This window comes from Oculina patagonica, chromosome 7 (assembly GCF_052425735.1).
Source record: "Oculina patagonica isolate OP01 chromosome 7, crgOcupat, whole genome shotgun sequence".
In the NCBI taxonomy this organism is placed as follows: Eukaryota; Metazoa; Cnidaria; class Anthozoa; order Scleractinia; family Oculinidae; genus Oculina; species Oculina patagonica.
The window spans coordinates 25,293,178-25,415,073 of NC_135764.1; the positions used below are offsets into that span (position 1 = coordinate 25,293,178).

The window sequence follows — 121,896 nt, forward strand, 5'->3', positions numbered from 1 at the left end:
AAAGCCCATACCGAACCTATTTTCAAGAAGCTTAACTTGCTTAAATTTCAAGATATTCATTTAATGCTCTTGGGTCAGTTTATGTTCTCGTTTAAAAACGCTATTCTCCCTCAAAAATTTGAGAATATATTCACAATCAACAATCAAATCCATTGTTATAACACAAGGCATGCAAACTCCTTTCGTCTACCATTATGTAGAACAAATATCCGACAATTCTCCGTATTCTTTCAAGGTCCTAAATTTTTTAATTCGCTTCCACCTGAAATTTCGGGCTCTTCATCACTGGCATCTTTTAAAAGAAAACTTAAAGCATGTATTATTGATAACTATTAACTCCGTCTTCTATTAAGTCTTGTCATTACTTCAGTACCTGAACCAGTCATCTGTTTTTCTTGTGAGGGAACCTAAGCTTACAAGCCTCGTGGTTTTTTATTAGGTTCCCTCGCCATTTTGTTTCTAATCTTATATTATATTGTAGTCTTGTAAAATTAATTATTATATTATATTATATTATTATATTATATTATATTGTAGAGTACCCATCTTTCAATATATCTCTCATCAGGAATTTTGATGCCGTTTTTATACCGTCCTTTAAAAGGACAGTGTCACGACTGAGTTAACTTCATTTTATTAGGTTTTGCCAAATACTTACAAGAAACTAAATGCTTGCAAAGAAATTACTCCTATGGATCCAAATGACAAAAACATTGCTTCATTGCAACCAAAATGTGTCTTCCGGGAGTTACAATTTAAAGTTACAAGCAAACGAGACTAACTTTGAAAACTGTTCAGCCCAACAATATTTTAAAAAACCCATTTTGCAATCCCATTCAATCTTCGTCACTTTTGGCCATCCGTACCTTCTTTTGTGTTTGATGTTTCATTGAAATCTGACTTGTTTGTTTAAAGAGGTTATTTTTATATTTCACTTAATTTGATGGACATTTCCGTTGCCTAAATTTGGTTTAAATCCGTGACACGGTCCCTTTAATGACCCCCTCCCCATCCCAGATATAATCCCCCAATACAAGCCCAGTTGAAACCATTACGAAGTTGGCTTATGTAGACTCAGAGCTTATTACCCGCATTTAACGGTAATTTAAATAAGAGATCGGCTTCCTCATTTAGATGCACTTAGTATCTTTTTGTCAAAATACTATAAACTATGTGCCGTTAAAATGCCAGGATCGGAGCAAGAGAGAGAATATATGATGCATCTCGTCTTTATTTTTCTGACTTTGCTTTGTTTTTTGCGGCGAAAAAGGATTAAACTCTAGAACTACCGGTTTAAGAAACAGTAAATTGGCAAAGAACAGGGAAACATGGTTCGTTCAGAGAGCCTAGGGTGCTGGAATGTAAGTTGCGCGGGCTTGCGCGAGGACGACTTAATCTTGGCATGCGCGCGGAATGGCGTGACAGATTGCACACGACAGCGTGAACAAAGTGTTTCTCTTACAAGTTCTTTTTTCAAAGAGCGTCTGAATTCCTTTAGTAAAAACACGTCAAGTGCCGCTTAAGGTATTATTAGTGAATTTATGGTAAAGATGTGCACTTTTAACAGTGAAATTTCTTCTTGGTTTGTGAAAAAACCGAGATCTTAAATGATCCAACAGTTGCACGCGCGCACAAACGGTAGCAGATGGCGAGAGCATTCGTCAGCTCTAGTGCTTTCGAGAGCGTACTGTGGGCTCTGTCTTGACCGTCAGTTTTTCCAAAAAATTTATGCCCGCGCAGCAAAAACCGGTTTAATCCGGGCTGACCAGCCCAAACTTTGGGGCTGCGGCGACTTCAAAGAAATGACACGATTTATGCAGAGCCTCTTTCTACCTCCCAAATCTCAACAGAAAATAAAATAAAAGAGGCTCTGCTCGCAGGGTGCTTTTCAGCTGACAGTTAAAAGTTCGACCAATTTTCAGATATCGGTTAAACCCCATCCATACTCTCCCTTCTGCAGGCTGCCTGTAGGTTTTAACGTTTAAACGAAGATCCAAGTAAGTTTTGATGACATTCACAGTACGGACACCAGTGAAATCCGACGGCGTTCTGCTCTGAAGCTAAATGTTAGCAGGTTTGAAAAATACGAAAAGAAACCGGCGGTAAATGGCAAAGATCCGAATGGATTTGAAGGATATGTTGAGTTCTTGATTCTAGGCTTAAATACTATTTATTCTTTTATTTATTCATTTTTCATTTCGATCGATTTACGTAGCTAATTTAAGTGCCTTTACTCTATGGTCGACTAGCCGTTTTACCTAAACGTTATATTCAATTTTGAAATTTTCATTTTTTGTGCTCTTCCTTGTGTCGTGAGTTTTGCCTAATCTGGTTACCCAGTTCGGATATCTTCACTTTTAGCGAAATCTTATTTCTTTTGGCAGTCGCCGTTTACTTTAATTGTTTTATTGTTTGAAACGTTACGGCATTTTGAGATCAATTCCTTAAAGTATTTGTTTAAAAATTGTTTAAGGTTCACCAAACGTTTGTCTAATACAGGGAAAAGTAGTCTTAACTGAACATTTTTAAGAACTACAATTAAAATTACGAAAGTCAGGTTTAGTAAAATAAATCGAAGGGCTCTTACTTTTCTTTGCAGTAACGGCGGTAACGGTGTACGACGTCATTTACAACAACAACAACAACAACAACAAGCTTTATTTGCATGACTGTAAATTTGTTACAATATTGCAAAAGCCTAAACTTATTAAGTAATAGTAATAATAAAAAATAATAATATAATCATTTGTAACATAATACAAAAAAAAATGATTACATATAAAATTAATTACATTGATGGTATTTTGTTACGTAAATCAAAACAAGATGATATAAATTTAATCAATTGCATGGTCACAAAATAATCGGAAGAATTCATTAATTCTAAAATCAAGTCAGGCACTGGTAGCCGGTTGACATTTAAGATGATAGGTTGTATTTTCTTGTAAAAGTTATCTCTTATTGTTGTATATTTGGAACAATAAAAGAGAAAATGAATTTCATCTTCGGTTTTATTACAATCACAGACCGGGCAAAGCCTATTATCTCTGGGCGTATTGTTATATCTGCCTTGTTCGATCATTAACTTATGATTACTAATAAGTAATTTAGCTAATGTTCTCCTACCAGAAACTCTCCTAGTTAACTCTAGATAATTGGAGGTAGCATATTCGTTCTTAAAAGATCTGTAAAATTCTAGTTTTTGAGAATGCTGTAGAGTATGCTGCCAATACGAAATATATTTCTGTTTCATTGACTGCAGAAACATTGTCACTTTTGCGGTGTCTACTAAATCAGGATTAAAATTACCAAAATTAAAATATTCGGATATCTTCATAAGATTAGAGTAAAAACTATTTTTACCAGCGGTGTGATGTTCTAATGAAATTAAAAAAGACTGTCTAACAAAAGAATCCGGTTGCTTTTTCTCAAGTAGTTGAGGATTCTTTGATTAATGGTGATAAGGAGAGGAAATCGACCAAGCTCAGCTCTACATGCAACATTAGAAGCCTTATTACTTACTTCAAGATAGCGTTTACAAAACTGTAGATGTGTTCTTTCAATTTGTGAACCATCCCAGGCCTTAAAATCAGATTTTACATAACCACCCCAAATTTCACTATTATAGAGCAAAATTGGAGATATCATTGCATCAAAGATTTTACAGGCAAGAGAAGGTTTCAATTTACTAAAATTTGTGTGTCGTCTCAAACTAAAAAGGGCATGAAGTCCTTTCTCTTTTAGGTGATCAAGTGAGATTTTAAAATTTCCTGTGGAAGATATTTTGGTTCCTAAAGAAGTATAATCTTGTACAACATCAATTGTTTGATTTCCTATATAAAATACATGTTCAGTAAATTTTTTCGCACGTTTTTGAAAAACCATTATCTTGGTTTTTTGGGAATTTACGCTCAACATCCACGTGTTGCAGTATGTGTCTAATGTGTTAAGACAGTTTTGCAAACCTGTTTTGGAACGTGATAAAATAATTAAATCGTCGGCATATAGTAGAGCGTTTAATTTTGTACTGTTTGGTAGAACAAAAGGATCAGACAGAATATTTTCAAATGAGAACGGTAAATCGTTAATATAAAGGTTGAAAAGTAGTGGACTTAAAATGCAACCTTGTCGTACACCTCTCGTAACAACAAAACGTAAATGATCAAACTCATAACGAAATTATTTTCACTCGCAAATGACTGAGGAAAATCCTTAAAGTAATGTATTGAAATTTCGAGCTTCGCTTTTCAGCTTTTTCTTTTTTTTTTTTTTTTTTTTTGCTCTTGAAAAATTTCGCTCCATCCATCTCAGTGAACTCACTAGCTGATGGCAGTTAGGTTTTTAATTCATAATTAATTAATTGCCCATAAGTTCATGTGTGACCTTTAGGAAAATACACTTTTCACAATAGCTAGCTCGCGCCATTATTCCATCTTTTACAAATTTTTTCTTCAAAATTTTAGATCAAACGCCAATAGATCCTTTTTCCTCAAAAATAGACCGATGGTAATCTAGGTAGCTTGCATAATAATAAATATATAGATTTAACCAAGCCATATAGCGGAGCTCCACACAAATTTTGCTGGATCTTAATAATATTAACTCTTATTGAAAATACTGTCATTGAAGGTATTAAACGTAACTACTAAAAAAAATCCATAGCCGAAATAAAACGTCAACTCCAATCCGAGAAATTCCGCCAACACAATCCTGTCATAATAAAGAGTTGAGCCCTAGATCCAATGGAAAACAATCACCTGGTCAACTTTCAAAAAACACATGACCTCGATGAGTTGTATACCTGAGCCCGCAATATGGTCATGTGATACTAGGCAGCGGATGCCTTGTTGTGACAGCTGCCAATTGACCATAACATGGAAGTCCAATATCAAAAATACAAGCTGAGGTTAACCAGAACGTACGTAGGGATATGTAGAGATGACATTCTCTTCTCCCCGGTCAGGTTGGCTTGGGACCCCCCTCACCCTCTCACAGAGTCCGTACAGTCGGTCGTACCCTCACGCGACAACAAAAATTTTTTCGGCCTGATGGTTTTACCACAATTTCTTACCCATGGTGCTACGCGCGCTGGAGCTCCGCTAATATAAATTAGGGGGCTAATGCATTTTAAAAGATCTTAAGTACCTTCAGGTCCCCACTCTCTTTTTTAAAAGTCCCCCTCTGGAAGTTTCATTCTTTTTAATAATGCCCCCTCCTTTATTAGTTTTTGTGCTGTTCCTTTTGTTGTTGTTTAGTATTAGGGCCATGATAGACTAGAGAGTTTATTGTCGGACTTCCAATCAGAACTTTCCAGGGTCGCTCGTTTCCCAATCGCTGTTCAAGGGGAGCGAAGACCCTGGGTATGAGGTAAATACGATCTGACATGCGCAGCAAACACTAGTTACCAGGCTTTCACACAAAGATAATAACTTCAGCCACTGGTGTGTGGAAAAGCATTTCAGTTTAGCAAACATTAAATTTTTTTTCTAATGGTATTGCTACAGTCTTCAATTCTTGTTATAATCTCGACATTGTTCATCACCGTCTCCGCAAACAGTAATCCATTTGGCGTTCCTTACAGGTTCAGAGTGAAGTCGTTTGGTTTTCTGGTCGAATGCGAGTTTGGTGGGGAGATACTCAGCTTTCACGACACCATTTCTGAAAGATTGGAAGAATAAAGAAAGTTCTTAAATATAATCTTACTACGACTTTGTGATCAATTGTAAAAACTGTAGAAAATTGTAAAGCTGATTCTCCATCCTACACCACTTTATCAGTTTATTTAGTTGCCTTTTGAGGACATTTTGTTGCGCATGTGATGAAGATTATAGTTTTTAGTGTCAGCGTTTTTCTGACACGCTGTGTATATAATCCTGTCTTAGAAAGCAAGCATAGGCTACACAATGACTTAACGTATACCGAATTAAAACAAATTCGAAACTAATATTGGGTCAGAGCGGTTTTCAATTGAATGTCGGAAAACCAAAAGCAAAGTAATCACTTTGGCCAATCACAAAATGCGCAGACAATCCAGTGAAACAATCACAACTCGAAGCAAACACATATAGCCAGAAAGAAGCGCGGGAAAACCTGCGCGAGCGAGTCATGATTGGTTTTGCGTTTTACTTTTGATTGGTTGAGAAAGTGGCGGGAGCTTTTTTTAACCAATCACTAAGCGCAGTAATGTACAGCCAAGGCAAACGCGAATTATTTTCGACACTAGCGGTTTAAGTAATATGCACCTTGTAACAATAACTTTCAACATTCGGTTTGATTTCAACTTTTTAAAGTTTTCAAAGGTGAAATATTCGTAAGCTTGAATCAGAGGAAGATTTGGTTTCTTGCCCATTCTGCCATACACATTCTGAAAGAAACAAACAAAAACAGGAACATGGAGCATTACTATTACAGGCATGCAATGCATGCAGAGAACAGCAACAATTTTATTATGCTGTGGAGTAAGAATAAAATTGATTCAAAGAAAACGTCAATGAACACAACAATCTATTTTTTTATATTTATACTTTGTTTTTTTAATTTAATACTGCTTCTTAGTTTAGTGATCATTTAGTTTTATTAAGTCTGGTTTTCACTAGCGACGCAAACACAAGCGCAAGGATAACAGCTCTTATTTCTCCGTGAAAAAGGCTTCGACTCAAGCAAAAGCACAAGCGCATTGCATTTGGATGCTTGTGCTTGTGCTTGCGGCAAGCACAAGCACAAGGTCAAAATTTGTCCTTTTGCGTGATCGCGCTTATGTTTGCGCTTGTGCTTGCGTCGCTAGTGAAAACCAGGCTTTAGTGATAATGGCGCAAAGCTGCAATTTTAAAACTCAGCACACATATTTATCGAAATGTTAGGAATAATGATTTATTATTTGTAAACACAACCTTACAAGCTGTAAAAAAAAAATAATGGTCGTCTTTTTCTAAACGTCTTTTTTTATGTTATTTAAAATTCGCAAGGGTTTATTACCGGATCGTTTCCACCCAATGGGCGCATCGGAGGGAACAAGAAATTCCCCAAACTGTATGCTACAAGTTTGTTATCTTTGGTCATCCAATGAGACTGTAGCACGTGCGGATGTGATCCAATGATAACTTGCACTCCAAGGGACATCAGGTGTTCTGTTATATGAAGTTGGTAAGGAAGTTGTCCTAGGAGCAGTTCTCTACCCCAGTGCATAAATACTACTATGATGTCCACTTTAGCCTTTACGAGATATAATTTCCATGTTAGCTGCTGGGAAGAGGTTTGAATTGGCGTCTGCAGAGCTTAGTGATTGGTTCAAGACACTTTGGTATCATAATTCTATGCTAGAATTACTCTTTTATATTTTACGTTGGCAGAAATCCGTGCTTTGGATTAAATTAGTTTACAGAGCTGTTCTTGACTAAACATGAGATCAAGATAAAATGTGTGGCTAAGCATCGTAGGGGTAAAAGAACATTAAAAAAGAAACTCGTCACTCGATGGGGGAAAAGGTTAAGGAAGATTAAGTCTGCATTTTAGCCAGGTAACCCATCAGGCCGGCATTTATCTCCAGTTTCCTTAAACGTTTGTGACTTGAAGTCAGAAAGCGTCAGAGTTTCCCAGCTGAATTATTGTAGCAATATAGCTGACAGTAACGTGACTCGCAACTATTAAACAAATTGAAAATGGCACGCATGTCGAAGTAGTCTGCTGCAAAATGGTAGAAACTTTGTGAGAAGCGAGGATTTACTTTCGAATCGTTCTTTCAACCGTTCTAACAAGAGGTGGCCATTTTCTTTTTCTTTTACAAAATAAATCCAACTTAATGCAATGATACATCACAACCGTGTTACATAGCCAAGGTAAATCGGAGCGCCGGTTACATGATTTTAATGTTAAAGTTGTGTTAAACCTGTTTTAGCTTGTTGACGTCTCTTGTGGCAATGTCATCTCGATAAATGGCAGGACCAGAATTATACAACTTTCGCATTGCAGTGCAATTTGGGTAATCAGGTACGTGGTCACAGTAACCAAGAAATCCGATCTTTATTCCGTTTCTTTCCATAACAAGTGGCTCCTAAATAAAAACAAAAGAAGTTTAAGGATGTGAGCTTAATTTTGGCGATGGCTATAAGGTGAGCGAATAAGCATGTTCTACGAGTTATTTGGCATGTTTAAATTTTTTGGCAGACGTGGGTTTTTATGGTTCGATGCTTAAAATTAACTGGTGAAGGGATTTCAGCTTATATATTGCTGATCTGTTTCCTTTACCGCGTGGCCACTAGCTAGCTTCAAGTTAGTACAATAAGGTAATAGAAGTAGCACACTGATAATATATGAACAATGATCGTTTCTCCAATCCTGACAAACAGCAACTGCATTTTCAAACGCAAATTTTTTGTTTAGGTGTAAAAAAAATAAGAACTGTTCTTCTTTGAAACAAGATAAAAAGACAAAAAAGAAATCGTTTTAGAAGTTTACTATACCTGAGAAGAGTTGTACTTTCCATAACTGATACCAAAATATTTTATCCCTTCCTTCTTGAGAATCTCAACAGTAAAGTTAGCACCCTTGGAACCAAAGTCGTTGAAATGATTGTTGGCTACCGTTACAGCATCGAATCCTGCAAAACTGAGGTAAAACGATCGAAGAATTGCAACTTAAGTAATGGCGGTTGTGAAAGCTATCATAAAAGTGACGGGTATGCTCGCTAAAAAGTTACTCAAATAATTCTGGAGTGTGGCTCCAATTCATTTTTACTTCTAAGAGGTACTAATGTAATATCTTTTTTGATGGGTGATAAGAAACATTGGCTATTGCCACCCCCACCTCCCCCCCCCCCCCCCATGAGGTTTTTTCGAAATTTTTAAAAGAGCATTCGCCCTACAATAGCCGTGGTTACACTAGCCCTTTTACCCATGGGTAAATAGCGTTTGACCACGGGTAAAGACGTTTTTGTGTGTAACCGCTTTCCCCAGACCGAAACTGCCCTAGGGTTATTTCCATGGATACATCAAAAAGAACAAAAGAACTTCACATGACAGTTCCTGAACTGAAAAGTAAGGTTTATCTGCTCCCCGAGGTGGCTTGGCCAATCACAAAGCAGAACGTAGCAACAACAGGAAATCGCCTACAGGGCTCTGACGTGACCTCTGATGCACTTGGCTCGAGCGCCGGTCCAACGAGCTGGCATATATATTCAAAGGTATCGCGAGAAACTCGAAAGTTTTCTTTCCACCAGTGATCCATTGCATTGTTATTTAGAAGTTGCTGAAACCAATTTTGTGGTCGTGGAAATACCCAAGCTCTTCTTGGCCGGCGAGCACGTTCGCGACGAGCTCGTATAAAATGTAAATAAAATGCCGATAAACGTTGAATGTAGCGTAGTTGAAAGCGCCTTCTTCGGTGTCTTCTCGAAAAGAAAAAACTGCTGTACTGTTATATTTATGGAGGACTGTCGAATAATAAGCAGGAGAATCACTGAAATTAAGCTTCCTAGATCTCGATTTGTGTCATCCATGTTGATCTGCACTTCTCCCGCATATCTAATTATATTTTACCCCGAGGGGTGTCTTTTACTGTGTAACCGCATCCCCAAGGGTAACATGAAACCTGAGCTGAACCAGACCCAAGCCGTTTACCCTCGGGAAGACCCCAAACCCAAGGTGTGTGTAACCACAACTAATGCTAAAACGTTCGGTACCTGTTCATTCATCTCTTGTAGAAATTTTGATATGTCAACCATGTGCAACATATCACTGACATATCACGCTGCATAGCAACATAATAATTACAAGTAGGTCTGGCTAAAACCCGTCATTTTTAACATTTTCCTTTTTTTCAGTTTATTTTTACATTACATAAGCATTTTGGCGTGGCTTTGCATCAATTTTCACTATTTTCCGACTTTCTAAGAAAATGTGGAATCCAAGATACCGGATCCAAGATGGCGGCTCTTATGTCATCAATTGTCAGCCAACAAAAAATATGTCATCTTGTAAAGTCAGCTTAGGGCTTTCCACTGCGCAGTGCAAAATAATTTCAGTTTGCCTTAATAGAACGAAAACCCTGGGTAGGGTTCCATCCATCCCCCCCCCCCCCCCCTGGGAGGACTGTAGGAGTTGACTTTGACTGTATTTCCGAAAGTTAAGCTAAAACACCCTAAGAATAGGATGAGCATCCCTATTAATGTCATATAAAGATCCCCCTCATAGAACTTTTCAGAAAGCTATAACCACAGCAGAATTGAATGAAAATTCGACGTAGGCTACAACATGCAAATTTAGATTTTTTACTTGCGTGTAAAGTCAGCGTTGAGCAAGTGGCCCATACCGCCGGAGCTTATCCCGGTTTCTGTAGCATTTAGCAACATGGAGAGTTTCTACTTCCTCTGGATGGGATGCTAGGCCATCGAAGGTTACCCCTAGCGACCCGGGTCCCTGGCATTAGTTCGCCAGTACCCTTCATCTTTACAAAGTGCAATTCGGTCGGATGCTCCGACCACTGCAGCGAGACTCATGACGAGCTAGGTCATTAACAAGGTTCATACACAAATTATTATTTTAATGTTAACGTATCATAGATGTTTATAAGAGTATTAAAAGAGGAGGTCATTGGCTACAAGGATTTAAAAATTTACTGTTATATATTTAATGCTCTTTAGACCTGTTCATTACCTCAATGCCGACGCAGCCTTCGGGCTAGAGTCAAGTATTATTAACCTCTTCTCTCCTTTGAACTTGTAGGGATACACATCTTTGCTGACAAACGGACACTCCAAATTACCCACTGAAATATCGGCTTCTCTGATGTATGGTGCAACCTCATTGAACGAATCATTATATGTGTGATACTTGTGTTCCACGTAATATTTGACCGGGCCAGAAAAAGAAATATCACCCACAAACAGCAAAGTGACATGATCTACAAGGTAAATATGAAAAAATATCGTTTCAGTTTCGTTTCCAATAATGTTGCATGGGTTATGAAAAAATTAGAAATAGATTTAGCCAAGCCTAAAAGCGGAGCTCCCCGGTTATTTACTTTTTGTAAATCCGAATTTGCTGACCGTTAACAGAAAAAATCTAGCTTTTGAGACCGCGATCCAATGTAAACCATTACTTGGTCAGCGGTAAACTTCAAAAAACATCCGACCTCAATGAGTTCTATATGTGAGCCCGCGATATGGTCATGTGATACGGTCAGCGGATACCTTGTTTTGACAGCCGTCAATTGACCATGACTTGGATGTCCAATATCAAAGATGTAAGCTGACATTAACCATAACCTTAAACCTATTTCTGGAGTATGGCCGCCATGTTGGCGCGACGTCGTCACTAGGCGCACGCGCCCGCGAACCATGCCGCTAGCACGATGACCATGAAAAACCAAAAGCATGGGTCTGTTAATTTTCTCTGGGTATGGGGCTCTGCTCTGCGGCCCTTCCGGCGGGGCCGCTAGGAGCTCCGCTAAAAAGTCGCCATAATCACCAAAATGAAAGTATGTGATACAACAACCGTCGTAAAACAACACACAAAAGTGACTCTAAAGCTACTGGTCGCGATTGGTTAGAATATTGCAAAGGTAATACGAAGGACCTTTTTCTTTAAAATCAGGAGGTAGCGTTCAGAGAGCAGTTTGGAACTATTGCGGTAGATTCTTTTCCCAAGAGCTCCTTGCTTTCGCTTCAACTTTTTTCGCCGACTTTTTTTCTGCAGTTTCGAATTTTCATTGATCCCTTTTACTGCCCATGGGTCTTCGAGGATGAGGTGAACCAAAGACCTCGATTCCAGGCTCTCGCTCCTTTTCCTACCTTGTGTGGAAATGAAGAGAGAGAGAGTCTGGGATCGAATTGTCCCTTGGATATTATTAAGTAATCACATGATTTTTCTCTCGCAATTAGGAATAAATAAGCAGGAATAAATTTTAATTTCAGAAGACTACAAATTGCACTCGCCCTATGAGCTCGTGCAATTTATTTAGCCTTTTTACTTGTTTGTTTGTTTATTCCAATTGCACTCGAAATCATGTCATTTGTGATACAAATACCTAAGGCTATAATAAAGAATCTGAATGCGTACATTTTTCCCCAAACAGTCCAGGATGTACAAGCGAAAGCAAACTTTTAGAAACTCCAAAGAAGTTCACTCAAATGAACTGATGAACCTGATTGTATCTAATAGGACATCACCAAAAAAATAACGAATTAACTTGATATTTTTAAGGGAACAAAACTTCAAGTTCTTTGTTTTGTTTTTCAGCGAAGAGATCATAACCAGGTCTTTACAAAACAAATCAACAACGACTCTTACCTTTATTCCCAGTAACTAGGTATGGCGTGATTGACATCAAGAAATAAATGATCAAATTCATAATGAACTCGATAGCGAAAAATTCCGAGGGAAAGGAGCTTTTAGTAATGGGAAAGTGCTATTTAAGGAGCATGGCAGTATTAGTCAAGCAAGTGTCATGTTGCGAAAGAAAACGCTCTCTATAAATTACAAAACCACTCGAATATCCAATGACTGTTCTCGAAGTAAGTTAGGAAAGGGTAGCTTTATATCAGAGAATAATAAAGACAATAAAACCACATACATTGAGACAATGAACCCCTGCGGGGGCGTGGTGTTCACATGGACTGGTCATTGACACCGTTAACACTGGAGTCGAATAGTTTATGCGACTTGTGTAAAGACTGGGCGAACAATCCGACGCGCTAAGACCTTGGGTGCTTTCCATTAAGCCAAATATTTCAGAAATTTTGGTCGGAAGTCAAATGGAAAGGTCCGTTTTGGTTCGGAGTGACCGGATTATTCGGGACTTCCTCTGGAAAGTGGTCCACTTTGACCGGCCGGACCGAAATTTAGCGTTCCATTTTGACAAACTGATCAGCTATCTTAGGCCCGGTTCAGACGCCGTACTTTTCATGAGCCGAACTCAATTCGAATTTGGACCGACCCAAATTGACAAAAGTACGCCTCTTGATTCAGACGCCGTACTTTTTGGCCGTTCCGAGGCCGTTCCTAATACAGTTCTAATAAAACCAGTCAAAGTTGTCAAAATACATTAAAATAATTTATGAATTAGGATCGGCACATGAAAAGTACGGCGTCTGAATCAAAGCCGTTCCAAAGGCGTTCCACAGGCGAAATTCTCGGCCAAGCCAGGCGGGAAGAACGGGTGAGCCGTTCAAAATTGAAATAGCCGTTCTAATTTGATTCAGACGCCGATCTTTTCATGTAATTAATTAAAGGAATTAGGTTCGGCTCATGAAAAGATCGGCGTCTGAACCGGGCCTTAGTTTAGTTTAGTCGCTTCTCGCAGATGTGGGGAACTGGGGAAAGGAATGCAAAATGGAAAGGGCCATTCCACTCGGTTGGCCTGGATAAATCGGAAAATGTCGTTCCATTTTACAACGTACGGTCAGTTCCTGTTGGTCGACCGGTCGCACTTTTAAAATGGAAAGCACCCCTCATTTCGACGTTCTAGACTGACGTTCAAGAACGAACAGTTCGTCTTTACTCATTACCCGCCTTGCGTTTGCGCTCGTCTTTATTATAAAAAGGATCACCATGCAATGATGTAAAGGGAATATTTTATAACTTCATCGATGAATCAACAGCTTAGTGAACTATAAAACGCACAAATTAGCTGAATGAAACTCTGTTTTTGTACAACAACGCTACGATAAGCTGAAAAATCTTCGCCATTAATGTAATTATGTTTTTCAGGCAAAGTTAAGCGTTTTTAATGTTGTCAAAACATTTATAACTTATTCTTAGTTGGCTTTAATATCATCTGTTGTAATCATCAATGACGAATCAGGATGAGGATCGGATACCACTGTTTATTTTGATCATTTGTAACAAAAGTTTTTTCAAACGCAAGTCATGAAAAATGTCCATTTCGGTAGTGGTTGTATTCCTGCAAACCTCAATGGTACCAGTTTAAAGCTAATTCCAGTAAAAACCAGTTTCTTAGGCTACGTTTACATGGGACCGGACCGGACCGGTTCAGCTTTTATATATTTACATGGAACCGCGATCCAGGTGTTTACACGAGAACGTTTTGCATGGAACCGGTCCGGAACGGATCCGTAACTGGACCTGAAAAATAGCAGGTCCAGTTTTGGATCCGTTTCGGACCGGTTCCAGAATGGTCCCGTGTAAACAGAAGGTTTATCCGGTCCGAAAATCGGATCGGATTCATTTTGATCCGTTTGGAAGCGGTCCCGTGTAAACATAGCCTTATTTAAATCACGTAAACACATTTATCTTATGGATAGCGCATTAGGCTCCGGTTCGAACGGTCTGGTTTCGAGACCGGGCCGGGGTGGTTGTGTTGTGTGTTACGAGCAAATTGGCAAAATCCTGCCAAATATGTCAAGAGACTCGTAAATTAGTTTTTAATCGTCGTTCCCCTCGCATTTTAGTTTTTGTAACTACTAAGTTCGTTTAGCTAATTACTATTTTCAGTAGCTTTTCAGTTGCCTATTTAAGTTAATTTATTTGATGCTGTACATATTTCTATTTCTTTTTCTGGCAAAATAAAATGTTTGTTGTTGTTGTTGTTGTTTACTTCTCCTAATATTAAAATTGGCATGGTTTAGATTTTAGTTAATTAAGGTGGTTGATCCCTGGGTCCCCAAAATTGGCAAGACATAAGGTCGCGCAGGACCCTTGAAATCATTATGTATGTATTTATTTAAAGAGTATGCACGAACTGCGACGACTGAAGCCGACAACAAACGAAATATTCATGAGAATTTTTTTTCTCAGAGTTCTTTGTACAAGTAATTACACGGTATTGTTCTCAGCCTCGCATCCCGTGCGCTGGAACATAGCGAATTATCATAATTAGATTCACAGCTTTAAATAAAGCATACGTTGTTGTAAACATCGACTCGGAAGGTCTTCGGAAGCCTCAAAACCTGCAATTTTGTGTCCAAGTTTTCCCCGCCGATATAGAATTTCAAGAGTTGATTCGCGAGGAACATAAACTTGGTGTACTCTATTGTGTTCTGGCTAGAGCGAATTTTTAAATTTCTTTCTCAAAATGAAGATAGCATGTTTCAAAGTTTAGTTTTCACATTTTTACTCTCTTAGAAGCCATTAACTTGTAGCAGTTTTTGAAATCGAAAATTTCGTTCTAGTGGGAACACAAAAGAAGTTACGACTTATCACTAGGCTATATAATCATTTAATTTGGTGCGCTGTGCTAGCTGAAAACTTGGACACAAAATCGCATTATCTTCAGTTAAACTTTTAAGGGCTTGTAACATCACAGACAACGGTCATCTCTCAGTAAAAGGACAATCATGATGTAATTCCATCATCCCTGGGTATACTTATTAAATTTTAGAGGAATCGATATTCAAAATGTAGTGAATTAAAACTTTACAAGACAGCACTCCAACAAGAAATTTGGCTAATGAATATATTAATGAGCAAGGGTCCTGCGCGACCATAAGTTCAAAGAATAAGTATATCGTTGCCATGGCAATAGGACTGGATATAAACATGCCTTAAAAATCGGGTTTTGTATATTGGCAGAAAACGAATTCGTCAGATTTTCGCCATCATTTTTAATATTGTAACAGAGAGATTGTTAGCTATCCTTTGCTGTATAACTGGATTATTTACAATTACCTTTGTTAACCTTTAGATGTTTTCGATGATCCACTTACTTGTTTCCAGAAGTACCTTTTTGCCAAATTTTATGAAATCTTAAGATTGGTTCCTGCGAAATATGCGCATTTCCGAGAAAGCCACTAAAGCATTCAATCTCGATATTTTGACCAACTACACATGCGCTGCAGTTTACTGGGTTTTCATAAGGTCCTCACGGAAACGACAAAAACCTGCAAAGTTCGTTGCATCTCGGCTTTTTCTGACATAACATTCCAACAAAAGACTAAAACATTCAACACATTGAGTCATTTTAAGAAGAAAAATACAACATATAGAACAGGCATAGGACAAATAAATCAACGCTCTATCGGCGCCATATTTGATTTTCGTAATACTTGTGTGCGCGCTGCACCGCATCAGGAATGAAGACTGCAGAGAGCGCGCAAAAACTTGCTCAGCCACCTACCTATATATAGAAAACCACAATTTGGATCGCAGAAATTCAATTCTTATTAAACAAATAAAATGATTCTCACCTTTATTCGCAGAAATTACGAACGACATGGACATCACGAAATGTAGGATCAAATTCATAACGGAATGATCGCTGTCAAGTGGCTAAAAAAATACTCTTTATAAAATCATACGCGTTTCTTTCAACTGACAGCCTTCACCCCTCGGATTTTAGTTTCACATTTTTTCGTGTCAGTTAAGTCTGTTGTCAGCCAAAGAAAAAGACGTTAGGTAATTCCATTGCATTGACAGTAGGCGATAAGAGATTAATTCATAATTGATCAGCTTTAATTTATTCTAGTTCCTTTAAAGGCTGATATTTATTTTATCGAAAATACACGCAAAACATAGAGCGATCTTATATCGTTGGTGTGTTAAACACTAAAGACGAATATAAAGTTAAAAAGTTAAAATTAAAGTGCCAGTGCAGTGAAAAGATAAATGTATTTTTACTAGCTCAAATTTCATGACCAGAAAAATTGCAGGTTACGGTTCGATCATATATTGGAACGGTTTGAATGTGGAACTGGTTTCCAGGGTCTCTCTGTCTTCAACATGAACTTTGTCTTCTCAATTCTTCAGGAATGGTGTTGTGAAAGCTGAGTATCTTCCCACCGACTTCACTCTGAGCCTGTAAGGAACGCCAAATGAATTACTGTTTGCGGAGGCGAAGATAACAGTGTCAGACTGCAACAAGAATTGAAGGCGAACAAGTTTGCTTTAACTGAAAGAGAAAGACGGCAGGCGAGTTGTACACTGTCGCCCGTAATAAAAAATAAGCTTAATTCCTCTCGAGCTTTTGGGCCGACAAAAGGGAATACTTCGTGCGCTCGGTCCGGTCCATTTTGTCGGTTGGGACGACAAAATGGAATACTTCATGCGCTCGGTCCGGCCTAGCTTCGCTAGGAACTAAGATTTTCTATTTCGGAATATTTATACTCGCTGCGGTAGTTGTAACTCGCCATAAGACCACGAAGATTTAGCGCTATAAAAATGATGCTTTAGATCATGCTATAATTTTCGGCAATTCAGTTAAGTAGCCTAATACGCCGTTAGAGTAAGTCAGGTAACAAAATGATCAACGCTTTTACTTCCTGTCCTCTGTCCTCTCGAGCCAATAGACGACTTCGAAAAAGGTTTTTTGTACTTTATCTTTGATCGGTCCAGATATCACATTGATGCCAGTGATGTTAGGAGTTTCATTTTTAAGCGTAGTGGAACAAAATAAATATTACCAGAATATTTTAGCACTAGAGTAAATTAAAAGTGTTCAATTATGAATTAAACTCTGAACTCCCACTGCCGGTAAGATAGACTTCTTAACTTTGGTTGAAAACTCGCTAACAAAAGAAAATTCCGCGAAGGTTTATAGTATTTGCCAGTGGTCATTCCGTTATCATGAATTTTATCATTTATTTCTTGATGTCCATGCCATATGCAGTAACTGCGAATAAAGGTAAGATAATATAAAAAAAATTGGAGTGTTGACAGGAAAGCCACAACTGCTTAAACCAGTTACTGGAGTTACTGGAGGCCCATAACTAAGAAATTTTAAGACACGAAGTCATCCAAACGAGAGCAACGTTCACATAAACGAAGACGAAATTAAAATTTTGTGAATATCGTTTATTACTGCCTCAATTGATTAATTAGAACCCTTGGAATGTTATTGAACCCGAAGCTGTAACGATATTTTCCATATTTACCTTGTAGATAATGTCACTTTGCTGTTTGTGGGTGATATTTCATTTTCTGGCCCAGTGAAATATTACGTGGAACGCAACAATTACAAATATAATGATTCGTTCAATGAGGTTGCACCATACATCAGAGAAGCTGATATTTCAGTGGGTAATTTAGAGGCTCCTTTTGTTAGCAAGGATGTTTATCCCTACAAGTTCAAAGGAGAGAAGAGGTTAATATTTCTTGATTCCAGTCCCAAGGCTGCGTCGGCATTGAGGTAATTAATGCGTCCAACGAGCATCATATAACAGTAATATTTACGTGACCATATAATTAACTAATCGCTTCTGCGAAGACTATTATAAAAACTATAATAAATTAAATTAAAATTATGATATTTGCATGAGCCTAGTAAATAACCTTCATATACAGTCAACTCTCTCTAAGACGGACACCTTCGGGACCGGCCGCAGCTGTCCGTCTTAGAGAGGTGTCCGCTCTGTAGAGAGTCGAGGTAACATGACACCAGTAATTCTGAGATAATAAAGCTAAACCTTTGCACAATACAACAAGCCTTTGCTAACTGCAACAAGACTAAAATAATAAAAGGACCGTATTTGCTTTTTAAAGGAAAAATTAAGAGCTTCTACAAACTGTAACGCTGTAAGTAGAGAACGACCTCTTTAGTGTTCATATAAGTAAGCAAAGAATTAATCCGTTAAAGCGTCATTGTTTGTGGGTAGTAAGCTTGGTATACACGTATCCTTAGGGCACTGACTAAGTTTGCAAAGTTTGGAAGTATTTTCACTAATAAAACATGATAAAAAACACTTCTCAAGTGTCCGTTAATTATTTCAAAGTGTCCGTTGTCCGTCTTAGAGAGGTGTCCGTCTTATAGGGAGCTTGGTTACAGTAAAATGACTGAAAAACGACAGGGACCATCACCAGGTGTCCGTCTTATGGAGGTGTCCGTCTTATAGAGGTTTCCGTTAAGAGAGAGTTGACTGTTCATACATAGATCGTTACGAGTCTCCTTATAGCGGAATCTTTGTTTACAATATTTGCCTCGTTAGCATAGCGCTTCACTTTATCGAGCTACAAAAATATAAATTATGAATATTGAAAGTACATAACCCGATGTATTAAATACTTTTTTCTGTGACGCAGGTTTGAAAACTTCACCTTTTACAAACTTGAAGAATGTATATAACGTATGGGCTCATTAGCGCTTTTGCCAAATTTTAAATCGCCTATATCTCCTTGCATATTGTACACAAGGGGCTGGAAATTTCTCCAATTATTAAGTTTCACAAGCTCTTTAAGAGCGGTCGGTATAAAACGCAGACCATGCAGACTGCAGACTGCAGACTGCAGACCGTGCAGACCGTGCAGACGGTGCAGACCGTGCAGACTGAGTAATTTTTTTTTCTTCTTTTTTTACCTTGTGTTTCACAAAACTTTTCACGAACAGTTTCCGAAGTTCGTTTGAAATTCGCGAAGTTCGCTATGAACTTTAGGGGGAATTTCATTATGTAGTTGTCAATCAAATTACGAACTTCGAAACGAAATTGTGAATTTCACGTTCAGCGAAGTTGAAAGGTTGAGGAGTTCGCAAGTTGAGAAGAAGTTCGTCCAGTTTGTTTAATTTGGTGAAATGAATCCGTTCCCAGTACAGCAAAAAGCAATCCCAAGTCCAGTAAGGCAGGACATCAACGGACTAAAAAGCAAGGCTGCCCTGAAAATGGTTTGTGAATGTTACAACTGAGTTTTCCCAATGTCACCCGACACCCGACTAAAAATAGATTACAAGTTCTGCCGTGTGCAGTTTCGAAGGAAAAAATTTCAACAGATGAACCGGTTTACATATAAAAATACTGTTTGTGTGTGCCGTAAAAATCTTCTAAAGAGGAAAAAACGTTTTCCTTCTTGAATACACATCAGTTTGGAAAATCTGCGGAAAACCAGAACTTTTCAATTCCATGTTGTTATACTTCTGTGTTTACACAACAAGCAAGTCACGCCATCTGTCTGTTCGTGATAAACTCTTTTCCTCTGAAATAATTTATATTTGCAAAAAAATAAGCTTTGGTTAAAAATTTTTTTTACTAATAAACAACACTTGCTTTGGAACAATTGAAATGTGTATTTATTTACAAATTACTTATATTTTAAATATTATTAAGGACAGTGTAAAAATTTTTGGGGGATTTCTCAAGAAAACCCTGTATTCCCAAAGCATAACTACCAACCGAAGCATTTGTTTACGTTATAAAATTGAACTAGAAACCTGAACTTAACAAATAAACTGCTATATCCGACCAGTTCGTTTTACCTATAACTTAAAATTTTCCAATGTTTACAGTGTAACGCGCTCTCTGACAGTAGAAGAAAACTCAACAAGCTGGAAGCTAAATAAAATAATCCTTGACTTTGAAGCCAACTTTAGATGATTTCCTGCCTTCCTGGACTTGAAATTGCCTTTTCTTGTACCGTGAACGGATTCATTTCACCAAATTAAACAAACTGGACGAACTTCTTCTCAACTTGCGAACTCCTCAACCTTTCAACTTCGCTGCACGTGAAATTCACAATTTCGTTTCGAAGTTCGTAATTTGATTGACAACTACATAATGAAATTCCCCCTAAAGTTCGTAGCGAACTTCGCGAATTTCAAACGAACTTCGGAAACTGTTCGTGAAAAGTTTTGTGAAACACAATGTAAAAAATGAAGAAGAAAAAATTACTCAGTCTGCACGGTCTGCACCGTCTGCACGGTCTGCACGGTCTGCAGTCTGCAGTCTGCAGTCTGCATGGTCTGCGTTTTATACCGACCGCTTTAAGAGCGAAGGCACAGATTTTTGGCACAAAATGTCAAAATTGCGGTCACGGCCAAAAGGAAATCTTGCCTTTATTTTTCAATTTCTAGAAAGTTTTTAACGAGTTTTCAAAGGTTTTGGGGTTTAATTTTCAAAATACGGCCAACTATCGGAAATATTTGAGAAAATTGATTTCGCACTATCGAGGGCTAAAAATAGCCGAATAAATTAGCAAAACTTAGCATTCGCAAAAGCGTTCTCGCGTTATTAGTAGAAGTTATATCCTCGGAAATAAAAAACATATATTTAAAGTAGAAGTATTTAGCAATGTTTACATGCCTGTGTTTCGGTTCTAGATTATACTTTTCACAGCGAAAGTAACGCTCTTTGATAACAATTTTATAACTGATTAAGTAAATACAGTTTCACTTCATAATAACAACCTGAATTTTTGATATGTGGCCACTCTCCAATCGGCTTCATTTTATGGCTATAAAAAGCCCAAAGACTCTTCTTTAACTACATATAAAAATTAATTTGGGTTTTGCAGCAAGCGCATTTTAAAACGCCAGCGAAATATGGGTAATTTAACTAAAATTTGAACTAATTTGCATATTACCGTTTTGATGCCATGTTAACCGCATTCACGCAAGAACCGAAAACTCTGGTTTTGGTTAAAATTTTTGCGTTTAACATGTCTTTACACTTGAAAACGATGACATACCTGTAAGCATAGAGTCCAGTTCTTGTCCATCTGATAAATTTGTTAGCGGAGCGTAACGTAGCAGCTACACTGAATTAGTTAAAAAAAACATACGGGCAAAGGTCACGACAGTTTGCGTTATGCGTGATGCTTTTTATGTTATGGAAGATTGTAACGCATGCCGATGAAGTAATATCTTCAAAAGCACAAAATACTTCACGGAATTACGTTCTTCCTTTTTAGAATTTCTGCTAGGCAGCCGGGAAAGGGAATAACGTGAGACGTGAGCAGCCTATATCTCTTTATTTTTGAGGGAGGGGGGGGGGGGGTGGGAGGTGGGGTGGGATCGGGAGGGAGGCAAATTGGCCTCGATCATTATTCACTGCTCGTGTGAGGACATTAGGGGCCAACCATTTTACTTTTGAGGGGGGGGGGGGGATGGGTGATATTGAAAAAATATATATTCCGCAAGCGCATGCGTGCAAGAAAAAAATTCCTGCACAGGACAGTGGTCCAAAAAAAAATTCATGCTTGTACAGTGGGCTGGAAAATATTCCTGGCAGGATGTTCCCTGGGTTGGCATATTCAACTTTTAATATCAGCAAACTGTTAAAAGATTTTAGCATCTGCACTTAGGTAAGAGGGATTCATAGCACAATAATGTGTTCCCCTCAGATGGCTTTTTTGCCTGTGGTTACCGATCTTGGTACATTTTTTTTCTCAAATTCAAGATCACGCCTGGTGTTGTGACACGAGTAAGACCAGGGATCCACTTTTTCAGAGTTCGGAAAGTGACCTTGTCTGCCATTATCGATAGTATTTGTCGTCGGGTATCCCAGGTGCTTGCATTACTGTAGCACTCTGTCAGAGCATTCATGAGTACGTTATCCAAATCTTCATCCTCGCTTTCGCTGTCACTTGAGAATTGCTTGTTCAACGATGGAACAAGCTAGTGCCACAACTCGCCTGGTTGATTTGGTGCTACCTCATCTAAAACAGCACCAACTGCCTGTTGTGCCTTGCGAAGATGGCGACGACGCGTTCTTTCACTAGCTTCCGCATTCCATGGAATAGTAACAGTATGCCTGACTGGACTGACATCCCTGCTTTCTAAGAATTCGTTCAGTTTGTTCAGCGGTGTAAACTCTTCGCGCGTAGGCCCCCTGCTGTGAGAATCAGGTGTGACGTCAACGCTAGTGTCTGAAGGGCAATACAAGCTCCCCCCTGGCGTCTGGACGTTGGAAGGATAACACAGAGACGCTGGCGTACTTCGAGCCACTGGTGCAGCGCCAATAGAGGTGTTCTGTAACGAATAATTAAATTCAAACCTACTCAATACCACCTATTATTAAAAACTAGCAATGGTATATTGCAGCTCCTGAGTTTTGATTAGTTAACAGGCAATGGTATATGAGCTCAAATACCATGGACCACAAAATATGCTACCCGATACGCGTCAACGGAAACAGCTGGAGAGCTCTAATATTGCAGTTCTTTGGGCAATTTTAAAAAAACAATTATTCCACTCGCGCTTGTTGGATATGAGATCGTTAAAGCCAACTCAGCGCTACGCGCCTCGTTGGCTATCTACCATCTCATATCCAACGCCTGAGGCTAATCTTGATAGCTTTTAGTGACTCAAGCAATAAGTAGAAGCAATTTTTTTATAACCCGGCTATTGAAGTGGTACATTACAAGAGATGGTTTACACTTACCAACGACATGTTTTCCATTTGCAGAACTGCAGCCTTGTTTTCAGCATCCACAAGAAGCTTACGACAATTAGAACAAACGCCTGTGAAAATGTTTTGACTTAGAACATAACAGTCAAATCTGTTTAAACATGTGCCGTTCAACCGATTTCTAGTAACGGTATTGACATGACAAATAAGTATTGAAGTGTTATTTGCGCAAAAGATTGGTAAGAGGTAACAAATGCTGCAGCAAGAACAAATTCCGCATAGAGAATACTTTTGTTCTCCTGCAATACCAAGACACTTAAACTATGGCCACAAATTTGTCTAAAGGGGTGATGTAAATCGAGGGTACGCAAAGGATTCGTTTCTCTTGACAAGCAGTCGGGAAATATCGGACTTCTGCTTGCACTGAGCATGCCTAGCTTTTGAAAGCAACGTTCGACGAACTTCTGGGTTTTTTTTTTACTTCCGGCCAGTTTTTATTGTTTTCACAACCATTAAAATTGATCTTGCAACGAATATTTCGACTCACTTGTCACATTAAGCTTGCGCAGCAAGGAACTGAGACTCGATGTACGCAGTCTCGTACCCAGAGGCCGCGATTCAAGCCTCTCTCTGCTTTTGGCTTTTTACTGGTAGTGGTGTTGTGCCTCGACAAGCTCACTGGTATGGCACACTTAGTAGAACTGCGCTTCCAGCTGACGCCAAGGCATGCACGATGTTGTGGACACATAGTCCAGTTTTCTATGTTTCGAGTCGGCGCAAAAATTGTTGCTCTCGCCAACAATAATTCTACTTCATCTTCAATCCCGATAATAGAAAAGGCTGACTTGTGTCCTGATATATCTCGATGACAGGTCAGCAAAGGAACTATTTCTACTGACTTTGTCCTATCTTTTGAATCATAACCGCAGCGACCGCCAACAATAGCGAGAAACGAACAAGCGCTGCCCTCCATTGTTTCCCACTAAAAAAAGTGAAAGGCGTATAAAAATACCTTGATGTTCATTTCACTCGTACTGCCCCCCCCCCCACACACACACACACACACACACAATTCCTTTTACCTTGGCATAAGCGTCACGCATTATAATGACATGTCGTGAGTCTTACTTGCAACTGACCAGTAGCACGAACTGAAAAGGAAAATCTCTGCCCATGAGAAAGAAGGAGGGTATTTTTTAAAATTCAAACAGTGATTCAAAAGTATTTTCAAACATTGTCTACTTTCAGAGTTTGCTTACAGGCCGAGCACGGATCCAGTATAATCCACCCACCACCCACTGCTCACCGCCCCATTCTTCAACTTTTTTTGTATTCATTTTCAAATGCCAGCAAAAAGGTTTTTATAAAAATATTGAAGATCCGATACCAGGATTCATTGTAAGAAGATAAAAAGCGTTCTCTGGTAAAATATTTAAAAATTATAAGCTTTCGACAGCCAGACTGCTGTCTTTGTCTTCTACTTCCTTTTTATCCGTCGAAGACAGCAGTCTGGCTGTCGAAAGCTTATAATTTTTAAATATTTTACCAGAGAACGCTTTTTTATCTTCTTACAAAGGCTTTTGTTGTGTGGATGCAAAGGTGTTTTCTATAAATTCTGTATGCTTAAAATTTGACACTTAACCAAACATACTTCAATTCCGAAATTAAAATTTCGTGATATTTTCTGTAAGTTTATAATTAGATTTCATAATTTAATTTGGATGTTTACACAGGTGTTGTAGTGCGCAAATTTTGTGCGACAGAGGTGTTCGTAGGCAACGGATTTTTTGGCTTTTTGATATGTGAAATTTTCAATGTTTATCGGGGAGATTTAGTTTATTTTACTAATTTACTATCAATATAGTGAGCTATCCGCACACGCGTCTGCACTGAATACGGCTTGTAGCTTGATCGAATCTAATTAAATAAAATTCTTAAATAAGATGAAAACTTATAAGAAATATAAATAATAGCAATTTAAAAATATAAATAGCTCTAACTATTTAAAGATATTTTCACTCCCAAAAAAAAGAAATAAAAATAGTAAACTACCCGTCAACAACAAAACATTCTTGAAATTCCATTTACCGGTCATGCGTTACAACTTTATCTGAATCGTCACGTAATACTCAAACAAATCGTAACACTGGCCTTTTAGTCCCTTGCAGCTAATTTCGGGTAAGTACGCGAAGATATTAATTAACAATTATTGGATGAGGTTGAGCATGATAGCGATAATTATCAAGGCCTCAGTTTCTGTTATCCGCCTCAGCCGAAGGCTGAGGCGGATAACAGAAACTGAGGCCTTGATAATTATCGCTATCATGCGAAAACCGAATCCAATAATTGTTTTATTATGCACATTCCTGAGCTGCACTTGTAAAGACAGGAGCGCGCACAAAAAAATGATGAATGCATAAAACTTCTGAATGCATAAAACTATTGTCTGTAGGTATGACGTCACTTCTACATATGTAAAATCTAATGTCTGTAGGTATGACGTAAGAGAAACAGCAAGCAAGAATTAGCTGCGTGCTTATAGCCAATCAAAATCAAGCTGGTGACACCAATGTATAATAAAAGAAATTCATGGCTGCGTAAAATATGATCTTGTTCAGATTCAAGAAAATGTAATTATAGATCGTAAATTTTTGTAGAGAATGAAATGTGGCATCTGTGAGTCTCTACTGTTTATAAGTCAAACGCTCCTTTCACCGCTTTTACTGTATCTACCGCAGCAATATAAAAGGTAAGTGATCCTTTCAGTAGGGATAGAAAAGGATTTCAAGTTAAATTTAGTGTTAAGCACAAATTTAAGGAAAACCAGAGTTTGCAGCTTTTACGCGAATGCGGCCGTTACATGTAACATGTCATCAAAACGGTGATATGCAAATTAGTTCAAATTTTAGTTAAATTACTCATATTTTGATGGCGTTTTAAAACGCGCTCGCTTAAAAACTCCAACCAATTTTTATATGTAGATAAAGAAGAGTCTTTGGGCATTTTATAGCCATAAAATGAAGCCGATTAAAGAATGGCCACATATCGAAAAGTAATCTTGTTATTATGAGATGAAACTGTATTTACTAAGGCAGTTACAAAATTGTCATCAAAGAGCGTTACTTTCGCTGTGAAAAGTATAATCTAAAACCGAAACACAGGCATAAAAACATTGATTTATTCTTCAACTTTAAGTATATGTTTCTAATTCTCGATGATATAACTTCTATCAACAACGCGAGAACGTTTTTGCGAATGCTTAATTTTGCTATTTAATTCGGCTATTTTTAGCCTTCAATAGTGCAAAATCGATTTTCTCAAATATTTCCGAAAGTCGGCGGTATTTTGAAAAATAAACCCCGAAACCTTTAAAACCTCACTTAAACCTGTTTAAAAATTAAAAATAAAGGAGGGTTTTATTTTTGACCGTGGACAAGGTTTGCTTCAAAAATCTGTGCCTTCGCTCTTAAATATCTAGAGTCACTTTGTCTATAGCATGATGCCTTCTCTACGAAACTTGTATGCTAATGAGGCAAAATGTTAACCGTTAGTTTTGCAGGATTCGATGCTGTCACGGTCGCCAACAATCATTTCAACGACTTTGGTTCCAAGGGTGCTAACTTTACTGTTGAGGTTCTTAAGAAGGAAGGAATAAAGTATTTTGGTATAAGTTATGGAAAGTACGACTCTTCTCAGGTATGGTAATCTTCAAAAACGATTGTCTTAAAAAAGACGCTTCTATTTTGTTTCAGAACAGTACGCAATTTATTTCTTGAAGTTACAGTAACATTTGCGTTTGTCTAACATGTTTACTTTTTGGGGTTAAGGATTGAAATGGTTAATGCTCTTATGTTGCTGATGTGCAATGTTGTTTTTCTCATTGTACCAGTTAGCAGCAGGCTAGAAATATGGCGGTATAAAATCAACATAACATTGATTGAAATCCATTCGTAATTTTTCTTTTTCCTAAAAAGAATGCACGGTGGGGTGGGTGGGGTACTCCCAATAGCGGACTATATATGGAGAGGTTCCACCTGAAAGGGCTACCTTTTTCAGGCTGGAGGCATATAAAAGGGTAGGGACTTCACGAGTTGTAGTATACTAAAGGGATGGTAAAACTGTCACTTTTGTATCTATAAGGGCTTTTCAACATATCTCTAGCAGACCCACCAAACGATTTGTTCATTTTAGCATTTTAAGGGCTTCTTCAAGTGAAAATTAATAAAACAGATGTAGTAACGCTCCTGTAGGTATGTGAAAGGGGTACCATTTTCTAACGAAGGTATATGAAAGGGGTACCCTCGGATGTATAAAGCCTGGTTTTCACTAGCGACGCAAGCACAAGCGCAAGGATAACAGCTCTTATTTCACCGTGAAAACGGCTTCGACGCAAGCAAAAACACAACCGCATTGAATTTTGATGCTTGTACTTGTGCTTGCGGAAAGCGCAAGTACAAGGGTCAATTTTTTTTCCTTTTCTCGTGCTTACGCTTATGCTTGCGCTTGTACTTGCGTCGCTAGTGAAAACCAGGCTTAAGCATTTAGTCACAACTCGACGACTACAAAAGGTAGCGGGGGAAATAGCGAGTGCGTTGCCCGGGACACTCGCTCGACCTTTACGCTGCCCCTCTTTAAAGCCACTGGAAATTTTAGTCAATTCTACAGGCTTTTGATTGACTGAAACAGTTTTATGCAGAACAGGCGTTTTAAAATACGGAGTTGCAAAGTAATTATCATGATTTTAGTAGATAGACTGGAGTTTGCTCCTCGAGATTAGATGGCATGAACCCCCGACTTTGCTGCACGATCTGCGATTTTATGACTGCGGAAAAGTACGGTGATAAATAACTTAATGAATTGGACAATTCTTTCATTTTCAAACTTCATTTTTTTTATGCTTACTTAGTGATGCCAAAAACAAGAAACGTTTGACCAGGAAGTTCGAATCATGATTAAACGCCACAAAAAGATCTGCAAGACAAATTCTAACCCCTTAAGATACCAAAACATTTTTTAACTCTCTCTCGTCACAATGTACGCCCCAGAAGTTAATGCCAAACATAAACCTACACAACCATTTTGCACCGAAGCTTCGGGATTCAAAACTATAGTAGAACCCGGTAACTCGAACTCCTCGCTAACTCGAACTAAGTCCCATTTTCCTTGGATTTAGCCCCACTTTTTAAACATTTTTTCTCGGTTAACTCGAACTAAGATAACTCGAATTCCCCACTAACTCGAACTAAATTCCGTTTCCCTCGAACAAAATTTGGGTCAAATTTACCCCGATATCTCGAATTCTGGTTCTTGAAACTCGCTATGGCTGCCCACTGAAATATCCCAAAAGCTCTTCTTGTCTTGTAATCGGGTTTAAACGCAAAAACTAACAATACAGCAATCTGATTTTAATGAGTGAAACGAACAGACCCATATTTCACGGTCATTTCCCCATCTTATCATAATAATGCATGATCGTGTTACAGTTTCTGACGAGATAACTGTACTGTACACTGTAGTGTTGAAAATCAGTAAACTGTCAATTATTAACATGGCAAATTAAATATTCAATCGACCCCGATAACTCGAACCCCCGCTAACTCGAACTGTTTTTTGTTTCTCTTCAGAGTTCAAGTTACCGGGGTACTACTGTAATTGATTTCCCTCTAAAGCCACAACCATCCGGACATTCATCGCCAAGAGGGCCTTGGGAACATTTCTAACATTTCTTTGCTTGCTTTGTTGCTATAGGAACCTCTTATTCTGGAAAGAAACGGAATAAAGATCGGATTTCTAGGTTACTGTGATCACGTACCTGATTACCCAAACTGCACTGCAATGAGAAAGTTGTATAGATCTGGTCCGGCCATTTATCGAGATGACATTGCCACAAGAGACGTCAACAAGCTAAAACAGGTTTACCGTAACACAACTATAACATTAAAATCATATAACGCACCCTCAAATTTGGTAGCGCGTCTTTGCAATAATCGCTGATCGAAGAAACGTAATCTATTGTAATTGCAGGACCAACTGCCGCGAGCTTTTTTGAAAAGGCTAACACTTGAGTGTCGAAAGTTAATTGCGTTTGCTTTGGTTTTGCATTGCTACGCTTAGTGATTGGCTTAAAAATCTCGCGCCACTTTCTCAGCCAATCAGAACTAAAACCAAAACCAATCGTGACTCGCTCGCGCACGTTTTCACGCGCTTCGTGCCGGCTACATGTATTTGCTTTGAGTTTTCATTGGTAAACTGGATTATCTGTGTCCTTTGTGATTGGCCAGAGTAATTGCTTTGGTTTTGGTTATACGACACTCAATTGAAACCTGCTCTATGATACCAAACCGCCTTGAGCGAATCACTCCGGCAAGAAAGAACGAACGGAAAACTTTTCATTCTACATTTACATTCGAAATTACATTTTTTCCATAGGTAGCTAGGTAGGTAATCTTTATTTTTACGCGCGACGAGAAATGCATCGAGCCTTGGGATTTTCTGTTTTAATTTTAACTATCTACAGAACTCGTAAATATTTTGTTCGCATCAGAACTCATCATGTGCTGTTTATTACAACTGCCATCATATGGACAGCTAATTACCTGTTATTCATTACTACCGCCTACTAGTTATTCGTGTCACCTACGCCACAATTTCATTTCATACCCTGCACTGTCAAAATATTTTTTATTCCGTGATGATTCCGTGGATCGCGAACACCCGGAATAAAATAAGGCAAAATACAGTAGCTGAAGCCCAGGAGCCCATTACTAATGGGCTCCTGCTAAAGTTTTTACTCGACTCATTTAATTATCATCTGAAAACTCTTTTTCCTAGCAACTAACATAGATATTTTAACTCTCAAAGGCTAAAGTGGACATCATAGTAGTATTCATGCACTGGGGTGAAGAAATGCTGTTGAGACCACTTCCATACCAGCTTCATATAACAAAACATCTGATGTCCCTTGGAGTGCAAGTCATCATTGGATCACATCCACACGTGCTTCAGCCTCACTGGATGACCAAAGATAACAAACTTGTAGCATACAGTTTGGGAAATTTTCTGTTTCCTCCATTGCGTCCAGTCGGTGGAAATATGCCGGTAACGAACCCAAACGCCAGTAAATTAATTCAGCTAGATACACAACCGCTATTTAATGCAGCCACCAACGCAAAACCAATTCCTCTGAGCGTTAATTTAGACCGTTCACTGACGCCTATTTTTCCGTTAAGTCGTAGAGACCGATCGTTGAGATCGATGGGACCCATCTTGGTTTCTGAACGCGAGAGAAAACTGAGGAGAGTGCAAAATACCCATGGGCATACGCTATAAAAACCCCGCACTCCTACACACGGGCTTTTTGCGCTCCCGCAGTTTTCGATCTCAACGATCGATCTCTCTGACTTTACGGAAAAAAAGGGGACTGTTAACAGTTTAGCGTAATATGAGCTACAGATCAACAATCACGTTTTGCCGTAAATTCTAGTGCAGAAATACCGAGCTTGTTAACTTAAATGGGTGCTCTTCAAACAAGACAAGATTAATAATATTGAAGCTTGCCAGGAGTCGTGTGTTAAATTTAAAATCAGTATCCCTTAGATCTAGAAAATTAATTAATTAACATCTTAAATTAATTCGATAAATACACTTATTTGCAATTAATTTAAGTATCTTATTTCAAACTAGATTGCCGTTTCTTTGACATCTTTTTATTTCCCCAGTGCTTCAACACCATATCTATTCTTTGCATGCATTGCGTGCCTATAATGACGGAATAATTTTCTTTGTCCCACACGTGACATAATGAACATTTCATCTTTATTTTCCTTGTTTTCTTTACCTTCAGAATGTGTATGGCAGAATGGGTACGAAACCAAATGTTCCTCTGATTCAAGCTTACGAATACTTCACCTATGGAAACCTGGAAAAGCTGAAGTTGAACCAGATGATGAAAGTGATTGTCTCGAGGTGCGTATCATTTTAGAAACAATTACTTTAGAATGTATTTCTTTTAACGGTTCGAAATAACTTTACGGCACGGATGACGTAAAATTAGGTCAAACTTTGTTTTCATGTACTTCAATCTTTTCTACACGTGAGATTTTGCCCATTTCTCCAGTCCCTTGTCACTTCGTTAAATCGAGGTTTTACTGTATTGCTATGTTCTGTGCAAAAAGTCGCTGCCTCTTGTCAACACTTCAATGGACGTTGTTGTAGAGACTTGCTCGTCTTGGGAGCAGACCCCTTCGTGCGTGCCGACGATAATGAATTTCCACTCAATTTTTATCTTGCAGAGCACGTCACCTTGTTGTTTGCGGGAGACATTTCCTTCTCTGGTCCGCTCAAGTATTACGTGGAACACAAGTACCACACATATAATGATTCGTTCAATGAAGTGGCACCGTACATCAGAGAGGCTGATATTTCAGTGGGTAATTTGGAGTCTCCTTTTGTCAACAAAGATGTGTATCGCCATATGTACAAAGGAAAAAAGTCAGTTATACTAGATGCCAGTCCCAGCTCCGCTCCAGCATTGAGGTAAAATTATCTCCTAATACATTTTAAGGTGACTTATGTACATTAGGGAGCAACCTTTTGAAAGCTGTTTTCAATTTAGCGTCGTTTAAGCAAAAGCAAAGTAATTACTCCGACCAATCACAAAGGACACAGAAAATCCAGTAAACCAATCAAAACTCGAAGCAAATACATGTCGCAGGCACGAAGCGCGGGAAAACGTGCGTGTGCGAGTCGCGATTGGTTTTAATTTTAGTTCTGATTGGCTTATAAAGTGGCGCGAGATTTTAAACCAATCACTAAGCGTAGTAATGTAAAACGCAAATTACTTTCGATAATCAAGTGAAAACCCTCTATCGATCGTAGAGCTAATTCAAACCTGGGCCACGACTGTAAAATTTTAATTTGCTTTATAAGGCTATCAAAAGCCAAAGGGTGAAAAAACAAGACTCGTTGGAGACTATTGGCTTTAAACTATGGTGTCCTGGGTAAGCAGACATTTATCTTCGCACACTCAATTCTTGGGTCGGGTAACTGCTTCCAAAAGGCCTTATATGAATGGCTCGTTACCCTTCGAGATGAATAAAACAAACAACAGGACAACGCCACTAGCCCCCCCCCCCCCCCAAAAAAAAAAAAAAATACAGAGGGCCAATAGAAGCACAAGGGTACGAGAGTTGCTAAACAACTGCAATTCTTTCTACACTCTACAGACTACTGACATTTAAGCAGGAAAGTTCCATACTAATAACGTAGCATTACCGAGAGCTGTGTAGTGGGTGTCTCGGATTGGTTGTTGCTCGCTGTTTATCTGTGAAAGAGCTACATTAGCAGTAAAAAACGATTCTAAAAACGTTTAGTTTATTAGTAACTTGCAGTTCAAGACAGAAACTGTGTCCTCCAACAACCTTGTAGTGTTAATATTATTATGTGGCGTGACATAGTTTTCTGTACCTCTTCAGTTTTGCAGGATTTGATGTCGTCACGGTGGCTAACAATCACTTCAACGACTTTGGATCTGAAGGTGCCAACCTTTCTGTCGAGGTTCTCAAAACGACAGGGATACGATATTTTGGTATTAGTTTTGGCGAATACGACTCTTCTCAGGTACAACGATCATCTCAATTGGCATGTGTCAGAAGCTGCAAGTTTAATTGATCTATCATCATGGCAGACAATATATAACATAGGAATAATTTAACTCATAAATGATTTGGAGGGCATTTCAAGTTACATTATAAAATGATGCCAAAAGTGAAATTTTTGCCAAAAATGCTTTATTGGTAGCATGTTTTAAAAAGATTTGTTCTGAATGCCATTTTGTTTCCTGCGCTGAAAGCCTCTTCTTAATCATCTTTGATAGATCATTAACCAAGTGAACCGATTTGTGTTTGCTAGAAAATATACAGTTGACCCCAGTAACTCGAACTCTGAAGGGAAACGAAAAACAGTTCCAGTTAGCGGGGTTTTCGAGTTAACCGAGTAAAAATGACTGAAAAGTGGGTCCAAGGGAAATAGAAGTTAGTTCGAGTTAGCGGGGTTGTTCGAGTTATCCGAGTTCGAGTTACCGGGATTCTACTGTATTCAAATTCAATCGGGAATCCGAGAGCAACAGGTATGTCAGTCGTGAGACCTTTTTGTACAACCCTTGATAAATAAATTTGATCTGTTTATCTTGACTTATTTTATTCAAATGATACGTGGAAATCATTTAGTAAGAGCCGGATCTTAGTATTTCGTCGATTCTGACACATCCTTGCCAACAAAAACGCTACAGATCTTCTTATGATGCAAAGCAAAGATCACCGAGATCCTGAAAGGAAGGACCTCATTTGGAAGAGTCAATTGTCCCACAAGGAAATGAACATTTTGAATTCAAATATCGGACCTGCCTGATCCTCCACTTGTAGACACGCTGGAATAAATCTTACATTCGGTTTTTCGTTTTGTTATAGGAACCACTAATTCTGGAAAGAAATGGAATCAAGATTGGATTTCTTGGTTACTGTGACATGATATCCATAAACAAAAACTGCACCGAAATGAGAATGCTGTTCAACTCTGGTCCTGCCATTTATCGAGATGACATTGCCACAAGAGACGTCAACAAGCTAAAGAAGGTTTTGCTCATTTATTTGTGTTCACACATTGCAACATTGACGAGCCTCGGCGTAAAAACATGTTGTTGTTTTTTGCAAAAATAGTACGACCCGTCTAATTTGCCTCTTCACGCATGTGCTTGACCTATTAAGTTCTGCTTCAGTATCGTCCCCACGTCCCGGTTTTCTATTGATCAGTAAAAACGTAGTCCCTAGCAAAGTCCGATGCGCAAAGTACTTAGGAAATTAGACATGGCCTTTTCGGCACGTCCCAACCGGGAAAACGGGATTACCTTAAGCTTTCCAAAAACATATATTCCTTTTTTCAATGGAATATACCTTTTTCATTACACTTACATGCAAATTTCATGTTGATGGTAAGCACCCTCGCTGACATTACCAACTACACAAATTGCTAACAATGATATCTTAACTCCCAAAGGCTAACGTCGACATCATAGTGGTCTACATCCACTATGGTGAAGAACTCTACTTAAGGCCACTCCCCTATCAGCTTCATATAAACAAACACCTGATGTCCCTTGGTGTACAAATCATCATTGGAGCACATCCGCACGTGCTACAACCACATTATATAAAGGAAAACAAGCTTGTAGCATACAGTTTGGGGAATTTCATATTTCATCCTAAGGAGACATTTGGTGGTAGCAATCCGGTAAGTTTTTACGGGAACTCAATTAAGATTTTTATAAATTGAGATAAAAGTGATCTGAGTTTAGCCAGAAACTCATAAGGGTTCACAGCATGATAAACTTTGCATTTACTGAAAAACTCGGAAAAAAATTCCGAGTTCCAGATGGGATTTGAACCCACGACCCTCCGTGATCTATTTGGATGCTCTACCACTGAGCTACTGGAGACTCTATGGTGAGCGAGGGTACGGTGAAATGTGGGTCTTGACTAGAACCGCCGGCGTCACACAGCCACATAGCCTAATCAGGAAAAGCAAATCCCACGAGGTTTTCAGTTAATGTAAAATTTATCATGCACTTGGCAACTCATAAATAAGGGATTTTTGTTTAAGCTTAATACAGTTCATTCAATCTCGTCCAACATCTTAGAGGTCGAAATATCGTAATGATTTAATTTAGCGCCTTCCTTCCAATAAGTGCCCCCTGTCTAAGAAGCAACCCCGTTTTTGTTACCAAGCGCCTCTATCCTAACAAGCGACCCTACACCAAGAAACACTGCTATTACGTAAGCACCACTGTTACAAACCATATTCTGTTTGAATCACAATGCCATCAGAGTACATTAAGAATAGAATAGAATAGAATAATATCTTTATTAAAACACGGTAAAAAAACATCAGGCCTTATTTATATTAATTACTTATAGTAATCTATTATACATTATACAATTCATTACCGTTAAGTATAAAAAACAATAACTATTACAATAAAGAAAAAATGCCTGCTTTCCCAAATGCCATGTATTTAACTAGAAATGAAACCGCTGCAGCCAGATTTAAAGCAAGAGAGAGTTTGTGCTTGCCGCAGTTTTACAGGTAAACTGTTCCACAACACCGCACCCCTATAGCTAAAGCTGTTTTTTTAAAAAGTTAGTGCGGGGGCAGGGAAACAGCTAGTTTGCCCTCGGAGCTCCTTAGTGAATAAGTAGATATTTCACTACGGTCGGTCAGTGAACACAGATCGCATATATTCAGGGGCATAACCATTTAATGACTTATAGACCATAGTAGCTGTTTTTAATTTTGTTGTTTTTTTTTTTCAGAAAGTTTACGGAAGACTGGATAAGAAACCCAATCAATACATGATAGAATCTTTCGAACACTACGTTCTTGGAAACTGCGAGAATTTGAGATCGACCGAGATGCTCAAAGTTACCGTTTCAAGGTCAGGAAACTTGCCTAAGGAGTTTTAATATTTTTGTTAGAATATTAAAATTCGGGCATGGCAAAAGTAAAAACAAGCCTTAATACAACTATTTAACAAATCAGCTACATTTTTCCATGGTCTATACTCTTTTATTAAAAACTAGCCATGGTATATTGCAATTCGTCAGTTTTGATTGGTTCAGCCGTTGGTTTACAGGCCATGGAATATGAGCTCTTATAACCCACCCATTGGACAAAACGCATCACGTGGTACAAAATCGGACGGCGGGTATCAGGCAATACCCCTCGGCCGATTTGATACCCGTCGCCTGATGTTTTAGACAAGTACAAAACAAACGAACAAAGTCATCTTTTCAAGTCTAACTTTTTAATCAAATCACAGTGTTAAAAAATTACGAAACTAGTCAACCGCAATTACGCTGTGATTATCACTGTTATGTAGTTGTTTTTTGTTTGTTTTTTTTCAATTTACGTACCGGCGTTAAGCACGTTGTATTGTAGAAATTAATCGGAGGGTTATAAACTAAATAAACCCTTTTCTGGCTTGCTGGTATATTGGAGGATAATGCCCTTGGCTGAAAGATTGTCCTCAGAATTTCACAGTTGCCCTCGAAGCTTTGCTTCTCGGCCAACTGTCGTTCATTTTTCAGCCTCGGGCATTATCCTCCAATATACATGGCCAGCCGCCCTGAAGGAGTTTATACTAAATAGACCATGGGGGGAAAACTGTTAAAAATGACGTAATAAAATGTTTAAAACTTATGTCGAACGGCTCGCGGTTTTACTGCAAGGTGTTCCGGGGTGGTCCGGGTGTGTTCCTGCTTAATTACAGACACCCCGGTTAGTTCCACTCCAGTTTGCTTGCAGTTTGTTGCACTCTGATTTGCTTGCGATTAGTTCCACCCAGTTTGCTTGCGGTTAGTTGCACTCTGGTTTGCTTGCGGTTAGCTTTTATTTGTTAGTAAGGGCGGAACTTTTTTCAAATTAATAACTCTAATTTAAGATTTGACTCATTGACTCATTGACTCGTGATTCATTGACTAAAAAATTTTACTTTTCAAAAAGAGAGACCATCTATCTGCTTTTAATCAGCATTTTTAAATAGTCTTTATAATTTTTTAATTATTATGTTTGTTTGTTTGTTTGTTTGTTCCTTTCTTTTAGAAATGGTGTCGTGGAAGCAAAATATCTGCCCCTAAAGATTGCATTTGACCATAAAAACAAGCGAATTCATCCCGAGCCTAAAAAGAAAGCAAAATGGATTACTGTTTGTGGAGATCAGGATGAACGATGCAAAGAATTTCATTAGAGTTTAAAACATTTTATTAGAGTATGTTAAATCCAGGCCTTGCACATGTAATAAATTCTGTGGGACGTTAAAGAACCCACACACTCTTCATAAAGAGTAGGGAACATAGTCCCAGGTGTAATGGTCTATCTAAATTTCACACTTACATAGGGGGCATCATTACTCATTCCTTCATTACTTGAAAACTGCACTATAAGCAGTCTGGCAAAGTCCCCCAACCAGTGTTGTAAATTATCCCTGAAAAGCCCTGAGGGGAGTAAATAATAAGATATATACGGTAAACAACTCATCACAACTTCTTAGTACCGAACGATCTACTCCTATGGAACTTCTATGGACCTCAAGGAGGAGACAGAACTTGGGTGAAACCGAAGTTTATTCAGAACTTCGTTTACAATCGTAAATGTAATCGGCAATGAAATCAGCCAATGAAAAAGCTTTACAAGTGAGCTTGGTTAAATACGATTTTACAAGCGTATATTGTTTTAATTTTAGTTATATAGAGATAGAGTGGAAGATTGTGTCTCTCGAAATATCCTTGTTTAACTTTTAGAACATACTATTAAGCTGATTAAAGAAAACAATTATAAAATGTTAGCGTCAACAGCAATCAAGGAAAACCAAAAAGCTTTCTTCTGTAAACTATCACATCCTCAAATTGGATGACATAAATTTCTTTGTTTATTAAAACTACTGTTGACTTTTTACAAGATTATTTAAATGCTTTGTCGGTTAAATATAGAAATGGCGGAAATAATAATAATAATAATAATAATAATAATAATAATAATAATAATAATAATAATAATAATAACTTTATTAAAGTGTCAAAGAGAATACCAGTGGTAAATTCTCTCGTATCAAACAAATAGGGCCACGGTGACAGCTAACTAACCTCTATATATGCTCGTTGATGAACAACAACAATTGTTGTCAACCTGAATAGGAATAAAACTGTAATAAAATTTCCCCTTATTACTTTTTCACTTCATGTACGTTTTTATACACAAACGAACATTTACAACTAAACTAACTAGCATGGCCAGAATAGCTCAGAACAACTTAATCGCTAAAACTAGCCTGGTAGCTTAAAATAATATTCACACAAAAAAAAAATAACCAAAACCAAATCAGCATCACACATACCCAAAAATAAACGTTACAAAAAACAAATCGAAAATTTAAACGAAAGACTGAGAAAATTCTCTCGTCGCGGAAACCTGTTCAGGAATTTTTGGGGAAATAATAGATACCAGTTACTTATTTTGGGTTCTTTGTCGATATTTTTAAAAGCAAACGGAATTTAAAAAACTTACTGTGAGGTTTCAACTACTTTATCTTAGGGCGCGATTTTTTCACAATTCTGGAATGAGAATGGCCAGAATGTAAAATGCACGCGTTTTTTCTATTCCGCATTCCTATTCCGGAATGGACAGAACGCCAATCCGTCTATTTCGCTCCCAGGGGCAGAATGAACAGCAGCATCTATACTTTCTTCCTCCTACTTTGAAGAAGAAAAATTGCTGCGATATTTGTTAAACAATCTTTACTTGTGCCAAGACCGCGAATATCATTGCGTTTTTTAACGCAGGCAATCCGAATTATTCCTTGCATTCTGTACCAACCGTTCTTATTCCAGAATTGTGGGTTAAAAACGCGCCCTTAGTGTCCAGTGTAAAGAAAAAGACTAGAACGAAGTAAAAATAATACGACTAAGGTGCGTCTAAAAGGGAGGTAGCTTGATTATAAATTAAAAATTATAAATAAATAAATAAAAATGCGAAAGATTAGTAAAAGTGCAAAAAAATAATAGGGTTTCGAAGGTCCACAGTCTTTCAAAAGGAGGTAAATGATATTCCTCTTCACCAAACAGCAAGTACGAAAAAATACCATTCACTGATTTATTTGGTATACAACACAAGCTCGTTCTTTTAAAGGCTTCCAAGCCAGTACTGAGTTGTGGAACTCATTGAGGAGGTGCAGCGGAAATCGGGACTGATGATGTGGTAAAAACCAAAGCTGTCTTCACTCTTTATTCCTCCTGTTAAATCACATCCTGCATTCGAGCTATACCAATGATCGACATGAAAGCCATAATTGGAATTGTAGGCAGCCCAAACTGTGCAGTCGGTACACTGGTTTCCACGGATATTGATATACTCGGAAAGCATACAGGACCCTCCTCCGTTTAGTTCCACTAGCAAATCCAAACTTTCCAGCGACACACGAATATAATCTCGGTAATCCACGCCATCAGTCGGGAAATTACAAGTGGCTCGCCAGTGAGAGGAAACATCCCGGATGGACTGCATACGGGACATTGATAGGCGGTAGTTGTCCCATTCATGCGCATCTTGGTTGATTGGCATGTCGTGCAGGTAGAACGCCTTGTCCTTGAACGCGTCATTGTTTTGCAAAGAGTGGGACTGGATGAGAGTCCACGCGAAGCCAGGCTCGGAACCAAAGTCGCAGTAGACTGGGAATGAATTGCTGTGTTCGTCCACAATGTGGTAGATCCCATTTGTTGTAACTTTGTTCAGCGTCATGATTTCGTTGCATGATCGCCGAGGCGGAAATTGACATCTGTGTCCCATGAAGCCTGGAAGACACGTGCAGTTGTATCTTCTTTTGCTGACATCACACACGTCACGACAGGTGCCGCCATATTGGCAGGGGGCGGAGTCACAGCAATGGCTTTTACAGTCTGGATCAGAACAGGTCTGTTGGTGAACTCCCTATAAAGAAGAAGAAAAAATGAGAAATAATTTTGTAGCATTGCGGTCCGGTCTCAGTGCGCAATCCGCCTGATGTCTATCGTTGTATACCTTTTATTTTCTACAATTAGATGGTTCTTCAAGCTAGGCTTACTATTTTCACATGTGATTGAATTTTGACTTGTTGAAAGTTTTTTTTGTTTCATTTGGCGGCATTGCACTGCGTGTAACACCAACAACATCTTTTTATCAAGGCCGTCACCAGACTTTTGAACAAGACAAGGCAAAAGTTGTGAGTGTCTAAGGCACGGGCCGCTTGTGGGAGCTGATCAGAACAGGTCTGTTGGGGAACTCCCTAAAACAACTAATTTTTCCGTTTTTAGACTTAGGCCCCGTCCACACTGAAACGGCGTTTTCGGTCACCGAAATCGGAGCTTTTCAAAAACGCTCACCAATGAGCGTTTGGACTTGGAGCGTAAAATAGTGTATTTTTGTATTTTATTGTAAATAATTTTAGAGGGCCACTGGTTTGTTAGTATTTTTTATGTTATTTTAGTGCTACCCACGTTAAATAAAGACTTTACTTTTACTTTTACTTACTAATGAAGCGTAAAGTTTTCAAATTTACCCGGGTTAATGTGGACGGAAAACATTTTACGCGGCGTTTTCAAATTTCTCCGTTTTCAAATTTACCCGGGTCAGTGTGGACGGGGCCTTAGAACTGTTATCTTAGTGCAAAATTGTAGCCACGATCGTTAAACATGGCGAATCAGTGCCTGCGTTAGGGGCGAATTAGACAGTACGGTTTGGCCTACGATTATCGTATACGACACGCCTACGCCATGACTACAATACGAATCGCGTCAACCTTCCACATCCTTACGACAGAGGCGCGCGAATGTGTTAATGGTCCCAAGCCATGCCGTAGGCCTGTCGTAATCTTGTTGCATGCTGGTAGGTACCAAGCTGAGAATTTTTTTCTTGTTCCTCCTGGGAGACTCGCCTCCTTCAATTCTAAACATTTCAGTGAGTGTATAAATAAAAACTACAAATGAATGAAAGATAAGGCAGGTGCATTTCAAGACGCACATAATCAGTGAGCTTTGTAAGGCGCCAGTTTTGTTTCGTTTTGTTAAAAAGGTTGTCCACGCTGATCTGGATAAATTTGAAAACGGATAAAATGTTTTCCTTCCATACTAGTCCGGATAAATTTGAAAACGATACGCTACATTGCACGCAACGTTACAATGCACGAGCAAAGTTGTGGTAAAGCTAATTAATCCTTTTGTTTTTGACAGAGATAACATGACTATGTCGATTTTACTGAACGCAGCCCATTGTTTTTTTAGTTTTTGGCTTACTAAAACATCATTTCGATGCCCTTGTAAATTCTATACAGCTAAAGACACTTTCAATTTCAGAGTTTCAGCGAGGGGTTTTTTCGTACATAGCACCCGCGAGCTTCAGCCCTAAAGTGGGTAAAAAGTCTAACCTTAAAATGTTCGTACTTATTGGCCAAAAATTTAAATTAAACCCTTAAAAACAATCTCTATAGTGACTTAAATGATGATAAACACGCTTTCATTGAATGTTTTCGACCTATTCTTGGTTTTCACGTGACGTCATCAAAATTCTAAAATCCAGAATCGCAAGTCTCCTGAGTTTTTATTCTTCACTGGCTATTAGACTTCCTTAATATATATATCTTGTTGAAGGTTTTTAGCTCGATAGCATTCGCCGTCTTTAAGATAGAGCATTTTGAATTTCGGAGTTTCACGCCATACGAGATCAAAGATGGCCGCCAGAAGGCTGTCACGTTCTCTTTAAAATGCCTCCTCTTGCGATTTTTAACAATTTGAACAGTTGAAGTTTTGCGAGAAGTGTTCATGTGAATGTTTACTTGTTTATGAGGGTGATCTGACCGCTTTTTGTAGCAGAACTTAATGCCAGATGTTTTCATAGATTTCCGAACGCCATGTTGGAGTCAGCTGGACTCCAGCATGGCGTTTCCGTACTGTGCTCTCTAAATTTGCGCAAAACATTTTGTCGGATAACTCGATTATGGAATAACACACAGACCTGAGACTTGAACAAAAATTTTATATAATAATTTTCTACAACCTGTAATATTCTTGAATTTTTTGACTCAATAGCTTTATTCGTTTAGTTTTAGAATTAACAGGCGCTAAGTGAAGTGGATTCTTATATCATCTTCAGGGAAGATTTATTGAGACATTATATCCAAAATTATGCTATAAATTCTTCTGCAGAAAGTAGCATAGAAACGTTTTACAAGACGGAGATGTTTATGGTTAATTATTTATTGCACATTCTTAAAGTATCGGGGGGTTAAAAATGAATATGGAATACTGGCTTGAAATTGTCAATATAAAAACTTTTCTTAAAATCTTAAAGGGGATTGATCGTTTAAAATTTTAAGCCGAGGAAAAATGGATATTCGTCACAGAAAAAATAAATATTGAATATGGACCAGATAGTAAGAAAAGCTAAGAGTAATGAATAACAAGTTACGAATAACGGATAGTCATGAATATAGACTCCGAGGAAAGAAACAACAACAAATGTACTGCTAAAATTACGATTTTCTACGAAACATTGGCCTTGACTACATTTTATTGAAACGAAAGACAAGGACAAACTGAGGTGCAAAACATACTGGCACGGTGCTCAGAAGTAAAGAACACTTTTGAAAATCCGGCGCTTTTGACAAGAATTGACGGGCGGCAAAGTTATCATAGCTTTGACAGTGCTATGAAGACTATGAAGCGCAATCTTATTTTTATCCTATCTGTACTGTAATATCATGTTACTGGTCGTTGCCATTTCAAATGTTACTACACTGAAGAGGACCGTTAAGGTTGAAAGGCCTATGTAGTTTATTAAAATCGTAGCCTGTATGGCGATACACAATTTGTTCTTCTTAGTATATTTGAATCTTATTTTTAGAGCTGTGTAATTTCAGCTTATGATCAATTGTTTTTTATTTTGTAGCTATGGTGAGAATCTCCTGATTTAAGGGCCCGACAGCACGCACAGAGATTTAAAGTCGTTTATCTTAATTTATAAAGAGCCTTTGGCTCTGATCGAAAGCCTTCTTTAGTGGATATATTTGGGTTAGTGATCGAGTGATCGGGGGTTTACCTCACACAAGAAGTTTCTAAGTTTAGGTTGTGTTGGTTAATAAGTCAAGTGTTTGTATTTGAAGGATTTGTTCCCATGGTAAATGAACTTGGTTTGGACCTCCATAAAGGTTGCTGTTATAGTTTCGTGTCCTATTAATTTTAATTCTTCCGAATTTGTCATTGGTCGTTTACTTTTTATTTTGGTTTTTCATGTAGGTTTGTTTGTATTTCCTTCCTAAGTTTATAGTCTCGGGAATGTCTCACGTTTTCCAAGGTCACAGAGATTCGAACCCAAACATGTCTACAATTTTACTTTATAGTTATTGAACCTTCGAGGTTGAAATTAGTAGAGTTTTCAAGAAGTGAGTAGCCAGACGCAGCTGAAGAAAAAAAAAGAAGTTACTCAGAAGATCTGCTTATAGTCTTGGTTACCTCTGGCAAAGCTTTTCTCCTAAAGACACTCTAACAACAGAAACCAAAGATAGCCTTTAAACAGGTGCATGCAAGTCACATTTGGCACAAATTTACCAGTAAAAAACAACCGTTGTCACCTTCGATATACGGTCAAAGGTATCGCAAAGACGGCCTTTGACACCTGGGGTTTTCGTGCAGGGTAAACTTAAACACAGAAAAGCATTAAAAAATCTTACGTTTTTGTCGTAATAATTCCTCACTGGTTCGTAATAGACGACTCCTTCTTTTTCTCTCAGTGCTTCTGGTGCCAGTTTAGTGTTAGCATCGTTTAGCTCACAGTTTTCAGTTGTGTTGACCTCGATGAAGTTGAACGAGAGACACTGACAATTCTTCAAGCATATGTTAAAACATTGTTGCCAGCTCCAAAGTGAGCTAAACTTCTCAATAACATACCCAACAAGAGCAAAATTCTGTTTGGTGTCGGTAGCGAGGGAGAAAGACACTTTCTCGCAAATTCCATTTGTACAATGACTTTTGGACTTGTAAACGGCAAACAGCAGCACAAGGTAGCACAACATGAACTTATGATCACCTTTCATGTTAAACATGGTGATTTATATTAGCTGTCGACGTTAACTGCCGGCAGAAAGAGGTAGTTTGAATTAATAGAAATGAACTAGGTGGTGCCGAGATAAATGCAGAATGTCACATATAATGCCGGAAACAGGTGTTTGCATTGTTAGCTGGTATTTCAAATGAAGCCGAGGAATAACAAAACTAAGGAATAACAAAACCGGTAATCTGGAAGGTCATGGGTTCGACTCCCGTTGGGGAACTCGGAAAAAAATTTTCCGAGTATTCGACTTGAAAACGCTTCTTCATTTATTTTCACTTTATCCAAGTCACCATTAACCCTATTTAGACCGGGCTTTTTTTGGTCTTTTCAGACCGGGGGGGGGGCGGATTCCGCCCCCCCTCCGTAACTTCCAGAATATTTAAGCAATCACAATGAAACTTACAGGATATATAGTATGTCCCAAAATCTATCTTTTGGTATATGTCACGTGGGATGATGACGTCACATCACGTGACAATTACATCATAATGTCAAAACAGCCGCCATCTTGGATCCGCCATCTTGGATTTCGAAATTTTTTCAAAACGTCAGAAAACCGCCCAAAATTACTGGAAATACTCAAAACCATTAAAATGTGCTTAAAACCCGTAAACAGGCGAAAATAATTGCTTTAAAGTTATTTTTCATTAACAGAAACACGAAAATTACAAATTTGGGAAAACATGCCTGTCAAAATGCCGTTGCCATGGTGACGTCAAGTTCCTGACACAACAAAATACCCTACCAAATTATTCCCAGATAAATTTTAGGTAAAGTCGCAAAGTTTGGCAGCGTTTGGTTGAATATTAAAAAAGTTATAAGCGTTCAAAGTCGGCGCGGGCACTTTCCGCCCCCCCCCCCCCCCGGTCTGGATAGGGTTAAAACTGACAGGGTTTTGCGAAAGCTCCAACCTTGCATGGTGAAACTCGGGCAAGTGTTTAAGGTGTAGAGCGACGACAGTAAATAACACATTTAACCGATTTTCCGAAAAAAAAAATCAAATCAATTATCGTAATAACTTTTCCGGCTATTCAATTATTTTATACCACTAACGCCGGACATATTCACACGTTCATTTAAAACCGATTTATAGTAAACCATTTCAGGAGGAATTTTACTCCTTGCAATTTTATGCGCTTCATAGAGTATTTAACGAAACATTCAAAATGGCGCTTTTCTTTTTCAAATATCTATTTTAGTTCCAGAGATATTTAAGCTTAGAAAACTTTTAAAACATGCAAATCAGGGGACTAATGACGTCATCTACTCAACCCAATTTTATGAAACCAAATTGATTGCAAGGCTGGTACAACGGCAGGAGAGCAAGATTTATTGGCCAATATTTCAACTAGCAGAGCTAGTCTTCTTCAGGGCCAGTACTATAATATAAGGAAAATAACGGCTCTAATATTTGAATTTGGATAATACAGTGTGGGTTAATGTTTAACTAATACAAGCTATATAAAGATATACGGTCAACCGAAATATTGGGCCAAAATAAATTTATAACATCAGTCCCTAGCTGTTTGATCAGCCCTGCATTTAAAGTTTGTTTATTAAGTCTACTGCTGATCCTGATCTACACCAAGATCCGGCTACAATTTGCTCCTGTTTGTCAGAGTGGTCCTTGCATAGTTACAGAAGTCAAAGATATACGGTGACAAGATATATAAACATGTAGAACGCGGAAAACACTAATAATAGTAATAATAATAATAAAATTGAAAAAATCAAAAATAATGAAATTGTCAATGTTCATTTCTACGGTTAATACCATTAGGCGCAAGAATAGTACTGGCCCTAAAGAAGACTAGCTCTGCTAGTTGAAATATTGGCCAATAAATCTTGCCCTCCTGCTGTTGTACCAGCCTTGCAATCAATTTCGTTTTATAAGCACTTAGAGTGACGTCTGGTACGATCATTTCTTAAACAAGAGATCCGGAAGCAGACAAGCCAAGCAGTTTTTCTTCGTTGCGTGGTCCCCTGCATCCAAACTGTTTTTTTTTTTTCCAAGTTTATGTCAAGTACAAAAATTGAGTTATCTCGGTTATTTTTCTGCAGAGACCAATGTTATTTGGCAGATCTAGACTAATAGTTCTACAGGTGACACACTTACAGTTATAATAAAATTATGTTACCATGGCAATTCACTCTTTTCCTGTTCCCACCAATTTGTTTTTTATATTTTAAAATTTTCAGTTCGGAAAAATGACACCCGGCCAAGACGTCCGCCTAATCCATTCAGATGCTTGCCAGATCACGCTATGTAAAAGCATCATTGGCAAATATCACAAAAGAATGCCACAAATGCCCAGAAAAGCCTTTAGCATCGAGGAGATCTGGAACCTAGTATGTCGCCATGGAAACCAACTTGTTAAATTCATATTGTGAAACACAACTAGCAGAATGTTACTGTAAAGAATCAGAGACTTCCGATACAAATTGGCTGAGATGTCACTTTCTTCGTATTTGATCAGAATTTGGTTGAATCTATGACGTCGTTACTTTGCTTATTTGCACTTTTTAAAAACTTGAATCTCTCCGAAAAAAAAGAGATATTGGAAAACAGTAAACGGCATTTCCCCTCTCATATAGAGTACTTGTTAATATTTTAAAACGGCCACGAAAGGAAAGATGCGAATTTCATCATAGTAGCACTTAAAATTTGTGAAAATACCTATACAAAAAGGCCAAACTGACAGGGAAAAGTTTTCCGGAAAACGCTTAAACTTGATGCGTTTTTAGCACTTTAGCGTCATTTTAAAGGAAAATAAGAAATAACTTCTTTCACTGCATAGCCCAACATCCCTTCCCAAAAAAAGCGGGTATACTTGTAACAAAAAGGCCGTAAAGCAAAACTATAAATAATGATAATAGGATTGAGCAATCTTTCGTTCGGTTTGTTATCGTATAAATGACAAACTACACGTTTTTCATTGGTTTTCTTTTCTTTTTTTTTTTTTTTTTTTCCAAGCGCTGTCTCGTAATCGTTGACACAGACCGATCACACAGGCCCGTGATCATGTCTGTGTACTGAATTAAATAGAACTTATCAAATATTTAATTTGTCTCTTTCGTTTGTACTTTGTCTCAACCCTTTCAAACTTTCCAAGAGTATTTTGCTTCGTGTTTTTCGCGACGATTTTTTTGTTTTGGGCATATTTGCCCCCAGGCCCCGAGCAAAAGTCGTCTCGACCCAGTCCTTTCATTGTTGACGCCATGTTGCCTGATGTTGCCTTAGAAACGAAGGCAAACTCCAGAGCCACTGCAAGAAGAACTTTCAACCAAAATGGCGTCGAGAATCATGCATGGGCGGCGAGAAGGCCAAACAAGAGGTAATTCCTTCTCGTTAGCGCTTACTTTTTGATTGATTTATCGAATTTAACTATTTTTCTACCTTTTTGTTCATTAAGAAATGGGTGGAACAAATATAAGTGTCGTTCCTGAAGGAGTTGACCCGAGAGAGGTGAGCGTTCAAGCAAGTCGAAACTAGCTCCTAGAAATCTGTTGTTCAGTTTTTGATTTCGTCTGGTAAAAAAAATCTCTCATGACCAGCGTACAATGATTGTTTGTAGGTTACAGTTCTCCAGCCAGAAGCGTGGAGGCGGATACAGAATAGTCTTTCGCGTTACAACGAAGAACAAATGCGATTGCAAGCGAAGAAGCAAGAAAGAGAAGAACTCCATGCTCTCTCGAAGGAGTCAGTAAGACATTGGGAAAATACCATAGAGGTTTGATCCTTTCCTATCTATTATCTTCTGGCATAGGTATAATTTAGAAAGCTGTTGTCAAGAAAAGTGAAGTAACGAATAAAGTTATGGGAAAATTCTCGAAAGCTAAATTAAGCTTAAGTTGCTTCTGTGTAGTGCAAAGTCTCTGTTTCCCAAATAGAAAGTGAATTTTTTACTTAAATTTAGATCTCATTCTTATCACAACATGTTATTACAGGGGCAAAGACTGAAGAAGCTACAAGCTCGGAAACTGAGAGAAGAGAAGGAGGAGGTTAGATAGATCAAATTGTGATTGTTTAGTTTATTGCTACATGTACATGTCTGCTGAAGACAAATACATGTAAGACTAGTATACGTGACTCGCACGGCCTCGCGAAGTTCCGGTTTTAACCGGTGATTTGTTATTGTTGCTTAGTAACGGGCATGGCCGCGTCACCCTCGTTCCCAGGGTCTACTCCGCTTGAAGATGGCGACTCTTTCTGGTTCGTAAAGAGGTATAAAGCGTTGGGAAGCGCAGGCTATTTTCAAAATCATCGCAATATTGGATAGTCGCATTTTGGACATTTATTTGAGGGCATTAAAATAAAAAGAAGAACGAAAGGCAGGAGGATTCGAACCCTCCGCCCGCGCGCCCCTGATGGCGATGAAAGGTTTAAGCATAAGGGAGTATATGTGGAAATCAGTGTTATTTTAATCCGAAAAGTAAAACGATAAAAATGAAAGGCTCAGGATTCGAGCCCACAAAAAAAAAAAAAAAACCCTAGCCGGATTCGAACCCCCGGCCTCAGTCCCGAAGATCTGATTTCAAGTTCGACGCCTCACACCATTAGGCCACCAGCGCGCGGCCGTGTGACGTCATTTCCGCCAGACACCAAGCTCACAAATATATATATATATATGACCGTAAACTCCACACGAGATTTTATCCCGCCTGAGCCCTTTGAGGGACAAAATTATACACCCCGCTACGCTCGGCCTTCGGCCTCGCTTCGCGAGGAATAAATAGTCCACAAAAGTTGATTTAAATTGCTGGATAATTCCAATGTATGTATATTTCAGTAGTCCACAGATACTACTATAACAAGCTCTAGCCATGTAATAATTAACAATTATTGGACGAGGTTTAGCAAAATGTTGTGATTTGCCAGTGGAGAGCCAATCAATTATTTGCCGAAGCCCAAGATTGAGGAAAATAATTGAACTGCAAGACACTGACAAATCACAATATTTTGTGATAACGTGCCAGTTCAATGACTGTTTTATCATTTGATCTCAGGGATTGGTTTTGGTGTAAATCTGTTTCTTACCCCTTATAGACTGCTCTGAGTAATGAACTGCCATTTTTCAGAGAAGTAGACTCAACAATGCATGTGCAGAATAAATTATTAATTGCAGCAAAATCACTGTCCGTGATGTGCAAGCTGGGCAGACCATTATTCGTCTAGCAGTTATTTGCAGATCACAAAGCTCACTCCAGAATTACATCATCCCTTAGTCCTTTCTGTACAGGCATCACAGTGTGTTCAAACTTTAGACAGATGCCTACGATGTATTCTCCCAGTAATGGCCCCATTGGTTTATAAGATATTTATGATAAGTACATTGACTGTGAAAAAAAATCATTTAACAGGAGGAGAAAGTAAAGATTGACATAGAAGAAGCTAAGCACCAGGCTCAGAAAAGAAAGGAGGCCATCGAAAGAGCAAAGACCCTTCAATACTACCAGACTGATAGAGTGAAGACTTTCCATGTAAGAACTATATAATTAATATCTTTCTTACACTTTTTACTAATGAGAGTCCTGAGGAAATTTCAAATACAAATACGACTGACCATTTGCATAATTGGAACAACAACTCTAATACTACATATGGGAAATAATACACTCAGTCTGTCCCTTTTAAACCTTTGTTTAACTGAAGATTTTTAGCACTTCGTGACTCGGCTGTCATCAAACAATGTTAAAAGCCCCTTCTCTGCATACATGTACAGTGTAATTTCCTGACTGTGCATTTCTTTGATCCTCTTCTTTTCAGGGTGCCTTGCTTCTAACAGAGGTTCTTAAAGAGAGAGATGCTCAGATTGAAATGAAAAATGGCAAGCTCGATGCTGACAAGATTAGAGAGGCACATCTGCTGAGACTACAACAAAGGGTAAGTGACATGCTGGTTGAATATATCCACCCTAAATGTGCATTTGTACCTTCATACAGAGGCGTGTTACAGCTGTACCATTACCAGACTCTACAGTACCGCTCAGAAATGAGTGAGCTACAATATTGTAAATAAACTACAATATTGTAAAAAATTTACAGTCATGCAAATAAAGCGTCTTGTTGTTGTTGTTGTCATTCACATATACTCGTATAAATATATTCCTTGCCAAATGAAATAAAGTACATGTAGCAGAGTGAGAAAAATTTAAAAGAGCGGAAAGATTGCGTGACAAGCCAAAAGAACGTCTGCATAGAAGGCTACTCTTGATCAAGTAGGGCGAAATTTGCATATAGTCACTGTACCGTAAAAACAACAAATCTATTGTTCAGTATTGCAAATCTAGCTCTAGCTCGCATTGCAGTTTTACCGATAAGGATGTGGTGAGTAATTTATTATTACTGTGAGTAATAATTACTGTATGTGGTGAAAATCAACGAGAAAGAAATTGTTATTGACGTTTTGTTTGCACTTTTTAAGGTTAAGATTTAAGATTTCTATGGCGCAAATTAACATGTAAATATGACCAAATGCGCCTGATTTTCCTCTAGCAACGTGAAGAGGCTATCATGGAAGACCAAAAGAGGGCATTGAGAAGGTACAATGAGAGGAAAGCTGTGGCAGATTTCCAAAACCTTCAGTAAGTACAGTTTTCTTTTCTTTTCCTTTTTTCTGGTGTGGCACATTACAGGACTTGGAGACGCGGTGGCCTAATGGTTAGCGTGCTCGACTCTGAGTCGAACGGCCCAGGTTCGAGGCCTGGCCGGGGCGCTGCGTTGTGTTCTTGGGCAAGACACTTTACTCTCGCAGTGCCTCTCTCCACCCAGGTGTATAAATGGGTACCGGCGAACTTACTGCTGGGGGGTAACCCTGCGATGGACTAGCATCCCATCCAGGGGGGAGTAGCAATACTCCTAGTCCCTTAATGCTACGGAAACCGGGATAAGCTCCGGCTCTATGGGCCACTTAGGCTCGGACAGGCTTTACTTTTTTACATTACAGGACAGATGATGAACTGACAAGTACTGCAAGTGTCTTTCTTGTTTCTATAAACTATGTGTACATGTACAAACAAGCTTACAGTAACATTATCATATCTTTAGACATAAAGGTAATTTCTTTTATTTTTATTTATCATTCTTCACTTGACATTTTTTTTTTTAGAATTGTTGATCACATTGAAGAGGGCAAAAAAGCAAAGCAAGTTGATGTGGAAGAAGGAGAAAACATTAAAACGCAAGTGGACATGTACATGGCAGCTAAACAAGCCATTGAGGAGCAACGGCGAAAGGTTAGTTCAAAGACAGGCGTCCCAAACTCATGATTCAATAAATCGATCGAATAACTGATTAATGTAAGCGAATGAATGATTTATGTAAGCGTATCGAGTGGGACGTGACTACTTGAAGAGTGCGGTGTTGTGTTACAATTTAGGCCAACTTTGTATGGAGATTTGAGGCGGGACTCTATAAGACTTTGTATGGAGTTTAAAATAACTTGTGTTTAAAGCACTCAACGAAATTTTACCTTCCTTTTCAATGAAATAAAGGAAATGGACTCACCTTTCTTGGTTTCTGTTTTCCTTTTGGGCTATTTCATCATTTTTTTTTTTTTGGGGGGGGGGGGGGGTTGAGGTATTCATGAGTAATCCACGTTATGTAAAACTAAGTTTTTTGTTATTACATAAATGTTAGATTTTTTGATGTTGTTCAATGTTCTGTGAGGATTTCATCGTATGTGTGGAAAATGATGAGGGCTTTATAATCAGGATTTTATTTTTTTTAGTTTTATGGCTTAGTTATAATGCATGGTTGACATTATAACTGTGTTGGAGAACAAGGCAATACAATGCAGTTTTATAATTGGCTGTTTTGTTTGTTTCAAGGATAAAAAAGAGATCATGGGGGAACATCAGAGACAGCTAGCTGATAGAGAAGTAAGTTTAAAAAATAGCGCATCTCTTTTTTGTTTCTTTAAATTTGTTGGTCGTTATGACAAATAGAAGCAAATAGTTAAAAATATTGTAGATCCATTACTAGGATTCAAAATTAAACAGTAATAACATGTTTTCTGGTAAAAATTATTTAAAATTATAAGCTTTCAGCAGCCAGACTGACTTAAGACAGTAGACTGGCTGCCAAAAGCTTATAGTGTTAAGTTATTTTGTACCAGTGAACGCATTATTACTGTTTTAGAAGCAAATAGAAAACACCAGACCTTGCAAAATGGCAAAACTAATATCTACTCAGCAAGTCTGACACCTCCTTGGCTTTGCCAAAAATAAAGGAGACTCCAGGACAGCATTTGTGAAAATGGATGGTAAAACTAATGGAATTTAACTACAACTCTGTTCCATCTACAAATCTGTTGTGTTTTTTTTATAGAGATTTCCATTGTACATGTACATGAAGGTTTTCTGAGCGTTTTCTGTTGTTGTTTAGGCCAGGCGTAAAGTAGAACAGAAGAAAATTGAAGAGGAAGAGGAAGAAATCCGACAGTTTGGTCAAGCTAAAAAGGTAAATGCAATCATTGCTGACTTTTGGTTGCTAGTACATGTATATGGTAGTGCACTGTCTTGTTAATTTGTTAACACCTTAAAAATTATAACCATACCAAGCTCATTACCGGCATCCTTCATCACTTCACCTGACCAGCTAGTGACTGAAAAGAGATAATGTTACTGTAAATCAAAACATTTACGTAGAAAAGAGATCCTGGCGTCAACTTAATAAAAAAAATTGTGCACTGTACTGGCATTTGTACTTGAAGTGAATTGCTCACAAGGATTATTCATGAAGTAACAAAGATATTAAAACTCAAAGTCTTAGTAAGAGGGGCCACAAGCAAAAGAATAGGAATGGGTATGGAATTTCAACAAAAATAAAAATAGGGGGGAAATGGGATTTATGCCCCTCCCTATTAGCCCTCCCCCCCCCTGTACTTACATGTAGATGTATAATCGTTCATGAACATGAACACTAGCAAAGAGATCAAAACCTGGAGTATCTTATATTATTATATATATAATTCCAACAAATTTCTTGGTTTTTAATGACTGAGGTTTTTTCTTTTTTTTTTTATTTTTTTTTCTGTAGAAAATGGCAAAGATGCGTAAAGAGAAAGAAACTGAACTGTTCAGGTAAGAATTTCATTCAAGATTTGTTAACTTAGAACGGTTTTTTAATGACCTTCGTGAAAGCACAATCAAAGTACAGTAATCTCATGGCCAAACACAACGAACAACGCTGATAATAAAATGAAACAATCAGGGGACAAGCAAAAACATGCAACCGGCGCATGTAACACAGGAAAACGCACAAAGCCAAGTCACGTGTAGTTTTGGTCGTGCTTCTCATTGGTTGAAAGAACAGCATGTAAGCTGTGATTGGTTAGTTATAGAGTTCAACAAACGCATCATTACAACATGTACTTCATTGAAAAGTCACTCTAGTTTTACTATCAATAATCGTTGTTATTTTTCGGCTGTTGTTATAAGTTCTGTCGATCTTTGTTCACAGAGCCTTCCAAGATCACACTGAACGAATGAGAAAGAAGCTAGCTAACCAGAAACAGCAAGAAGTCGATGATGAAGATGACAGAATAGCTAAAGCTGTTGCGGAAAGGGAAAGCAAACGCGAGGTAAGTTTGCACTGCCTTCGTTTTCCTCCATAAACGTAAATGTTTTTGAAATATAGGCACCTACCAACTATTTTGCGAGCTCCTGGAACAACCAGTAACCGCCAACACTTCATTTTCCCTCCTTTCTCCCAATGGTGCTAACGATCTTTCATGTGTGTCGTGTCCAATAAGTACCACGTCTTTGACCGTTGCAACATCGCTTTTATCAATCAAAGCAGAGCTGTCTTTTTCCAATCAATCAGCTGTCAACCAAATGGAAGTTTCCTGCGTTTTTTTTGTGGGTTTTATAAAGGCTTGGTTGTAGCTTTTTACAACAGATAATTATTGAAAAGCTCTAAAGGGAAAGAAATTGGTAATTCAAGAAAACTTTAGAAGCAGTTTGAGAAGACGAAAAACTTGAAGAGTGTACATAAAGATAAGTGAACTAGTGACGAATAGGAAAACAGACAAAGGAATTCATGAACTACTTGTAAAATGGCTTCTTTATATTTATGGTTTGTAATTTATCTTTTCCAGGCGGAAGAAAGACAAAAATATGAGTCGGATATGAAGACCAAAAAGGAAATTCATGATCAGAGGATCTTCATGGTAAACAATAATTTTGCATTGTATAATGTTTTATTCCTATCCCTTTTCAATCGACTGGGGCATGTTGTGTAAACTCGTAGAAATTAATTTTGAGCAGGGACATATAATAGTTTACCCAGAGGGAAGGCGAAGTCGTGGCAGACGGAGGGAGACTTGGCCAAGAACTGCAGAAAGAGAAAGAGCCGCTTTGGGTTTTGGCTCGTGGAACGAGGCAGCGGTGGCTGCCTGCGACCGTGCAGCATGGCGGAGAAGAATGTCCGGCCCTATGCCCACTTAGGGCTTTGGCCATAAAGAAGATATAATAGTTTGGCGTTTTGAAAAATTTCCCTAGAGTTGAGGAAGAAAACGGTGGTTTGCTCAAAAGATGTAGAACTATGTGAATAAAATCTTGATTCAAAGCTCTTTGGAAGCTCCGGCCCAGTTTATACGGGCGATGAATAACCCGCCTCAAGCTAAGTAACCTAGCCTGCGTGGCAGGTGTCTAAAGGGGAGAGGGGTGGGCGAGGAAAAGGAGAGGGGACTGCATTTTCCCCCCTCCCTCCCCCTCCCACTTTTTGTGTCTAGTGCGAAGCGCAGACACTAAGCTATAACGCTAAAATTTTTCAGTAAGTACTTCATATACGGCAAATTATGACGTCATACTAACCAAATTCCACTGAGATTTCTGATACGTGACAGCGTACACGAAGTATTTTACAGAAATGCTTCTCTGCATAATAGTAATCGATAATCACTCGTTTTGCCTTCGTTACCCCTTCGTTATTCCTTCGTGAACAACTGATGAAAACGTAGAACAAACGGAACAAGTCTAATTTAAGATAATTAAGACATTAATTACGTCAACAAACGTCAGCACAATGTATTGCGCTAAAAATAATAAATTCTCGGACGTTTGAAGACTTTTGTCTCTTCATTAACGTTAAAACTACCGTTAACAGACAGCACGCGCAAGACCCTGCATTCAAATGGGATGAACGTTGACTTTGCTTTCTTGTGACAGTGCAAGCGCGCGCTTGCGGCGAACATGCATTTTAAATTAATTTAAATGTACACGCGCGTGCTGTCTGTTAACCGAATTAGATTTCTCTACAACTATAGTCTATGCCGACAAAAACCTAATAAATGCACTACCGTGACCGAGCAATACAGTAATGCACAAAGCTCAATAAAGCTCAGCACTAGACACATGTACGCAGTGCGGACCTATTTTTACGTCTTCCACGCAGGCTAAATTAACCGCCTGGTGGGGGATTCTTTTCTAGTTTTAATTAAAAAATCTTTTTGTAACTCCCTTCTGAGTAGCGTTTCTCTTTTTGCGTTACAGATGAAAGAGAATGAAAGGCTAGCCGCGGAGGAGGCGAAGAAAGATCGTGAAATACTGCGTAACAGAGTGGAATCGGATAAGCTGGTAAGTAGAATTGTAGACCGTATGCCTGGTATGCAGCAGTGTTTTTTTTGGGTTGTTTTTTAGGGGAGCTATGTCACGGGGATTTTGATCTTAACTATTCTGAAATTAGTGCTAGGCAACTAAACCTATAAAAAACACTATCTTTGAACATCTTAAGGAAGATACAACCTTCATTTGCGTATAGAAATCAACCTACGGCTACAAAAATCGATTTTTTTTTTTATGACGCGCTGAAACAACTTGAAAACGTTAGCCTAACTTTTTCAAGTTGCAATCCGTTTCCATCCGAGCCATCCGCATCCAAAGATGCTCGTTTACAGGTTCAGTGCTCTAATATAGCAATTTTTAATAAAAATGGACTGTTATTTTTAGGCTTCCTGTGACACAAATATTAATTTTGGCTGTTCAAAAATCTGGTAAAATTCGTGAGTATGGAAGTGTTCTCATGCAGGTAACGCTACATTTGAGCTAAGCTGAGCGATCATTTATCACTGTTTTGTTATTGTTTTTCCTTAGTACCACTTGAAACAAGAAGAGAAACGCGTTGCACAACTCGCCGAAAGCAAGAAACTGAAGGAATTCCAAACGGAGCAAATTGTAAGTACCTTACGAATGAAAAATGGACTGATTTTGGTGTTTTGCATGCTTAGCCGAAATTTGCTATGTCGGGTCTTGTTAAAAAAAAGGCGTGTGGATGTAAATTGACTTAAGAAATGGGCGGACCCCCCGCCCCAACTCCTAATCTCCTACCCTTCTTCAAACATACTTAAGCAGTGAACGCATCTAATCAAACCTCTCTGTTTTGTCACCAGAGCGAACTGAAGGACCGAACACAGCAAGCCAGAGCAGCAGACCTAGACCTGGACAACCGAAACGGGGCACTACTTCAGGCAGAAGAGGCTCAATTTCAAGAGTACGCCAGCAAGGTCATTGGAGAGGCCAAGGCGCATGGCCGTAATCCGTATCCACTTATCAAAGCCGCCCAAGAAGGACCCGGAGGTGGTCGAGGGCCCAAATATGACGGAAAACAGGGACTTCGACCAAGTTACCTTGTATGTGATGGAACGGGCGTTCAGCTACCTAACTATTCCAACGGAACGGTGCAAGGCTCGCACACGAAAATTTACGGTAACCCAGGCCAAAGTCGAAAAAGACTGGGATTCACCTGGTGAATTAATTACAGCTCTGATGAATTTTACTTGTAAATAGACTTTCATTTATTGAAATCGTTTCTCTCGCGTAGATTTTGTAACGAATGCCATACACCCCCTTATCGACGTTGTACAATCTTGGCTTGGTTTTACATGCAAACATAAAAGGCTGAATTATACGAAGTTTAATGTACTGATTGTAAATAAAGAGTGAAAACATGATTTCTAGTTTGTGCCATTATATACACTGAAGTGGGCAGTCGTCGATTATCTGGGTTCGATGAGGTGTAAAATGTTGTAATATCCTGCAACATTGTTTTGTCGAATGAACTGTTAGTTGATCAAGTAACGTAATTCATTTACACCCGGCATATCCAATCGAACGTTCGGTAATCGAACCCAATCGTTCGATTGGGTTCGGTAATGGAACATAATCGAACTCACAATAAAATTTGGCCAATCGAACAAAATCGAACGTTCGATTAACGAACAGTCGACAATCAACCAAAATCGAACGTTCGATTACCGAACATTCGATAATCGAACTCAATCGAAGGTTCGATTACCGAACTCCTGTTTGTTTATAATGCGGACATTTTGTACGGTGCACTGTACCCCTAGTTAGTCCTGCGTGATTTACTTATCAAGAGACGGATTCCAAACAAAATCGAACCGGATTGAGTTCGATCGTGTTCGATTGGTTCGAAAATCGAACTCACAGAAAATAGATGTTCGATTACCGAACCCAATCGAACGATTGGGATTCGATTGGGTTCGATTAATTTTTGGTTCGATCTTGTTCGAGTGGATACGCGGGGTTTACAAGGTCATTATTTTTCGAGTGTGTTCTAAGTAGTAAGATACTCTGGTCAACACACGCGGCAGATCTCGGATGTTAAAACGAATGCTGATTTAGCGGGAGATCTTGAAAACCTCTCACAAAATAGCTTTATTCACGGCAGCTGATATTGATAATTGCAGGGTTACTGAAAAGACAAGAACAAACAATTTCCGTAAATTTTAGCGCTTAAGTGATCTTCTTGAACAACTTATTGGTGTAACTAAAGAATCTTTTGAAACTATAGGATTTTTAAACGCGGGTTTGAGGCTTCACCAAATTGAATGGCGAACATTTTGATGGGCAAAATTTCAGAAGCAGCCACACAGCATGAAAAAAAAGCTTTACTGTGGTGTAAAGCTCAACCGTAAAGCTGAAGTAAATTTGGAATTTACATTTTTTAAATCTGACCTTTATACCAACTTAACACTCGAAGAGATAGAGAGACTCTTCTACCCCAACGTTTGGCATCACATTTACACACGGTGGTGTAAAGGTCGGCTTAATCACCTTCAACAACGTTAAATTTATGGTTTAAGGTTGGATAACCACCTTTAATTTCACATAGAGTTCAATCCCGATAACTCGAACCCTCAGTAACTCGAACCTCCCGCTAACTCGAACCTTTTCTGATTCCCCTCCAGGTAGTTTTCCTACTAATTTTACCCGCGATAACTCGAACCTTTTTCGATTTCCCTTGAAGGTTCGAGTTATCGGGATTCAACTGGAAATCTCAATTTTCATGCTATGCCGGCCAGTAAAGTAGATGATTTTCCATCAATATTAAATACCTGATATTGTTAGTTTCCAAAGCTGGCCACATCTCCACGTTCACATCAAATTTTTGTATCGTATTGGGTTTGTGACATTTAAAATAGTTTAGACAAATCTCTAAATGTAGAAGATTGATTTTTCGGGTATGCATTAGCAACGTAGCAAGACACAAATCAAATTAATTAACATGGTGCAATCAAATCGCTTTCAATATTAAAATAATTTCAGTTATTCACTTGACAAGTGGAATGAACTTCCTAGCATGCAATATCAGTTCATATACCGGAAATAACACTAATGCAGAAGTCATGAGTCGAGATTGAAAATAGGGCCAGAACGTTTACCGTAAAAAGGAAAAGTGTTGAAAACATACGAAGTATTCTGAAGTATCTTGAAGGGTTGGACGGTTTGCAATTGCGTTGCTTTTATAAAAGTTTGGAACAGAAACAACAAACACAACTTGAACCACTCCAATGCATTTTTAGGTGCACTAATATCACCGCGATAGCAACCGAGGGCCTATATTGCTCATGAAAATATAAAATCTCCTTACTTATGTCCGTACTTTCCTTTGAAGGATAATTTTGAGAATTGCGCGCTACATCAAATTGAAGACTTTTTATATCCTCGTCACCAGTCTTCCGTTAAAATGTATCGATATTGTTAGGAGAATTTCATATTGATCACTGTTGTGACTGAAGCGTTTCACGATGGCTTGTTTACTCGCAAGCTGCACTGGAAGGCGTTTTTTCCCAGGTAAATTCGATCTTTATTTAGTTTATGCCTGTTCCTTAATTCATACGAGTATAATGTTGTTTGGGATCACGTTAGTTTATGTAAGAGTCAAGCTCCCGTCGAGAGTGTGTCCCTAGATTGTAAATGAAACTGTTCTCTACTATTCGCTCCCTACTTGCCCACTATTGCCCTCGGGCGGTGCATGTTTTGAACGATATTTTGCTTTGTTTTACGCTGTTTGCGTCGATCGCATACCGTGCTGGAAAAATTTAAGTACAATCAACGGATCTGAAGGTTCTATTTCGCACATGTAGAAACTGAAATCTGTCTACATTGCGTTGGGTAAAGTTATTTAACACGGTTCAAGCTTTTTACCTCGCTTAATCGTAAATGCGTAAAAACCATATTTCTAGTTGTTTATTATGATGAATACAAATGATGTATATTTATTTATCACTAAGCTGACAATTGATTGTATAACTAATGTGACTGTCTAATCAAGAACAAAAGATATTACCACACAAAAATATTTGAAAATGAAAAAGTCGATATGATATGTGCGGCCTGTTGTATATCATATGTTCGGTTTCGATCGACCGAATACTTGAAACAAGGAGATATATATGCGTCCAGACAAGTTTGCACCTTAATTGCATGTTTATTAATGAGCATCTCGAATGTCTGCAAAAACCAAAAAAATTGGCCACATTTCACCGCCATCATCGGGTGTATGCCCAGAGTAGAATTGAGCCGTGGCATAAGGCTGGGCCACCAAACGCCGTGTTCCACCTGTAGACAAGCAAAACGTACCTCGAGTATCACTCCGCGCGAATGGTTTGATGACTCGGTCGCCTTGGTGGGGTGATTCATTCAAGAGAACTGGAAAAACAGGTCTTCCTCCTCCGCCAGTTTGAGGTGATGCAAATCCTTGTTGGGGACCATCTGCAGCCCAGGCTCCTTCTGCGCTGCGAAACATGTCGGCTATTTGGGCCTGCTGCGCCGGTGGCAGTTGATTATAGACATTTTGTTGAATTCCAAGGGTGCAGGAACACAGAGAACCTACTGTTCCGCCTTGCTCAACCCTTTGTAAGTAGACCAAATAGCGATGTTTAAACCAGGGCTCCATCAGTGCGTTGTTATCCGCAGGTGGGGGATTTCGCCTTGGAAAAAGCTTGCCTCGAGAGCCTCGATCTGCCATAGTTTAGTTTGCTAAACACAACTGAAACTGCTTTTTGTTAGTTTCGTTTCACTGAGCCAATATATCAAAGGAATTTTTTCCGCAATCATGAAAGAAGGAGAAGGGCCCCCCTGCAAAGCCTCTTTGTTTTGTTATTCGCCCAAGAATCAAGTGTTGCTTTGTTTTATCCGCGACAGTATGTGTTACCGCACGTGTTGTTGCTGTGAATTTTGGGATCGGCAATAGACCGCATTTATGCGACTTACGCCAGTCACCTACTAACATTGTTTCCATTGTGGATAGAAAAATTGATCGGATATACTGTTAGTGAGAAGGAACAAAACTCAGTTTTTTCTCCGAGCTTTTTTCCCTTGTCCCTTTATGGAAGAAGGTGTGGGAGACTGGACTGAGAAAGGAGCTGAGAAGGTCAATGAATGCCAGCCAGGTTACTTAGTCGATCTCATTCCCAGGCAACATTAACGTAGATTCTATTTTCTCGAGAAGAACATGAAACAGTTTTTAAATATCCTGCTAAATCTCGATTAGGCTATTAATATATTCTTATTCCAAGGGAATTCCGTAAAATGCATATTAGTTTATATTGAAAGTCCCACTTCTCTATGAGGTTTTCTGTTGAAGAGTCCGTTTATTCTGTTTTTATGTGCCCGAAAATTGACTTTGTCGCAAGGTTGCAGTTCGCCTCTTTTCTCCAAATTGACTCCTTAGGAACGTTTACAGACCTGATCCTGCAAAAAAGGCGGAAACAGAGGACACGCAAATATCGATGGGAAGGGTCTCTTTCCGTCGTTCACATCGTGATTTCTTTCTCTCTCCTCAGTCTTCTCACGTTCTATCAAGGAGGAGAGAGAGATGGAACGAACTATTGATGACATACTGAAATGGTCTTGAATACGGTTTTACCAGAATTTATTTGGAATACATAGTCTTTTAATGCATTTGGTCTGAAATATAGGCTCATAAAATTCAGTTAAAACACACTTAAACTGAAATATGTTGAGATTGCATTACATGTACTTAACTTGATTCGCTTCGCCGGTCATGACCTATTGACTATACATGCATTATTTCGATATGTTTATGGTGCTAAATTTTAATTATAATTATCCACGTTTATCTGACTAAACTCACAATAGACTACATAACGCATCCAAAAGGATATTACAACATTAAAAAAAATAGAAGAAAATGAAAACGTTGAGACGATATGTGCGGCCTGGGGCCTGTTGTCATATGTGCGGTTTCGATATACCGAATACTACTTCAACACTGGATTAATATGCGTCCAGACAAGTTCGCACCTTGAATGTTAGTTAATGAGCTTTTTTAATTTTGTCAAAAACCAAAAGACTTGGCCACATTTCTTTGTCGTCCGCTGTATGGTTAGGGTAGAATTGAGCTGATTCATTAGGCACAGCCACCAAACGCTGCGTTCCGTCTGTAGACAGGCAAAACGTACCTCGAGTATCACCCCTCGCGAATGGCTTGATGAGTCGATCGCCTGAGTGCGGTGTTTCTTTCAGGAGAATTGGAAAAACAGGTCTTCCTCCCCCGCCAGTTTGAGGTGCGTCAAATCCTTGTTGGGGACCATCTTCAGCCCATTCTCCTTCTGCACTTCGAAACATGTCGGCTATTTGGGCCTTCTGTCCCGGTTCTAGTTGTGTAAAGGCATCCTCGTCAATTCCAAGGGTGCAGGCACAAAGAGGACCTACTGTTCCGCCTTGCCCCATCCTTCGTAAGTAGACCAAGTAGAGACGCTCGAACCACGGCGCCATCACTTCAAATTTATCCGTAGGTGGGGGACTGCGCCTGGTAAAATGGTCGCCTTGAGCTGCCATCGTTCAGTTTGTTCAGCGCAACTGAAAACTGCCATAGTTCTCTTTATCAAAGGAATTATTTCCGCAATCATGAGAGAAGGAGAAGGACCCCCTGGAAAGCCTTTTCGTTTTGTTAATCACGTGCACCCGAGAATCTAGTGGCTTTTTTATCCGTCGACAGGGGGTGTTACAATGGATTTTTGAAGTGGTAAATGACCGCAATCATACAAGTTACGCTAGTCATTTTTCCGGGTCAGCTATACGCTAGAAATTAATTGATTGAATGCATTGTTAGTGAGAAGGGAACTAAATCCAGCCCCTCGAATACCTCTTTGTGTTTTTTCAGCCAAAAGTCTGTGCGAGAGACTGGACTGAGAGGTCAATGAAAACCAGGACACTAAAAGGGGAACTTCCTTTTTAGCGCCCTGATGAAAACTTTTAAATCAGCTTAGAAAGGGCCAACGGACAATACAAAGGAACCGGATCTTGGTGGATCTGATCGGAAAAATGAAGAGAAACGACAAACGTACGGTCAGCCTTTCTGTCTTTTATTAGTTGTTTGTAGGTGAACGAACGCAAGCCAGGTCTTTGTAAGGCAACGAACCTTTTATTTTCCCGAGCAAAAAGTCAAAAAAATGAAACTGTTTTGGAATATGCTGCTATAAAATATTAGGCCATTTTACACTGTAATATATTAAAATATATTCTTACTCCAAGGCAATTGTTATTCCGTGAATTATCAATTGCATATTGAAAGCCCCGCTTTCCTAAGAAGATTTCTGTTGAAGAGTCCATTTTGTCTGCCATGATTTTTTGTGAAAAGAGACGAAAAGAGACGAACGCGAAAATTGGCTTGGTCGCATGGTTACAGTTTACCTCTCCTCCAAATTGACTCCTTAGGAAAGTTTACAAAAGGGACGTAATCTGTCTGATCTAGCTTATTTTCTCTTGATGGAAAGGGTCTCTTTCCGTCGTCCACTGCGTGATTTCTTTCTCTGTACTCAGTCTCCTCACGCTTTATCAAGGAGGAGGGAGAAATGGAACGAACAATTGATGGCTTACTAAAATGGTCTTGAAAAATGTTTCACCAGGATTTAATTTGGAATACATTATCTTTTACTGCATTTGGTCTGAAATAAATGCTCATAAAATAACAGTTTAAAAGGCCTCCCGTATTGCTCTGGCGTCTAGCTCTCTCGCGATTCTTTCAAATTCGTTCAAAGGTCGAAGAAAAATACGAAAAAAGTAGAGGGCTGTGAACAGGGGATGAGGTGCTCCATGCATGCTTTCAGTACCTTACGGGTTCACGCGTGAGACGGGGAAAACAGCTATCCTACACCGGCCTTTCAAAAAGAGATGTTGTGATTTCGAAAGAAAAGAGTCGGGGAGTGGACTTCAGGCGGAGAATGCGTAATCAGAAGCTGTCAAAGGGCCTGAATTGCGAGTTTGAAAGTCCTCTTTGTACGGTCCATTAACATTTGTATCTTCTTGACCTGTCATATGGGATCTGTAGCCACGCCCGAAGGAGATTTTAATCCCTTTGCACCCTTATCCCCCCCCCCCCCCAAAAAAAGAAGTACATGCCAGCATCTTACCCCTCAGTAACAGGTATCTACTCTTTCTCCTTCTCCGGTCTCTTTCTCTCCCCAGTCTTTCTCTCGTTCTCCAGTCTCCTCCACATCGCTCACGTCTCGTGCCCCCTGCAGCTTGCCGCTCGCTCTGCCCTTTGCAGCAGTAAACAATTTGTTTTTTGGGCTATGTCATCACTGAAAGTGTTTTCAATTGGTCCCATCACAGGTCCTTATTAGGGTTTATTTCTTCTAATTATCGGTGGCCTGCGCAGCAGGCGTCTGAGTAGATTTTGTAGCGCGCGTTTGGGAGAAACGCGAAAGGCGCGAGAGGGCCACGCGAGGAAAAAATCAAAAAATCCTCGCGCGGCCTTTTCGCGATCGCGCACTCTTTTAAACGCACTGAAAACTACACAGACGCCTGCTACGCAGGCTAAATTATCGGCGGAGGTCTACGTTTAGAGGGGTTTAGAGGAGGTCTAGAAGACTACGTTTTAAAAATGCAGAACTGGCGAAAATGGTTTTACACTTGATCAGTTCAAGAAAGTAACAAGGCCTATGATCAGTCTAGCAGGATGCCTGTTTAACATAAGTATCCGAAACATCTGGGCGGATGTGCGCTTGGATTTTTTAAACCTAACGAAAACAATTTGTCATTCATGGAATGCGTTCACGCACACCGCATTCCCCGGCGTTACTCGACCTCACTAAGAAAATTGTACATAAAGCACGATGAGTTATAAACAAACGAAATTTGCATAACACGACTCTAGTTACCACGGCAGGGCTAAATCTTCTCAGAAATTTAAATATTCCAACTAATGTACAAAATAATTGAATAAACAACATACTTGCAAGGTAAAGTTCATTCGTGTTTTTACACCTCGTGGAATAGGTTCACCGTTTAGCCTCGTTCGCAAGTGTGCGTGACACTGGTGACTATTAATAACAAAACAGCTGAGTTCTGAGCGATCACCTTGATTGAAGAAATGGTCGTTTTTTCTCGCTCGCTAATTTACTTAAGCTTGTGACAAAAATGCCGGTTTCCGATTCTCTAGAGGCCATTGCTATGAAGCAAGAGGCCGAGAGATTCGAATCGGTTTCCCCGAATATTCAGTCGCTCTATGATCTTCTGGAAGGAATCGACAACGTGCCTTTGAAACGAAAGATACGAGAACTTGTGAATCGAATCGAGGGTAGGTGAATATAAATCGGTAGTAGTTTTATGGTGTCAATAGAAGTATAACTTTAATAGAGTCGGGGGGTTGAATCAGGAAGTCGAACGTAAGGATGTGGTTTTCTCTACAGAAGCGAGTGCTGTAGATTTTTTACTGTTGAGTGCTTAAAGAATGGTAAAGCGCGTACGTCGGTTTACCGAGCTGCGTTCGCGAAGATAAACACGAACCAACGTACTTGACTTCACCATTCTTTTGCAAGATAGCAGTTTGTAAACAAAAGATTCCCACAAAATTCTCAGGAATTCTCCTTATGCATTGAATCGACGTTCAAACGATTTCGTTTCTAACCGCTGTTGCTGTAATTGTTGTCGAGTCGCTCATTGCTTAGAAGCTTTTATCATAAATTCGGTTACGGGTGTATTGTTGGAGAAATTTGAAAAAAACTTAATTCCCGCTGTTCAAAATCATAAGCTACCTCGTGTAGTCAAGCTGCAAGTTTTCGACATACAGTTTATGTTTACTTGCTCCGAGAATGATGGAAAGTTGAAATAGATTTTTAAAAAAATATCTCAAGCCGCTAGAGATTTCAATGATGTATTTGATTTTGTACACGTTGTGACAGACATCGTTTTGTTCGCGTCCTGGGCATGTCGCGCAAAGATCTTTTCTTATCTTCTCATGTAAAACATTGCAAGGTGTATTTATCTGAGGTCTGGATCAATCATGATTTTATACTGGCTTGAATCAAAGACGTTTGAATCAAAGAAAATCTATTCTGTCAAGGTTTGTACAAGCCGGAGAACTGCGAACAGTGTATAAATCTAGTGTTGACTTTTGCAGCTGAACGCATTTAAAAATGTAGTCTATAGAATATTTTCGAATGATTGTTTATGGATATATTTATTTATTCGATCGAAGACGATGTTGCGAGAAGTCAAAAGCGTTTTAATATCCAACACATTTGTTTTATATTGATTGGTTGTTCGTTGCAAGTTCTTTGATGTCAATTTCACGGTTTCGAGAACCCATGCAAATTCGAGATGCAGTGAATTTTGTTGATCTAAATTCGTCACTTATTTGCATGTTCTTGTGCATGCGGTGATAATCAAAATTAAATAGACTTCCTGCGCTTGGAAAAAAATTAAATGGATATAAATAGTGAACGTTTTTTAAAGAGGAGTGCTTGTAGTGCTTTGTTGTGGAGTATTTGCAAAAATAAGAGTACAAAATATATCCTGAAACTATTTTTTTTGTCTATTTATGCAGAATTCTTGAAAAATACGGTTGTGGTTTAGGGTATTTAAATTTAATTTAAGATGCTTTTCCTCGGATTTAAGAGATTTTGTTATATGCTTGATAATTTATGCTTCCATACTCAATTCAATCAATGTGCACAAATATTAAATTATATTTTGAAGGTATTGCTTTTTTGGCTCAAGCTTTTATTCAAGTGCCTTTGGTTGAGTATTTTAAGAAGCTATCAAAATTCATCTGTAATCAATACCTTTCTTATTTACACCTCTCCTTTGAATCAATATTGCTGTCACTGAAAAGTCACCAAAGGCAAAAATATTCATGATTGTTTCTAAATAAATATAGCTACATAGATCTGTACTTCTGTTACAAAGGGCACAAATTTTGAAACAAAAGAATTCCAAAGATTCAAATTATGGTAGACTGTTTCGTGGCTGTTAATGTATGTGAGGAATTTTGAATATCTGAAGAACTTGAACTAATCCTTTGCAAGCTGTCTTGAATCTTTATCTTTATCTTGAAATTATTCATTAATTATAAACTCCATCCCAACCCTCCAAGTTTACTATATTTTTTCCTTGGTGGCCACCGACTGCTCAAGTTTGGTTGCGAGTGAAAAATTTTTGTCGCTAAATTAAGCTCACGCATTCAATCCTTCTTCAGGCTGGGGACTTCGGCTCCAATTTAGTCGCCAGCCCCAAAATTAAGTTTCCATGGTGACTGAAATGGTCTTAACTTACAGGGTTGCATCCCCTCTCAGGTCTCTCCAAAAGACTCTTAAGATAATGACACATTACCGGTATTATTTAAGCATCTTGAAGGCAATTCAATAATAAATAGACTTGAAATGTCATGTGTTTGGCATATTTCTGAAGTTGAATGATTGCTACTGCTGTACCTGGTCCCTTTGCTTGGCTGGATGGGGTGCTTCTAATCCATTGCAGATCCTCTCTCTTGAAAATCGCCAAAATCGCAAAATTAAGTCCCACGAAAATAAGTAACAATAAGGTAGATTGGGATTACCATGAACCAATCCAATTTGTCAGATGATATTTAACCCAAGGTGAGAGGGGCAGGGGGGGGGGGGGGTTGGGAGAGATCGATAGAGGGGAACTACTTATAATATATGTTGTGGTTTAAATTAATATTTTGGTTTTAATTTTTTTTAAACCTGTTTGATTTTTATTTCTCTTTATAACAGATTGTGATAATGAATACCTGAGATGAGGAAAGAAAAATTAATAAACTTGGTTAATTAATTTTTAAACCAAAGATAAATTTAAACCCACAAATGCTGGGACGGTACTTTGAAGGGGTGAAAATGTATTAAATTCATGCATGCCCACAAAGAAAGATCTTTTTAATGGGAGCCCAGCATTCTTCCTACTACCACAATATATCTCCTGTCTGTGTATCAGACGTGAACGTTACCAAGGTATCGCTGTAATGTTTCATCGATTATTTCTTTTTTCTTATAGAATCCTTCCTGAACAGCCCAGAATTCACTACACTGAAAGTAGATAGCAGTAGCGAACTAAGACTGGTGAGTCCATTAGTTATTAATAACTATCAGTGGCATAATGTTTTCAATTTTTAAAGATGCTATCCAGTCATGTCTTTTCTTTGGCTAAATTATCCCTTACCTAGAGGCTGTATATTTAACAATAATAATTATTATAAACTGGAGGTTTTCTATCACCGGATCAGATAGTCAGGCCAACTATCAAAGGCGATACAAACTGAAACAGAGAGCGAGCAGTCTAAGAAATGTTTTAGCATTGCCTAGTGGGTGTACTGTTCTATTAAACATGCATGAAGAATATTGATAATTTTTGTGTTTAAGACTTCTCGCCATTGATGCTGGCCGCAATGCCGTGCATGCTCCAAGGGCCTATAGTACTATCAATCAACAGTAGGTTCCTGTGTAGCCAATCAGATTGTGAGCTTTCCAACAGTCAGTCACTGGGTTATGTTAATAAGTGATATACTTTGTTGCATGGGTTAAGTGAAAAATGACTTGTCTGCAAGCTATGGCTAAGCGTAATCCTTTGCTGTATTTTCTAGAATCTGTTAATACATGTAGCTGCACTGAAAGGGTTTTTGGTTTTTCAACTCAACTGGACTTACATCACCACCTGACTGGTGTTACTGATGTGCATCAGTTAAAGTAACCCTGACCCCCCCCCCCTCCCCCTCCCCACCTCCAACCACATAAAAGGTAACTGAAGTCTGTGTTAAAGGCTATAAGCCCATCAGGCTGGAGGTTATCTTGGTTTATAATATAAACATCAGTGAAATACCAGGAAATCTTTCGCACGAAAAAATCATATCTTCACACGTGAAAATAACATGTTATTTTCACATGTGAAGATATCGATTTCGAAACATTTTCTGACAAGTTTGCCCTGTTTCAATGCTGAATGAGCCGAAGTAAATCGATATTAAGTCGAAACATCTTCGGATCTTCCTCGGCAATCCGTTCGGATATCTTCGGAAATTTTCGGAAAAGTTCGGAAAATGTTCGGAAACATTCGTACGACCTTCGGACAACATATTTCAAATCTTCGGAAATCTTCGGAAAACGGTTGGAAATCTTTGGAAAATCGTCAAAAACATCGTAATTAGTAGGTTTATATAATAAACAGAATATGCGCTCACTCTGAGATATCGATTTGAACACTCGAAGATAAATTTCATATCTCCGCGCAACCATGTAATATCCTCTATTTCCATAGCATTAAGTGACAAGAAGTATTTCTACTCCCCCCTGATGGAAATCCTAGTCCACCGCAGGGTTACACCCAGCCTTAAATTTGCCAGCACCTATTTATACACCTGATCATGACTATAGTTAGTTGAAATAATTTACAATCTAGAATTTTAAAATCTAAAATAAATAAAATTTTAAAATCTAAAATATCTATTACAAACAACAACATTGAACCTTCACAGCCTCACCCTTATTTAAGGCACTTTATGAGAGTAAAGTGTCTTGCCCAAGAATGAACCCAGCCAGGGCTCGAACCCAGACCGCTGTATCCAGAGTCTAGTTCTCAAGTCATTAGGCCAAAAGCCGCACCTCCCATAGCCCACGTCACTGTTTCTGTAAAAAAGTCACCAGAAGTATATTGCTCCCCCCCCCCCCCCGCTGGCAGTTTCGGTCTTTAGGAGAAGCAAAGCAATTTGCGGTCTAGGAAGAACAATATGTGGTGGTCTGCAGACTGTACGACCCCCTATAATAGACCCTTAGTAAGTATCTTGACCAAGTGCTCAAACCACACGCTAGGACATTTTGGTACTTAACCTCAAGTTCCAGTTTGTTAACCTGTTTATCAAAGATGTTTACATGTAATATATATCCTCTTTATGTAGGGCATTGTTGGCAGTTCAGTTTCTGGCAAGTCTGACTTATTGCACAGATATCTGACTGGTGAGTATGCCAAGGTTGATTCTTTTACGGGACGTCACAAGAAGGAGGTGTGTCTTGATGGACAGAGCCGCCTGTTACTGATCAGGAATGAGACTGGACCCCCTGATGTGCAGGTACTGTGTCACAGCATACTTACAATACATACAGAAAAAGCAAAAACCATAAATGATGCGACCCAATGTTTACTGGGAAATCGGAAAAAAGGAATCGTCGTCTGTGGCAGATTAACATTATTATGAGATAGGTTGCATAAACCATTCTCTTAAATTAACTCTCAAAGAAAGAAAAATAATATCTTGATTATAAATAAATGAAATAATACTAAGCTTACTGTCTATCCACAATCCCATTTGGTCTTATCGTTCATGGTTTATGCTTTTCACAGGGTCAACGTTTCTTTAATTTGGTGTAATGTATACAGTACTTTTTCTTTTTTACGTATTAAGAACCTTTATAGGCGGATGACGTCATCGTCATTGCCTTATGCTCTCAGGCGAAATTCCTTTGGAGGGAAGATGTTGCGCGCGCGATTTATCCCTTGAAATGAACCGAAGAGCACTGGAAACTAGGCACTGATTTGGGATCCCCCATCTTAATCGTGGCGAGAGAGAATCGTTTTTGCAGCTTGTAACATAGGCAAAATGCGTTTGATTTTGGAGGTTTCGGGTCTAGAGTAAGGGCTTTACTTAATCAGCGATCAGATAAAATTTAGACACACCAAAGCATAACTTCATCAGGACTCAAAATCAAAATACATGTATGTACGCGATTGTTTACTCGAGCTTGAAGTTGAGAAATACAATGTAAAGCCAGAAGACAACCAATAAGTTATCATCGTTTAATAAACGCCATCGCCTCTGTATGCATTGCGTGCCGCTTATTTTACACAAGAACAAACGATAACATTGTTTCCCTTGAAGGGAAATAAGCACAACTTTCAACCCTTGTAAAATCGACTATTGTTATCGTAGAATTCTCAATCTTTGGAATCGTGTATTTGAAATCGTATTTTTTTCAATTATACAGAGAAATTTTTTTTGCTTCATAGGCACTTTAATAGAACCAAGTCTATTTTCTTTCTCCTTAACAGTTCACTCAGTGGGTGGAAGCAGTGATATTTGTTTTCAGTTTGGATGACGAGCTCAGCTTCAGTGTTTTATCAGGATATTACGCTAAAATGGCTCAGTACAGAAAATACATCTCCGACATTCCAGTAGTCTTGGTGGCAATAACTGGTAAGGAAAGTAATTAGATTATGAAGCATACTTCACTTTCTTTTATTCCAGTGTGAGCAAGTCCCGCTTTCGGCAAATCTTCGTTTAAGCGTTCGGAAAGTTTCCGAGTTGTGTTATCCAATCGAGAACTAGCGCGAGCCCTCGCGAGGATTTCCTCCGAAATTTTTCACGCAAGCGTGACGCAGTGAGGATACGCCATGTTGCATAGTTGCTAAGGAACGTCGCTGAGAAAACCGAGGGCTCGGGCAAGTTTTGGAGATACTTGAACTTGATCATGTGCAATGCGAAGAACTTCTCTAATAAGAACACCGAAAAATTAAACCAAGTCTCTGTATTGAATTGGTGTTGCCATTATAGAGGAATCAGGTGCTAACAAAAAACAAATTATGTGGCTGGTTAAGTAATTTTCCCTTAGCTGTTTGGTTGTTTAACATTGGACTCAGAGGATCCCCGTTTTCTTGCCTTTTTGTGGTCGCGCGAAATTTGGGAAATACGTCTTACTCAAAAAACACATGATTAACTTATTTGAAGGCGAAACTGTACGATCAATCCTTCACGGAAGACTGATTTTAATTTTTAACTCATTTTTTGTGGTCGCGCGAACTTTGGGAAATAAAGTCCTTTGCGACAAACACACAATTCACTGATTTGGAGTTGAAACTGTACGAGCTATCCTAAATTGATACAGTCGAATCCCGGTAACTCGAACCTTCAAGGGAAATCGAAAAAGGTTAGAGATATCGCGAGTTCGAGGTATCGAGGGTAAAATTAGTAAGAAAATGACCTGAAGGGGAATTGAAAAAGGTTCGAGTTATCGGGATGCCACTGTAACTGATTACATTTCTACCAATTAAATTTGAAACTTTTTTTTTCAACAGATGGTGTTAGTGGCGTTGATCAGACAGGCCTGGTCGCCACGAATCGAATAAAAAAGCTGATCACTGACCTTAAGCAGTGTGTTTATATGGAGGCTTCAGCCATGACGGGAGAAAATGTTGATCGTGTTTTTAATACAGGTAAGTACAGGTGTAAAACAGGGTCATTCAGTCACCAGGGGCTTCCAATAACTTTTCAAAGGGATCAATAGCCCTTATGCATGTTTACGTCAACCTGGCTAGTTTCACCACCAAGCCTCGCTTTCAAAATGCAAACTTGTAAATATTATCGTGAACGAATTCCCAAAACAGCGAAGATGAAAAGAATGCCCACGTGAAAACTGCATGAAGGTGGCGAAAGGTTGCGAATAATTTGCGTAAACGAGGCTTGGTGGTGAATTTTAAGCTTATGACCTTATCATGCATAAGGCTTATTTGTTTTGTGCTTGCTCCCTCTTACCCCCTCCCCCCGCCCCCCACTCCCTATCCCCCTAAAAGATGAGTTTCTTTAATAATAATCAAGCCGGTGTTTATCTCCGGTTTCTGTAGCCTAAGGCGACTAAGACGATTTCTACTCCTCTCCCCGGGATGAAATGCTACTCCATCGCTGGGTTTACCCCCTTCTTAGTTCCCGGTTATAGTTAGCGCCATTTGTAAAGTGTTCCCCAGTTCCAGCATTGCCCTCATAATACCCGGCCGGGCGATCTCTGGTCGTAATAACGAGTTAAGTTCAATTTTTGAGTGAGAGCAATTTGTTTTCACGAAAAAATTTTGACCCGTTTAAGAAGAGAAAACAAATTCTAATTCTTCAACTATTGGCGTTTCTCGCAGTTCTCGATCGGCTTGGGCGTGGTCGGTAGTTCATTCGATTCATGCTGCAAATAACTATTTTATTTTTTGGTCCTTACTGACCAATTACGCGCATCTTCTTGATGTTGACTAATGCTTGCCTAGAGAGTTTAGCAAATGTAACTTAAAGTAGAAGCATTAAATGCAACGAACCACACCGGTGACGATCGAAAATCGAAAACACTGCCTTGGACGTCTCCTAGAGAAGATGCACGTATTGATAGACGGCCGGCTCGTTTGTGAATTTAAACAATTAGAAATGCAGGGATAGTACTCCGGAAATAAAAAAAAGCAGATTCAATGGCCGATATTTTTCGACACTGTCAGGTAGTTTTCTACTTTTTTTAACGACCAGGGCTAAGTTATATTTATCTTGTTCTTTTAACGTGTAGTGTACTTTCTTCATTTCAAATACGCCATTTCCGAGTTAACCTTTGACTCTGTTTCAAAACGAGTCTACGTGCGAAACCCTTCAATTGAAAATGAGTTCGATTTGCATGAAAATGGATCTGTAGCTGAAACTCATTTTCATATGAATGGTTTCGCACGTAGGCTCGCTTTGAAACGGAGGCAAAGGGTAACTCGGAAATGGCCTATTGTTTCACTTTCCAGTGTCAGGCTTGTTATTAAACAACACTGGCACAATTTGGCAGCTCGGGGGATGTACAAATCACGTTTCACGAGAATTATAACGACCGTCTCACGCTTCACTTAATAAAATAACACAATTCATTTGCTAGGGGAGGTGCAGATCACGTTTCACGAGAATTTAAACGACCGTTTCACGCTTCACGTAAAAAACCACAACTCATTTGCTAGGGGAAGGTACAGATCACGCTTCACAAAGATTTTAACGACCGTCTCACGCTTCACGTAAAAAAATCACAATTCATTTGCTAGGGGAGGTGCAGATCACGTTTTACGAAGATTTTAACGACCGTCTCACGCTTCACGTAAAAAAATCACAATTCATTTGCTAGAGGGGAGGTACAAATCACGTTTTACGAAGATTTTAACGACCGTCTCACGCTTCACGTAAAAAAGATCACAATTCATGGGCTGGGGGAGGTACAAATCACGTTTCACGACAATTTAAACGAGAAACTCACGCTTCGCGTAAAATAATTCACAATTCATTTGCTAGGGGAGGTACAGATCACGTTAAACGAAAAATAAAACGACCGTCTCACGCTTCACGTAATAAAATCACAATCCATTTGCAAGGGGAGGTGCATATCACGTTTCACGAAAATTTTAGCGACCATCACGCTCCACGTGCAATAAGAAATCACAGTTCACGGGAATCTTAAAACTCGATTCTCATTTCGCGGATAACTTCATGGCCCGCGACTATTCACCAGATCACGTTCCCAGACAAATCACGCCAAAAAATAATTTCATGCCAGATCACGGCCGACGAAAATACCCATTTCCACACTTCTGTTGGCAGAAACAACAATATTCATCTGAGTTGAGTTGGCTTTTTGTTTTGATGAAACGTTGATCTACCAAACCAAACCAGGAGCTAGTAATGGGCTCCTGACCAAACAATATTCTTTTTTTTTTTCAGTAAAATACGAAACCCCAATTGATTTATGGTCGCATGACTACATAAGTTTATCATAATCAAGAGAGTCAGATTTAATTAAAAAATACATTAACCACATTGCAGGAAAAAAATTTTTTCAAATGACATTTTTTTTTTTCTGTTTCGTCTTGTTGTTACTAACATAAGAGAGTTCAAAACTGACTCTTTAATTGTTTCCAGATATTAGAGAACTGCGATTTTCGATAAATTAATAAAAAAAGAACTCTAAAATACACATTGAGGTTTAATGCAAAAACTTTTTCCCACAGACGGGGTTTATCCCCAGTGAGACAATGAAAAATTTATAACTTAATTATTTAAAGTTAATTTTTCACATGGGAAATTTTTTGAACAACCCTTTTTTTCGGAAAAATTGTCCACTTCAAAAAATACAATGTAACCATAAAAAATTGTCAATGACGACATCGCGAACAGTCCTGTTTTTATTCCTGTTTAATGGGAAGTCATAAAATCTGTGGAATCTGTTGGAAATAAAGGCTTTTGTGGACAAGTAAAAATTAGCCGGAAGTGTTCTACGTTTGCTTGAACGTGACCGGAAATGAGAGAACCACTATGCTGTTAGTTGAAACGACAATTCACTTAGCCAAAGAGTTTTGTTTTGTTTATCATGTTTCAGTGCACGGGTATAAGTGAGACTTCAAGTGTCAAAACATTTGCAAGTGTCAGTAAATAAGTCTAAATTTCCTCTTTTATTGAAATACCGGAGTTTTGTTTTTGTTGTAAGGGCGACCAGCCGCCGGAACAAATATTTAGGAAATCCGAAACGCGAAAATTATTGTTGTCGTTCAACAGCCGACCGCTGACCGAAATCGTGCTAAAGAGCGATAGCTGGAAATTGTCACATCTTGAAAAGGAAAAATCCGTGTCTAATTTTACAGGGTTAAATCAGGAAATTGCGACTTTAAAAGAGAGTTTTAACAAAATTTTGCCGAGACGAAGAGGACTGAAGCAAAGGCGAAGTTGCCCGCGTCCATATAAAAGAAGGCGGGTATTGAAGGATATGCAACGACTCGGCAGTCACTCGGCCGGAGATCGAATACAATACCCAAGCTATTCTTTTGTGACGGTTCGGTGTTGAAGGAGGAGAGTTTTGACAAACTTCACAGGATTCAGACGTCTGTGAACAGAAGACATAATTTCTTCAAAGTTTTGATTCTTCGATGGTAACACTTGTGAAAGGTTTACCGTTGGCGACTCTGCTCTTTGTAGCGACTATCATTTACGCTTGGGCGAAATTGTATTGATTTACATGTATAAACTTCGCTTGAAACTTGAAGATGATGCGAAGAAGCTTTCAGCTATCTGGATCATACGATGTCATCAGGGATGTAACAGATTTAGAAAGTAAGTCTTCTTTTTTTCGTCATAGAATTTATATTCGATTTTAAGGGTAGTGTTTGATTTTTACGATTGAAAATTATACCGAATCGCTTTCATTTCCAAATCTTGTGATGGCTTAAGCAATGTGATCTGAGAAAGTCTTTCAGTCTTGTTCTTTATCTTGTTACGTGAGCAAGAAAACTGATAGGCATCGTTTTAACCGTAAACTTAATTTGAAGTACAATAGTGGTGAATTTACGGCGATATTTGTCTCGAGAAATTTGTTGTTTACTTTCGTTTGCGAATGAGAACCGAGCCGAATATTAAAATTTTGAATGCCTTAGTTTAAAGCTTTGATTGTACTGATTCTGTTTTTGTCTCTTTTTCTTGGTAATTTCAATTTATAATAATTTACTTTATGTATTCCTTCTGTTTAATTTTCCAAAATGTGTCATTTATAGACTGTACAATTCACGATATTGCATACATCAGTCGATTTCGATATTGAAGTCCCGCGCCGAGCGCCCGGCTTCTGTCGATCGAATTTGGCCTGACAAGTAAACAGTTCTTGTGTGGAGAATGTGACATGTTTTTAATACACTTAAAAGATAGCCAAAGCCTCTTAACTCAATCTTCAAACGCGATGTTACGATTTTTGATCAATATTTCTTTATTTTTAGAAGCACACGAGTGAATATTTTTTGTTCGCGCGACTCTAGTAAACACTGTTTGTTATGGAGTGTGGTCGATGTTGCGGGACTTATAAATTATGACACAAACAAATCATAAGCAAGAATTATTTGTTGACAACGTGTTCAAGTCCTCGAAGCTTTCTCTTCTTTAGAGAGGATATAAAATACGTGTACTAATGCGGATAAATTCGCTGTACAACTTCATTTATCGAGCAGAATGATCAAATTCCATTACATGTTACGTGAGGTCTACGCCGGCCTTCTCGATTTTAATCGATTTCTCTGTCCTCGCCCGGAAATGTTTGATTATATTTTATCAACTGGGCAGTATTTCAGGCAATTGTCTTCGAATTTATTTTGATTTTCCGTTTCTCTTTAGCGGCTTTTCAGTATTGAACAATTTTCCGTTGTAACATTATTAGCATATTTCGAAGTGTCCGTTTTGTTTACACTCCTTCATGCTGTGAAGACGGTCTTGCAATTTTATAGCTCTCTCGTTTATCGTTAGACCACGAGTGTTTGACACGGAATCTCTAAAAAAAGCCAGTTGTCGTAAAGAGTTATTCCTGGTTGCCTGAATCGATATAAATGACGCTTTGGGGGAGAATTCAAGACTTCCTTTTCAGCAGATTCGAAACTGATCTCTAATACTAACAACACCCATGAAACTTGATTAGTGCTTTTAAATTGGATCTCATTGTGAATGTAATTATGTTTTAATTTTGTCTACTTTGTACTATCTTGAAAATATTAGGCCGTTTATAAAGGGATGATGTGAGATTTCTCTGTGATAAAGAAAAATTATTGAATCAGTGATAAACTTGTACATGTACATTGTATTTTTCACATGGAGGATTTCCTTTGAAGGGAGGAACTTCCTTATGCTAAGATTTTTGAGATAGAAAAAAAAAACTAAAATGCTATTTTTTAGGGTATCACACAGTTATAAATTACTCTGTTTTTTACAATTGAAATCTCATTATCAAAGAGCAATATATCTTTAAGGTGTTGTTATTATAGGTTAAAGAAAAAAGCTAATATACAGTGACATGTTAGTTTATTTGATGTTGATTGTCCTGATCACATTGTCAACAGTTAATACAGGATTATGAGATTCTTATCAATACTCTGAATTTAATTTAAAGTTTTTTATATCCTGCCGTGTCACCACAGACACCTGTTGACTCGATATAACTATATAAGAATGCGTGACAGGCCAAGCATTTTTAGTGTTAAATTTTCACTTCTACCCAACACGTCAGTTCAGATACCCTGCAAGGGAGTTTCCCTTGTCTTTCTGCTTGGGGCCAGATGATTCACAATGCTCGGCATTAGCAAACCGAGTATCTTTGGTTCCTTTATAAGGGATATAAGAAATGGTATGAGCAAGCTGACTTAGCTTATTTGTTAGTTATTTTCGGGGCTTTTTTTTAAAATTTCTTTTTTTATACAAAAAAAATATTGACATCAGTATTGTATGATAAATTTACAGATCATCCTAGCTAGCAATAGCAATGGATCTTACGTGACTTAAATATGACTAGTGAAGTCCTAATTGTATATCAAAATTCTTTTTCTGTCTGTTAAAGTAGAAATGCCATACACGTGTAACCCCATTCACATGATTGCAACTTTAAAAACACAATTGAAAGAAGGTTTTTACATAATGTATGTTGCTAAACTAAGTCATAGTGACTTGAACCTACTGAAAATATTATTAAACGGCTGATCAGAGGATATTGTAAGCCTAAAATATATACAATTCAGCTTTGTAGCTTTCTCACTGTTTTCAATTGCTTAATCCTTGGGCGTTCAGTATTTACACATTTGACATCTTTCAGTAAATTACCGGTACATGCTAGCCTGGGTGTGGTATCTATTAAACTGAAAGAGATGTTTTCATTTGTTGTTGGGTGGAAGTCAGTAGTTTGTGAGGTTACTCCATTTTGGAGCATAAAGTAAATCAAAACCTACAGCAAGCCCCCAGTAGGAAATGACATTATTAAGAAAATCTTGAAAGCTCAATCAAAGAATTCGGCCATTTATATAACTCATGTAACTGAGGATTGTACTCAGTGGGCTGTAATTATAATCTTGGAAGGTATAGTGTCCTCATAAATAGTACATACTGTAGCTGGTTCTGTATTAAAAGGTCTGCTGGGGTTTGAGCCCTGGTTGAGGTTATCAGTTGTTCTTCACCCAGGAGTATAAATGGGATAATGGGCAAAGTCTGCATATGAGCTTAATGGCCTATCAGGCCAGAACTTAGCCTAGTTTCAGTAGCATTCAGAAGTATTTCTGCTTCCCGCTGGATGGGATGCTAGTACATGGCAGGGTTACCCCCAGCATTTAGTACCCATTTATACACCTGGGTAGTGGGAGGTGTGGTTGCCTAATGGTTAGCGCGCTCGACTCTGAGTCAAACGGCCGGGTTTGAGCCCTGGCTGGGGTGCTGCATTGTGTTCTTGGGCAAAACACTTTATACTCACAGTGCCTCTCTCTCTCCACCCAGGTGTATAAATGGGTACCAGCGAATTTACTGCTGGGGGGTAACCTTGCGATGGACTAGCATCCCATCCAGGGACCATATTCCTAGTCACTTAATGGTACGGAAACCGGGATAAGCTCCGGCTTTATGGGCCACTTGGCTTGAACACAGACTTTACCTTACCTATACACCTGGGTGGAGAGAGGCACTGTGAGAGTAAAGTGTCTTGTCCAAGAACACAACACAATGACCCTGACCAGGTTTTGAACCCTGACTTCTCAAACTGGAGTCAATGCACTATCCATTACTCCGAGCGCCTCCCACCAGGGTATAAATGAGAACCGGCAAATTGTTAGGGCAACCTGACAGAATGCTGAAGAGTGATTTGTGATGGACTAGCCTTGCATCCAGAGGGGAGTGGCAATACTCCAGGCCACTTCAAGAGTTCAAGGGAGGCGCGGTGGACTAATGGTTAGCGCGCTCGACTCCGAGTCGAACAGCCCGGGTTCGCGGCCTGGCCGGGGTGCTGCGTTGTGTTCTTGGGCAAAACACTTTACTCTCACAGTGCCTCTCTCCACCCAGGTGTATATATAAATGGGTACCAGCGAATTTACTGCTGGGGGGTAACCCTGCGATGGACTAGCATCCCATCTAGGGGGGAGTAGCTATACTCCTAGTCGCTTAATTAATGCTACGGAAACCGGGATAAGCTCCGGCTGTATGAGCCTCATGGCTCGGACACAGACTTTACCTTTTTACTTCAAGAGTTCATGCTTCAGAAACTAGCATCAAGTCCTGGCACTGATGATTGATCTGGATCTCTAGTCTTTAGGACTGAAATAGACTTTATGCCTTCATTGTTTTTAATTTTCAATTTATTTTTTTATAGCAATTGAAAAGCTGATCCAAGCCAGGGGTGAGACAAGTCCTGTTCTGACGTCATTTGATCCAATCCACTCTCCTACTGCTAAGGACCCTCCTGATCAGGTGCTGCCACATGGCCCATCATACAGCCCCATCCTCAGTGGCACCAACAGTGCAACATCAACGCCGTCATCTTCCACAAAACGTTCGTCGAGAAGGAGAACAATGCTGTTCAGCTCATCGGTATGTAATATTTAGGAATCTAATTCTTAGCATACATGTACTTGAAAAACATGTTCCTAACTAGGCTCTGTAGTATAGCCACTCTCATAAGTTTGTAATTCTACTGGTCCTTAAGTGTAGCAGATTCTTATTGTTTTTCAGGCTAGACGCATTGTTCTTGTTGTTTGTTCTGTTGTTCTCTCGAAGGCAGGTTTCGTATGCATCTTGAAAACCCTTGAAAATCCTTGAATTTCAGGAGTTTGATTTCAAGGCCTTGAAAGTACTTGAAATTGGTTTTTGATCTTTGAAAGACAAAGTCCTTGATTTTTTTATTGAATGTCAAAAGGCTTCAAGGCAATGAAAAGACTGCCAAAATAAGCAATTTTTTTAGTTCTTCAGCAAGCACATCAACGGCACAACAGACTGGAAATTGTTGATTTGGGGTAAATTTCATGAAAAAAAGTCCTTGAAATTTCCAAGAAGGGTCCTGGAAAGTACTTGAAAAGTCCTTGAATTTTTGGCCTGAAAAAGTGAACAAACCCTGCCTAGGGTAGTAAGCAGACCTTGCAAGAGCTGCTTCTCTCACCCACTGGTCTCCATACATTTCTTATACATTTAGACTTCTACTAATATCCTGACAACAGACAGTTTTTTTTTTATTTCCCCCCTCCTCCACTTCCATGTGTGCCAATCCATATTAATACAAGTTTTAATCTGACTTATTGAAACCTCTATACAACCTCTATCTCTTGACAACAGCAGTTAATTCTCCCCAGGATTGTTGTTGTAAAGATGTTGAACTGTAATATTAATTGAAAGAATTTCTTTAATGGACATCAGGTATTGTTTCTTAATTCTGTGAGGGTGGATTGAGAACATCTGCAAGTTTAAACCATTTTTTCAGGAGTGTAGCAGCTCTCATATAATAACAGAAATTTTGATCCAGGCTGTAACTGAAACAATTTTTTTTTACTTTTAGTTTCTACCAAAAATTTCTGTTTCAAATCTAAAAATAATTTATTTAGCTCCTCTAAATAAAGGCTGAAGAAAATGGAGACATTTTCATGTTGTTTGGTCAGTTACAGAATAATGCACATTTCAATTTTGCCATGTTGCAGACCTTTCTTTGTTGCAATAATTTGCAGCCATTTTATTGAAACATTGATGCAAACAAATTCTAGTAGATAAATGTTAATCAATTAATGAAATTTTAAAGGAGCAAAGTCCACATTTCATTGTTCAAAGTTGTTTCAGTCCATTGTGCATCACATTGTACATAAACTTGCAGCAAGGGACAGAAAAAATAGTTTTGATTTATAAATCTTGAACAGAAAACATGTTTATTAAACTTACCCATTCTAATTGCAGAAGGAAAAGAAGGAGAAAGATGTAGTGGTGGACACAGATGTTGGAAGTGGAAGATCTATCCCTATAAGACAGGTAAACATACTGTGATATTGGGTTATTCCAGAAAAAATCCACACCCCCCCGACGGATGGCAACATTTTTTGCCCCCCCCCTTCCGCCCAGATTTCCCAGATTGCTAGACCCCCCCTCCCGCCCGGATTTCCAAGCTCAAGAACCCCCCTCCCGCCCGGATTTCCATTTTTTTTAAAGGCCCTAACTGGACACAACAGGCAATACAAACGACGCAACCTTTCTTCCAAAAGATCCCTGTTTATTATAATTTTTAAAACTGGGCTAATGTTGCGAATTTTGCTGGTCAAATTTCAACGATCGCACGTGTGTTTGTGTGACCTCCGGCACACTCTCCTCTAAAATGCCACTTGTTTTTTTCGTCAAACAACAAATGTACAAGATAAGAAATATGTAAGTCTTAAAAATTATGTAAATGTAAGAAAAAACACAGTGAAAAAAGTCCTTAATGCGCTAATAAAGAAAAAGTATAATTTTAGTTGTCGGTGACAAGGCGGCCTAAATTGGCGTGTGTTTACAAGATCGAGTTCGTGTTTACAAGATTGAGTTCTCGCTAGTGTGACACTTCTTAAGCTTAGCAATAGAGCCTTTTGAACTACAATAATTTTAAATTTTGTTACCTATATGGGTGTGTAGGTCAACTGGAGCTCTTGCCTTTCTTTCAAAAATTTAAGTTTTCATGCGTAATGTCCACGGTTCTTGCTTTCATAAACTTGTTAACATATCGATCGTAAGACATGGATTAATTCAACTTCAACTTCAACTTGGAAGTAGCCAAATAATACACAAATTGTGTATACACATGTTAGCTCTAGCCAGCAAAAGGAGTTCTCGGGTTGGCTAAAAAAAAACCAGAAAAGTGCAGCCGGACCGATCGTCTTTTCTTCGCATTTTTGAGGATGTTGCAAAGCACGGGCGCGGGTGGCCTGGGTACCGTAAAAATGTTCCAGGCGTTGCATGCTCGGTCGAAAGTGTTTTTTTCCGATCGTAAAGTTGTTGTTATCCATTTATCGCGCTGGTTCTTAATGAATAAAAGGACCTATGAAGGTAAACTTGAAGCATATGAGGTAAGAACACCATAAAGTGGAAGACTACAAGATTTTTCGATGCAAACTTCTTCTTTTAAGTGGTAAAACATATCGATCGAGTTAAAGTTAAAAGTGACCCCCGAGGAAGAATTTTTAGGTTCAGACCACCCCTCCCGCCCGGATTTCCCGAGCCATTAACCCCCCCTCCCGCGAGAATTTCCAGTTTGCCATCCGTCGGGGAGGTGTGTATTTTTTCTGGAATAACCCATTACAAATAACCAACATGGAGTACTGGTACACGAAAATGGGGTGGGTGACCATATTATAATTAGTGGTTGCCGATTAAAGGAGCCTCGCCATAGATGGCGAAAATTTGCTGAAATTTTCAAGGTCCTATTTTGCAGTCTGTCTCTATTTTCCCCATTTAAAATATCTTTTTTTTCTTTTTTAGTGTTCCAGTTGACAGGGCTCAAAATAATTTTCAGACAGTTACCAGTCATGTTGACCGGTCAAACAGATTTTAGCTTGGTTACGTCTCGTTTCTGACCGGTCAAAATATTCTGCGGTTTGTTAGACCGTCTTTGTTTGTGTGGTATAAAAAGACCGCTATTTCTTCACGGTTTTGGCTGCAATTTCTTGAAAAGATCGCTTCTTAATGCCCTTGTAAGATGTTATAGCGACAAGTCCATCAAAAAGTCATTAGAATTTAAGTTAACGCTTTAATTTTAATTTGTATCAAAAATGTTATTTTAATTATTTTTTCTGGTCATCAGTTGTCATTTTAAAAATGTACATGACCAGTCAAAATGACTGGCAAACCGAAACTTTGTCTAGACAAATTGTCATCTTGACCGGACATTGTCTGTTGACCGGCCATTATTTTGAGCCCTGAGTTCATCACAAAAAGTGACCTACCAGGGGGTAGTTACTGGTAATATGTAAGGCCACAGCCTCTTGAGTTCCAGCTCCCTTTGGACAAGCACCACTCAAATTTTGCTTGCTTGGGGAAGTTGTGTGCTTGTCTTAGGGCCTGTTTACATGATTCCGGAATGACTTTCATTCCGGAACGAGTTCATTCCATCCCCATACATTTCCCTGTATCTGTTTACATGATACCGAGACGAAAGTCAAGTCATTCCGGATCGAGTTCATTCCGGTTTTCATTCCGGATGAAAGTTTCGTTCTGGAATGACATTTCATTCTAGTATCATGTAAACACAGAACGAATTTCGTTCGAGATGAAATCGCAACTCATGAAACCGCATACGGACTCCACAGTTTGAATTCTGAGCGAAAAAACGTAATAGCATTTACTGTTTAGCCCAAAGAAGCAGCTCTATGGTCAAATTACTCGTTGAAATTGCAGATACGGCAATTAATGGGCACAAAAACATGTTTGCGTGAAACATGCGCCATCTTGTTTTGATCTGGCGCGAAAACCGCGCACGTGAAAATGCCTTTGGTTGAACTGGTCGACTCTGCCATGTAAATGCAGAACGAACTTCATTCCGAAATCATGTAAACAGGCCCTTAGTTTACTCTTTTAGGATATAGTCATCAACAAGTTGCCTGGTTATTGCCCTGGATGGCCAGAAAGGACATTTTTCAAGCCCTGTATAGGGTGCATTACTCGTACCTCAGCATTTTGGAATTTGCTGAGTAGATGTTACTTGTGTTGTAGTAAAATGGTCGATATTGATTATTTCTTATCCTTAAATTCTAGGGTTATCTTCTCAAGAGAAGTTCCAGCTCAATAAATAAGGAATGGAAGAAGAAATATGTTACACTTCTAGAAGATGGCGTACTCGCTTATTATCCAAATCTTCATGTAAGTTCTTCCAACAATGTTAAGCAACCCGTCCCCCGTAGAATACAAGACATTGCTTAATAATAAGAAGTGCAACATGCAAATACATTTCAGTCTTTAGAGCAAGAATAATAATCCTAAGACCTATTTGATGAATTTCACTGATATTCAGTTGTTGAAGTAAAAACGTTTTTTGAATTATTGAGTGGAACTAGTAAATTAAAAATTTAAATTAAGACAAGGTCATTATTTCTTTGTCTTTAGGATTATATGGATGATGTTCACCAAAAGACGATAATATTAAAACACACAACAGTAAAGGTACCAGGAAAACGACCGCCAAAAGCAACCACCCCTGGACAAGGTAAGACGTTTAAATGTACAGTCAACTCTCTCTTAACGGACACCTCTATAAGACGGACACCTCCATAAGATGGACACCTAGTGATGGTCCCTGCCGTTTTTCAGTCATTTTACTGTAACCAAACTCTCTATAAGATGGACACCTCTCTAATACGGACAACGGACACTTTTAGAAGTGTTTTTATCGTGTTTTATTAGTGAAAATACTTCCAAACTTCATATCGCTAAAGCAAAGTTAGTCAGTGCCCTAAGGATACGCGTATACCAAGCTTACCAACCAAAAACAATGAAGCTTCTTTGCTTATGTGAAGCATCTGTGAGTGAATTATTGATTATAATGAAAAAACGAATCAATTTTCTGATATTATTGATGTCCCAGTTTGTAGGTTTTGTTAAAGAAAGCGACTTTAAACAGACTCAAAACAGACGTGTATTCATTGTGCATAGGTTTAGCTCTATTATCTCAAAATTACTGGTGTCATGTTTCCTCGACTCTCTACAAGACGGACACCTCTCTAAGACGGACAGTTGTGGCAGGTCCCAAAGGTGTCCGTCTTAGATAGAGTTGACTGTAATGCATAACCCATTACCGTACATATTGCAAGTGGTGCAGTGCGGCTAAAATATAAAAAAAGCTTGGATGCCTGGGAGGTGCTGAGTGGCCTAGTTGTTAGTGTTCTGTACTTTGGATTCATTTGAGCCTGGCTGGGGTCATTGGGTCATGTTGTTGGGAAAGAAAATTTACTTTTGCTGTAGGGTTGTCAAAAGTGGCTGGCTGTAGTTAAAAATCACCACCTACTTCATGATCTTAGCCAGCTAATCTACTGGACTGCAAGTGATGAATAATCTTGAGATTTTTAGCAAAATCAGCTCAAAAAAATAAAGCCACAGTAATGCCTCTAATCCTGTGTGGGAATATAAATAGGCACCAGTGAACTGTTAGGGTAACATATCTTTAAAAGGGTAAGGTAAAATATCTTTATTATTATTATTATTATTATTATTATTATTATTATTATTATTATTATTATTATTATTATTATTACCCAACAAAACGCTTGTTAGTAATCTGTATTGAATTCATCGCATCTAGGGGAAGTCATGATAATCAAAGATGCTTTGTGCTTTCTGGAGCACCAGCACTGATTAGTCTTCCAGTTCCTTCAACTTTTAGGACCGAACAGACTCATCAAATTCTCTCGGCTCCCGCCAGTTTTCTAGTAATTTGTTGGGTCAGGTAGCTCAGATCTTGTCGGGTTTTTGACCTGAGACCCTCTTATCTGGAACGCTGCCTTTCACCGAAAGTAGCCTCTCTATATTAACGATGGCTTACTTTTGGTCAGAGCTGTCATTAAGGGCCATAACCTGTAACACCTGTTATGGCTGACTTCACCCAATGTTACAGGTGAAAATGTTAAATACTACTTATTAACCGAGAGTGAGGTCATTACAGGGGAATCTCAGACCGAGGTCTTGATGTATTGACCGAGCGACAGCAAGGTCAGTACATCAAGGTCGAGGTGTGAGATTCCCCTGTAATGACCGAACGGACGAGGTTAATAAGTTATTTATTATATGGCCTTTAAGCACTATTCAAAAAAATCAAGGTTAAAAACACTGGAGGTAAACTCGCTCTCGCTCTCGCTCTGGCTCTCTGTGGCTGTCTTCGTCGCTCATACTAAAGAAGTATCGGTATGCTTATATTTTTCTTTCAGTTATTGAAAAGATAGTTATATTTTGTCGGCATTTTTTGTTGTTTTTGCCCCCTCGCTAGTAGCTTTTACTCACAACTCAAAAAACCGTCGAGCCGAGAAAATTTTTTATAATGCCTGGTCATTACAAGAAAATGATGCCTGCTCAGCAGCCAATCAGAGCGCGAGTACTATTGTAGCCATATAATAATAGGTGTTATGTTACACTTGTATACAGAGCGAAATGCTACAGGTGCTAACTTCAGTGTAATGGCTGCTTAAAAACTTAATGACAGCTCTGTTGGTAAAGTCTGCATTCGAGCCTAGTTGGCCCACCAGGCCAGAGTTTATCCCGGTTTCTGTAGCATGAAGTGACTTAGTTAGGAGTATCTCTACTCCCCCTGGATGGGATGCTACAGTAGTTCATTGTAGGGTAACCCCCAGTATTAAATTCGCCGGTACTGACGTGTACTGATGTGTTTTACCAGGGAACTCAAGACCAACAACCCCTGTGGAGTCTGACAACAACAATAGCGGCGCTGAAAATACAGGAACGAACAGTGTAGATGGTGTACAAAATGGAATCGATTCTTATACAGGATACAACTCACTTCCGACACAACATGACATTGACAATGCACTCGCTAGTATAGGTAATCAAGTTATAACTCCGGCAACAAATATCGGTGCCAACTCCACAAAGACAGACTCATCAAGTGTGATCAAGAAAAAGAACAAAAGAAGTAAACACACAAAATCTTGTGAAATAGACTATGAAGAACTTGAAAAAGCTCTGGCAATTGCCGCAGCCAATGCAGTGGTTCCTGCTGGTTCCAGGGTGGATCCCATGGGAGTGAGTACCACGGGAAGTACAAAAAAGAAGGAGAAAGGTCACAGGCGCGTCAAGAGCGGCAGTGGACCCAAAGTCGATTTAGACCCAGGTGATGAACTAAATTTATCTAGTTCTTTGCACACATTGCAGACCAGCGATACTTAATAAATTTTCCAGCTTTCTGCAGACCCTCTGCATGCATTACAGGACTATCCCTAGACGATATTTCACCACACCACTTTTTTGTGTTTTCATAATTTTGCAATTACATCTCCGTAAAAATTTAGATAATAAGCCTTTGGCTTGTTTTTTCTCAACCTCCCTTTTTGGGGGGAGGCCTACATGTGGGGTGACTCTTATTTTAAATTGAAATTTACATTACAAAACTTTTTGGGGATTAGCTAGAAAGGATATCGCCACTGTATTTTTTAGGTGCAAACAAGAATACCTCATGGTAATACTCTTTAAACACTATGAGATGAAGTCCTACAGTCGTTAAATGAGCATTACAGCATCTGAATTTTTGGCAGGGTGTGGGGTGGGGGCTTGTCGGAGTTTTATGGTAAGTCATCTTTTGCAAGGTACAAAATTACTTTCCAGATGAAGCAAACCTCAAACGAAATTGTTTACTAACTAAAGGTAGGAAAAAAGAAACAAGAATAGAACGGATTACGAACAGCAAACTTGGAAACTTTCGGCATATCTTATTATAGGAAATTAACGCTTGTGTCAATTAAGATATTTGAAATTAACGCGACTTAAATTAACGAGAATTGAAGGAAAAATTATTTCCCAATTAAGGAAATTAACGCGAAAGTGGGGGTAACATTTCAAAATGAAGGAAATTAACGTGACGTTCACAAAGAAAAAAACCTGTTGAGACAACAGGAAAGAGTTAACTTCAACACTAGGCGTATAATCCTAAACGAAAACAATGTATAGGGTAAGTGAAGGAATCTAACCGCTTCGAGCGTTCTTCACAGTTTCAGTAATATCGGCAGACTTCCACCCTGATAAAATAATGCTTTTTCCTTGGAACCAAGAACGTATGCACCGTTTCGCGAAATTGGGAGCCAAAATAATGGAAAGTAAGGTCATGGAAATCAACGATCCACTTAATTAACGGCGCGGAAATTAACGTTAACAAAAATCAACGCGACTTAAATTAACGCGAATTTCAAAAATTTGCGTTAATTTTATGGAGCGTTAATTTCCCATAATAAGGTTTTTTTTTTTAAATCCGCCTTCAATGATATACATACATGTATGAACGTGAATAAAACCACTTTAATTTAAAACCTTGTTGCAGAAATGACAGACTGGGAGTTCACCATTGTGTCGTTAGAGGCAAAGTCATGGCAGTTTGCAGCGGCTTCACAAGAGGTAGGTTAATCTTGATTGGTGATTGACACATGGAAAAGGCAGCATTTAATTGGACAAACAAACGAGTCCCGAGCCAATCACATGGAGATTGTGAGACAATTTGCGATTAGAGTTGGTTTTCGACGCTTCTGATTGGATGAAAAGAACCTTTCCCCATTTGTGATTGGTTAAAACAGTTTGAGTTTTAACAACAAATTCTAAAGCGAGGCGAACGGAGAACCGTTAAAAGCACTATTAATAATCAATTTATTTTGGTTTCAATCAAAACTAGAACTGAAATCTGTTTTGGATTGTTGTCAAGCGAACTCATAGAAGTCATGCAAAAGGCACTTATGCAGCATACGGTGTATTGCAGTTGAAAATTTAGAAGTCGATGACTAGATTTTACTATTGATTAAATTTAAAGCGTATGGTCCCAATTAATTTGTACCAGAGACCTTAGCTGCAACGCTCTTGCTAGCAAGACCTACGATAGCCTGGGCGGTGCCAATGACTTAGTAACAGATTTGAGCTCTTTCAGGCATTGCAGTAAAGAAAACGATGTGACTATTTTTTTTTCTTTCTGTTTAGGAGCGAGATGCTTGGGTTCAATTAATAGAACAACAGATTCTGTCTTGTTTACAGTCAAATGAAAGTGGCAGAGAAAAGGTATGGTAACATAAAACAAAATTTAAAATATGTAACGGTCAACTTACTGCGCCTTTCATAACACGCAAACTTTGCTCAATCAACAGCTTTGTTTTTTAGACGCCGCTGTCAATCATCTAAGCGGACCTCTCGGGAAACAGAAGTTTGCTTGTTCAAAAGGTCACATCTGTCAGTTAGATTGGTAGATTTTGATTCATTTTGTATGTTTGTTTTTTCTGTTTTTCAATTGACGGCAGGGGAAAACGCAATCGTTAGTTGGGTATTTAACTTCAGAGTTCGCTTGTTATTGCCTGAAAGGTGCAGTAACACTGATGCGTTTTTCTTCTTTTATTTCCACGCACGTTAACGTACGTGGAAATTATAAAAGCACATAAAAGTAAAATTTTACGTGCGATGCTTGCGTCTTCTTAAGGTTGTCCAATTTCCAATGCCACGTTTTTTTTCTAGATGTTTACGTACGTTACACGCCCGTATACGCACGTAGCGATCTTGTGGGTTTTCGCAAAAGTTGTACTGAGTTTAGCGATTTAACCAATCATACTTTTGGATTTTGTCACATGGCACCGCTTGCCATGTCGACGCCATTTAAAAAAAAAGAGAGAAAAAAAAAAGAAAGCCGAGCTAAAAGCGATGAAATATAATCAAAGTGTTTTAAACGTGGAAATCAGTTTGCCGAATCCTTTTCAAAAAGTCTTTTGAGCCTGCCATAGCTTTAGATGTGAAGCACTTTTTATAGATGAAGTTCGAAAATTTCCAGCAATATGGAACTGACTATAGACCCAAATTACAAGAGCGCTGTAACGAAAGAAATTACCTGACGCCAGGTCACGAAGGCTGTAAATTGGGAAGGCCTACTCAAAACTTTTATGTTGTCTTTTGGAAGTATTTATAAAATGACTCGTGGTAATATTCACGCATTTCCTTCACTAGGATGTGGTATTCACCCACTTGATATTAAACTGTTTTTGAAACGGTCTCACCCAATATCTCTTGCGTTTTTTTTGTTTTCTCTTACGAGTCTATTACGTCTTTGCCGTAGGTAAAAAAAGGAGAAGGAAACGCTTGTCTCCAGTGGGTGCCATTACTTTGGCGGCAGAGAAATTGACTTACCCGCGAGATCCTTGCCTTTTGGCGCTAAAATTCAGGATGGCGGGCATCTACGTACGTTCAACGAATGTAAAATGGAAACGCTTTTTAATACTTTTTACGCGACAATAAAAGTTTGCAAACGTACGTTTTTAACGCACGTTTTACGTACGTAAATATTTACGCGACAGTGGAAATCCGCCTTTAAATGTCAAGGTTAATTTAAGAACTTTCATAATATTGGATTGCCATGCAGTTGAAAATAACACAAGCTAAAAGTTAAAATGTAGTTTTGTTCTGGCTATAGCTTTCAAAGGTAGCAAAAAACGCCAAAGAAACAAAAATACGCCGAAAAATAAGCAAGCGTAGTTACGATTGAAATAAACAGTGAACAGAGAGTTCGGCAGCGATGCGTGACACTTGCGATTGTATAAGTGGTGGGATTGATATTGTAGAAGAAATATCAACAAGTGTCAGAAACGTTTAAGAAATCATCACGACTGAGATTGATTAAAGGTGCTACGTCACGGACAACACATTTTGAAAAAAAATTGGCAGAGTTTTTCAAATTTATTTTCGCCTTTTTAGTTCTTCTTTATTGTTTTTCTATGTTAGAAAAGTATTATTTTGTGGTTTCCTTCAATTTGAAAGGAATCAGGATAATGACTTAATATACCCTGACATAGCTCCTTTAAAATGGTTTGCAAACGACAAATGTCAAACGCGTCTTCTATTCGTGGCGTTTTCAAAACAATGTTCTTTTTTTAAAATTTTAATACATGCCAAACCTGTCCACGATGAAAAGTAGCATTTTGATTGGTTCCCTGAGCGATTCCTACTTTGTAATACGGTCCGCCAAGGTGAACCGCTCACGAATTAGTTTCGACGAATTGCTTCGTTTTGGGGAGAAACGCTTTACCGGTTTTCACCGTAATAATGAAACCAGTTTGTTTGAAATCTTCGTTCTCTGTATTGAAAGCCCCGATATAGCGAAGTGCTTAAGGACTGGGGAAATTATAACAAGGGTTCGTTAATAATGGGGTTCTGTTTCCGTACATTAAACTCTTAGTAACTTTGACCGGGTTGAATAATATGGTTTGTTATACCGGTGACTTCGTATAAAGGGAATTGTTTTATCGGGATTCGCTGCATATAGCCCGAAAACTGATATTCCATACGTCCATCGGTGTAAGGTTTCATCATTTTCAGGGTCAAAAACATTTGCGTGTGTGTAGATCACGCAGCAAAATAACGTGGTCATTTATCTGACTAATATTATTTCCGAAACAATTAGGTTTTTAGGGACTCTGCTATGATCGTATTTTTACATTTATATATTATTAAAAACCTATTCTCCACCCACTGCAATTGAAAGAGTTGTTAAAATATAAAGAGTTTTGCAGGTACCCTTTTTAAACAGTCACACATGTTCCGCTTTTTATGCAGATTCTCAAACAATGCTCAATATATTAGTATTCTCAAAATAGCTGTGGGTTCTAAATACGACATTTTTCCTTAAGGGTTTGAAGCTTGTTCCGTGTTTGTTGTTCGAATTAGAGTCATTTTTCGTAATGAAACAAAAACATTGCAACTGAATATGTCGTCCCAAGAAACAGTGTATTCATCGAACGAGGAAAACTTCACCGATGCTATAAGAAATGTTCTGGTGATAAATTGTGCTGTGAACCTTCCTCTTGCTTTAACAGCGATTATTGGGAACACACTGGTTCTTCATGCAGTGTATAAAACGCCAGCCCTTCGTTCACCATCAATGATTTTACTGTGTGGTTTGGCGCTATCTGATCTCGCTGTTGGTTCAGTTGTACAACCACTTTTTATCACAAACGATTTAATAGGATTGTATTCTCAATCCCAAAAACTGAAAGATGTGTTCAAGAACGTTTACAACATATTTGGATTTTCTTTGTGTGGAATCTCCCTTTGTACAATCACCGCGATTAGTGTAGACAGACTGATCGCCGTTCAAAAGACGTTACAGTATTCAAGTATTGTCACAATCCCGCGAGTAACACGAATTCTACTGGTGATCTGGACAAGTTGTGTAATCTTAGCAAGCGCACACTTTTGGCAGCAAATGGTTCAACTAGTTGCGATTGTAGTTGTTATATGTGCTTGTCTGTGCATTTCAGCTTATTCTCATGTAAAAATCTACAAAACTGTACGTCATCATCAAAATGCGATTCAAAGTCAGTTCCAAGCGGTTGAAACTAACTCTGGGAATTGTAACACTATGTCGACCCTGAAAAATTCCGCATTTAATGCTTTTTTACTTTTTCTTGTACTTGTATTCTGTTATTTCCCTTATTTTGTTGCTTTTGTCGTGACTTCAGTGAATCCATTCAATGTTTTCCTTAGCCGTTCTCTTACTTCAACTATCGTATTCATTAACTCGGCCTTAAATCCATTTTTGTATTGTTGGCGATTACGTGAGATACGAGAAGTTGTAAAACAAACTTGCCGTGAACTAGTTTGCAGGAAATAAATCATTTCGTGTATCTGCACAGCTAATGAAATAAACATGAATCCTACAAATCATTTGGCCATAATTTAAGTCGTTTTAGTTTTAATAGTTGTTTTTAAAGAGATGCAAAATCCGTCATGAAAGAACTTCACCAAGGTACATCTGGTTCTGTTGACTTTCAATGACGCTTAACTAGTGCGCATTTACGTGAATGTGGACGCGGATATCTTACAACTAAATTTATCAAGATATTTATATAGGTCTTCAAAAAAAGAAAATGTATTGACGTATACGCGTTATGTATGAAGGAGGAAAAAGTGATGGCGGATTGGTAGATTTGTAATAAATAGAGAAAAAAGGGATGTATTACATACATACATATACTTAATTTATCCTCGAAATTTCCAGAGTAGCTGTATAGAGCTAATATCTTCGAGAAAAAAGTTATAGAAAGAAAAAGTAAAATAAAGTGAAATAAAATATGCTGTATTACAATACCATTATTATTATTTCTAAACTAAACTTAATACAATATTATGCATGCAGAAGGAAATATCAGTAGATCTACTGTGGAAAGGCTTCATAGTTAAGGATCTCCTGCTTGAATTGTAGAAAATGTGATGTTCTATAAGTTAAGTGTCTGGGAGAAAGTTCCATATTTTACTAGCTGCGTATAAAAAAGAAAGCAGACCATAGGTGTTTGTGTTTGAGTTGGAAAGGACCAGAATATGATTACCGCGCAAACTGTACAGGGCTGCAAATAACAGTCGGTCATCGGACATTGGCCGACCAAAATTTGCTCATGTCCGACAAAATCCCAAGTGTGGTCGGACATGATGTCCGGACAATTTTTTGATTGTAAGTCATTTTACAATAACAATGAATAAAATTCAACCATTTGTTTTTGGTGATGTCCGACCAAGATGATGTCCAGGTAGGACGTACTGTATGTCCTTTCAAGTGAAAAAATTATTTTCAGCCCTGGTAAACATATCTTTTAAATAATTTGGATAATTAGCAAAAAGCAGAATCTTATATAGTACAATCATGATCATCACTGACTCTTCCTTGTATCATTTAAGTGGTGTGTATTGAATCTCGTTTACTGTTGTATCCCATTTCGTACACATTAACCTCTAATTCCCCTTTTAAGTTAGACCGTGAGCAGTCTTTGTTTTGCTCTAAAATCCGTGTGGATGAACACAAAAATAGCAAGCGTGTTATATGAGTGGCAAAGCCGCAAGCCAGCGCGCGATTCTTACAGCTTGCTCGCTATCTCTGCGTTCGTCTTCAGGGATGTTGGAGCAGGAGAGAGACTGCCTGCAGTTTAACTTCAATTCTAATCTAACTTTTCTTGAGTTGTCCAATAAAAATAAGCGCACTTCACTGTTAACTGATTCTGTTTACTTCCTTCTGTTTTAGTCAAGAGGTAACAGCAGTTCTTCAACTAATGGACACGACATGCAATCAATACGAAATATGGAAGGAAACGAAGTGTGCGTGGACTGTGGTGCACCGAGTAAGTTGGGTGTCCTGTTACTGTTTTCCTTAAATAAGTGCATTTGCTGTTTTCACCGTTCCCATAATACATCTTGTTTAACCCCCAAATTTTTTGCATAAGCATTGTTTTCAATTTCTCTTGGGATTTACAATGACGTACAATCGTCCCAAGAGAAATTGAAAACAATGCTCATGCAAAAATTTTGGGGAGTAAACAAGGTATTATGGGATCGTGAAAAAAGCGAATTACATTTTTTTATGACATTGTTTTTCATTTTTGGTTGATTGTTTTTTTTTTTATTTTTGTCTTTGTGGGTTGCTTGAGTTTGCAGTTATCAAGTTTTTTTTTTTTTTTTTTTTTTTTTTTAAGTATAGATTAGCGTCTGGCTTGTTCAGTAGTTTAGCAGCTCTCGCAAGCTTGTAATTCTACTGTGTAGCAGACGCCATTGTTTTGGGGGCTAGGGGCGTTGTTCCTGTTATTTGTTCTGTTATTCTTTCGAAGGGTAGCGAGCCATTCATGTCACACCTTGCGAGACCTGTACCTACCCGCCTTGTGCATTGTATTGGTTAGCAACTGCACCTACGGCACTTAATCAAATCATAAGCGTTACGAGTGAAATATTTGAAACAACGCTATTTTCTTTTCAAGAAAGGCAATGAACCACTGAGTTATTGATGTCTGTGTTTATTTTTCTTATGTCAGATCCTGACTGGGCGTCACTGAACCTTGGAGCTCTGATGTGTATAGAATGTTCTGGAATTCACAGAAATCTTGGAACTCATTTGTCTAGAGTACGGTCACTAGATCTGGATGAATGGCCGTAAGTAGAAAATACACTTGAGCTAGTTTATGAAAATACACGTTGTTTTAGAACGAGTTTCGCTTGAGTGTCGCAAGTAACTCGCATTTGCTTTGGTTTGGCATTACTACGTTTGGAGATTAGTTAAAAAAACTCCAGTCACTTTCTCAACCAATCAAATAAAATCAAAATCAATCGTGACTCGCTCACCCGCGTTTTCCCGCGCTTTGTGCCTGCTACATGTATTTGCTTCGAGTTTTGATTGGTTCACTGGATTGTCTGTGTCCTTTGTGATTGGCCAGAGTGATTTCTATGGTTTTGGTTTTACGACACTCAATCGAAAGTCGCTTTAAGAACTGTAAAGGCAAATAAGAAAGCGTGGCTCGATGCTTGGTGAAATTGTAACAATGGTATAAACGTAAGAGGAACTTAAAGTATTTAATAAAACTTGTTATATATGTAAGAATTTATTATTTTCTTAAGTGAAATAAATGCTGAATTTGACAACAAAATATTACTGTTATACTGTTGGGACCTGTAATAGCAAATTAGAAGTGTCTTTTGTGGAGAAAGGAAAACTAGGGAGATGGGGGAAAAACTCTCGAAGCAAGGTTGAGAATACAGTTTTTACGCGGAAATGGCAGCACAAGCTGAATGCGTGTAGGCGCATTCTCCTAAACTTCGCATACCTTTTTCCCGTAATTACGAGTCGCAAATCTCGCCACCGTACCAGTCCAGTCTCTTTCTCAAATTTTACCCACGGAAGGCTGGTATTTAAAATGTTCTACGGACCCACTACAGTAAACACCCGCGTGTAAGAACCTACAATGTTTCTAAGTTTGGCAAAATAGGTTCTTGTATTTGGGGGCAGTTATTGGTAATTTAGGCTAAGTAGGCTCTTAATAAGGTTCTTAATTTCTAAGGAGGAGCCATAGTTTTTGATTGTACGAGAAGAAAAAAAAAAGGGGTTTGGTCCTTCATTATGCAGCATTTATTCATAACTGTATTGCTTTAAGCCTCATGCAAGGTCCAAAGAAGACAATTACAGTCTATGTGAATCTGTCTTTTCTTTATTTGTAAATACAGTTTGGGATGTTCTGTTAAAAATGTTCATAAACATTTTCTATAACCCACATATAAGAACTTGCTTGGCTAAACGGGTTCTTATATTTTGGGGTATTAAAATGAAGCAAATTCTGAGTCTGCCAGCAGGTTCTTAAACCAATAGGTTCTTTACACGCGGGTGTTTACGGACCCACTGTTCTATGTACGCACTAGCAACTACAGTATGCCACGAGAAGTGATTGATGTAATGCACTTGTTTTATTTGCAGATCTGAGTTAACAGCCGTGATTAGTTCGATTGGTAACACTCTTGCTAACAGCGTCTGGGAAGGAAGGTTAGAGAACAAGACAAAACCAACACCGACATCAACAAGGTATGCATGTAATGTTCAACTTGTAACAAATGGAGGTCACGGTCACGCAAGGATTATGGAAGGTCACGCTGTTGTAGACACTTCAAATACAAGATTCAAACGATAACCTTACAAACAATCAGCATTTCGGAGAAATTAAAGGGACTATGTCACGGCTAAGTTAATCTTATGTTATTAAATTTGGCCAAATATTCGCTATGAAACTAAATGTTTGCAAAGAAATAAATTCTTTGATACAAAATGACAAAACCATAGCTTCATTGTAGCCAAATGTGTCTCCCGGGCGTCATAAATTAAAGTTACAAGCAGACAAGATTAACTTTGAAAACTGTTCCGCCGGACCATATTTCAAAAGCCCAGATCGCAATCCGTTTCATTCTTCGACACTTTTGGCCATCCGTACCTTCTTTTGCATTTGGTGTGTTATTTAAATATTCCTTCACTGTTTTAAGAGGTTATTTTATACATTTAAACAAATTTGATGGTCATTTCCTATGCCTACGTTTGGCTAAAATCCGTGACACGATCCCTTTAAGGGGTCGGGTAAAATATCTTGCAAGGTCTTACTAAATGGCTTGCTACGCTTTGAGAGAACAACAGAACAAACAACTGTAACAATGCCCTCAGCCCTCAAAACAACAGAAACGGATACACTACAGAACCAGTAGAATTATAAACTGACGAGAGCTGCACTAAGGCACTGTTTACACGAACACGGTTTCATTTGTAACCGCATCGCTTTCGATGCGGTTACGCCTTTCGTTTACACGGCGCTGATCGAGACCACTACTGAACCGGGTCGTTTTGAAAACGCTGTCAAAAGGGAGCGTTTCAAAACGATACGGTTTCGTTGGACGTGTAAACGGTCAAAAACGACGAAACCGCATCGATTTGAAAACGGCAACGTATTTTGGCACGAATTGGCTGGCTCACGAAGGGTAAACACGGTGAAACACGCATAGAGAGCAGCGCTTGCTTATACAATCACATTCGAAAACATTCGGAAAATGGTTAAATAGGTTCCGTGTAAACACTTCGAAACCGTGTCGTTTTCGATGCGGTTTCGAGGTCATGAAACCGTGTCGATTGATAACCGTGTCCGTGTAAACGTAGCCTAATACGTATATCCTTTCATTGTTTTCAGTTTTCTTTTTTAAATCTTTTTCTAGAGAAGAGAAAGAAAAATGGGTCCGAGCGAAATACGAGGGGAAGGAGTTTCTTTGCGAGCTGCCGCTGCCACCATGTGATTTCTCATTAGGCGAGGTAAGTAGAGCTGTTTACAGAGAAGAATAAGACTGTTTACATTCTGTCAGCAATTTGTGGTCACGTCTGTACGCTTCAGCACTTTTCTCATAAAAACATAGTAGGAACTCCTACGGAGTACTATTTGGGAGTAATTGCACTGCTTTCAACCAAGCAAAATCAAGTTGAATTACTAAATGTTCTGCAAGATGGACTTACTGCACATTCAACAAAATTTCTGGATTCTGATTTGGCCCATTACCCTTCTTTTCAGAGTTGACACAAAGTTTTCCAAATATTTTCACAGTTGACACACAGGCTCAGACAAAATTTCTCGAAGTTGATCCGAATACTTCAGAAGTTGACACAAAGTCTTCCAAAGATTTTCGCAGTTGACGCGAAGTCTCAGGAAGATTTCCCGAAGTTGGTCCAAAGACTTCTGAATACTTCCGAAGTTGACCCGAAGCCTTACAAAATTTCCGACGTGACAAAAACACTAACGAAGATTTCCGAATTTACTTGTCTTGTATTCTTCACAGCAACTCTTAGAGGCTGTAATAAGAGAAGATTTACCGCAGTGCATTCTTCTTTTGGCTCACTGTTCACCTGAGGATCTCAACACGACCTATGAAGACAGGGAGAGTTGCACAGCACTTCATATAAGCTGTTCACTAGGGAATATTGTCATAACACAACTCCTTATATGGGTAAGTCTTGAGTTCAGAGCCTTGATCGACATCCAAATTCATCTTACTGTGTTCTATACTTTTCCTATAATTCTCTTTGGGAGAATTTCGCTTTCAATCAAGACATGTTTTTTCTAAGAACGTCATGTCTTCAATTCCCTCACCTGCCTGCCTTGTTTTTAGTGAATAGGTTAGAAGTTAGCAATAGCAATTTATATCTTTGGAAGTGAAATCATAATACAATCAAACTCGCATTTTCCTGCCCAGATGTTAAAGAAAACTTTTTATTTGGAACCTCTCATTAGCGTACATCTCTCATAAATTGACGGGACGTCTTCCTTAAACTCCGGTTTGATATATATGCATTAAAATATTTTTTTATTTAGTGGGCAGGTATTATTATCAAATGTTTGATTTGTTGTTTATCATTTAAGCATGGTCCAACCATGTCATTTTTTTTCTGTCCTGTGTTACCTTTCCTCCTATAAACAAACGCCCTCCTGTTCGCCACGTCCTCTTACGGGTGGTTCGACCATATTTTCTAACATTCGATAATCCAAAAGCTTGCTGATATAGCATTTTCTCTCTCTTTCTCGCCAGTATTTTGCAGATGTGCGGATTCTCGACGTCAAAGGTCGCTCGGCTCTGTGGCACGCAAAGAGTGCTGGGAGTAAAGAGTGCGCAGATATATTACGTCACAATGGCTGTAACGATCTGGGTACCATGATCCCTCAGGGGAGTGATGTGTTTTGTTAACAACGACAAACTGAATAACGGCGGCTACTGAGTACTGAAAAAGAAAGGCTTCCCAGAGAAAAGCAAGGCTGATTAACGAAAGATTCCGGGTTAAGTGAAGTCGTCAAAGCAAAGTGCTAGATGCGATGACGATATTGAAGTTTTGGTGACACGCGTGACTCTTAATGTTGTCTGACTACGGAGCGGTGACGCAAATTCTAGTCACGCAATATTGTCTTTATCGGAAGTTAACTGCGTGAACAGTTTCGAAGGAAATATAAATATCTTAGGAACAAAACCTCGAGGAATTTGACTCGTGGTAAATATTTCAATTATAAAGCTTGGTACGGTTGCATACAATTCATTGCAACCTAAATAATCATAAGACTGTGAATCTCAAAGAAATTTTACATTGACGGAGAAAAAACTATAAGAGTTGTATTTATTTGTTCTTACAAGAAGTATATATGTTATGGACTTGTAAATAAGAAATATCTCCTCAGTATACGGGGTTTATTATCCTCTTCGACAAGGTCTTGATATCGAGTATATAATGTATACAAAGCTAGGAAAAATACAAGGAAAAATAGATTCAAAGAAGTGAAACAAATTGTATGAATTACCTCAAGCCGAGACAGGCTTTTTACATTAATTCCGTTTTTATTGCACATTCTTTTCCTTGCGTCGTTTATTAGCTTTCGTCCACTTTATTAATGTCTTTGCATCAATGCTATTCTCTGTTCTCCACATAATTACTTTTGCAAAGGAAATGGAAAATATTATATTGTGATTTGTAATCAGGATATCTGTTTACTAACTTGTGTTGTCTGACTTTTATTAAAGTGTTCCTCTACCTAACGTTCTTAACCAGAAATTAAGACGATAGGAAATTTATCTTTTTAATTGTACCCCATTCATACAAAGAATAAAACATGGATTAGAATTGTTTTGAGCAAAAATGTCGCTTTCTGAATTTTATTTTAAACATGTGTGAAATCGAGCCATCCCTATCATCAACTTTTTAAAAAAAAACTTGTTTAAATCTTTTTTTCTTTTGTTTTTAATAACAAAATTTGTTTATTTGGTATGAGTAACCTCGGACGTCAAAAGCTACCTGCTCATGACACGAAATCGATTCTTAAGAAAACATCACGTGACTTTGTTGTTTCTTAGCAACCCTCGATGACGTCACGCCTATTGTCAGTCAAAGAAGATATACTTCTTGGGGTGCGTTTCTTTGGGAAAATCCAAAATTGGATCATTGATCTCAGATCACACGGATACTTTGCTCCCAAAGAAACGAAGAATCCGAAAACGGATTTTTTTGCCATGACAACCCCGTAAACACATTTCGCACAGAACATAAAATATCAGCACAAATTTATTTTTCGTCGAATGTATCCTAGCTAAAATAATTTAAGCATACAAAATCTTTTACAAAAACCACACGTCGAAGTAGATCTTCTTTAGCGTTTAGCACAATGTGGCTAGAAAGCATCCGAGAGCGAAGAATGATTGCGAAATGATCAGTGCAAATTTCACTCGTGACAATTTCAAAAGGATACAACTTCCGCAGGCACAAAATGGCTGTTCTAGAAAACCTGCATCCCGTTTAAAATGATACTACATACCTATCTGAAGCTACCGTTTCCTTTTATCGTGAAATATTTTTGTATTTTGATCGAAATAACGGCCTAAAACTTTCCGTATGGCAGTGTTTACAAAGAGCGAACCTGTATTTTCACAGCAAACACCGCTTGGCCAAGGTACTTTTTTCGAATCCTTTCCCAAAGAAACGCACGATCATGAATCCTAAAAATCCGGATTCAGATATGATCTGATGTATCCACTCGAAGTGTGGATTCTTCAGATCATTGATCCAAGATTAATCCATTTTCGGATATAGGTAAAGAAACGCAAAATCCGTTTTTGGATCAAGAATCCGGATTTGGATTTTTCCCAAAGAAACGCACCCTTGGTATGGGTTTGTTGAAGTTCTCCGTGACTTGAATGAAACGCTACGTGAAGTTTTACAGGAACACGTAAAATCCATCACCAACTTTACTATCCTCCATTAAACTGGCGAGCTTGTTGTTTTTGCCAAACTGTTGACAAAAGACTCGTATTAGCATATAGTTGCTAAACAAATTTAGTAGGATATGAGCATTTAGCCAACTAAATTATTTTATGTTAAAGACAATCCCTGAATTTTGAAGAATAATGTTTACTTATAAATGGAGCCCCTATCGTAAGAAGCAGCATCTACTTTCGCTATCGACAGTATTCTGTGCACCTTTCCTAGTCGTAGGATATGAGATGATAGCCGGTTAGCAGACAACCAATCAGCTCGTGCGCCTGGTGGTATCTAGGGGTTGCCTTTATAATGACAAGAATTTTAAAACGTGAACAAACGTACAGAAGATAAATTTAAGGCGGTGATTTGTTTATGAAGGGCTATGTCCGTGTGAAAAAAGATTGTAATTCCAATAACACGTTAAGAAAATTATTTAAATAGTGCATAGAGACTTGAGGTGCCTGGTTGAAACTCGTTATTATCCCTGCCTCGTCCCCAGGCGCCGATTGGCCGGACGTTGAGGCGGTAAGGCGGGAAAACAGGGAGCGCGGGGGTTGGTGGTTAGGGAGCGAGCCGCGGAGCGCGTCCGCTTTCCCGTCCGCATCAGGCCCAGAACGCCAAGCGAACTGTGCAACGTCAGTCCCACAACGCCAAGCGTACCGTTCACGACCAAGGACGAGGACGCCTGGGACGAGGCAGTTATTATTCTCTGTGTCTTTAGTTTAGCAAAAAGCCAATTTGTGTAAGTCGCCTAGGGACTAAGCCGAGTGTTGTTCCAAATGTGAAGCACTCTCATCCCCAGAGCCTCTTGTCCTCCTTACCCAGCCTGCAGAGCCTGGGGCAAAAGCATCACTCCTTGTGCCCCAGGCTCTGTCGACTAAGAGGGATAGGTGGCTCTGGGAACGAGAATTAATGTAAAGCTTCAGTAAGTTCAGCGAAATGTTTCTTTATTATTTCCAGAAATCTCTTTTGAATTCTCAATTGGAGTTGTCTTATGTTTAGTAACATTCAGTTCACAAGGTAAAACGTGTTTGAATTCATCACCTTCATTTTAATTGTCTTGCTGTCACCAAGTACTCTGCAATCTGGCATCTTCGTTCCGTTCGGATTATGTGATGGATTATGCGTGTCTTCTTCATCCTACAAATTATAATAGCCGTGCGAGAGGTGGATTATTGCAGTGATTGGATACAGTCGGGGAAACAATGAATGTATTCACATTCTTGTAACAACTTCTTTATGCCTTCATAAGTTAAAGATGAAAATATCTTACCAGGGGGAGGGGAAGGGTAATGATCCAAGTTTTATACTGAAATGCTTCTCCCCAAGGCCCAAACCGTCACCTTTTATATACCATCTTGACAAAAAAATTAGTAAGTCATTTATTTTCCTTCCATGGAAAATGGTGCCCCTTTCTCATACCTGCGTCCCTTTTCTAAACGCTAGTTCAGTCGCAAACAATTGCCCTTGAATGCATTGCCATGTCAGAGTAATATCAAACAATAAGTTACACAGCTAACGTAGTAACTTGCTTCTATACTTAGAGTTGACCACAGTCTTATTTCTGATCGGAAAATAAAACAAAAGTAATCACCTGTTTATTTTTGATAGCAGCCACATCAGCACTGTTCCTTATTGCGCTTGTCTTTTCTTGATTCATATCACTGCATTCCTTCCCAGGATTCTGTGCGAGTCCGCCAGCCTCGCAGGTCAAATCTGCATCATTTTCGATTACAGATTCAGTAACTGGTGACAACTGTGGCCCGTTTACATCTCTATCCGCGTGCACTGAGGCGCTCATTCTTATTTGATTCTGTCTCTCTAGTGATGCAAGTGGTGGGTTGCTTTCTTCCTGAATCTGTTTCACCCAGGCTTTTAATTCCCGCTCTCGTTCGCGCATAACCGCGTTTAATCTTGAGCATAGCTGCTCCCAAGCCTTGCCTTTTTCTTCCAAGTCCAGCGCATGTTTTTTTCTGATCCTATTTGCAGCTCTTATAAGAGCCACAGCACGTTTTCGTCCCGCATACAGCCTGTTCAAGCCACGCCTGTGAGCCTCGATCATGGACTGGACTCTAACCGCGCGCGCAGTCTCGATTTCATTAGAAGGTGGTGGCAAATTCCTTTTCCTTCGTGACGTCGTTTGGCGTTCGATTTCAACCTTGTTTGGTTCGATTTTTGTGGGAGCCTGGCACTCAGGTTCGGGAATCGGAGACGACGTTAAGGGCGGTTCTTCTGCCGAACAAGGTGTCGACTAACATTAAAAAGAAAACATCATTTAGTCCGTTGTATGTTACCATAGCATTTTCGAATAACTTCTGCATGGTGGCCGAAAAAATGCAGATCATTTTGCGCATTTGATCAGACTGAAAGTTCGTGCATTACACTGCAGTCCCTGTTTCAGCATTCCAAAGTCATACTTGAGCTTTTTTACCTCCAAATTATCCGAACCAAGCATTGTTGTGGCACGAAAATGTTTTCCTTATTATCCAGTATTAATTGTAAATTTTTGCCACTATTAAACACATAAAACTCGTTTTCTATCTTAAATGAATGCAGTCTGTGATTTTTCTCGGATAAAGCGAGATTGTGTCAAAAACACAATCGTCTTGCGCTGAGCTCAATATAAGCTTGGTTGGTCTCTCTTTCTCTCTTTCTTAGGCTGCATATTAGCTCTTTTAGATGCATCAAATTTGCAATACCTACTAGGACTAAGTACTATACAACTTACCAAATCACGTGATCGCATTGCAAAATCTATGACGGTTGACAGAACAAATGTCAAAAGAAGAAAAGCTGCAATCAGCAAAACTACTACTGAAATGAAAAACTCGCACAATCGTGGCACTACGTCGTGAATAAACATCTTGATAAACACTGTTTGCGGAATGTACTCAATGTACACCAAACCTGCGCATCAGTTTAATTACGATTGATGACTCACTGACTTCGTCACAATCATTTGTTCCATATCCAATGCCATGACGACGTTAAAGGGGCTAGGTCAAGGTATTTTAGGTCATTCTATTTATTTTCGTTAAGTAAGAGCTCTAAACTTCAAATTGGCAGGGCAAGTCTTTTATATATATTGGCAAAATCACGGCCACATAACAAACAAGTACGAGCATTTTAAGTGACTTTCCTATAATTCGAGATCAACTTGAATCAAAAAGGCGGGCCGACGTTTTTTTAAGTTTACCTGAACGCAATCCATTTAAATCTTCTCAAATTTTTCCCATCCATGCTCCTTTTTGACCTTTCTGTGTTCCTTTTAAGTTTTTCTACAAATTTAAGCCGTAATTGTGATATTTCAGTTAATGCTATGACCAGTTGGTCAGTGCCGAAATTGCCTAAAATTGCGTTGCATAGCCCCTTAAGTATCAAAAGTGTGTTCTCAGTAGGCCGTTTTGCACCAACACCATTTCAAAGTTTAATTTAAGGCTCAGTGGGTGTTAATAGAAGTTACAGAAAAGTAATCCCGAACGAATCAGCCGGTAGTTGTAGCAAAAAATTAACCGAGCGCTTTTAAAACGCTAGACTCGCGCTCAGTTGTTTCAAAGTATGTTCTCAGTGTTGAAGCTGCTTTGCACCAGCGTCATTTCAAAGTTTAAAACTAGGCGGAGTTAAACAAAACTTACGAAAAAGTAGACCCGTACGAATCTAGCCTGCGAGCAGGCTCACCTTGGGTTACCCGCGCGATTGGCGAAGAGCGATTCCGAGAGCGAAGTGATTAAGGCGGGGAGAAGACTGGTGAAGAGGCGCCAATAAAGTGAGCCTGCTTTGATCTCTGCAAAATTTTCACTTCTGCTTTGCTTGAGCAAAGTGAAATACTATTGGCCAAAAAGCGAGAAAGGTGAGAAAACTGTCAATCAATTTTGTTTGGTGGGAAGCGATTAGATCCCCAAGGAGCACAGTTATTAGAGGAGTCTTTTATTTGCCACGCGGGGTTGTCAATCAACATGTTGGGAGAGTTGATTCCGTGTATTTCTGATGTTTTAGCAAAAGTCCAGTCTGTTTCAAAAATAATATTAATTCCTTTCAAAGGCAACGTCCACGAAATAATGGTGCATCAGGGATTAACATAACCCAATGATCTACTACTGAAAAACTCGCTATCTGTACATGCAAGTAAAATCGCTGAACTCTTAAACCAAAACTATAAATAATCCACTTTCGCGGAACTTTTTGTTGTATAGATCCGTCTCTGGATTATGTTAAAACTGTTAGACGGCTCGCCATCGGCTTCTGTTGACTTGTGACAGTTGACTCATTAGAGGCGAAGTCGTGGCAGTTTGAAGCGGCTTCACAAGGGATAGGTTTATCGTTATTGGTGATTGACACATGGAAAAGGCAGCATTTGATTGGACAAACAAACGCGTTTCAGAGCCAATCACACAGACATAATGTATGGAAATCGTGGGACAATTTGCAATCAGATTTATTTTTTGCTTGTGATTGGGTGAAAAAAAATTATCCCCGTTTCTGATTAATAGAGCTCATAGCACAGGCTTTAACAAACAATTTGTAAAGCACAAACAAGGGAGGATCGTAAAAGTAATATTTTGTATCAATTTATTTTGGTTTTAAACATAACTAGAACGGGATTCTCGATTCTGATTGATTATCAGTAGGCCTCACTTGGGCACAAATCAGTTCTTTTTTGGTTTGCTGTCAAGCAAAGTCATAAAAGTCATTCAAAAGGCACCTATGCAGCATATATTGCAGCTAAAAAAAAATGAGAAAAGGTCGATGGCCCGTTGTTTCTATTGAATTCAAAGCGTCCCAATTAATTAATATCAGACCTCCAGCAACACTTGTGTTGGCAAGAACTGTAAGAGCCTGACTGCCAATGACTAAGCAACAGATTTATTGTAGTTAAGGCGCGTTTACACGACAGAGAATATTGAGTACGGACCCGTCAAAAATTGGTCCGGACCTGACTGCTTTTGTAGAGAAACATTCAAATCAAAACGGGGCCATAGGCGCCTATGGCCCCATATTGATTTGACTGTTTCTCTACAAAAGTCGTTAGGTCCGGACCAATTTTCTGATGGGTCCGTACCCAAATTTTTCTGTCGTGTAAATGCGCCTTCACTAAAAAATTCGCTTTCTGTTTAGGAGCGAGAAGCTTAGTTCAAATAAAAGAAAAACAGACTCTGTCTACTCTTGTTTGCAATCAAATGAGAAAAGATATGATAATATAAAACCAATTTAATATATGCAACCGTCAAGTTACTACGCAAGCTGTGCTCATGCAGTCAATGGTTTACATTTTTCGTTGCTGTCAATCATCTAAGTGGACCTTTAAAAAAACAGAGGTTCACTTTTAACTCGTTGAAAAGGTCACGTTTGTCAGTTGTGATTGGTAGATTTCGATCCATTTTGTTTGTTTCTGTTTTCTTCAACTGAGATTGCTTGCTGTTGCAACAATTCAGATTGACAGAAGCGAGGATTTTGGATCTCTAGTAACACGACTATTTTGATAACTAAATGATCTGTAGGATTCATGTATATTTGATAAGCTGTACAGATATAACATAAAATGGATGGGTTTCTTTTATTTTACACAATTTTAAATACTTTTTAACTGTCATTTTTTCGACGTTTTTGCTTGTTTACAAGCAAAAACGGTAGAATAGGGGTTAGTAGACAAAATTTGGATCCACATATTTGTAAACTCTCAAGGGACTTTTTTAATTTCTCAAGGGACTGTTTTAATTTCTCAAGGGATTACTTTCCGCTGTGGGTGATCACTTGCGATTTCGTGGAAAAAACGTGACTTGTCACATTTACAAACGTTATATAACAATTTTAAAAGTGACATGTCAGCTTTCTTATCTCAACGCACGTGTGTCTGAAAGGCGATCTATAAAAAGTGTCGCACAAACAATGGATTGCGTAACTAAAACACGAATAAATAATCACTAGCACTTACATCGCGTTAAGAGCAATGTTGCATGAATCGGCTTTACAACATGCGATAGTATCTACGCAGTTCGAGCGGAATTTCAGTCAAAGACAGCAAAATTCTTTCGTATTTCATCTTCAAATATAATTCGAAAGCATTCACTGTATATGTGGCTTTTGTTTAATCCTGGGTCTTGATATCCGACCCTCGCCGAGCCTAGACAAAACGCAGCTTGAGTGTAACGATTTGTTTACGCAATGTTTTCTCCGACAGTAGTCGGAAATATCCGTATTTTTTTTTCGTGCTTTTTCATGGAGCAATCGTAACGATACGGCCTTGAACACATTGAACGGCGGTCTACCTATAACAATTCAAATATAGCGTCGCAAAAACAAAGCGTCGAACGCATATTTTGCTGTTTCATTTGCTAATTTCGCTGCCGTAATCGACTGCCTCGAAAGGTCCTTGCAGTTTTAAAGTATAGAATTGTCAGATCTCGCTGAAATTTGCACTGTTTATTTGTGTAATGTTAAGGAATATGTGTATAAATACCCGGCGCGAACGAGCCATTTTTGACAAAATTATATGGCTGCATTTCCTCCGCGAAGATAGGAAATTGTTAAATTAAACTACAAAGAAACTGTAATGATAAGTTCGAAGAACAATGCCAGGGGCGTAGCCAGCTTTCTGAAGAGTTGTAGGCCTGGCCGCTTCTAGAGGGAGGGCTCGGGGTTATCCTCCCGATAAAGGCCCTCAAAAGTGCAATTCGGCAGCACCTAGATTTTGGCATTTAATCACAGAGAATGGGCCGGCAATTTTCACTCATTGCTAAATATATAAACGCAATTGTCCTTAACGATACCTATCACTTAGTAGTTCTCGTGTTCGAGTATAAAGCGCCAATTTAACAATAAATCGTTCAACTTATGTTTCGTTGAGAAACTTGCTGGCACCAAAGAGATTAAAATTGCTGGCGAAAAACAGATTAAAAGTTCTAAGCTGCGCGCGATGAGCGCGCGACGACTTATAGATAAAGTATTTGAAATCTGCATTCAGTCCGCGCGGCTGACTGGTTCCCAGTTTGAAGATGAGTCGCATTTCCTGACGTTTTCGTTGTTTTAGTGCTCCCATCGCACAAGTACTACCACTTCAGCTCATTTGCAGACACCTTTTAAAGGACTACCCAAATTATGGCAATGTGCTAGTGTGGCTGTCAGTTATACTGGGCCAGCCCTTAGCAATTTTCTTATATGTTTATGATTATTATGTCTCTAATGGCCAGTGATTTACGATGCTATTTTCTGACCTTCACCGCTCGCAAACAAATACAATACTGCCATGCATATTACAATTGTTAATATATTTTTGATTCAATAAAAATCTCTACTTGTGCATCTTGAATAGTGTGTCAGTTTGTATTAAATTGCTCTGCGACAGGAAAGCCTGGTAGGTTCTTTTCGATGCTGCGGAGGTGCTCAACCAAGCATTGCCGTAGTGTGCGGTCAGTTTTGGTGATGTAGATCGCAGAACAACGGCGGTAAGAGATGCCATACACTAAGCCAACTCCCACCTTGCCGCAAGGACACCACGCTATTACGGACACCCCGTTATTACGAACGGGAGTTGAAGTCCCAGCGAATAAGAATTACTGAACACATCTCCCGCTACTACGGACTTTCTCTATTACGGACACCAATTTGTGGTCCCGAAGATGTCCGTTATAGTGAGAGTTGACTGTAACTTTAAGGGTCGAGAAAGGGTAGTTGCGACATTTTTAATGCATATTGCTTTCTATTTCATCTTGAAAGTGGTTCAACCTCAATTGCTATCTTGATAGCACATTTTAAAAATTTGAGTGGGTAGCTAAAACATTTGTAGGCCCGGGCCTACGGGCCTATAGGCTAGATACGCCCCTGAATGCACAGGATAAACCTTCGACTCATACTTCATGCAAAAACGTCGATATCTCGAAGAGACTTTGATTAGTATCTGATGTGGTGTCAACATTACTATGGGACTTTCCCAAGCTATGTGGTTTTGTTACAAAAATTAGTTTCTAGCTATTTATCTATGTTTTTGTTTGCAGCAAACTAGTTTAAGGCACGTCTGTTTTACAACTTCTCGTATCTCACGAAATCGCCAACAATACAAATAACCGGTATGCAATGCATACTAAGGCGAGGACGTTCCAGTAAAGCAAGACAGTATGTTAAAAATTCCAGACAACGAACTGAGAAGAGACCTTTCGGGCTTCGTTTTTTTGTTGTCCTATTTCAGACTGTGACATCACTCTTGAGAATCACTACTTTCAAATTCAGAAAAATTCTCTTGGTATTCAGATAGTTAAAAACAAGTTCTCTGGGGAGCATCATGTGATTTTGAAATGGGCTATTTACACTGACAAAGCCAAAAATGTATATTGAGTGAAAATGCGAGTTCAAAAGATGTGTGATTTACAGCAAGGAGCCCAAATGTGTGACCACTTTTTAATTAATTCACATTATTTCGTGCAAGGCAAAAATTTTTAGTACATTAAAAATGGTCACCCTTTTGGGCTCCTCGCTGTAAGTCGAAAGTTGAGACACTGAGACATTTGCTATAAAAGGGGGGAAAATGGGTTTGTCAGGTAAATAAAATTTTAAAATACAGTACTTTGGGGCTTAAAGTTGTTTGCACTTTCTGTACAATTTGTTATGCAAGTAAGTCCAATAAGTCCAACATCTTGATACAGTACATGTGGAGTCTAGGAAGTAGAGTTGATATAGTGGTTTGCCAGTAATGAATTTGAATTGAGGATCTTTCAGTAGCAAATCCAGAGATGTTTTACACAGTTTATTTTTTTAACTTCGGTGTTATTGCTACATGGTTTTCGCTGTGTTTTGTTTAAATATATCTGCCATTCATAGTGAGGATTGGGCTTTCTATATATTGCATAGAGGCAGAATAGAGGCCAATAACCAGTTCCAGTCAAAGCAGTTCCAATGCAACAGCCACATTCACACATTCATGCTGCTTCTTGACAAAGTGCAGATTAAACATATTGAAGCAATTAGGACAAAACACAGCTGTCAGTGGATTCTTTGAAAACTGTATTTTGGATGTTTTCTGTTGTTTTTTAATTCTGTTCTGTAAACATAATAAAAGAAAGAATCAATTGTTAAAATTGATTGCAACATTGCAACAATTTATTGCAACATAAGTAGTTACTTAAAATTTTCTTTTTTCTGAAACACATCTTTCTACATGACCACTATGCTTCTTAAATCATTTACTAATTATTATGATCTACAAAAATGTATATACTCTTTTTTGGTTGCTATTAAACCACCCAGCTTTAAGGTCACTTTAGTGTGTCTTGAGAACACCAGTTTGGACTCTTGATTTATCAGTATTTATTTAGATTTGTATAAATGTGATCAATTGTAGTTCTTTTATCAGTGGTAAAGCCTGAAATAAGTTTGTTTGTATCCATATTTTACAATCACTTGTTTATATTTACTGCTGCTTTGCACACCATTATTAAAATCAATGTTGAAATCTGACCTAGTAGTATACGAAAACGTTCTGTTGACAGAAGGGATCGCGAATGAAGCTCTCTCGATGCTTAGTAATCTATAAATTCCAGCAAATTAAATATAACAACATCTAGCAGATATTTAGCCTTTTAAAATCGTTATTTCGATTCATAAATACTTTGTCCATTATGTTATTCAATAAAGTACATGTACAAGCAAACTGATATAAATTTTTGATAGCTCACCTCAGCAGTTGTGGCAATACCGTATTCTTCTGCACTTCTCCTCTTCAGTTAAAGCTCAGGTTACAATGTCGCCAGTAGTTCAGATCACAAATATATCAATCCTGATGTTTAATTAGCCATGTTTATATTGCTTTCAATGCTTTATATCCAGTTCAACTTCAGTCTTGAAAGGCAAAGGTCTGCCGAAACAGCACTCGCCAGCTGACTCCCAGCTCGTAAACCACAATTTAGTTCGGTGTGTCGATAAGGTTTTTGTGTACTATGATATCTCAATATGTTTGTAAGTGAGCGCAAAAAAAAATATCAGCTACTAATCTTACTTCGAGTCAAGGCTTCTGGCTGCGAAAAAGTCTCGAATAACCAAGATGGCGGAGGAAAACAATCTCAAGCCATATTCTTAGTTACCAACCCCCCTCGGTTCGAATCATCACATCGCCCGTTGTAAACCCAACCAATTTATCGCTTCATAACATAAGACTCGAGACTAACGTCCTCGCCTAAAAAGGATTTAAAGAGGAGTTAATGAATACAATAGTTGAAGTAAGAGAACTGCTGAGGAATAAATTGATGGGATAAACCAAAGTTACGACATAAGCAACGAAAAACGGACAATAACAGATAATAAGCACCAGAAAAAATAAAAATGCGTTAAATGCAGACTTCTTTAAGGCCGACATATTGTTAACATTTCCAGAATTAGTTTCAACGGCTTGGAGCTGAATATGAATCGCATTTTGATGATGGCGAACAGTTTTGTAGATTTTTACATGAGAATAAGCTGAGATGCACAGACAAGCACATATTACAACTACAATTGCAACTAGCTGAACCATTTGCTGCCAAAAGTGGGCGCTTGCTAAAATTACACAACTTGTCCAGATCACCAGGAGAATTCGTGTTACTCGCGGGATTGTGACAATGCTTGGATACTGCAACGTCTTTTGAACGGCGATCAGTCTGTCAACGCAAATGGCGGTGATTGTGCAAAGAGAAATTCCACAAAATGAAAAACCAAATACGTTGTAAACGTTCAAGAATAAGTGTTTCATTCTTTGGGATCGAGAATAAAGTCGTATTAAATTGTCCGTGATAAAAAGTGGTTGAACAACTGCACCAACAGCGAGATCAGATAGCGCCAAACCACAGAGTAAAATCATTGATGGTGAACGAAGAGCTGGCGTGATCCACACTGCATGAAGCACCAATGTATTCCCAATTATCGCTGTTAAAGCGAGAGGAAGGTTCACAGCACAATTTATTACTAGGACATTTCTTATAGCATCGGTGATGTTTTCCTCGTTCGATGGATAAACTTCTTCTTGGGACGACATATTCAGTTGCAGTGTTGTTGTTTCGTTGCGGAAAATAACTGTAACTTCGACCACCGAACACGGAACAAGCTTCAAACCGTCAAGGAAAAATGTCGTATTTAGACCCCACAGCAATTTTCAGAACAATATATTGAATATTGTTTTAGAATCTGCATAAAAAGCGGAACATGTGTGACTGTTTAAAAGGGCCACCTGTCAAACTCTTTATATTTACAACTCTACTCTTGCAATTTATTGCAATCGGTTGTGAATGGGTTTTTAATCATATATAAATGTAGAAATCACGATCATTTTGTAGAGTGACCTAAATCCTATTTTTTTCAAGAATAATATGAGTCAAAAAATTACCAAGCTATATTGTTACTGATTCGAGCGCAAATTCTTATTACCCTGAACAAAATGAAACCTCAGGCAGGTGCACGAATGGAATATCACATAACGCGACCATAACTGACAGCGAATCCCGATGGAACGAGCTCCTTCATAACGAAATCCTCGGTCTAACAATCTATATTCCTCCAGTTTCTTGGCATTTTCCAATAAAGTATACTGTTCAAAACAACAAAGATCTTAAACAGACTATTAACTGGTATTATTGCCCCCGCAGGGCTTTGGCCCAGAGGCCAAAGCCCGAGGAGGCATTATAGTGGTCCCCACGTATAAGTAGTTAAAGAAGGAAATACAGAAGAGATACCGGGAAATACAGTGCATCTCGACTTGGTTGAAGTGAGCGCGCAAGGTGGTCTCGGGTAATGATGACGTAACAATAGGGTTTGCCTGCAAATGGTCCCGGGTAATGATGACGTAGCAATAGCGCTTGCCCGCAAGTTGTTCTCGGGTAATTAGTCCGCTAAGTGTTATAAAGCTGTGTCAACCGAAGAGACTCGCATGTAATTATCACACAACAGTCTAAGACGTCTAAGCTTTTGTCGGTCGGGAATAAACATCCAAAGCAATACTTGATGAAAACGTTTGATCTTTTAGTCAGGGCTTTGTATTCCGTCGCTGCTAAAAGCGAATTTCGCAAAGGAATTTCGTTCCTAATAAATACTTCTAGTAGAAATTCGAGGCTTTGTGTGAAGATTGTGAACATATAAAACACGAAAAAATAGAGGGCTGTGGACAGTCTACCCCCGGGAGGTGACCGGGGCGGTGTCTGTTTGCGAAGCCGGATAGATTTTTCTAAACGCTATTTTCTCGAATTATATTTTTCGCTTGAGAGGGACACTTTAAAGAGCTAAAACTTCAAGGGATCTTGTTCATTTGACTTCAAATTTTCAGAGGAATTATACTTCAATATGTCAGCAACAAAAACGTGTCGGTGATTGTTTTATAATATTTATAAAAAAAAACTTTTGCGTTGAGAGGCCTTTCATCAATCCATGTTTTTTAGCCCTTCTTCGAAAATGCTCTGTAACGTTTCACTGTAATCAAATACAACAAACGCCGACACGCTTTTTTTAGCACTTTGGGAGCGGAAACCCTCGAACAAATCAAATTAGCGAATTTAAAAATTCGTTGGGCCACCCCAATAAAATGTTTCGTTTCCCATCGCCCGACCGACCCATTTTTTTCGAAATGTAAAAAAACAAAACAAAAAACAGATGCACTAGTCAAAGAGGCAAGTACGTACTTTAATTTACAAGCATACGATCTTGTTTTGACATGTAACATCAATTGGTATGATGTGACGTCCTTGTCTTCAACTAACATCGATACTAAGTTTTTTAAAACGCTGTTTCGTGTCAGGGGCATAAACGATTGTTCCAACATTCTCAGCGAGATCGACTGAAACAAAATCTTTCGGTTCTGCATCTCCTGGCTTCTCAAATGAACCCAGACCCCTTAAAGTGTTCATTCTTTTCTTTTTTTTGCCCGACCGACCAACCCACCATCACAAGAGACGGGGCGATGGGAAACGAAAAATTTTATCGGGAAAAGTGAAACAAAGCAGAAAGTCAGAAACTGTACAGTACGAGTGTTTTGTTTTCTTTATGTAAACTTGGTTTTTCGACTGAATCTTTAAGTCGCTCTTGTGTGTGATTTGTGTCTGACGAATCGCAGATTTGGACTGAGTCTTTTTTTTCAATCCAGCAATCGAAACCAACTTGCTCTACAATAGCAAGCTTTGTAATCTTTTTCGATAGCAACAAAATCCAAATAAATATCCTTACCTTGCAAAAGCTCAAAAACTCGACTGCCACGTTAAAAAATTGTTACAGTTTAGTTTCTTAAAATTGAACGAGAAATAAATATTTTACAATAAAATTGAGCTATTTTCAACTTCTCACTGCCCATCAATGCCTCACCCAGTACCCAGATGCGATAGCCACTCAAACCGCAAGCTACAGTTTCGCGCACAGTTACAACCCTTAAAAATAAACACAAACAAAAAGTTCCATTTTATTCAAATCAGATAAGATCAAAAGACCCGGGGCACTTTTAGTGTTAGCTACCCCTAGTTATAACAGTAAAAACCAGTACTAAGTCTACTAACGGTCTGTCTGTCAGTGACAGACTGTTGAAACGAAAAATCGGGCGAATGGCTTTTTAAAGCACAAGAAGGACAAAATAGTAACACCAGGTAAGGTTTTAAGTTTTGTTATAGCTTTTCAGTGCACTACGGTAGTACGAGATATTTTTCTCAACTTAATTTCAAATCCACACAAGCTCTTATAATACATCCAGACAAACTCTCATATTACGCTTTGGTTTCCTATGTACAAAGCTAGTTAAAAAAAGAAAAATAGTACATTTAAAGAATTGAAACAAATTGTATGAATTACCTCAATGAGAGACAGGCTTTTTACATTAATTCCATTTTTATTGCACATTCTTTTCCTTGCACCGTTTAATAGCTTTCGTCAACCTAACCAATGTTTTTGCATCAACGCTATTCTTTGTTCTCCGCGTAATTACTTTTGTAAAGGTAATGGAAAATATTATATTGTGATTTGTAATCAGGATATCTGTTTACTAACTTGTGTTGTCTGACTTTCATTAAAGTTTTCCTCTACTAAACGTTCTTAACTAGAAATTGAGACGATAGGAATTTTTTTTTTTAATTGTACCCCATTCATGCTTAGAATAAAACATGGATAAGAATTGTTTGAGCAAAAATGTTGCTTTCTGAAGTTAATTTTAAACCTGTGTAAAATTGAGCCCTCCCTTTCATAAACTTAATTTTTTTAACTTGCAATTGGTTTAAAACTTTTTTTTTTTTGTTTGATCAAAATTTGTTTATTTGATATGAGTAATGCATTGTAATCTCGGACGTCAAAAGCTACCTGCTTGAACGAAATCGATTCTTTTGTAAACACCACGTGTCTTCGTTGTTTCTTAGCGACCCTTGATGACGTCACGCCTATTGTCAGTACATCTTGGTATGTCTAAACGTACATCTTGGTATGGGTTTGCTAATAAAGTTCTCGTTGACTGGAATGTAACGCTATGTGTAGTTTCACAGGAACACGTAAAATCCATCACCGACTTTACTATCCTCCATTAAACTGGCGAGCTTGTTGTTTTTGCCAAACTGTTGACAAAAGACTCGTATTAGCATTTATACCATGCCATAAAAAATACAGCCAATGAGAATACAGGAAAGCTGTTGTATATTCGAGGGTACTTAACCCAACCTTCCCATCCTGCACTGCGATCTTATTCCGACGAAATTTAGTAGGCGTAGTTTCTATGGCATGGTACAAAATAGTTACACAACACTTAGTTGCTTTCCGACCGTCGGCTAACGCTGGGAACTGGTAATTAGAATGACTCCATGTGATCATTGACATGGAGTCATCGAAACGTCGTTCCATTTTATTATCGCTAATTTTTCTTCTCAAATATTTACATCAAAAGAAACTACTTGTTTGAATTCATTACCTTCATTTTAATTGTTTTGCTGTCGCCAAGTACTCTGCAAACTGGCATCTTCTTCGTGCCGTTCGCGTTATTTGATGGGTCATGCGTGTCTTCTTCATCCTACAAATTATAATAGCAGTGCAAGGAATGATTTATTGCTGTGTTTCGATACAGTCGGGAAAACAAGTAGTGTAATGCAATCACATTCTTGTGGTAGCAACTAATCTATGCCTTTATAAGTTAAAGATGAAAATATCTTACCAGGGGGAGGGGAAGGGTATTGATCCAAGTTTTATACTGAAATGCTACTCCCCAAAGGCCCAAAGCGGCACCTTTTATATATCTTTTTTCACAAAAAGTCGTTTATTTCCTTCCATGAAAAATGGTGCCCCTTTCTCATACCTGCGTCCCTTATCTAAACGCCAGTTCAGTCGCAAACAATTGCCCTTGAATGCATTGCCATGTCAGAGTAAAATCAAACAATAATTATATAAGTTACACAACTAACACAGTAACTTGCTATTATACCTAGAATTAACCACTGTCTTATTGCTGATTGGAAAATACAACAAAAGTAATCACCTGTTTATTTTTGATAGCAGCCATATCAGCACCCTTCCTTGTTGCGCTTGTCTTTTCTTTATTCATATCACTGCACTCCTTCCCAGGGATTTGTGCGAGGCCGTCAGCTCCGCAGGTCAAATTTGCATCATTTCCGTTTATAGCTCCGGTAACTGGCGACAACTGTGGCCCATTTACATCTCTTTCCGCGTGCACTGAGGCGCTCATTCTTATTTGATTCTGTCTCTCCAGTGATGCAAGTGGTGGGTTGCTTTCTTCCTGAATCTGTTTCACCCAGGCTTTGAATTCCCGCTCTCGCTCGCGCATAAGCACGTTAAATCTTGATTGTAGCTGCTCCCAAGCCTCCCTTTTTTCTGCCAGGTCCAGTGCATGTCTTTTTCTGATTCTATTCGCAGCTCTTATAAGAGACACAGCACGTTTTCGTCCCGCATACAGCCTGTTCAAGCCACGCCTATGAGCCTCGATCATGGACTGGACTCTAGCTGCGCGCGCAGTCTCGATTTCATTAGAAGGTGGCAATATCTTTTTCTTTCGTGACGCCGTTTTGCGTTCGATTTCAACCTTGTTTCGTTCGATTTTTGTGGGAGCCTGGTACTCAGGTTCGGGAACCGGTGGCGGCGTTAAGGACGGTTCTTCTGCCTGACTTTGTGTCGACTAAGATTAAAAAGAAAACATCGTTAATTGTAACAGGAAAGACGATCAGTCCGTTGTATTTTGCCATAGCGATTTCGAGCAACTTCTGAATGGTGGCCGAAAGAATGCACATCATTTTGCGAATTTGATCAGACTGAAAATTCGTGCATTACACTGCAGTCCCTTTCAAAACTGTTTCGACAATCCAAAGTCATACTTGAGTTTTTCTACCTCCAAATTACCCGAGCTTTGCATTGTTGCGACACGAAAAAGTTCCAGTATTTTTTACCTAAAAAATGAAAATGAATGCAGTCTGTGATTTTTTCCCTTGATACAGCAAGATTATGTCAAAAACGCAATCTTCTCGTGCTGAGCTCGAATATAAGCTTGGTTGATTTCTCTTTCTCAGGCTGCGCATTAGTTCTTTTAGATGCATAAAATTTACAATAAGCTTACCTACTAGGACTAAGTACTACACAACTTACCAAGTCACGTGGTCGCATTGCAAAATCTATGATGGTTGACAGAACAAATGTCAAAATAAGAAGAGCTGCAATCAGCAAAACTCCTACTGAAATGAAAAACTCGCACAATCGTGGCGCAACGTCGTGAAAAAACATCTTGATAAACACTGTTACGGAATGTAGTCAATGTGCAAAACATCTGCGCATCAGTTTAATTACGATTGATGACTCATTGACTTCGTCATAATCATTTGTTCCATATTCGTCGCCATGACGACGTTAAGTATTAAAAGTGTGTTCTCAGTTGGCCGTTTTGCACCAACACCATTTCAAAGTTTAAGACTTAGCAGGGGTTAAATAGAACTTACAGAAAAGTAAACCTGAACGAATCAGCCGGTAGTTGAAGCAAAAACTAACCGAGCGCTTTTAAAACGCGAGATTTGCGCTCAGTTGTTTCAAAGTATGTTCTTAGTAGGCTGTTTTGCACGAAAGTCATTTCAAAGTTTAAAAGTAAGCGGGAGCTAAACAAAACTTACGGAAAAGTAAAACCGAACGAATCAGCCATTAGTAGCTAGTAGTTGCAGCAAAAACTGACCGAGTATTACAACGCGAAATTCGGGCTCAATTACTTCTTGAGAGCGAATGCTGGTTGGTGTTCAAAACACTCGAGATAGAAACAGATGCATTCACTGTTTGTGGGTGATAAGTAAACTCATACGCAGCCCTTGAACCAGACAGATCTTCGTGTTAGTATAATCAGTATGCGTTCTCAGGCTAACTCATGCACGGTTTACCTTCGGGGTAGGGGTATACAACTTTGTTCAGCGTGCGGCTTGCGAGAAAAATGCGTTCCACGCTATTTTTTCCTGCGAATTTGGGACTTAATAATCTAATACACAACCAAAGAACTTTTTTCCCGATTTTGTTGTTGTTCAGCATCTTAGAAGAAGGGAATCCTTAAGCCAAGTGGACCACACTGCCCGAGCTTATCCCGGTTTCGATATCATTAATTAAAAGGGCAATTTCCTTCATATGTGCTTTTTAGTGCAGAATGCACTATTACTTGGCTTCACACTAGAAGCTAAGTTAGTTTCAAGTCAGCACTTGAATCAAGTGCACTTAAAAATCTTAAGTCGTATTTTACAAAATCTGGCTACACACTTGATGACTAAGTATATTACTTGAGGTACAAGCTGTCAATCATCTTTCGCGGGGTAAAATCAGTCACGCATAATTATCACCGAACAGGATTGCACGCTTGTGAAATCATGAGGCCTTTGCAAAAGAGAATAGTTTTTTGTAATTTCCTATTTATTTTGTCGTTACTTTTGACCCAAAGAATTTCAACATTACAAGAAATGCACAGGTACTTTGTTATTAACGAGTACGTGGCAGCAACGCAAAGGAACAAGCGACATCTTCTGCTTTTCTCAAGAATGGTTCGACAACGTGGTTTTCGGCAAAGAAATCGCCACAGGGCTTGGGCTTGGCCTCGTCCGCAAAACTGGTTTAAAGTGCTTTTACCTAACCGAGACATGGATCCATTATGGAAAATGCATTTTCGTGTGCCAGACTCGTCCAACGTTCGAGGCTTTGTGTGATCTAGTCCGCGGAGACCTACAGAAGCAGCACACAAGAATGCGTTCACCTGTAAGCGTCGAAGAAAGAGTTGGCTTAACGCTGTGGCGACTCGCAACAGGGGGTAGTTTCAAAAGCTGTGGACTGCAATTTGGACTTGGGATGTCAACCGCCAAAACTATCCGTGCCGAATTTGAACTTTCTCTACTCCGACTAAAAGACCGATTTATTAAGTTTCCACTGACGCGACAAGAGTTGCAGGAACTTATGGACGAATTTGAAAAGGAATACGGGGTTTCGCAAATAGTTGGCGCAATAGACGGTTGTCACGTCGAAATAAACGCACCCCCAGATAACCACGAGGACTACTTCAATAGAAAGCAACATTAGTGTCAATTTACAGGCCGTAGTTGATTGTAGTTTAAAATTCATTCATGTTAGCTTCGGGTATCCTGGAAGTATGCATGATGCCAGGGTGTTACGATTAAGTGGCCTCTTTGATTTGGGAGAAAACGAACAAATTTTAACTTCGCCAAAGAAAATTGTCAGTGGCACTGAAATTCCCCCTCTCATCATAGTGAGACAGCGCTTATTCGCTGTTGAAGTGGCTGGTCAAACCGTATCCTAACAGAGGGCATCTTTCTCCAGATGAACGTGAATTTAACAAGAAACTTAGTCGGTGCTGCAAGATCTGATGTCGAAAGAGCGTTTGGCATGCTCAAGGGACGCTGGCGCTTACTATTAAAGAAGGTTGAGCAGCAAACCAGAACACTAACTAAAACTGTTCTCGCTGCATGTGTTTTAGACATAACATCTGCGTTGATCACGGTGACTTGTACGATTGCAGCGACAGCGATTCAGATGACAGTGATTCTGACGGCGATTATGAAGGACCATTACAGGAGGACGGCGTTTAGAGAAACGCTTAAGAACTTTGTGTGGGATAACTTTACTTGTAGTTGATTTGAATACGTTGGGTTCAGTAACAAGTTATTCCGAACAAAAGTCAATGAATGCTTGTCTCCTTTCAGAGTGAAACGAGAACTAATACAAGCGGTAGTGTGTTCATTCGTTGAAATTTAATGGGTTTCTTTTTCACGGTAGATTTACTGTGTCTTCCACAACGCGTGTAATTACAACAACTCTTATAAAAATGGTTCAAAACTGTAACAAGCGGACTGTGTGGACTTTATCCACTAAAAGTTAGCTAAAGTTGAACTTATCAAACGTGAACAGATGAATATTTAAAGCTTGAAAAAATCGTTTCTGTTATAAGCACAATTTTAGAATGAGTTTAAAAAACGTTGTTAAATTAAATTTCAACTCAGTAAGTTCAAATGACTAATTTGCAGAGAAAAACGAGAACAGTACATGAACAGAGTTTAACTGTCTCTATTCCGTCAACAAATCCTTCATTAAATCTTTAAATCCGGATAAAAGGGATGTTGTTTGTTCCATTTGCATACTCTGATTCTCTTGCAACTTTTTCATTGACTTTTCAAACCTTTCATTTTCCTGTTGAAGGCTTTTCTCCCACATTTCTTTGAACGCACTCCAGTCATCTGTACCAACATTCTCGTCACTTTTTTCTCGTTTCTACTTCCGTGATTCCTTACCACGCGCCTCGTTGCATCCACGTTTCATGCCAGCACTTGTTGAAGGTCTGTCTTCGTTTTCCGAGCTGGCGGTACTTGCGGAACATTCTTTCCTTTCCCTTGCCCCTGAAGAAGTGGGTTGTGGAGTACTTTCGGCATCGGATGCACTTGGTACAATTGAAGAACTTTCAATTTTCATCTTGGTGGGATCCACGCTGTCACGGTAGCCCATTGTTTGATCAAAAATGCTGTAATAGGGAAAGTTCTCTTTGATTTATTCAGGCTTTCTTCGCCAGTTTTACTTGGCTGTTTAAATTCGTATTCCATTTTGCTGTCTCTTCTTAACTTGCGGCAAAGTACGCTCACTTCCATCACAGCTGCTCTTGAAGTTCTCGTAAATCTCGTTCCAAATTACTGCGCGCACTCTGGCTGAGGATGACTTCAGTTTTTCGAAACGAGCCGCTCACGCATGCAGAAGGTTTTTTGTTTCCTGTACGGACCAGTCTGCAGATTTTGGTTTTGGCTTTGTTTTTCATTTGCTTTTCCTTTGGACGATTCTTTGCCTGGATTGTTTGAAGGAGTCGGCGGGATAAAGTGTATTTGTTGCGGCGCGAAGAAGTGGCCAGGTTGAAATAGTGGCTGCACGTGTGGCTGGTTTTGAAGAACCGCATTTCGTGGTAGAAATGAAAACCGATGGTTAAAGCCGTCTCTGAAAAAAAGAAAGTTAAAATAGGATTATAAGTTTATTATAAGTTTAACCATATGCATCGACTTTTCTTTTCTTTCTTTGTTAACTTACATAAAAGACTCTTGCTCCTCCGAACACCAGCCGTCCATTTTGAATTTCTTCTGATTTCAGCTGGCAAGTTGTTTTTCAGAATCGTGACAACGCTACACGCGCGCGCTTTCAGTTGGCTTCCATTTCCTATTGGTCAAGTGCGTTCTCAAGTGTGGTGTAGACCATACTTGGCGGTGTACTTCGGCTTCTTTGAACTACGAAAGTTTCCATGGTCACCAAGAAAAGTTCAAGTAAGTACGTTTTACCCCTTCACACTCAAAGTAGGTTCCAAGTGCACTTAGACTATACTTATAAGCTCTAGTGTGAAGCCAAGTATTGTGATGGTTTGGTGGGGCTGTCGTCCGCTAAACCCCTAAGCCCCTAAAGCGCTACAGTGTAAACTTTTAATCACCAATTAATTAATTAATATCAATTAATTAATTATTCCTTGTAGAGGGGGTGGGGGTGGGGAGCACCTGACCGTACCCCTAGGTAAAACCTGGAGCACATCTACGATACTTTCATATGAAGATCTCAAACGTATATATTTGTTTCAGAAAACCCTTTGCTCTCCTTGTGGTACTACTCAACGTAATTTACACCAAACGCATGCGCAGATTAGTCTACGTTGTTTTCTGGAACTATCATGAACATCGCTTGTATTGCGTGTTTGCGGTAGGCTTCCTGCAGACTTCTTGGCGCCAAGTAAATTAGATTTTGAGACTTTCACAGTGCTTTCGTAATTAGGTATGCAAAAACTTGCATCGGGATTTTCGGCGTGAACACCTGATAACCAGGAAACAAATATCCTAGCTGT

The 121,896-nt window shown here is 38.8% G+C and overlaps 14 protein-coding genes across 16 annotated transcripts; 6 read left to right on the top strand and 8 right to left on the bottom strand.

The window, feature by feature from the left end:
- Positions 1 to 5,377: 5,377 nt before the first annotated feature.
- On the bottom strand, positions 5,378 to 12,457 carry LOC144661357 (capsule biosynthesis protein CapA-like). The gene is made up of 7 exons (XM_078522082.1): positions 12,285 to 12,457; positions 10,650 to 10,896; positions 8,460 to 8,604; positions 7,886 to 8,050; positions 6,976 to 7,212; positions 6,243 to 6,364; positions 5,378 to 5,658 (listed from the first exon to the last, which is right to left on the bottom strand). The coding sequence occupies exons 1-7, from the start codon at positions 12,343 to 12,345 to the stop codon at positions 5,508 to 5,510; spliced, it is 1,128 nt and encodes a 375-aa protein (XP_078378208.1). The 5' UTR covers positions 12,346 to 12,457; the 3' UTR covers positions 5,378 to 5,507.
- Positions 12,458 to 17,309: 4,852 nt separating this feature from the next.
- On the top strand, positions 17,310 to 30,980 carry LOC144659322 (capsule biosynthesis protein CapA-like). The gene is made up of 6 exons (XM_078519736.1): positions 17,310 to 17,571; positions 17,829 to 18,075; positions 26,551 to 26,695; positions 28,748 to 28,912; positions 29,861 to 30,097; positions 30,843 to 30,980. Exons 1-6 carry the CDS (start codon positions 17,514 to 17,516, stop codon positions 30,978 to 30,980), a joined length of 990 nt encoding a protein of 329 aa, XP_078375862.1. The 5' UTR covers positions 17,310 to 17,513.
- Positions 21,772 to 24,094, bottom strand: LOC144660537 (uncharacterized). The gene is made up of 3 exons (XM_078521201.1): positions 24,082 to 24,094; positions 23,033 to 23,112; positions 21,772 to 22,620 (listed from the first exon to the last, which is right to left on the bottom strand). The coding sequence occupies exons 2-3, from the start codon at positions 23,048 to 23,050 to the stop codon at positions 22,267 to 22,269; spliced, it is 372 nt and encodes a 123-aa protein (XP_078377327.1). The 5' UTR covers positions 23,051 to 23,112; positions 24,082 to 24,094; the 3' UTR covers positions 21,772 to 22,266.
- Positions 30,981 to 31,351: 371 nt separating the features above from the next.
- On the top strand, positions 31,352 to 37,797 carry LOC144661167 (capsule biosynthesis protein CapA-like). Its single transcript, XM_078521872.1, has 6 exons — positions 31,352 to 31,534; positions 32,473 to 32,617; positions 33,466 to 33,630; positions 34,052 to 34,285; positions 35,365 to 35,486; positions 36,653 to 37,797. The coding sequence occupies exons 1-6, from the start codon at positions 31,473 to 31,475 to the stop codon at positions 36,795 to 36,797; spliced, it is 873 nt and encodes a 290-aa protein (XP_078377998.1). The 5' UTR covers positions 31,352 to 31,472; the 3' UTR covers positions 36,798 to 37,797.
- A 243-nt stretch (positions 37,798 to 38,040) lies between these two features.
- Positions 38,041 to 43,676, bottom strand: LOC144659323 (uncharacterized). The gene is made up of 2 exons (XM_078519737.1): positions 43,305 to 43,676; positions 38,041 to 39,532 (listed from the first exon to the last, which is right to left on the bottom strand). Exons 1-2 carry the CDS (start codon positions 43,674 to 43,676, stop codon positions 38,729 to 38,731), a joined length of 1,176 nt encoding a protein of 391 aa, XP_078375863.1. The 3' UTR covers positions 38,041 to 38,728.
- Positions 43,677 to 46,909: 3,233 nt separating this feature from the next.
- LOC144659773 (cilia- and flagella- associated protein 210-like) lies at positions 46,910 to 56,636 on the top strand. Its single transcript, XM_078520275.1, has 16 exons — positions 46,910 to 47,019; positions 47,098 to 47,150; positions 47,260 to 47,415; positions 47,633 to 47,686; positions 49,046 to 49,165; positions 49,452 to 49,568; positions 50,180 to 50,268; positions 50,793 to 50,919; positions 51,514 to 51,564; positions 52,070 to 52,144; positions 52,724 to 52,767; positions 53,147 to 53,267; positions 53,784 to 53,855; positions 55,180 to 55,263; positions 55,780 to 55,860; positions 56,076 to 56,636. The coding sequence occupies exons 1-16, from the start codon at positions 46,974 to 46,976 to the stop codon at positions 56,433 to 56,435; spliced, it is 1,650 nt and encodes a 549-aa protein (XP_078376401.1). The 5' UTR covers positions 46,910 to 46,973; the 3' UTR covers positions 56,436 to 56,636.
- Positions 56,637 to 58,712: 2,076 nt separating this feature from the next.
- LOC144660445 (arf-GAP with GTPase, ANK repeat and PH domain-containing protein 1-like) lies at positions 58,713 to 99,318 on the top strand. Of its 2 annotated transcripts, none has more exons than XM_078521066.1 (18): positions 58,713 to 58,782; positions 67,252 to 67,316; positions 69,146 to 69,316; positions 70,294 to 70,438; positions 71,317 to 71,454; positions 79,161 to 79,378; positions 80,726 to 80,797; positions 83,546 to 83,650; positions 83,894 to 83,993; positions 86,172 to 86,624; positions 87,825 to 87,898; positions 88,469 to 88,546; positions 93,537 to 93,633; positions 94,318 to 94,435; positions 95,748 to 95,852; positions 97,022 to 97,115; positions 97,634 to 97,801; positions 98,381 to 99,318. In XM_078521066.1, exons 1-18 carry the CDS (start codon positions 58,737 to 58,739, stop codon positions 98,534 to 98,536), a joined length of 2,403 nt encoding a protein of 800 aa, XP_078377192.1. In that variant the 5' UTR covers positions 58,713 to 58,736; the 3' UTR covers positions 98,537 to 99,318. The 2 variants fall into 2 exon arrangements, with proteins under 2 accessions (XP_078377192.1, XP_078377191.1); XM_078521065.1 differs by lacking the exon at positions 58,713 to 58,782 and adding an exon at positions 64,222 to 64,537.
- Positions 59,033 to 60,001, bottom strand: LOC144660530 (uncharacterized). Its single transcript, XM_078521192.1, has one exon. It carries the CDS (start codon positions 59,957 to 59,959, stop codon positions 59,423 to 59,425), a length of 537 nt encoding a protein of 178 aa, XP_078377318.1. The 5' UTR covers positions 59,960 to 60,001; the 3' UTR covers positions 59,033 to 59,422.
- On the bottom strand, positions 60,849 to 62,094 carry LOC144660789 (uncharacterized). Its single transcript, XM_078521514.1, has one exon. It carries the CDS (start codon positions 61,792 to 61,794, stop codon positions 61,270 to 61,272), a length of 525 nt encoding a protein of 174 aa, XP_078377640.1. The 5' UTR covers positions 61,795 to 62,094; the 3' UTR covers positions 60,849 to 61,269.
- LOC144660507 (melanocyte-stimulating hormone receptor-like) lies at positions 89,849 to 93,509 on the top strand. The gene has a single exon (XM_078521163.1). The coding sequence runs from the start codon at positions 91,230 to 91,232 to the stop codon at positions 92,133 to 92,135; it is 906 nt and encodes a 301-aa protein (XP_078377289.1). The 5' UTR covers positions 89,849 to 91,229; the 3' UTR covers positions 92,136 to 93,509.
- Positions 99,319 to 99,457: 139 nt separating the features above from the next.
- LOC144660502 (uncharacterized) lies at positions 99,458 to 103,572 on the bottom strand. 2 transcript variants are annotated; one of them, XM_078521157.1, is made up of 4 exons: positions 103,318 to 103,572; positions 102,184 to 102,840; positions 101,634 to 101,729; positions 99,458 to 100,620 (listed from the first exon to the last, which is right to left on the bottom strand). In XM_078521157.1, exons 1-4 carry the CDS (start codon positions 103,450 to 103,452, stop codon positions 100,546 to 100,548), a joined length of 963 nt encoding a protein of 320 aa, XP_078377283.1. In that variant the 5' UTR covers positions 103,453 to 103,572; the 3' UTR covers positions 99,458 to 100,545. The 2 variants fall into 2 exon arrangements, with proteins under 2 accessions (XP_078377283.1, XP_078377284.1); XM_078521158.1 differs by having other exon boundaries at positions 102,184 to 102,821; positions 103,314 to 103,572.
- Positions 103,573 to 108,558: 4,986 nt separating this feature from the next.
- LOC144659324 (melanocortin receptor 4-like) lies at positions 108,559 to 111,585 on the bottom strand. The gene is made up of 2 exons (XM_078519738.1): positions 110,756 to 111,585; positions 108,559 to 108,646 (listed from the first exon to the last, which is right to left on the bottom strand). Exons 1-2 carry the CDS (start codon positions 111,583 to 111,585, stop codon positions 108,559 to 108,561), a joined length of 918 nt encoding a protein of 305 aa, XP_078375864.1.
- Positions 111,586 to 113,971: 2,386 nt separating this feature from the next.
- LOC144660501 (uncharacterized) lies at positions 113,972 to 117,336 on the bottom strand. Its single transcript, XM_078521155.1, has 4 exons — positions 117,150 to 117,336; positions 116,032 to 116,685; positions 115,471 to 115,569; positions 113,972 to 115,120 (listed from the first exon to the last, which is right to left on the bottom strand). The coding sequence occupies exons 1-4, from the start codon at positions 117,282 to 117,284 to the stop codon at positions 115,046 to 115,048; spliced, it is 963 nt and encodes a 320-aa protein (XP_078377281.1). The 5' UTR covers positions 117,285 to 117,336; the 3' UTR covers positions 113,972 to 115,045.
- Positions 117,337 to 118,766: 1,430 nt separating this feature from the next.
- On the top strand, positions 118,767 to 119,623 carry LOC144659325 (uncharacterized). The gene is made up of 2 exons (XM_078519739.1): positions 118,767 to 119,086; positions 119,512 to 119,623. The coding sequence occupies exons 1-2, from the start codon at positions 118,767 to 118,769 to the stop codon at positions 119,621 to 119,623; spliced, it is 432 nt and encodes a 143-aa protein (XP_078375865.1).
- The last annotated feature ends 2,273 nt before the right edge of the window (positions 119,624 to 121,896 follow it).

Excerpts from the sequence above, each read along its gene's own strand:
- LOC144661357 (XM_078522082.1), bottom strand. The coding sequence starts at position 12,345 with ATGAATTTGATCATTTATTTCTTGATGTCAATCACGCCATACCTAGTT. Across the intron at positions 8,051-8,459 it reads GAAAGTACAACTCTTCTCAG|GAGCCACTTGTTATGGAAAG; the intron begins GTATAGTAAACT and ends GTTTTTATTTAG. Across the intron at positions 5,659-6,242 it reads TTGAAAGTTATTGTTACAAG|AAATGGTGTCGTGAAAGCTG; the intron begins GTGCATATTACT and ends CCAATCTTTCAG.
- LOC144659322 (XM_078519736.1), top strand. The coding sequence starts at position 17,514 with ATGAATTTTATCATTTATTTCTTGATGTCCATGCCATATGCAGTAACT. Across the intron at positions 26,696-28,747 it reads GAAAGTACGACTCTTCTCAG|GAACCTCTTATTCTGGAAAG; the intron begins GTATGGTAATCT and ends TTGTTGCTATAG. Across the intron at positions 30,098-30,842 it reads CAGTCGGTGGAAATATGCCG|AATGTGTATGGCAGAATGGG; the intron begins GTAACGAACCCA and ends CTTTACCTTCAG.
- LOC144661167 (XM_078521872.1), top strand. The coding sequence starts at position 31,473 with ATGTACAAAGGAAAAAAGTCAGTTATACTAGATGCCAGTCCCAGCTCC. Across the intron at positions 32,618-33,465 it reads GCGAATACGACTCTTCTCAG|GAACCACTAATTCTGGAAAG; the intron begins GTACAACGATCA and ends GTTTTGTTATAG. Across the intron at positions 34,286-35,364 it reads CATTTGGTGGTAGCAATCCG|AAAGTTTACGGAAGACTGGA; the intron begins GTAAGTTTTTAC and ends TTTTTTTTTCAG.
- LOC144659323 (XM_078519737.1), bottom strand. The coding sequence starts at position 43,676 with ATGTTTAACATGAAAGGTGATCATAAGTTCATGTTGTGCTACCTTGTG. Across the intron at positions 39,533-43,304 it reads GGAATTATTACGACAAAAAC|GGAGTTCACCAACAGACCTG; the intron begins GTAAGATTTTTT and ends TCTTCTTTATAG.
- LOC144659773 (XM_078520275.1), top strand. The coding sequence starts at position 46,974 with ATGGCGTCGAGAATCATGCATGGGCGGCGAGAAGGCCAAACAAGAG. Across the intron at positions 51,565-52,069 it reads GACAGCTAGCTGATAGAGAA|GCCAGGCGTAAAGTAGAACA; the intron begins GTAAGTTTAAAA and ends GTTGTTGTTTAG. Across the intron at positions 55,264-55,779 it reads GAGTGGAATCGGATAAGCTG|TACCACTTGAAACAAGAAGA; the intron begins GTAAGTAGAATT and ends GTTTTTCCTTAG.
- LOC144660530 (XM_078521192.1), bottom strand. The coding sequence starts at position 59,959 with ATGGCAGATCGAGGCTCTCGAGGCAAGCTTTTTCCAAGGCGAAATCCC.
- LOC144660789 (XM_078521514.1), bottom strand. The coding sequence starts at position 61,794 with ATGGCAGCTCAAGGCGACCATTTTACCAGGCGCAGTCCCCCACCTACG.
- LOC144660445 (XM_078521065.1), top strand. The coding sequence starts at position 64,378 with ATGCCGGTTTCCGATTCTCTAGAGGCCATTGCTATGAAGCAAGAGGCC. Across the intron at positions 69,317-70,293 it reads CTGGACCCCCTGATGTGCAG|TTCACTCAGTGGGTGGAAGC; the intron begins GTACTGTGTCAC and ends TCTCCTTAACAG. Across the intron at positions 94,436-95,747 it reads CTAGATCTGGATGAATGGCC|ATCTGAGTTAACAGCCGTGA; the intron begins GTAAGTAGAAAA and ends TTTTATTTGCAG.
- LOC144660507 (XM_078521163.1), top strand. The coding sequence starts at position 91,230 with ATGTCGTCCCAAGAAACAGTGTATTCATCGAACGAGGAAAACTTCACC.
- LOC144660502 (XM_078521157.1), bottom strand. The coding sequence starts at position 103,452 with ATGTTTATTCACGACGTAGTGCCACGATTGTGCGAGTTTTTCATTTCA. Across the intron at positions 102,841-103,317 it reads CAATGCGATCACGTGATTTG|TCGACACCTTGTTCGGCAGA; the intron begins GTAAGTTGTATA and ends TTTTAATGTTAG. Across the intron at positions 101,730-102,183 it reads CTGCTATCAAAAATAAACAG|GATGAAGAAGACACGCATAA; the intron begins GTGATTACTTTT and ends TATAATTTGTAG.
- LOC144659324 (XM_078519738.1), bottom strand. The coding sequence starts at position 111,585 with ATGTCGTCCCAAGAAGAAGTTTATCCATCGAACGAGGAAAACATCACC. Across the intron at positions 108,647-110,755 it reads AACTCCTCTTTAAATCCTTT|TTTGTATTGTTGGCGATTTC; the intron begins TTAGGCGAGGAC and ends GCATACCGGTTA.
- LOC144660501 (XM_078521155.1), bottom strand. The coding sequence starts at position 117,284 with ATGTTTTTTCACGACGTTGCGCCACGATTGTGCGAGTTTTTCATTTCA. Across the intron at positions 116,686-117,149 it reads CAATGCGACCACGTGACTTG|TCGACACAAAGTCAGGCAGA; the intron begins GTAAGTTGTGTA and ends TTTTAATCTTAG. Across the intron at positions 115,570-116,031 it reads CTGCTATCAAAAATAAACAG|GATGAAGAAGACACGCATGA; the intron begins GTGATTACTTTT and ends TATAATTTGTAG.
- LOC144659325 (XM_078519739.1), top strand. The coding sequence starts at position 118,767 with ATGCGTTCACCTGTAAGCGTCGAAGAAAGAGTTGGCTTAACGCTGTGG. Across the intron at positions 119,087-119,511 it reads GAGGACTACTTCAATAGAAA|ACATAACATCTGCGTTGATC; the intron begins GCAACATTAGTG and ends CATGTGTTTTAG.